Below are 112,423 nucleotides of genomic sequence, written 5' to 3' on the forward strand. Positions count from 1 at the left end.
GCTGATCTTTACAGTGATACAGGTCTAGATGCCTTAGATGTGGTCATCAAGAAGCAGAACCTAAAACTAGCTCATAGAGCCTTCAATTTCACGCTTCCTCCAAACATCTTATCCTACTTTGATCTAGCATCAACACGTAAGTTCCAGACTTTGCTTCGGAGCTCTGTTCACCAATTTCGGCTGCCTAAAAGGTATCCTCAGCAGCTCAGAGGTCTCCAATTTATAGAGCGATTGCTCTTTGGAACTCTATTCCCAGTGAACTTTCTCTTATCAAAAACTCTTCTTCAAAAAAAGTAATTTGTTTTTTTTTCTTTAATTCTTTATTGATTTTGCTTTATCTATTTTTTCCACTTTACTTTATATAGTTTTTTTTCTTTTCTCCTCACTTGTTATGTTGAATGAGGTTCGAACCCCGTCGTTTAATAATATTATTAATTGTTTTGAATTTTAATAAATTAAAGGACATTTTCAGTTTGGATAAAATTAAGTCAAAGGTTATTGTTTAGCAGTTGTTTGTTTTTTTTTGTTTTTTTTTTCTCGCATTGTGTTTATATTTTTGACATATTGTTGTATTTTTTTTTTCCTTCTCTGATTTGTTTTGTGTGGATTTTGTGATTGATACGAGGTTCTCTACAAGCTATGCTTCTTGGGAGTCTTGGGACCTCTAGCGCTTAAGTGTATTTATGTATTTATTGTAGTATTTAATAAATTGAATTGAATTGAATCATCTATACATCTGTATATGTTATTTATATACCAAAAGGAAGTCAGGTTGGTCTAAGAAATTATAACCTTTATAGAAGGAATTTAAATCCCAGCGAAGTTGAAAAATAATAGCAATAAAAGCAAGAGCCTAGTATTTAACACAATATGAAGCATACAACACAAGATATCTTGTGTTGTAAAACTATGCCCACTTAAATTTGATGATTTTACAATTTACATAATCTATGTTTACAATCCGTACTTTTGTAATTAGTGTCTTTTTTTTGTTCGAAAAACCAAGAAAAATTTTCACGACAAACTATACAACAAAAGTAGAAAAGACCCCCGCCCCCTGAAAACAACTTTTTTCGTCTTAGCTTCCAAACCCCTTGTCACTATAAATAATTTCGGTAAACTTGCAGTGTACAACATAATTTAGCTAGGATTAAATTGAACACATCACTTGATTCTTTTTTTATACTTCTTTATAATACAATGACGACTTCTAGGACAAATTCTGTTTTGAGCCTTAAAAGGGCTAAGAGGGCTAAGCTTAGGCAACGAAGGGCTAAGCTTAGGCAACGAATAGGTACTATTTGAAAGATAAAGATGGCTTTAAACGATTGTTTTGCCTTTTATTTCAAGCAAATTTATGGCCCTATGTCAATTTTAAATTCTTGGTCAACCTTCTTAAGACCATAGGCGGGTGTGCCTTGTTTGCCTCTTTTTTAAATTCTTGATCAGCATGCCTAAGACTCTAGGCAGGCATGCCTTTCCAAAAACTGTCCTGACAAGTATGTGTCCAATAAGAGAGTCATTCATACTCCTGCCATTTACCCGTGCCCCAGCCATTTAAAATTTGCCTCTCAATTACTTGGACTATCTGTCTTGGCTTTTCTCTGTCTACAATTACCCAGCGTCTTGATTCAACCTATGCAACCTATTGCCCAAAATACTTGATAACTTCCATTCAACCTGTGGTCCCCAAAAGGCTATTGGTCCCCCCACAGCCTGTGGTCCCCAAAAGTTAAAAAAATTTATTTAATCACTAGTGAGAAAAAATGGCAATTTATAGCTGATTCAGGAATGGTAGTTATTAGTTTTCTTAGTCTTAATAATAAAATAACGTTTTGAATACAAGTTTGCAATATTTTTAGAGCTAGAAACCCCTCAATAATTACTGCGATGTCATTTTAAAGGGGTTTCAGTTCTTTTTAAGAAATCCTACGAATTTGTTTTCTTAACAACATTTTACTATTGCGCCTAAGGAAAATTGCAATTACCATTCCTAAATCAACTGCAAATGGTTATTATTTTTCACTCGACAATTTTTTTTAAACATTTAAATTGTTGGCCACTATCGACTGTTCTGCCTTTTGGGGCCCCATTAAGGGATCAAAATAGAATTTGACCCACAAATAATCAATGAACTCTAAAAGGGCATAAGAAAAGGCATCAAGTGATGTATTCACTTTGATCATAGCTAAATTATGTTGTAAACTACAAATTTACCTTAATTTCTGGATACGCTGTCCTCTTTTTACTGGCTTAATGCGGTGCAACGGTGATAAGTAGAAAACAAGGCCTGATAACTGCATTAATTACAAGAGTAAGAACATACCTGTTTACACTATATTTACAAATAGTTTACATCATATTCTCCCAAAATAAAGTAATCACATACCTTGGGCCGGCGCAGTGGAAGAAGTTGAGACTGCCAGTGTGAAAGATCTCTGGTTCAATCCCGCACGGCACAAGGAACTGATGTTACAGCCTTTTCAACAATTATAGCAAACCAACCATGCAATTAAATAGAACGGTACGAAAAGCATGCGCGTCGTCCAACGTAACTGCTCCCCACGCCATCAGTAAATACTTAAAAATTATTATAGTGGCCTGTAGTTGTTTAACTGAACCACGGACTAGTTTTATACCACTACAGAAGAAAGCCTGAAACAGCGTTTCCTGCTGGAATTATTGTACGTATTTATTGTAGTAGTTAATAAATTCAATTCAATAAATTCAATTCATTCCTAAAACAGTCAAAAATGACATTTTTCTCACTGAACGTTGAGTCCCTTTAAGGACTCAAAAAAATTTGCCACAGAAGCGATTATTGAATTTAGAATAAGCATAAAATAGGCGTCAAAGAATGTGTTCAATATCTTCCAAGCCAAGTTATATGAATATTTCTCTTTAATTGTTATCATGAGTAGACACTGCAACAAAGAACAAAAAAGCAAATAAAAACTGAAAAGGATTGAATTTATTCCATAAAAAGGTAATGAGAACAAAAAAAGAAAAAAATTAACTATACATCACTGCAGAAGGAGGAAGAAGAAGAAACAGATTCGTTGATAACCCGTAAACCCTTATACTAACTACCACTTTCTTACTGAAATTTCACCAAGCGAGAAAATGGGTATGATCCACCAAGATGTCGGTTAGACCTTTATTTCCAATACAAACATATTCATTTACAATGAGGAATTTAAATTTCTTGCAGAACTAAATTGCACATTACAATAAACACCTGCAAGAATAAATATGAATAAAAATATGGAAAAAAGGTTCAAGAATAGTAAGCAGTCAATATACACAGTTGAAGAGGTCTAAATAAGTGCATTTTTAGGACCTAATTTTTTAATTTACCGAAGGAAAAGGGGTTATTTGGAATAATCTTTAATGGTATTAAATAAACATTAAATACTGTCCTTCTTCCTGTGTGCATCCATGCTCTGTACCATAAAGGTGCAAAATTTGACATAGGCCACACCCCAGCAATTTTGGGATTATTTTCCACATGAAATCGATAACCATTACTAAAAAAAACATTTTTAAATCTAATTACATTGCTTTGTTTTACATTTGCGGCTGTTTTGTGTTTCTCTCTGACTTTTGCAATTTTTCTTCTCCTTTTGTGTAGACAAAATGTGAGCAAACTTGTTATCGTAACATCAAATTTATGTGTTTTTTTTAATCTTATTTTTAAGATTGTATAGCCTATTTTCACTTTCTCCCCCGTGATATTATTCGATGAATTTAATGGCCAATTGGTATCTACTAGTCGAACCATTTTTCGACAGCATCGTTAGAGTATCTCGTTGCAGCTAACGCATTTTATTACGACAAAAACGGATAAAATATGACGTAAATCGCAGAAATGTCCATTTGGGACGAAAAGATGAACATGTAAACACGAGGTACTTGCCATTGGGCAAGTGGGCATAAAACACTTGCACTTGCGGTTTGTGTCCACCTCGGAGTTTTCATTATGTGATGTTTGAACTATTTTTAAAAAAAATGGCTATCTCGAAATTTTATCAGAAGGTTTGGGGAAAAAGGACAGAGACCCTCCGGTCTCTTTTGACTAGAAATTTTAATTTCCAATCGAATAAACCCTTTCTGAAGTCCATACGTCTGACCATTGAACTATTTTTAACAAAATGGCTATCTCAAATTTTTATCGGTTTGGTTAGGGAAAAAGGGGCGTGGGGGGCGGCTAATTGCCGTTCAGTCTCTTTCGACTCTTTACGAGTAAATATAACTTTCAATTTTCAATCAAATGAGCCTTCTCTGAATCTTTTACGTGTATCCTTTCTCTAAGAACCATATGCCCCCAGGGCATATCTTAAACACCGGTCCCCGGGGGGTTATCTGATTTTTAACTATTTTTAACAAAATGGCCATCTCAAAATTTTTATCGGATGGGCTTGGGAAAAAAAAGGGCGTCATTGAGCTTGGGAAAAAAAGGGCATGGGGGGCTAGTTGCCCTCCGATCTCTTTTCACTGAAAAAATGAACTAGAACTTTTAATTTCCAATCAAATGAGCCCTTTCTGAAGTTTATACGAATATTTTTTTGTATAAGAACCATATTTGCCCCCCAGAGCATAACGTAAAACACATGCTCCCGGGCTCTGGGGGGTTGTGTCGACACCGGAGCTTTATTTATCTGACTTTTGAACTATTTTCAACAAAATGGCTATCTAAAAATTTTTATTTGGTGGGTTTGGGAAAAAAGGCGTGGGGGGGGGGGTTGCCTTCGGATCCCTTTTGACTCTGTAAAAGTGAACTAGAACTTTCAATTTCCAATCAAATGAGCCCTTTTTGAAGTTTCAACGACAAAATTTCTATAAAAACCTTATATACCCCCAGGGCATAACTTACAACTCTTGCCCCGAGGGTCATGGGAGGAAGGGCTGTCATCCTCAAAGGCCTAATTTCCAGAACCTTCAACTACGTTTAACAAAATGAATATCTCAAAATTTTGATTGGATGTGTTTGGGGAAACGTTGGGTTTTAGAGGAGGGTTAGAGTAGAAAGGCCTTATTGACTCCGAGGGGGACTCCGTATATGGGCATAGAGTCCCTAGGAAGAACACCTGTGCTGTCAGTCCCGATCCCACACCATATATGGGCATAGAGTCCCTAGGGAGAACACCTGTACCGTCGGTCGTGACGGGGCACCATATATGGGCATGGAATCCCCAGAGAGAATGATTGCGTAATCGATTGGGAAATGGATTTCCGAGAACTTGATTGCGTAATCGATTGTGAATGTTATGATCCAGGAATAGGAAACAGGATCACGTGTCTCCTTCTAAGCCAATCAGAGACTCGGTTACATCTCCTTCTAGACCAATCAGAGGCTCGCTTACATATTAGCGGCGGAGGATTGCAGAGAATATGAGGAAAGATTTTTGTTAAAGTTTTATTGGTCTGTGAATAGAAATTCAAAGGAGTTAGAAGAGCAGTTTTGACTTTACTCATTTGGATATATATTTGTGTGTTGATAGCGACTGGTATATTGACACAATTAGGAGTGGATAACGGAGCTGCAGGCAATAATACAAGATCAGCAAAAATAGTGGTTAAAATCAAGAGAGGATCACAATTTTTTTTGTAATACGATGGCTTATATGAACGATATGGGATATCATTGAACAAATTTCAAATGGAGGATCAATTCTGCTTCACTGCAAAAGTTGATATAGCATATGTGAGTAGACTTCAATGTGCTTTAAGTGCATTAGTGAAACATATCGAAGGCAATAAACTGTATCGCTAATTGTACATGCTTAGTATTATTGTTGTTGTTATTATTCAATAAAATTGTTTCGAAATCGAAAATGTTCCCTTTCTTTTCTGGTTAGGTTAGGTTAGGTTAGGGCTAACGAATCAGGGTCAGTCTAGAGTCAGCAGTCAGAGTGAACGGATTGAAAAATGAATAAATTTGAGAAAGAGAGAATTAGATCAAATCTAGTGTTTATGGAAAAACATTTGATTTTGGATGACGATTTTCTCGAGTTATCTCTTAAACATAGGATATTTTCTCGGGAAACACTTGACAATATAATGAAAACTGATTCTCCCCCATAGGGCTATTGTATGAAACTTTTAAAATGTGACTCAAATGCTTATAGTCATTTTATTGATATATTAATTGGAACAAAGCAAAATAATATCGTGGATATACTTTTGAAAACATTGCCAATGGATTCAGCGTAGATGGCTCCACCATTCGAAAGAGGTAGCGTCACAGTTACTCCTCTCCCAATTCCCCTCACTGAATTTATCGAGTGAGGACGATCAGTTTCGTTTTAGCTGTGAGAGAGTTGACATCGTAAACCAAAAAATGTTTTATACATGTCCATTGTGCATGTACACTCTTGGCAGTTGGACTCAATGTGAGAATTGTACAATTATTGATGACTATAGTGAAAAGTGTAAATGATGTAATCCTTGTAAATTACATAGAGGCTATGCAGTACAAATTAAAGGATGTAATTGATGTCTCGAGGAGATTTGTGACTCTCACCCTAGAGGGCACCTGTGCTCCAATTGTCACTATGATAAATGTGATCAGTGGGAGAATACTTACCCCGCTATGATTGGAAAGAATCCCAAACGTGATTTTAGTTTATTTCTACGAGATTGGTATCGTCGTGGATTTAAATTATTCTGGGAAGGGGAGTCAGGTCTACGATTCAACCGTTGGGGTAACAAGACAATTTGGTCTCTACGTCATCGTTGTGACGACACTGCCTACTATGACTATAAACCAAGTGATTTTTATTTGGCAGTTACCGAATGTGATTCACCATTTGAAAACACTGTATGTGATATTGCTTCAAATAGACAGATTGAAACTCGTGAATTTCATGATATGAATGCAAATAGTATCATTGACTATACAAAAAGATATAACAAGAGTAAAGTTACATTGTACTGTAGAAAATGTGACCCTGACTTTGCAGTCAATCAAGATCAATATACAGTGAATCCAAATGATTTACCAGCAACTGTTCACGACAGTTGCCTATACACCGATGAAGAAATCTAAAGTGAAGATTTAAATACATTGTTGAATATATATATATTGCATTTTATTAATAAACAAATTCACAAACATTTTTTAAGCACTTTACTCGTAGGGCACTGAAATCAATACTGTACATGTCTGAGAGGATATTTTCCACTAGAAAGTCGTTCAGACGTGGATTGTCACTATAAATGTGGAGAAACTGCTTGTAAGTATAGCCGTTACATCGGAAAACAAAATATAGTAGTGCATGGAAGCCACAGCTTTTAGTCGTTAGATCCTGCACCCTCTTCCGATTTTGAATAATAGTTTTCCCACTGCTCTCAATATAGTTGCTGATGTGGGGTGTTTAAAATGTATAGGGTAGACCAAGAGGATCAAAAAATTCAATCGTCTTCATTGTTTGAAAGATGCACAGCCAATGACCCGTCAACACAGTTGACGGACTACTATTAACAATAATCAAGGTATTGTTTACACTTTGAATTTTTCCAAGAAAGTCCGAGGGCAGACAATAGGATTTGTACTGGGACATGTAGGGATCCATATTAAATGCAATGATTATTTGACTGGTTTTCATGGTGCCAAGTCTAGTAGAACACTGCCTTCGGGAGTGGTTTTCCAATTGGTTTCATATTGATTTAGTGAGATTAGTGCAATACTCTCAGCCATTGGACCAGCAAATATACACTCTAAACGCACACTCCCCGTTCGCACTATACTCATGTCCTGTGTGCCAGACAAATCCAGTACAATTATACCATGTGGTTTAGCAAACTCTTCTTCCGTTATACCCTTTTAAAATAGTTACGAATCATGATCTAGGGTTTGCATGGTCAACTCATACAATGTTCCATATGATTTATCAAAAGATAGATTTTAGAGTGGGATACCGTTTACTTTGCAGACAGGAGATGAAAGTCCAAACATCTCGAATTTATATGGACACTGAGTCAATGAACATAGGGCACTAGTACTCTTTACAACGCTTGAAGTAAGTTTGGATATAATTTCGCCATTGATAAGAGATAAGTCGTTGAAGATATATAAGCCCGTGGTAATATGACAGTGTGTGGAGATTGCACATCGAACAAGCACTTTAATATTATTTCTACTGACTCTCAGTTTTTCCACGGCCAAAGCAAAAGAACTCATGACCTGTTGTTTGCGTACATGAAGTATTGCCGAGGTGAGGGAGAGACTTACATCAGGATTGGCAACAAGTTCTTTTCTCAATATGAAATTGGATGGTGCAAGCGTCAGTTTTATATCCACTTTAACATTGGGTGGCAGACATTGGGGTATATTAAATATTTCATGATATACTTTTCCAACTAGATGTAGTTCACTAGTTCTAGCATTTTTAAGTGCATCTGTACTATCAGTATTAGTAATATATTCATATCCATTGTAGGTGCCTCTCAATCCCTTTTATGACTTGGATTTCATCAGCCTGAATTGCATGTAGCTAGTATAATTTGAGAGATTGTTGCTTTTGCTTCCCAGCGTTCCATTGATGTAGAAGCTAATTTCAAGAAATAAACTGTATCATAAAAAATTTTCATAGGATATTCCATCGGCCCGAATTGGCATTGTATTATTGGATTTCCAGACTTTCATTTGTAAATCTATAATTGTCGAAGACATGTCCATAAAGTAGTCTTCATTGGAAAAATTGTGATTGTTGGTACTACTAGAAAGTGTGTACAGTGGATAAAATTGTCAACAATATCTATGCTTTACAAGCACATCAACATTTTCTGCATTGAATACATTAAATGAGGCCGTGAATGAAGTTTGAGACTCTTTATGCAGTAGGTATGACATTTTAGGAGAAGAAATCTAGTTTCGATCTAACAATTCTCTTCCTGGGGCTTCTTCTTCTGTTTACACTACGTGTCGGATTTTTCCTTCTTTTTTTGACAAGAGGGATGATGTCTTTCGTTTCTGACCTGAGTAGAGACTGATGAATGATGCATTGTTTCTCGACCTTTTTAAACCTTTTCCATTTTGTTTTAACCTCTCGTCAAGGGTTCGCGCACTGGACCTAAGATTTTCCGCAGCACTTTTTTTAAAATCCTTGCCAGAGCCAGAATCGTATAGTGTAGAGGATGCAAAATGTGTCGCAGCCGGTACAAGATGTTTTCTAGCCAGTGGTAGTGAAGAGCGAAACACCTTAGCAAACCAACTGCCAAGACCATAGCCAGACATTGACGAGCGACCTTTGTAATAGTCCATTACATTGCCCTGTTGTCTTGGGCCAAGAGTATTAACATAGCAGTCAATATCAGGACAAGTGAATACTACTTTTTTATTAGACATCTTGTTGTTGAACGATGGGACGAAAATGGCATGTAATCACAGCCAAACCTTTTGAAATTTCTATGGGATCACCCAATTCAGTTCATAGTGTTAACTGACAGAGTTCCAAATAGGAAGTGTTTACGGGAATATATTGAAGATGCTCTATATTGTTATGGTGAATATGTTCTCGATTGGTTTTTCGTTCAAGAACTCGTAGGAGGGGAACATTTGAATTACCAACCCGAGATGTTTCCACAAATGAGGCGTAGAGAAATATACAAGTGTCTGTGGAGAAGGCAGGTGGGTGGTCAGCAAAAATGAAATTAGTGTTTCCGGCACTTTTACCATTGATTATTTTGAGCTTAACGCCAAGAACATCCTTTAGGTTATCATTGAGAATAACCTTTTCGCTGGCAATAGGTGAACTAATTTAGATCTTGCCCTCCTCCTTTGAATAGTTGAAATGGAAAGCTCCTTTTTTACGAGCGAAAATTCTTATATAAATAGAACGACATAAATCATTCATACAGGTGAGTTCCTCATAGGGTAATTCAATATTTGGATAATCCATCCAATTGATTTTTTGAATTTGTTCTTGATCACTTGAGGATGGATGTGGCGGCCAATCATAGGGTGTAATTTTTATTTCATATTTAAGATCCTTTCTAAGGATGTCATAGGTATCTTTGAGAATACAGTCGACAAGAGCCACTTCATACTTTCCATTGTCGTCAAATTTGATGGTTGGGGAGAGTTTCGTCCAAAAATCACTTGTTCTATTCAAGTCATTGTAGAGATGATCAGAAACATTGGACATGAAAGTCACATAGAAATCATTGGGCATTGTTAATATCTTCAGCACTGACCCAAGAATCAAAATCTGAGTTGTATCCTAGCCAGCGGACAAGGAACTGTCTCTTACCCCTACGAGTACGACTCTTTAATATCTTTTCAATTCGATAAGTTTCACTAGTGTTTCTAAATTTTTTCAGTTTAGATTCATAAAAACCGCCAAGAATTTCATCATCTCTGGTGTATCGCAGTCAACAGGTCGTGGGTTCCGTGTCCAAGATTTTGGACACTTTAAAAAGTTAGGTGCTCCATAAATAATTCCTCTTTTCAAAAATATTGGTGGTTCTATTAATTCGAACAGTATCACCAACATTGAATTTCTTCTTCACATTTTTTTTTCTTTTTCACCATTGGAATATTGCTTTTGAAAAGAATCAAATGTATTTTCACTGCAGTGAACTTCCCGAGGGCTTGAGTTGGACCGAGATCGATGAGGTCGATGGTTGTATATCCGCATGATTTTATCTAAATCATGAATAAAAGCAGATGTATTTTTCAGTTTACAAAATCTTGAAATTAATAGACGAATCGTTCTTATTAATCGTTCAGCCAATGTAGCCTTTATCAGGCTGTGACTATAATAAAGTGATGTATTATATTTCAATAGAACCTTTTGCACATGTGGATTAATAAATTCACTACCAAGATCCTACTGAATTTTCTATAGCAATCCTGTTTAAGAATAATCTCAATGACCTGAGCAACTTCAACACCTCTCTTTGACCGTAATGGAATGGCATATGCATAGCGACTAAAGACACTGATTGCCACCAGAATATATTTGTAGGGTGCATTGTGACGCCGTTGAATTGCGTCTAAAATTAAAAGTTCCGTTTGCATCATATGCAGAGGGAAAAAGGCTTTAGTTTTTCGATATTGTTTGCCACGAAGCCTGTGATTCTGGTGCAGTGTGTAACTCGGTTCATTCTCTAGATACTCTTTTGCTTTTTTCAATGTGCTGTCAGAGACAACTTTAGAAAGCATTTTGGGAGAACTTAAACTTCCCGCTTCACCCATATTTTCATAGACACCTTTCAGAACTTCATCCACTTTGAACGCAAACGTGTAGTGTAATGTTCACTCCCCTTTTACGTACTGGAGGATAGATCGATTTATCTTTGCTTTTGAGTGGCAGATACAGAGGTTGTAAAATCATTGGTGCTGCTGCTGCTGCTGCTACTATTTTCAAATATTGAATCTTCTTCTTTTTTAAATGGTGTTGACGGTGGTGTTGTTGGAGGACTATATTCTCTTAGTTTCTTTAGAATTTACTTATTGCCAATAAGAATTTTTGGGGAAGTTTGATACACTTAGAAATGTGTGTAGATTATTTTCAAAGGATAGAGGTCCATTACAACTAACCACCATATCGCAAATAAAATCAACTAGATTATAACTTTTTTCCTGAATTATAATTCGTTTCCCTGTGCTGTCGACTTGAACTTGATGATCATCACCAGTTTCCAACATTAGATATGATAATACTCTTTTACTCTGTTCTCGATAGGTCAGAGGCAATAGGTTCCCAATTTACGATACAATTGAATTCAATTCCTTTTCCTTTGATTGCAGTGCTGCAGAATTTTGGAGATTTTTCCTGTTTGGAGGGATCGGCGATGACTGTGACAACGACGGTGGGTCTCTCGCGATATGGTCTATGTTTGTCCACACGTCGCAATGCATCTTGAAGTAAAAGTAGTTTTTGTCATCGGCAATATTCTCATCATTAATATATTGGTTTAGATTGTCTTCAAAATGTTCAGCAGGCAAGAGGACAAGTTCAAATGGTGTCAATTTATAGCGTTTTGCAATTCTCTCTCTCTAGAGAAAACTGTTTACAAGTCCTGCAATTATTGGCAGTAAAAGTGTGAAAAAGCTACCGCCCGCTTAAAGGAGCCGTTTTCTTTTAAAAAATTTTCCCTTGTTTTTAATAGCCAAGGCACGTACAGTGGAACGATGTTGCATTGTCTGTTGTCTAACACCTTCTGGCAGTTGAACATTACCCTCGGTTAAATTTAAACAAAGCTCAGGTATTAGATTAATGAAATCATTGTCAACACCATGTCAGAGTATGACTATTCTGCGTCGAGGTTTTGAAGTGTTTAAAACGGATTATAAATGTCGTTGTTCCTGTATTATCTTCTGTTTCATAACGCCAACTTAGAACCTTTGATGAGGTTCACAGAGAGATATACTGTAATTTCATTCCCGAAAATGTCGGTTACAACGCGTAGATCCTCGGGCGTGCTCTGATTAAGATCCAACAAAATGTAACCGTAGGGTTTATTAGTCGCCTGAGTGTACGCTGACAACACAAATTTTGGGGCACCGGGGTATATCTGGTTATTGAGAATCATTACTGACCTAGAATCACGAACATATCGATGTATAATATCAAAATAGTGGAATTCAAAGCAAGGGTTCGCATACATTTGCTCTGATGAAACAGATTGTGTAGAACTAGGGTTATGGAAATGTGTTCATGGTGGGAGCGAACGGTGAACAGTTGTAGCATTTCGGTTCAATACTATTGAAAACATCAAGTCCCCGTATGAATTGTATTGGTATGGTTGTGGCAATAGCTTTTATTTGATCGTAGGACTCCTGCCAAATACTATAGCAATAGTAGATTTTTTTCGGCTTTTCCACAAACATTTTCTGACAATTTTGAATTATTTTAGCTAAAAGTGTTGTTTTCCCCGACATTGAGGGACCACACAGAAGAGATCTGAAGGGTGTTTTAAATTGATACATGCTGCTGCTGCTGTTGACAACAGTCGGACTATAACTAACTGTAAATCATACGTGTCCAATGAATAAGTAGTAGTAGTAATAGTTTTCCCATAGATCTATCTACGTTAACAAGAACAACAAAAAAACAATATTTCATGGTCATTTATTTGCAACATGAAAACTCTATTTGTTCAACATGAACAACAAAAACATAAGAATAACACTTTATGTTCAACAAGAACCTAACAAAAACATTATTTTCATGGTCATTGTTTTGCAACATAAAAACTCTATTTGTTCAACATGAACAACAACATAAGAATAACTCTTTATGTACAATAAGAATCTGACAATATTTTATGGTCATTTATTCAACTTGAAAACTCTATTTGTTCAACATGAACCTGACAACGATAAAAATTAAACTTTATGTACAACATAAAAAAACACTTTTATACATGAACACGAACAAGAGCAAGACTTATTGTCTTAAAAAACACTTTTTGTCCAGCAAGAACACTTTATGTACAGTAGCACACTTTTCTTTACAACAACAACAACACTTGAAAACAACAAAAAACACTTGGAACATGAACAAAAAAAATTGATAGCAGAGATGAACATTATGAATTTAAAAGGAGGACCCCCCCGGGGCCGCGGGGGCGAAACAGTCGCAATAGTTGTCGTCACTGCTGCTGCTGGTTAGGTTGGGTTAGGTTAATTATGAAAGGGTTAGAGCATTTAATTTATGAAAGGTTGGTGGTTAGTTGATTAGGATAATTTATACAGACCAGGTTGAATTGGATAGTCTATTCATTCAACTCGGTCTAAAATAAGGTAGTGACCATGAGGTAGCACACTCACACCATTCTCGAGCATAGACTTTGTCAGATATACACGACATTGCATTTTTTTCCACTCTCACAGTATAATTTTTATACTGTAGAGAGCGAATTGCAAGCACTTGTGCTCTCGGCACTAAGCTACTTTCTGCATGGTCTCTGTACACGCTCATGTTGAAATTGCTCTTTACAGAATGTATAGGCACCCCTTTACACGTTTGCTTTTCATCCCCATTATGAGTTTCCACGCAATAAACTTTAGAACCCGGGAACACCCCCCCTGGATATCAAATCACTCCCCGTCTCTGATTTTAACATTAATAGTTGGTTGGGGGCTTGACGTTTCACCAACTCGGGGTAGTGGGACGGATTCCAGTTGGTGAAATCCATCCGCGAGCTGATGTGTTCCCCATTTTCTAGATCACCCAATAAATCTTCGGTCCTATTTACCTTTAGCAGCAGAGAATCTGTATCCCCATAGTAAACTTGAACCTCCCCCTCCCGTGGTCATTGTACCTTGCACATATTGTAAAAAAACGATAACATGAGCTTTTTGGAAATTTCTAGTACTGAACTACCTCCTGCTATATTCTTGTTCAGTACCATATTTCGCTTTTTCCTGTGTAGAAGAACCATGCCAGCCTCTAAGCTCGAGAACGATGTAAAATTGGGATCGGCAATAATTTGTGCACACTCTAGAGGGTCAGTCACGACGTCGCAGCGAGATCTGTTACGTACGCTTTGAGACATTTTGCCAAACGCTGAATTTAGAATGAGTTTGTACATTTCCTTCTCTACCTTGGAGTTTGCCCTAGAGCGTTTATCGACAAAAGTGTTGATAAACGTCTTCAAATATGGTTTCTGATTTAATTGCAGAACCCTATGTATTTTGGTGATCTTGTAACCATTGTTCACCATCCAGTGTAATCGCAAGTGGTGAAGAACAATATTCTCCTTAGGGTCCAAATGAGCAACCAGTTTTTGCTTAGAGAGGCTCCAGTCCATCCTCATATCCTCGACCAATGATCAATTGTAGGGGCTCAGTGATTCCCTGCTCACGGGTCGATTGATACAGGGAAAAACAAAATCTCTGACTGAATCGTGAAGCAGCAGTGGAGTATGCCCGTCAATTTCAAAGAACCATCCTTGTGGCCCATTGTCCTCGACGATGGTAATGTCGGGGAACTCACAAGGAGTCTCAAGCCATTGATAGTTCCCACACGGCAAAGAGTATTGAGACATTGCCGAGGGGTACAATGAGTTCATGTCCAAGAACACTGCATTTTATTTTGCGCCGGTGCTGTTTTTTCCAGTCGGATCGGTTGACAAGACGCGATCCCCATGAAAAACATACCCTCCCCTCATTGAACGCTCTACAAAAAGGTGCTGATCTACATCGATGATTAGGCCTATTTCCTCCCTACTAATTTTTAAAATCAAATCCATCACCAAATGTGGCGTGGAAAAATAATAGCCTATATCTAGCCCGAACTCTGAATAGATTTGGTCTGTGTACAATAATCCCACCCATTTTTACAATTCCCCTTAGCCCACACCTTCTTGGCAAACTCATAGTCCTCGGCTGTGCATTCACTGTTGGTGTATGAAATGTAAAAAGCTGCAATTTGAAATAGTCTCACATCACTTAAGTGAGCGCAAGAACAGTATTATTCTCATGCGTATTCACCTCTACAGGTCAATAGGTCATACATTTTACTGTCTGGAAAGTGCTGTTTAAGCAAAGGAAAGCTATCAAAATTGTCGCTTTTCTGCACTTGAATCAATTAACTCAATGCCTTGGGAAAAAAACTAAAAGAATCTAAAAACCTGATTTTATTCCAACACGTATGCCCATTATTTACTACCTGCCATTTCAGCTCGAGAAGCAACAACTTCTCGGCCGATTTGGGAATAATGTTATAGGCAAATGAATTATTTACCCATGGACTGTGTACTCTCCCACCCTCCCTGTGCATACGTGCCAGTGCCGGTAAAATAAATTTTAAATCATAATTTGCATTGTGAATAAAAACTGGGATAAAAAACTGCTGGCTAACATTTAAGTTACACGATTGATGCTAACCCCTCTAAAACTACTACCCCCGGAGGATATTTCCTGCCACAAGTGCTTATGGTCTCTGACTTTCCCCCTCCCCCCTCTTTTCCCTTTAGTCCCTTTATCCCCCTCTTCAAAATTCCCCTTACAAACCCAACCTATGTTTTGATTTTTAATCGCGAGACGATCCTCTGCAGACAACACCATAGGATAATGCGTATTTCTCAAACGAGAAATAGCGCCATTAGCTGTGCCAATTAATTTAGTCAGTGCCTTGATCATGCGCTCTCTCATCCAATGTTTCTACTATTTCTAACAACCGCATGGTGTTAGAATTGTCTCTTTGCGCATGGGCATAGGACACTGCAATAGCTTGATGTTCTTTGATTCGGTTTGGAAATCGAGGATCGTTCACTTCCACCAGCTTAGCTGCACAATCCAAAGATATTTTGTTGCACTGGAGGAGGGTGTTTGAAAATTTTTGAAACGTAAATGGCCCTATCCCCTGATACTGTTTCCACTGACTGGTAGCCAAGTCGTCTACGGTGCTTCATGTGATTCCGTAGATTTATATCGCTACGGAAGCGAGAGAGGCATATTGGACAGTAGAAACATTCCGCACTGTTCTTACCCGCCCCCAGAACTCTACTAATGCCTGTGATTGGATTAAAATGGCCAATTGAATTGACAAGGTCACTAGATGGTGGTGTGTACAACAACCAAACCCAGTGTTTAACCAATTCAATCGACGGGCCCCTTCCAGGGAAGGCCACTCCTTTCTTTTTAAAACGAAACCAATCTTCAAATTCAGTTTCATACTGAGCCACAGTAACGCCGATATTTAAATGAGTATTAACCCTTTCAAAAATATCAATGGACCTAAGCGTTACTGGGTATTTTCCCTCTAAACAAGTGAAATCTACAATTGGGAAATCGGACCCTTCCTTCCCATGTACAGCCCAGTGATCTAAATTTATCTTTGTGGCTTCATCTTTCATTGGTTGGAAAGCTGACATAAGGAAAGCGTACTTGAAACATTTTTGACCTGTTTCAAAACAGATTTTTTGGACACCTTGACATCCTACTAGATCTGGATTATATTTAAAAATTGTACCCTCATTCCTTTGCCCTCCTGTTAAAATAAAATTTTTCTTAAATTTATAGATATTTAAGCTTAAATTTTTAACAAATAAAACTACAGACCCGCTCCGCTTTTCGTTGAAGTTATAAATATGCGTAATAATATGACCTACCCACTCGGAAAAAACACCCTCAAAATTTTCTAAATTTGGATAAATCACACGCATCTCGGAGTGTACATAATGGTGGTAAACTTCACTTTTTCCCTCATTTAAATAGAACACCTTTAAAACAATAGAAACCTTAATTGAATTCCTCCCCCACAATTGAATTTGGGTCTCCAACAGTACACAAATTCTATCTACATAGACATATATAATTTATATGGGGTCCTACGCAAAAATTACTACACCAAAGCGAATTAAAAGGGTTCCAAAAAGTCGCAGTCTAGATAACTATTGCATTTATATTTGTATTTGTCAGTTGAAAGTTGGGAAAAGTTGTACATTGGACCATACCCCCCCGTCCCCGCCCCCTCTTGTATATTATCATCACCCGCTTCCCCTCCACATTGTTCAATATTTGGAATATGGGAATCCACTTCATTTGATTGAAGTGGAAGTAGGTTAAAGGGGTCTAGAGGAGGAGGAGGATTCCCTGTTAATTCCCGGGTAAAATCATCCAAAAGTTGTAATGTGTTTTGACTCAAGTCCCCCTGCCCAACTATACTATAATCAACATTAAAAAAATCACCTATAAACTCATCAATATTAAACGGTATTTCATTAATGATATCGTCCCATGTTGAATTGTTGGGGAGCTCCACATGTGTGTCCTCTCCTTCTCCAACTGACGAGCAGGGGTGAGATGGCGAGTATGGCACCAATGCAACCTATAAATGAAAAATAGCTTATTTTCAAAGTGTCTAAATCACCCCTACTGTTTTAAAAAATTTGATTATTATTTACATGTGCTTAGCAGTAGCATATACACTAGTCAATCAATATTCTGAAAGAAAATCCAACTTAACTAAAATCTAAAACGCTTTACATAGAAGGCAATTTGATTTTGTTCAAACAACTCCCCCCCCCCAGCGGGAATCTGCGGCGCTTCCCGGGACCCCGCCATCGCAGCACTTCCTGGACCCCGCGGCGACGGTGCTTCCCGACCCACAGCGCTTCCCGGGTCGCGCTTCCCGGATCCTGCGGCGTAAAAAGCTATCTTTTTCTTAGAAATTCCAGCCCCATACTTTTCACATGAAGAAACAGTTTCGTTTTTTCACTTTACAATGATGGAGATAGAATTGAGGCATATCCCCTCCCCCCTTTTTACATAATGTCCTAAAAAAATGATGCTAGGCCATAATGTTGGAAATATGTCGTTTCTCTACTTACTTAAAGGCTGTGAACTCATTATCTTAAATATTTTAATCTAGTCTGTTATTTCCAAGATATTAAGGAAAATAAAATTCAAAGGAGACCATTCACTCTTATTGAATGTCTCCCCAAAATCTTGGCAAGTTGTAAGATTGAAAGTTGTCAATCAATATTAATCAAATTAGAATCCCTATGTGTAAGAGATAAATTGTATAATCTCTGTCCTTCAAATTGCTTGGGGGGGGGAAACATCTTTTAAAATCTATGACATAATTTTAAATTGCTGAAAAAAAGCGAAAAGAAAAGTGCTAAAAGATGGAAGAAAAGGTAGAAACTAATCAGCTTTGAAAAAAACCGCGGTCTTTACTTGATAGTCTATCCCTTTCCTCATAGAAAATTGTGTTTAAATAAAAGCAGTTTATAACGTAAAGAATTTTCTATGAAGAAATATGATCAGAATATAGTGCTCTTTTCGGCTTCACTACGAGAATTCAGCAGACTGAATGTATACGATAATTGACCTGATTTAAAAGGGGGAACAATGTCCTTTAATATCTCTGACACACTTTTACTGTGATGAAATGAATCGATTGTTGGAAGGCCCCTTAAAACTATAATATTCTAGTGAAAAACGTCATTTTGAGATAAAAAGGTTCTCTAACAGTAAACTAGAAATTAACGAAAAATATTATCGAAGAGATAGCAATAGTTTATGGACTACAGTGGGGGAACAGAGAAAATTGGAAAGATTAGAGAAAAAAGAGTGGTTTGACAAAGCAACAAACAAAAAAAATTACATTATATTTGAGTGCCCAAAGGCCCAGGCGAAGCATGCTGTACCTCCTGACCTTGTGTTGGTGGGGCAGCTCTTGAAGGTCCATGGAGAGCGGATGGGCAAGCGGCGTTACGTTCTAGTGCAGACTGGGATGCGGCTTGTGCAGCAGGACGAGTGACGGCACGGACTTGTGCAGTAGAGCCAGCAAAGTCACGGGCTTGCACCGATGAGACGGCGGGGATCGCCCATTCTCTCTTTGGTTTTTGCCCAGACTGTATAGGGGCTGCCTCGTCCTTTCTCGCTCTCTTGGATGGAGGGGGGACATTTAGTATGGAAATAATTTCCCCCTTTTTTAAAGAAGGAAAATTAGTATCCCCACCCCCACTAACCATAATTTTGTGTAGAAAGCATTTATCACAATGAAGTCCCCCTCCCCCTAAGTCAAAAGCAAAGCAAAAGGTAAAATTTGCTAGAAAAGCCCCTATTTTTACCTTGCTGAGAAATTTTTTTAAATGTTTCCCGTCTATAGGCTTTAAAATAGAAAAAGACTGTTAGCCTAGCAGGTTATAGGCCTAAATTACAATCTAGGATGTAAATGGTATATATGCACTAGACTTAATAAAGCTATCTTTTTCTTAGAAACCCCTGGTCCTCTTACTGCCCTAACGCGAAGAAACAGTTTTGTTTTTTCACTTTACAATGATGGTGATAGAATTGAGGCTCTATAGGCTTTTAAAATAGAAAAAGATTGTTAGCCTATCAGCCTATAGGCCTAAATTACAATCTTGGATGTAAATGGTATCTGCAGTATACGTAATAAAGCTATTTTTTTTTCTTAGAAACCCTCGGCCCTCTTACTGCCCTAACGCGAAGAAACAGTTTTGTTTTTTCACTTTACAATGATGGCGATAGAATTGAGGCATGTCCACCTCCCCCCCTTTTTCAGCAATGTCCTAAATATATTGTTAGACCTTAATTTGAAAATAACTCGTTTCACTCCTCCAAATACAGATTGTGTAGGCTTGCGCTTAATTATTGCAATTGTCTGAAACCATTTTAATTTGATGGAGAAAAACAATTCCTTTGGCTAAGCCGCAATCGTAAATACACAGGAAAAGGGGTGACAAAACTAATTATAAACTTTCATGGAGAGCTTATGTCAAAACAGAGTGGCTTAATGTCTAAGAATTGACAGAAGTCAGTTACAGAAAAGATCACAATACAGAAAAGCAACAATTTATCGAAAAAATAGAATTAAATCTATTGGGAGAATTATAGTTGTAAAAAAAGTGGGGGGTTTTGAGGGGGGTTAGGATTAGGTAGTAAAAAGACAGAAAAGCAAGAACTTATCGAAAAAATGAGAAATATTTCAATTGCGAGCATTATAGTTGTAAAAACAGTGGGGGGGGGGGGTTGAGGGGGGTTTAGGTAGTAAAAAGAACATATTTTATGTTTTCTAGCGAGTATAAAGATAGCATGGTGGAGGAGTTTGTACTATAGTGGGAGGGGGGGGGGGGATTTACTTAAATATACTGGAGGGTGACCAAGGAAAATAATTTTATTTTGAAAAAAAAAAATGAAAATGTACTTAAACAGAACTTACATTGTAAATTGAGGTTGCTAAGGCTTCAAGCTCATCAATAATTTCAGGTGTTCTATTCATTGTGTCACAATACTTTCTGATAATTTAATCACAATGCATGTCCGTTATATATGAAATCTCAAGGGCGAATTGCGATGTAATGGGGAAAACCATATGTAAGCGAGCCTCTGAATGGTCTAGAAGGAGATGTAACCGAGTCTCTGATTGGTTAAGAAGGAAACACGTGATCCTGTTTCAATTTCCTGGATCTCAACATTCGCCCCTAGCGTGCACTTGGCCAAACAACAACAACAAATAAATCGACCTTGGAAATTTAGTTCCCCTAGATCAATACATTCCTCTAGCGATTATTTAAATCACCCCTCGTGACATTACACTTGTCCAAACAACAACAACAACAATAAATAAATCGACCTTGACATTATCCATCAGATATTAATAAACCATGAATAAATGGAGTCCTGTTCGGCGTTAGAGTCAATTGTAGATGATAGCATGGTGTTCGTTCAGTATTCAATGCCCATAAATGGAACCATGAGTCCTAGATCAATAAAATTCACAATCAATTACGTAATCAATTTCTCAGAAATCCATTTCCCCTAGGGAGGCTATGCCCATATATGATGCCCCCCGTCACGAGCTCATAAAGTTAGACTAGGTTACGCAATCAATCAATTACGCAAACATTCTCCCTTGGGATTCCATGCCCATATATGGTGTACGTACGGGACTGACAGCACAGGTGTTCTCCCTAGGGACTGTATGCCCATATATGGTGTGGGATCGGAACTGACAGCACAGGTGTTCTCCCTAGGGACTCTACGCCCATATATGGAGTCCCCCTCGGAGTCAATAAGGCCTTTCTACTGGTTAGTTGCCCTTCAAACACTTGTGACTATTAAAAAGGGTACTAGCCCTTTCAATTTCCAATCGAATGAGCTCTTTTTGAATTGTCTACGACAACTCTTTCTATAAAACCTCATATACCCCCAGGGCATAACTTACAACCCTTGCCCTGAGGGCTGTGGGGGGGGGGGGGTAGATTGTCATCCATAAAAAGACCTAATTTCCAGAACTTTCAACTCCGTTGAAAAAAATGAATATTTCAAAATTTTGATTGTATGTGTTTGGGGAAAGGGTGGGTTTGAGAGGAGGGTTAGTTGCCCTTGAATCACTTGTGACTATTAAAAAGGGCACTAGCCCTTTCAATTTCGAATTGAATGAGCTCTTTTTGAATTTTCTACGACAACTCTTTCTATAAAACCTTATATACCCCCAGGAAATAATTTACAACCCTTGCCCTGAGGGCTGTGGGGGGGGGGGTGGTGTCATCCCCAAAGACCTAATTTCCAGAACTTTCAACTACGTTAAAAAAAATTAATATCTCAAAATTTTGATTGTATGTGTTTGGGGAAATGGTGGGCGTGAGGGGGGGGGGGCTAGTTGCCCTCCAATTACTTTCGACTGTTAAAGAGGGCACTAGCCATTTCAATTTCCAATCGAATAAGCCCCTTTTGAAGTTTCTACTACAGAGCCTTCTATAAAAAAAATTATATGCCCCCAGGGCATAACTTACAACCCTTACCCCGAGGGCTAGGGGGGAGGTGTCATCCTTAAAGACCCAATTTCCAAAACTGTCAACTATGTTGAACAAAATGGATATCTAAAAATTTTGATTGCATGTGTTTCGGGAAAGGGTGGGAGTGAAAGGGGGGGGGGGGGGTAGTTGCCCTCCAATCACTTTCGATTATTAAAAAAGGCACTAGCCCTTTGAATTTCCAATCGAATGAGCCGTTTTTCAAATTTTTTTCGACAAAGTTTTCAATAAAAACATTATATGCCCTCAGGGCATAAATTATAACCCTTGTCCTGAGGGCTCTGAGGGAATTATCACTTTCAAAGACCTAATTTCCAAAACTTTCAACTACGTTGAACCAAATGGCTATCTCAAAATTTTGATTGGATGGGGTTAAATAAGTGGTGGGTATGAGAGGAGGGTTAGTTGCCCTCCAATTACTCTCAACGCTTTCTGTGAAAACCTTATGTGCCCCCAGTTTATAACTTACAACCCTGGCCCTGAGGGCCTTGGGGGGTTGTCATCCTCAAAGACTGAATTTCCAGAACTTTGAACTACGTTGAACAAAATGGCAATCTCAAAATTTTTACTGAATGTGTTTGGGGAAAAGGTGGGCGTGAGACGGGAATTAGTTTCCCTCCAATCACTTTCGACCATTAAAAATGGCACTAGGCCTTTGAATCTCCAATTGAATGAGCCCTTTTTGAAGTTTTTACGACAAAGTTTTCTATAAAAAAAACCTTATATGCCCCCCGGGCATAACTTACAACCCTTGCCCTGAGGGCTTTGGGGGGGGGATTATCCTCCTCAAATCATAATTTCTATCTTGAAAACAAATACGTTGAACAAAATTGTTATCTCAAAGTTTTGATTGGATGTATTTGGGGAAACAATAGGCGTGGAAGGGGTGTTAGTTGCCGTCCAATCACTTTCGACAATTAAAAAGGGCACTAGCCATTCCAATTGCAAATCGAGTGAGCCTTTTTTGAAGTTTCTCCGACAGCTCCTTCGATACGAAGGGCCCTGGTCTTAGGAAAAAAATAAATAATACATTGTGCCAACATCGTTCTTAACATAGGCAGCGCGATTGCACAGTAGTGATGACAGTTCCAGCTCGAAGGGGACTCCATATATGGGCATTGAAGAGATTTAATGTCCTTGGTAAAAGCTTGGACGAGATTTAGTGTCCTTGGTAAAAACTTGGGACGAGATTTAATGTCCTTGGTGAAAGTGTTATTTTTAGACAAATCAGATGCCTAGAATCCCTGTACGTACAAGACCACACCTCTTTCTAGACCTTTTTGATGGTTATATTGACATTTGACGCTTACATAATTTATTCATGGTTATGTTTTGTTGATGGGTATGTGATTTGATGTTGTTTCTTAGTTCTGTTTGTTGATGGTTTGATGGTTATTTTGTTTGATGGTTTGATATGGTTTCACGGTTCTGTTTGTTGATGGTTATGTAGTTTGATGGTTATATTGTTTGATAGTTATATTATTTGATGGTTATATGGTTTGATTATGTTTCATAGTTCTGTTTGTTGGTCAACTTGTTTGATGTTTCTAAGCTTAATGAATACAGAAAGAAGTTTACATGGGCAGTTCTCGACTGTGTTAAGTATAATACGCAAGTTCCATTTGAACAGTGTTGTAATGTCCCCTACCCCAACCCCCAAGAGTCCCCCCCCCACATCTTTTTAGCCCCCCTCCATTTTTTATAATACTTTTTTTTGCGCGCTTGAGACACAGAAGGCCCCCCCCTCCACCCAACTTTTTGCCCTTCCCCCATTTTTTACACTTTTTTTAGCGCTTGAGACACAGAAGGCCCCCCCCCAACTTTTTTGGGCCCCTTCCCACATTTTCAATACTTTTTTTGCGTGCTTGAGACACAGAAAATAAGAAACAGAAAAGCTTTTTCAGCTAAAGCAGGGAACAAGTTTAAAACTTTTCCAACAAATCACACACAACATGAGAAGAAACCTAGCAAAGGAAGCAAGAAACTTCAGACTTTCACACAAGTAAAATCATAAGCCAGCATAAGTAAAAATACCAAATCATAAGTTAAGGGTTTTAGTTTAGAGTTTTTAGTTTTAGTTTAGAGTTTAGTTTAGAGTTTAAGTTAGAGTTATAATTTTAGTTTAGTATTAGTTAAGAATTTAGAGTTTTAAATTAGAGTCATAGCTTAGAGTTTTAGTTAGAGTTATAGTTTAGTCTAATTTTAGTAAGGAGTTTTAGTTTAGAGCTGTAGTTTAGTTTTAGTTTTGAGTTTTAGTTTAGAGTTATAGTTAGAGTTATAGTTAGAGTTATAGTTTTAGTTTAGTTTTAGTTAAGAGTTTTAGTTTCGAGTATAGAGTTTTAGTTTCGAGTCTTAGCTTATAGTTTGAGTTTCGAGTCTTAGCTTAGAGTTTTAGTTAGAGTTATAGTTTTGTTTAGTTTTAGTTAAAAGTTTTAGTTTAGAGTTTTAGTTAGAGTTGTAGTTTAGTTTAGTTATAGTTTAGAGTTTTAGTTTAGTGTTTTAACCTAAATTTTTAGTTTGGTTAAGATTTTTAGAGTTCAGAGTTTTAGCTTAGAGCATTAGCTTAGAGTTTTAGTTAGAGTTATAGTTTAGTTTAGTTTTAGTTAAGTTTTATAGTTTAGAGTTGTAGTTTTGTTTTAGTTAGAGTTAAAGTTTAGAGTATTAGTTTAGAGTTTTACTTTAGAGTTTTAACCTAAAGTTTTAGTTTAAAGTTGTAGTTTAGTTATAATTAAGAGTTTTGGAGTTTAGAGTTTTAGTTTAGAGTCAAAGCTTAGAGTTTTAGTTAGAGTTATAGTTTAGTTTAGTTTTAGTTAAGAGATTTAGTTTAGATTCTTAGCTTATAGTTTTAGTTTGAGTTATAGTCTAGAGCATTAGTTTAGAGTTTTAGTTTAGAGTTTTAACCTAATGTTTTAGTTTAAAGTTGTAGTTTAGTTATAGTTAAGAGTTTGGAGTTTAGAGTTTTAGCTTAGAGTTTTGTTAGAGTTATAGTTTACTTTAGTTTTATTTAAGAGTTTTAGTTTAGAGTTGTAGTTTAGTTATAGTTAAGCGTTTTAGAGTTGAGAGTTTTAGCTTAGAGTCTTAGCTTAGAGTTTAAGTTAGAGTTATAGTTTAGCTTAGTTTTAGTTAAGAGGTTTAGTTTAGAGTTTTTGTTTAGTTTTAGATAAGAGTTTTAGTTTAGAGCTTTAGTTTGGTATTAGCTTAAAGTTATAGTTAGAAATATAGTTTAGTTTGGCTGTAGTTTAGAGTCTATAGTTTTAAGATAGAGTCTCAGGCTTTTAGAGTTTTGTATTTTAGAGTCTAGAGTTTTAAGTTAGAGTGTCAGCTCTTAGAGTTTTAGTTAGAGTTATATTTTATTTTAGTTTCAGTTAAGAGTTTTTTTGGACAGGTAGTTTAGTTTTAGTTTAGAGTTTTAGCCTAGAGTCTTAGCTTAGAGTTTTTAGTTACACTTATAGTTTAGTTTAGTATTAGTTAAGAGTTTTAGTTTAGAGTTGTAGTTTAGTTTTAGTTAAGAGTTTTAGTTTAGAGGTGTAGTTTAGTTTTAGTTAAGAATTAGAGTTTAGAGTTTAGAATTTTAGCTTAGAGTTTTATCTTAGAGTTTTAGTTAGAGTTATAGTTTAGTTTAGTTTGAGTTAAGAGTTTTAGTGTAGAGTTTTAGTTTAGTTTAGTTAAAAGTTTCAGTTTAGAATTTAGAGTTTTAGTTTAGGGTTTTAGCTTAGAGTTTTAATTAGAGCTATAGTTAAGTTAATTTTAGTTTAGAGTTGTAGTTTAGTTTAAGTTTAGAGTCTTAGCTTAGAGTTTTAGTTAGAATTAGAATTTAGTTTAGTTTTAGTTAAGAGTTTTAGCTTGGAGTTGTAGTTTAGTTTTAGTTTAGAACTGGAGTTATAGTTTTAGTTTAGATTTAGTTTAGAGTTTTAGTTTAGAGTATAGAGTGTTAGTTTCGAGTCTTAGAGTTTTAGTTTAGAGTCTTAGCCTAGAGTTTTAGTTAGAGTTATAGTTTAGTTTTATTTTAGAGTTTTTGTTTAGAGTTGTTGTTTAGTTTTAGATAAGAATTTTAGTTTAGAGTTTAGAGTATTAGCTTAGAGTCATAGCTTTGTAGAGTATTAGCTTTGTAGCAAACCGTGGAAAAATATAACAGAAGAGCTCTTGGGTGCTTATTCTCGACTTTTTCTGATCGTTTCAGTGCTTTATTTTTCGGATGTTCATTTTATTCTTAAGCTAAAGGATTTAAATTAGATTAGAAGTTACATATTTCAGACCTTGCAAATTTCTTCTTTCTCTAACGCCATGGACTAGAAATTGGTATCTAGTTAAAAATTTCTATGTTAAGGATGTAACTCAAAAGCTCGGTGACCTACACAAAAAGCTTTCTTCTGACGCATTTTGTAATATTTGCCCTGACCACGGTCTTTTACAGTTCTTTTCGTATTTTAAATTAATTGCTAGTGTTTGTTGATGTTCTTTTTTTTTCTTTTTTATTATTATATTTATACTCCACTTGTACTACTTGTTGTCTTGTATTTGTGGGTAATAAATGATTTATTGATTGATTGATAGCTTAGAGTTTTAGTAAGAGTTATAGTTTAGTTTAGCTTTAGTTTAGAGTCTAGAGTTTTAAGTTAGAGTCTCAGCTCATAGAGTTTTAGTTAGAGTTATATTTTATTTTAGTTTTAGTTAAGAGTTTTAGTTTAGACTTGTAGTTTAGTTTTAGTTAAGAGTTTTCTAAACTAAAACTCTGAATTAAAACTAAACTAAACTATAACTCTAACTAAAACTCTAAGCTAAGACTCAAAACTAAAACTCCAAAATATAAGATAAAAATCCTAAATAAAAATAAACTAAAACTATAACTCTAACTAAAACTCTAAGCTAAGACTCTAAACTAAAACTCTTAACTAAAACAAAACTAAACTATAACTCTAACTAAAACTATAAGTTAATACTTTAAATTAAAACTCTAAACTAACTAAAACTAAACTAAACTATAACTCTAACTAAAACTCTAAACTCTAATCTAAAACTCTTATATAAAACTAAACAACAACACTAAACTAAAATTCTTAACTAAAACTATAACTCTAACCAAAACTCAAAGCTAAGACTCTAAACTAAAACTCCTAACTAAAACTAAACTAAACTATAACTCTAAATAAAGCTCTAAGTTAAGACTCTGAACTAAAACTCTAAACCGAAACTCTTAACTAAACTATAACTCTAAACTAAAACTCTTAACTAAAACTAAACTAAAACAATAACTCTAACTAAAACTCTAAGCTAAGATTCTAAACTAAAACTCTAAACTCAAAGCTAAAACCCTAAACTAAAACTCTTAACTAGAACTAAACTAAAATATACATCTAACTAAAACTCTAAGCTAAGACTCTAAACTAAAACTCTAAGCTCTAAACTAAAACTCTTAACTAAAACTAAACTACAGCTCTGAACTAAAACTGAACCTAAAGTTCAGTTTTGAAACTAACTGAAACTAAACTGAACTATAAATCTAACTAAAACTCTAAGCTAAGACTCTAAGCTAATACTCTAAACTCTAAACTAAAACTCTTAACTAAAACTATACTACAACTCTAAACTAAAACTTTTAACTAAAACTAAACTACAAGTGTAAACTAAAACTCTTGACTAAAACTAAACTAAACTACAATTCTAACTAAAACTCTAAGCTATAACTCTAAATTAAAACTCTAGATTCTAAACTAAAACTAAACTAAACTCTAATTAAAACTCTTATCTAAAACTAAACAACAACTCTAAACTAAAATTCTTAAATAAAACTAAAGTAAACCATAACTCTAACTAAAACTCTAAGCTAAGACTCGAAACTAAAACTCCAATATCTAAACTAAAACTCTTAACTAAAACTAAACTATAACTCTAACTAAAACTCTAAACTATAACTATAAACTCTCAACTAAAACTCTTAACTAAAACTAAACTAGGGATCTAAACTAAAGCTCTTAACTAAAACTAAACTAAACTATAACTCTAACTAAAACTCTAAGCTAAGACTCTAAACTAAAACTCTAAATTCCCAACTAAAACTAAACTTTAACTATAACTAAAACTGTAAGCTAAGACTCTAAACTAAAACTCTAAACTCTAAAAACTAACTAAAACTAAACTAAACTAAAATATAACTCTAACTAAAACTCTAAGCTAAGACTCTAAACTAAAACTCTAAGCTAAGACTCTAAACTAAAACTCTAAACTAAATTTCTAAACTAAAACTAAACTACAACTCTAAAATAAACTATAACTAAGTTAAACTATAACTCTAACTAAAACTCTAAGCTAAGACTCTAAACTAAAACTCTTAACTAAAACTAAACTACAACTCTAAACTAAACTAAAACTAAACTAAACTATAACTCTAACTAAAACTCTAAACTCTAAACTAAAACTCTTAACTAAACTATAACTATAACTAAAACTCTGAGCTAAGACTCTAAACTAAAACTCTAAACTAAAACTCTTAACTAAAACGAAACCAAACTATAACTCTAACTAAAACTCTAAGCTAAGACTCTAAACTAAAACTCTAAGATAAGACTCCAAACTGAAACTCTAAACTAAAACTCTTAACTAAAACTAAACTACGACTCTAAACTGAACTATAACTAAACCATACTTTAACTCTAACTAAAACTCTAAGCTAAGACTCTAAACTAAAACTCTTAACTAAAATTAAACTACAACTCTAAACTAAAACTGAAACTAAACTCAACTATATCTCTAACTAAAACTCTAAGCTATGACTCTAAGCTTATATTCTAAACTCTAAGCTAAAACTCTTAACAAAAACTAAACTACAACTCTAAACTAATACTCTTAACTAAACTAAACCATAAGACCAACTTAAAACTCTAGCCTAAGACTCTAAGCTAAAACTCTAAACTAAAACTCTTAATTAAAATTAAACTACAAGTCTAAACTTAAACTCTTAAATGAAACTAAACTAAACTATAACCCTAACTAAAACTCTAAGCTAGGACTCTAAACTAAAACTAAACTAAACTATAACTCTAACTAAAATTCTAGATTAAGACTCCAAACTTAAACTCTAAACTCTAAACTCTTGACTAAAACTAAACTAAATTATAGCTCTAACTGAAACTCTAAGCTAAGACTCTAAACTAAAACTCTGACTCTAAACTAAAACTCTTAACTAAAACTAAACTACAACTCTTGACTAAAACTAAAATAAACTATAAACTCTAACTAAAACTCTAAGATGACTCTAAGCTAAAACTCTAAACTCTAAACTAAAACTCTTAACTAAAACTAAACTACAGCTCTAAGATAAGACTCTAAGCTAAAACTAAAAACTCTAAACTAAAACTCTTAACTAAAACTAAACTACAACTCTAAAATAAAACTCTTAACTAAAACTAAACTAATCTATAAGTGTAACTAAAAACTCTAAGCTAGGCTCTAGGCTCTAGGCTAAAACTCTAAACTAAAACTCTTAACCTTAAACTTAACTACAAGTCTAAACTAATACTCTTAACTAAAATAAAATATAACTCTAACTAAAACTCTAAGAGCTGAGACTCTAACTTAAAACTCTAGACTCTTAACTAAAACTAAACTAAACTATAACTCTATTTAAAACTCTAAACTATGATTCTAAGCTAATACTCTAAACTAAAACTCTTATCTAAAACTAAACAACAACTCTAAACTAAAACTCTAAACTAAAACTAAACTAAACTATAGCTCTAACTAAAACTCTAAACTAAAACTCTTAACTAAAACTAAACCAAACTATAACTCTAACTAAAACTCTAAGCTAAGACTCTAAACTACAACTCTAAGCTCTAAACTAAAACTCTATACTCTAAACAAAAACTCTTAACTAAAACTAAACTAAAACTCTAACTCTAATTATAACTCTAAACTACAACTCTAAACTAAAATTAAACTACAGCTCTTAACTAAAACTAAACTACAACTCTAAGCTAAAACTCTTAACTGAAACTAAGCTTAACTATAACTCTAACTAAAAATCTAAGCTAAGATTCTAAACTAAAACTCTAAACTCTAAACTAAAACTCTTAACTAAAACTAAACTACAACTCTAAACTAAAATTAACTAAACTATAGCTCTAACTAAAACTCTAAGCTAAATATTTAAACTAAAACTCTAAACTCTAAACTAAAACTCTTAACTAAAACTAAACTACAACTCAAAACTAAAATTCTTAACTAAAACTAAACTAAACTATAACTAAAACTAAACTATAAGATAAGACTCTAAGCTAAAATTCTAAACTATAAACTAAAACTCTTATCTAAAACTAAACTGCACCTCTAAACTAAAACTCTTAACTAAAACTAAACTAGAACTCTAAACTAAAACTCTTAACTAAAACTAAACTAAACTATAAGTGTAACTAAAAACTCTAAGCTAAGACTCTATGCTAAAACTCTAAACTAAAACTCTTAACTAAAACTAAACTACAAGTCCAAAAAAACTCTTAACTGAAACTAAAATAAAATATAACTCTAACTAAAACTCTAAGAGCTGACACTCTAACTTAAAACTCTAGACTCTAAAATACAAAACTCTAAGAGCTGAGACTCTATCTTAAAACTCTAGACTCTAAACTAAAAATAAACTTAAATATCGCTCTAACTAAAACTGGTACGCTAATACTAAGCTAAAAATAAAAAACATAAATCGTTTCCAAAACTAAACAGCAAATCTAAACTAAAACTCTTAGCTAAAACTAAACTACAACTCTAACTGAAACTCTAATCTAAGACTCAAAGCTAAAACTTTCGACTCTAGAACTCTTAACTATAACCGAACTACAACTCTAAACTAAAACTAATAATATAACTAAAGTAAACTATAACTCAAACTAAAACTCTAAGCTAAGACTCTAAGCTAAAACTCTAAACTCTTAACTATAACTAAACTACAACTTTAAACTAAAACTAGAGGTTAAAACTCTAAATTAAAACTCTAAATTAATACTCTAAACTATAGCTCTAACTAAAACTCTAAGCTAAGAATCTATACTAAATCTCTTAACTAAAACTAAATTAAACTATAACTCTAACTAAAACTCTAAGCTAAGACTCGAAACTAAAACTCTATACTCTAAACTAAGACTCTTAACCAAAACTAAACTAAAACTATAACTCTAACTATAACTCTAAACTAAAACTCTAAACTAAAACTAAATTACAGCTCTAAACTAAACCTCCTTACTAAAACTAGACTAAACTATAACTTTAAAAAAAACTCTAAGCAATGACTCTAAACTAAAACTGTAAGACTTTTAATTATATCTAAACTACAACTTTAAACTAAAACTTTAGGTTAAAACTCTAAACTAAAACTCTAAACTAATGCTCTAAACTAGTAACTCTAACTAAAAATCTAAGCTAAAACTCTAAAGTAAAACACTAAACTCTTAACTAAAACAAAACTAAAATTCTAAACTAAAACTCTTAACTAAAACTAAACTATAACTCTAACTAAAACTCTAAGCTAAGATTCTAAGCTAAAACTCTGAACTCTAAAAATCTTAACTAAAATAAAACTTTAAACTAAAAATTTAGGTTAAAACACATATCTAAAACTCTAAAATAAAACTAAACTAAACTATAACTCTAACTAAAACTCTAAACTAAAACTCTTAACGAAAACTAAACAGAACTATAACTCTAACTAAAACTCTAAGCTAAGACTCGAAACTAAGACTCTAAGCTAAGACTCGAAACTAAAACTCTATACTCTAAACTAAAACTCTTAACTAAAACTAAACTAAAACTATAACTCTAACTAAAACTCTAGACTAAACTATAAACTAAAATTATAAAATCTAAACTAAAACTCTTAACTTATGATTTGGTATTTTTACTTATGATGGTTCATGATTTTACTTGTGTGAAAGTCTGTTGTTTCTTGCTTCATTTGCTAGGTTTCGTCTCATGTCCTGTGTGTGTTGTTGGAAAAGTTTTAAACTTGTTCCCTGCTTTAGCTGAAAAACCTTTTCTGTTTGTTAATTTCTTTGTCTCAAGCGCGCAAAAAAATTATTATGATTTTCTTGTGGTTTACCTTGTCACTGTTACATTCTCTTGATGCTTCAAAGTTCATTTTAGATTTTTTTTTTTTTGAAATGCAAGAGTTGGAATATTTCAGTAGTGTTTTGTCGTTGTTCACCTTGTCAGTGTTACATTTTCTTCATTTTTCAAAGTTCATTTTGGATTTTTTTTTTAGTTTAAATGTAAAAGTTGTAATAATTCAGTAGTGTTTTGTCGTGGTTTACCTTGTCACTGTTATATTCGGAAGATGTTTCAAAGTTCATTTCGGATTTTTTTTTCGATGAAATGCAAGAGATGGATTATTTCAGTAGTGTATTGTCGTGGTTTACCTTGTCACTGTTACATTCTCTTGAGTTTTCAAAGTTAATTTTGGATTTCTTTCGTTGAAATGTAAGAGTTGGAATATTTCAGTAGTGTTTTGTCGTGGTTTACCTTGTCACTGTTACATTCTCTTAATGCTTCAAAGTTCATTTTAGATTTTTGTTTTTGTTCCTTGAAATGTAAGAGTTGGATTATTTCACTTGTGTTTTGTCATCGTTTACCATGTCAATGTTACATTCTCTTGATTTTTTCAAAGTTCATCTTGGATTTCTTTAGTTGAAATGCAAGAGTTGAAATATTTCAGTAGTGTTTTTTCGTGGTTTACCTTTTCACTGTTACATCCTGAAGATGTTTCAAAGTTCATTTTATAATTTTTCCCTTGAAATGTAAGAGTTGGAATATTTCAGTAGCGTTTTGTCTTTGTCTACCTTGTCAATGTTACATTCTCTTGATTTTTCAAATTCATTTTGGATTTATTTCGTTGAAATGTAAGAGTTGGAATATTTCAGTAGTGTTTCGTCATGGTTTACCTTGTTACTGTTAAATTCTCTTGATATTTCAAAGTTCATTTTATATTTTTAATTTTTTCGTTGAAATGTAAGAGTTGGAACATTTCAGTAGTGTTTTGTCGTGATTTTACCTTGTCACTGTTACATTCTCTTGATGTTTCAAAGTTCATTTTGGAAATTTTTTTCGTTGATTTGTAAGAGATGGAATATTTCAGTAATGTTCTCTCGTGGTTTACCTTGTCCCTGTTACATTCTCTTTATGTTTCAAAGTTCATTTTGGATTTTTTTTTTCCTTGAAATGTAAGAGTTGGATTATTTCAGTAGTGTTTTGTCGCGGTTTTCCATTTCACTGTTACATTCTCTTGATTTTTCCAAGTTCATTTTGGATTTATTTTGTTGAAATGCAAGAGTTGGAATATTTCAGTAGTTTTGTCGTGGTTGACCTTGTCACTGTTAAATTCTGAAGATGTTTCAAAGTTCATTTTAGATTTTTTTTTCCATAAAATGTAAGAGTTGGAATATTTCAGTAGTGTTTTGTCGTGGTTTACCATGAAACTTGTCACTGTTACATTCTCTTGATTTTTCAAAGTTCATTTTGGATTTTTTTTTTCGTTTAAATGTAAGAGTTGGAATATGTTTATAGTGTTGTGTCGTGGTTTACCTTGTCACTGTTACATTCTGAAGATGTTTCAAAGTTCATTTTGGATTTTTTTCGTTGAAATCAAAGAGTTGGAATATTTCAGTACTGTTTTTCTGGTGGTTTACCTTGTCACTGTTACATTCTCTTGATGCTTCAAAGTTCATTTTAGATTTTTTTTTTGTTCAAATATAAGAGTTGGAATATTTCAGTAGTGTTTTGTCGTGGTTTAAATTGTCACTGTTACATTTTCTTGATGTTTCAAAGTTCATTTTAGATTTTTTTTTTTTGTTGAAATGCAAGAGTTGGAATATTTAAGTATTGTTTTGTCGTGGTTTACCTTGTTACTGTTACATTCTCTTGATGTTTCAAAGTTCATTTTAGATTTTTTTTTTTTGAAATGCGAGAGTTGGAATATTTCAGTAGTGTTTTTTCGTGGTTTACCTTGTCACTGTTACAGTCTCTTGATGTTTCAAAGTTCATTTTGGATTTTTTTTTTCGTTGAAATGTAAGAGTTGGAATATTTCAGTTGTGTTTTGTTTTGGTTTACCTTGTCACTGTTATATTCGGAAGATGTTTCAAAGTTCATTTAGGATTTTTTTCGTTGAAATGCAAGAGTTGGATTATTTCAGTAGTATATTGTCGTGGTTTACCTTGTCACTGTTACATTCTCTTAAGTTTTCAAAGTTCATTTTGGATTTATTTCGTTGAAATGTAAGAGTTGGAATATTTCAGTATTTTCTTGTCGTGGTTTACCTTGTCACTGTTACATTCTCTTAATGCTTCAAAGTTTATCTTAGATTTTTTTTGTTCCTTGAAATGTAAGAGTTGGATTATTTCAGTTGTGTTTTGTCATCGTTTACCATGTCACTGTTACATTTTCCTGATTTTTTCAAAGTTCACCTTGGATTTCTTTAGTTGAAATGCAAGAGTTGGAATATTTCAGTAGTGTTTTTTCGTGGTTTACCTTGTCACTGTTACATTCTGAAGATGTTTCAAAGTTCATTTTAGATTTTTTCCCTTGAAATATAAGAGTTGGAATGTTTCAGTAGCGTTTTGTCGTGGTTTATCTTGTCAATGTTACATTCGCTTGATTTTGCAAAGTTCATTTTGGATTTCTTTCGTTGAAATGTAAGAGTTGGAATATTTCAGTAGTGTTTCGTCATGGTTTACCATGTCACTGTTACATTCTCTTGATATTTCAAAGTTCATTTTAGATTTTAAATTTTTTCGTTGAAATGTAAGAGTTGTAAGAGTTAAATTTTTTCGTTGAAATGTAAGAGTTGGAATATTTCAGTAGTGTTTTGTCGTGATTTTACCTTGTCACTGTTACATTCTCTTGATGTTTCAAAGTTCATTTTGGATTTTTTTTTTCGTTTAACTGTAAGAGATGGAATATTTCAGTAATGTTCTCTCGTGGTTTACCTTGTCACTGTTACATTCTCTTAATGATTCAAAGTTCATTTTAATTTTTTTTCCTTAAAATGTAAGAGTTGAAATATTTCAGTAGTGTTTTGTCGTGGTTTGGCTTGTCACTGTTACATTCTCTTGATGTTTCAAAGTTCATTTTGATTTCTTTCGTTGTAATGCAAGAGTTGGAATATTTCACTAGTGTATTGTCATGGTTTACCTTCTCACTATTACATTCTCTGGATGTTTCAAAGTTCATTTTAGATTTTGTTTTTGAAATGTAAGAGTTGGAATATTTCAGTAGTGTTTTATCGTGGTTTACCTTGTCTCTGTTACATTCTCTTTATGTTTCAAAGTTCATTTTAGATTTTTTTTTCGTTGAAATGTAAGAGTTGGATTATTTCAGTAGTGTTTTGTCGCGGTTTACCATTTCACTGTTACATTCTCTTGATTTTTCCAAGTTCATTTTGGATTTATTTTGTTGAAATGCAAGAGTTGGAATATTTCAGTAGTGTTTTGTCGTGGTTAACCTTGTCACTGTTACATTTTCTTGATGTTTCAAAGTTCATTTTGGATTTTTTTCGTTGAAATGTAAGAGTTGGATTATTTCAGTAGTGTTTTGTCGTGGTTTACCATGTCACTGTTACATTCTGAAGATGTTTCAAAGTTCATTTTTGATTTTTTTTTTCGTTGAACTGTAAGAGTTGGAATATTTCAGTACTGTTTTCTCGTGGTTTATCTTGTCACTGTTACATTCTCTTAATTCTTCAAAGTTCATTTTAGATTTTTTTTTGTTCCTTGAAATGTAAGAGTTGGATTATTTCAGTTGTGTTTTGTCATGGTTTACCATGTCACTGTTACATTCTCTTGATTTTTTCAAAGTTTATCTTGGATTTCTTTCGTTGAAATGCAAGATTTGGAATATTTCAGTAGTGTTTTGTCGTGGTTTACTTTGTCACTGTTACATTCTGAAGATCTTTCAAAGTTCATTTTAGATTTTTTTCCCTTGAAATGTAAGAGTTGGAATATTTCAGTAGCGTTTTGTCGTGGTTTACCTTGTCAATGTTACATTCTCTTGATTTTTCAAAGTTTATTTTGGATTTCTTTCGTTGAAATGTAAGAGTTGGAATATTTCAGTAGTGTTTCGTCATGGTCTACCTTGTCACTGTTACATTCTCTTGATATTTCAAAGTTCATTTTAAATTTTTAATTTTTTCGTTGAAATTTAAGAGTTGGAATATTTCAGTAGTGTTTTGTCGTGGTTTACCTTGTCAATGTTACATTCTCTTTATGTTTCAAAGTTCATTTTGGATTTTTTTTTCCGTTGATCTTTAAGAGATGGAATATTTCAGTATTGTTCTCTCGTGGTTTACCTTGTCACTGTTACATTCTCTTAATGCTTCAAAGTTCATTTTAGATTTTTTTTTCCTTGAAATGTAAGAGTTGGAATATTTCAGGAATATTGGAATATTGGTTGGAATATTGGAATATTAAGTTCATTTTGGATTTCTTTCGTTGAAATGTAAGAGTTGGAATATTTCAGTAGTGTTTCGTCGTGGTTTACCTTGTCACTGTTACATTCTCTTGACGTCTCAAAGTTCATTTTGGATTTTTTTTCGTTGAAATGTAAGAGTTGGATTATTTCAGTTGTGTTTTGTCATGGTTTACCATTTCACTGTTACATTCTCTTGATTTTTTCAAAGTTCATTTTGGATTTTTTTTATTGAAATGCAAGAGTTAGATTATTTCAGTAGCGTTTTGTCATGGTTTACCTTGTCACTGTTACATTCTGAAGATGTTTCAAAGTTCATTTTAGATTTTTTTTTCCTTGAAATGTAAGAGTTGGAAGAATTCAATAGGGTTTTGTTGTAGTTTACCTTGTCACTGTTACATTCTCTTGATTTTTCAAAGTTCATTTTGGATTTCTTTCGTTGAAATGTAAGAGTTGGAATATTAACACTACTGAAAACACTACTGACAGGTTCTAACTCTTAAATTTCAACGAAAAAAAAATATTAAATGAACTTTGAAGCATCAAAAGAATGTAACAGTGACAAGCTAAACCACGAGAAAAAAGTACTGAAATATTCCAACTCTTACATTTCAACGAAAAAAAATCCAAAATGAACTTTGAAACATCTTCAGAATGTAACAGTGACAAGGTAAACCACGACAAACACTACTGAAATATTCCAACTCTTACATTTCAAGGAAAAAAAACTCTAAAATGAACTATTAAACATCTTTAGAATATAACAGTGACAAGGTAAACCACGACAAAACACTACTGAAATATTCAAACTCTTGCATTTCAACGAATGAAATCCAAGATGAACTTTGAAAAAATCAAGAGAATGTAACAGTGACATGGTAAACCATGACAAAACACAACTGAAATAATCCAATTCTTACATTTCAACAAAAAAAACAAAATGAACTTTGAAACATCAAGAAAATATAACAGTGACAAGGTAAACCACGACAAAACACTACTGAAATATTCCAACTCTTACATTTCAACGAAAAAAATCTAAAATGAACTTTGAAACATCAAGACAATGTAACAGTGACAAAGGTAAACCACGACGAAATACTACTGAAATATTCCAACTTTTACATTTCAACGAAAGAAATCCAAAATGAACTTTGAAACATCAAGAGAATGTAACAGTGAAAAGGTAAACCACCACAAAACACAAGCATTAAGAGAATGTAACAGTGACAAGGTAAACCACGAGAGAACAATACTGAAATATTCCATCTCTTAAAGATCAACGGAAAAAAAAATCCAAAATGAACTTTGAAACATAAAGAGAATTTAACAATGACAAGGTAAACCACGACAAAACGCTACTGAAATATTCCAACTCTTACATTTCAAGGGAAAAAAATTTAAAATGAACTTTGAAACATCTTCAGAATGTAACAGTGACAAAGTAAACCACGACAAAACACAACTGAAATAATCCAACTCTTACATTTCGACGAAAAAAATCCAAAATGAACTTTGACACATCAAGAGAATGTAACAGTGACAAGGTAAACCACGACAAAACGCTACTGAAATATTCCAACTCTTACATTTCAAGGGAAAAAAATTTAAAATGAACTTTGAAACATCTTCAGAATGTAACAGTGACAAGGTAAACCACGACAAAACGCTACTGAAATATTCCAACTTTTGCATTTCAACAAAAAAAAATCTAAAATTAACTTTGAATCATCAAGAGAATGTAACACTGACAATGTAAACCACGACAAAACACTACTGAAATATTCCAATTTTAAATTTCAACGACAAAGATCCAGTATGAACTTTGAAACATCAAAAGAATGTAGCAGTGACTAGGTAAACCACGACAAAACTCTACTGAAATATTCCAACTTTTGCATTTCAACAAAAAAAAATATAAATTAACTTTGAATCATCAAGAGAATGTAACAGTGACAATGTAAACAACGAAAAAACACTACTGAAATATTCCAATTTTAAATTTCAACGAAAAAGATCCAATATGAACTTAGAAACATCAAGAGAATGTAACATTAAAAAGGTAAACCACGACAAAACACTACTGAAATATTCCAACTCTTACATTTCAACAAAAAAAATCTAAAATGAACTTCGAAACATCAAGAGAATGTAACAGTGACAAGGTAAACCATAACACAAACACTACTGAAATAATCCAATTCTTACATTTCAGAATGTAGCATCTTCAGAAACATCTTCAGAATGTAACAGTGACAAAGTAAACCACGACAAAACACTACTGAAATATTCCAACTCTTACATTTCAAAAAAAAATCGAAAATGAACTTTGAAACATCCAATGAGTGCAACAGTGAGATGGTAAACCACGACAAAACACTACTGAAATAATCCAACTCTTGCATTTCAACTAAAAAAAATCCAAAATGAAATTTGAAACATCAAGAGAATGTAACAGTAACAAGGTAAGCCACGAGAAAACAGTACTGAAATATGCCAACTCTTATATTTCGACGAATGAAATCAAAAATGAAATTTGAAAAATCAAGAGAATGTAACAGTGACAAGGTAAACCACGACAAAACACTACTGAAATACTCCAACTCTTGCATGTCAACAAAAAGGATCCAAAATGAACTTTGAGACATCAAGAGAATAAATCAGTGACAAGGTAAACCAGGCCCAAACACTATTGAAATATTCCAACTCTTACATTTCAAGGGAAAAAAATCAAAAATGAACTTTGAAACATCAAGAGAATGTAACAGTGATAAGGTAAACCACGAGAAAACAGTACTGAAATATTCCAACTCTTACAGTTCAACGAAAAAAATCCAAAATGAACTTTGAAACATCTTCAGTATGTAACAGTGACAAGGTAAACCACGACAAACACTACTGAAATATTCCAACTCTTACATTTCAACGAAAAAAATCCAAAATGAACTTTGAAAAATCAAGAGAATGTAACAGTGACAAGGTAAACCACGAGAAAACACTACTGAAATATTTCAGCTCTTGCATTTCAACGAAAAAAATCCAAAATGAACTTTTAAACATCTTCAGAATATAACAGTGACAAGGTAAACCACGACAAACACTACTGAAATATTCCAACTCTTACATTTCAACAAAAAAAAATCTAAAATAAACTTTGAAACATCCAGAGAATGTAACAGTGACAAGGTAAACCACGACAAAACACTATGAAATATTCGAATTCTTACAGTTCAACGAAAAAAAAATCCAAAATGAACTTTTAAACATCTTCAGAATATAACAGTGACAAGGTAAACCACGACAAACACTACTGAAATATTCCAACTCTTACATTTCAACAAAAAAAAATCTAAAATAAACTTTGAAACATCCAGAGAATGTAGCAGTGACAAGATAAACCACGACGAAACACTACTGAAATAATCCAACTCTTGCATTTCAAAGAAAAAGATCCAAAATGAACTTTGAAACATCAAGAGAATATAACAGCAACAAGTTAAACCACGACAAAACACTACTAAAATATTCCAACTCTTACATTTCAAAAAAAAAATCTAAAATGAACTTTGAAGTATCAAGAGAATGAAACAGTGACAAGGTAAACCACAAGAAAAACAGTACTGAAATATTCCAACTCTTACATTTCAACGAAAAAAATCCAAAATGAACTTTGAAACATCAAGAGAATGTAACAGTGACAAGGTAAACCACAACAAAACACTACTGAAATATTCCGACTCTCACATTTCAACAAAAAAAAATCCTAAATGAACTTTGAAACATCCAATGAGTGCAACAGTGAGAAGGTAAACCACGACAAAACACTACTTAAATAATCCAACTCTTGCATTTCAACGAAAAAAAATCCAAAATGAACTTTGAAACATCAAGAGAATGTAACAGTAAGAAGGTAAGCCACGAGAAAACAGTACTGAAATATTCCAACTCTTATATTTCGACGATTGAAATCAAAAATGAAATTTGAAAAATCAAGAGAATGTAACAGTGACAAGGTAAACCACGACAAAACACTACTGAAATACTCCAACTCTTGCTTTTCAACAAAAAGGATCCAAAATGAACTTTGAGACATCAAGAGAATAAAACAGTGACAAGGTAAACCAGGCCCAAACACTATTGAAATATTCCAACTCTTACATTTCAAGGGAAAAAAAATCTAAAATGAACTTTGAAACATCAAGAGAATGTAACAGTGATAAGGTAAACCACGAGAAAACAGTACTTAAATATTCCAACTCTTACAGTTCAACGAAAGAAATCTAAAATGGACTTTGAAAAATTAAGAGAATGTAAGTGTGACAAGGTAAACCATGACAAAACACTATTAAAATATTCCAACTCTTTCATTTCATCGAAAGAAATGGTAAACCACGATAAAACACTACTGAAATATTCCAGCTCTTGCATTTCAACGAAAAAAATCAAAAATGAACTTTGAAACATCCAGAGAATGTAGCAGTGACAAGATAAACCACGACGAAACACTATGAAATATTCGAACTCTTACAGTTCAACGAAAAAAAAATCCAAAATGAACTTTGAAACATCTTCAGAATATAACAGTGACAAGGTAAACCACGACAAACACTACTGAAATATTCCCACTCTTACATTTCAACAAAAAAAAATCCAAAATGAACTTTGAAACATCTTTAGAATGTAACAGTGACAAAAAAAAATCATTAAAAAAAGTTGAAAAAAAATTCAAAAAAAAAGTATAAAAAATGGAGGGAGGGGGGGGGGGCAAAACGTTGGAAGGAGGGGGCCCAATACAATGGGGGGAGGGGCCCAAAGCGTTACAAGGTAAACCATAACAAAACATTACTGAAATAATCCAACTCTTGCATTTCAACGGAAAAGATTCAAAATGAACTTTGAAGCATCAAGAGAATGTAACAGTGAAAAGGTAAACCACGACAAAACACTACTGAAATATTCCAACCCTTACATTTCAACGAAAAAAAAATCAAAAATGAACTTTGAAACATCTTCAGAATGTAACAGTGACAAAAAAATAATAAAAAAAAAGTTGAAAAAAACTTCAAAAAAAAGTATAAAAAAAATGCGGGGGGCCAAAACGTTGGGGGGAGGGGGCCCAAAACGTTGGTGGGGGAGGGGCCCAAAGCGTTGGGAGGAGGGGGGCATGGTGATTAGGGTCATTGGTGCTTATGATCCTTGACGGTTCAAACTCATATACACCTCACTACTTGATTTGCATGGATTTCTAAGGGTTGTTCTGAATCTCATTATTAAAATTCTTTTCTCGCCATCTACATCTCTCTTAGTGTCAACTTTTTAGTATACTATAACGTTAGACCATATTTTATATTGACAACACTGTTCAAACGGTACTTGTGTATTATACATAACACATCGGTGAAGTAAAGGTAAGTCAACTCACAAGACCGTTTTATCATTGTTAACCATTCCCATAAATTGATGGTATTCCAAATTTATAATAAACAAACTATGAGTTAACAACCCCCTCGGGGTTACCTTAACTGCTAATCAGTTTAACCCTTTTTTCTCCACCTTCATATGATCCGATCACTAATTAGGATCATTCACATCCCTATTATTCAATCAACAATTAATATCGTTCCTACGGTCCAATTCGCAAATGCTATACTCCTTTTCGCAAATAGAGTTAGCTTTTACGCAAAATGATATAAAGCCAATTAAGCAATTGAATACTTTGTACCAATGTCTCTTGTAGGCGTCAAATCTATTACGTATCTGAGCATATTCTTTGTATTGTTGATACACTCCATTCCTCATTCTTTAATTACCCGTGACGCATTCTTAACCAACGGAAGTTTAATTTGGCTATTGAAGCTACAAGTAATTACCCTTTTCAAAAACATTAGTTGTTTACTACACCCAGATTCTTGTATATCGTCTAAACCAGTCTGGTTGCATTACACAATCTCGTCCCTAGTTCCAAATATAAAGTGTTTAATCACTTTGCTTGGAAAGGTGCCAAGGACCATAATCCAAGCAAGTAGCATGGTAAGGAACATAAACTAGGTAAATCCATACGACATTGCGAGTGGGTACTCACTCTCTTTGAAAGGTGTAGAGCTGTAGGCCATTACGAGGGGATATTCACTCTCTTTGAAAGGTGTAGAGGGCCCTAGGAGATGACCTAGATAAAGTTCATTCAACCTTATACAATTCAGTGGTTCTTAGTGCTGCTATAGAAGTTTAGTAGAGAATGACCTTGATAAAGTTCATTCAAACTCAAGAGTGCCCTAAGGGATGACCTAGATAAAGTTCATTCAACTTGATACGCTTCAGTGGTTCCTATACGTCTGTGCAAAATGGAACCTCAATAGAGAGTGACCTAAATAAGGTTCGTTCAACATAAAGAGTGCCCTAGGGAATGACCTAGATAAAGTTCATTCAACTTGATACGTTTCAGTGGTTCCTATACGTCTGTTGAAAATGGAACCTCAATAGAGAGTGACCTAAATAAGGTTCGTTCAACCTAAAGAGTGCCCTAAGGAATGACCTAGATTAAGTTCATTCAACCTGATGATAAAGTTCATTCAACTTGATACGCTTCAGTGGTTCCTATACGTCTGTGCAAAATGGAACCTCAATAGAGAATGACCTAGATAAAGTTCGTTCAACCTCAAGAGTGCACTGGGGGATGACCTAGATAAAGTTCATTTAACTTGATACGCTTCAGTGGTTCCTATACGTCTGTGAGAAATGGAACCTCAATAGAGAATGACCTAGATTAAGTTCATTCACCCTGATACGCTTCGGTGGTTCCTATACGTCTCAGCAAAATGGAACCTCAATAGAGAATGACCTAGATAAGGTTCGTTCAACTTAAAGAGTGCCCTAGGGGATGACCTAGATAAAGTTCATTCAACCTGATGATAAAGTTCGTTCAACTTGATACGCTTCAGTGGTTCCTATACGTCTGTGCAAAATGGAACCTCAATAGAGAATGACCTTGATAAAGTTAGTTCAACCTCAAGAGTGCCCTAGGAGATGACATTGATAAAGTTCATTCAACTTGATACTCTTCAGTGGTTCCTATGGCCGTCAGCAAAATGGAACATAGATCCCTACCTACACAACCGTTGGCAATCTGTCGTAGACTTCATTTAATTTGGTAGATCGTATCCTTGAGCAGCTAGCTTAAGACAGGTTGCACGCAGCCATCTTCCATGCTTATCACAAATAATTGCATCAAGGTGATAATACAGGTTACACAGCTATCTATATCCTTCCTTGGACTTGCTCGCACTTGTTTATTGCCCTTAGGTTGCATGATGGCTTGATTCGCTTTATTTTTATTTCATTAATTATAGCAAGGTCTTGAGGAGGGGGGGATTCCTTTCATATACGTAATAATTTCTATTCGTTTTAAGTTTTGAGGTTGCTCCTTACTTTTAGTTGAAAAACTTGTTTTTAAAAATTTGATTATGATTGTTTTTAGATAATACTGGGAAATCCGGCTCCCCCTCCATGAAAAATTCCTTTCCCCTACGGAAAATTGTTCCTGGGATAGTTCTTTTCACACAAAATACTCCACCCCCGCCGGTAAAAATCTTCCTAGATAATTCCATTCTAGCTGAAAATTCTACCCAGAAAATTTCTTGCAGACGAACTGGAGTGAAACATTCTTCTGAGCGTACTTGCATTTGAAAAAGACTTCTGCTTATAAGTTCTGCTTATTTTTATAATTATGCCGGTAATCCTCTCTTCCGGGGAAACTTTTCCAGAAAAAAAACCCAAAGGGAATTTGCCAGCTTTTTCTTTTGGGGGGGGGGGGTTAACAAGAACCTTTGAAAAACGCATCAAAAATATTAAATTGATATCTATTACCTTGTGATTTCTGGGAATATATCTGGTCTGCGCTGTTATTATGAGAGTAGAGAGTAACATTAAACCCCAAAAAGATCAGAACTTATTTCGTATAGGAGGGAGATTCCTTCTTCCTTATCAATACCTCCACCTCATGTTCGCAGAAAATTCGGAGTGTTCTCCTTAGAAGAGAAATTGAGAGTTTTAGTCTTAATTTTAAGGTCCAAACGGATTTGAGACCAACCAGCAGTGTGGGGATGATATTTTCTTGAGGAAGGGTGGGGAGGTAAACGCCGGCCACCGTTTACATAATGCTCGTTGTTTTTCAGAGTCATCATTAAGCAGTCAAATACCAGAGAGGTTCTTTAGTGTCTCTTGGTATAATTTACTTTTAGCATGCAGCTTCAGTACAGTCACACAACCTGTCAATTTTTTGTCTCACAACTTGTATAATGACTTGTTCCTGTCATGTGTCCTACCCTAGTTAGGAAAGGCTTTAACATCTGAATGTTCTATAGGTCAAGCTCATTTTAAAAAGCGAAATACCTTCATATTTATGCAGGTTTAATGTTTTCATTGATTCTCCTTGAAAACGTCGAATGTTCACTTTGATGGAGCTTTGATGGCTCCATGAATCCACTGCAAATAGTCTACAGGAAGAGGACAGATACCGTGAATCTTATTTGTGTCATATCTTCCTGACACTGGACCAGAATTAAACCATTTTTAAACATTCCAAAATACTAGGTCTGCTCTACCTACTGTTTGAAAATTATTCATTTCTGAAAAAAGCACAAAAGAGATATTCAGCAAATAATATTCACGGTAACTGTCTTCCTCCTGTAGTTGTATCCTTGCATTCAAAACCTCGAGATGTGGCTACTTGGTCTTATACTTCTCTTACTTTTATAGGTTATGACTGACAAGAGTCAAAGTTCATTCTACTTGATACGCTTCATTGGTTCCTATACGTTGGTGCAAAATGGAATCTCAATAGAGAATGACCTAGATAAAGTTCGTTCAGCCTCAAGAGTGCCCTAGGGGATGACCTAGATAAAGTTCATTCAACTTGATACGCTTCAGTGGTTGCTATACGTCTGTGTGAAATGGAACCTCAATAGAGTGTGACCTAAATAAGGTTCGTTCAACCTAAAGAGTGCCCTAGGGGATGACCTAGATTAAGTTCATTCAACTTGATACGCTTCAGTGGTTCCTATACGTCTCAGCAAAATGGAACCTCAATAGAGAATGACCTAGATAAGGTTCGTTCAACTTAAAGAGTGCCCTAGGGGATGACCTAGATAAAGTTCATTCAACATGATGATAAAGTTTATTCATCCCGATTCGCTTCAGTGGTTCCTATACGTCTATGCAAAATGTAACCTCAATAGAGAACGACCTAGATAAGTTTCGTTCAACCTAAAGAGTCCACTGGGGAATGACATTGATAAAGTTCATTTAACTTGATACGCTTCAGTGGTTCCTATGGCCGTCAGCAAAATGGAACATAGATCCCTACCTACACAGCCGTTGGCAATCTGTCGTAGACTTCATTTAATTTGGTAGATCGTATCTTTGAGCAGCTAGCTTAAGACAGGTTGCACGCAGCCATCTTCTATGCTTATCACAAATAATTGCATCAAGGTGATACTACAGGTTACACAGCTATCTATATCCTTCCTTGGACTTGCTCGCACTTGTTTATTGCCCTTAGGTTGCATGATGGCTTGATTCGCTTTATTTTTATTTCATTAATTATAGCAAGGTCTTGAGGAGGGGGGGATTCCTTTCATATACGTAATAATTTCTATTCGTTTTAAGTTTTGAGGTTGCTCCTTACTTTTAGTTGAAAAACTTGTTTTTAAAAATTTGATTATGATTGTTTTTAGATAATACTGGGAAATCCGGCTCCCCCTCCATGAAAAATTCCTTTCCCCTACGGAAAATTGCTCCTGGGATAGTTCTTTTCACATAAAATACTCCAACCCCGCCGGGAAAAATCTTCCTAGATAATTCCATTCTAGCTGAAAATTCTACCCAGAAAATTTCTTGCAGACGAACTGGAGTGAAACATTCTTCTGAGCGTACTTGCATTTGAAAAGGACTTCTGCTTATAAGTTCTGCTTATTTTTATAATTATGCCGGTAATCCTCTCTTCCGGGGAAACTTTTCCAGAAAAAAAAAACCAAAGGGAATTTGCCAGCTTTTTCTTTGGGGGGGGGGGGGGGGTTAACAAGAACCTTTGAAAAACGCATCAAAAATATTAAATTGATATCTATTACCTTGTGATTTCTGGGAATATATCTGGTCTGCGCTGTTATTATGAGAGTAGAGAGTAACATTAAACCCCAAAAAGATCAGAACTTATTTCGTATAGGAGGGAGATTCCCTCTTCCTTATCAATACCTCCACCTCATGTTCGCAGAAAATTCGGAGTGTTCTCCTTAGAAGAGAAATTGAGAGTTCTAGTCTTAATTTTAAGGTCCAAAAGGATTTGAGACCAACCAGCAGTGTGGGGATGATATTTTCTGGAGGAAGGGTGGGGAGGTAAACGCCGGCCACCGTTTACATAATGCTCGTTGTTTTTCAGAGTCATCATTAAGCAGTCAAATACCAGAGAGGTTCTTTAGTGTCTCTTGGTATAATTTACTTTTAGCATGCAGCTTCAGTACAGTCACACAACCTGTCAATTTTTTGTCTCACAACTTGTATAATGACTTGTTCCTGTCATGTGTCCTACCCTAGTTAGGAAAGGCTTTGACATCTGGTTGTTCTATAGGTCAAGCTCATTTTAAAAAGTGAAATACCTTCATATTTATGCAGGTTTAGTGTTTTCATTGATTCTCCTTGAAAACGTCGAATTTTCACTTTGATGGAGCTTTGATGGCTCCATGAATCCACTGCAAATAGTCTACAGGAAGAGGACAGATACCGTGAATCTTATTTGTGTCATATCTTCCTGACACTGGACCAGAATTAAACCATTTTTAAACATTCCAAAATACTAGGTCTGCTCTACCTACTGTTTGAAAAGTATTCATTTCTGAAAAAAGCACAAAAGAGATATTGAGCAAATAATATTCACGGTAACTGTCTTCTTCCTGTAGTTGTATCCTTGCATTCAAAACCTCGAGATGTGGCTACTTGGTCTTATACTTCTCTTACTTTTATAGGTTATGACTGACAAGAGTCAAAGAAAACTTACGTTTTTTTCGCTGGGAGACCCGAGAAAAAAAGAATTAAAAACCAGCCAGCCGTAGGCTGAGCTGAAGAGTAGACAGATGCAAGCAATGGTTAGGATGTTAAACGTGAAATTATCGAATCCTCGCCAGACCATATGAGTAGCAATAGTGGTAGTGACACAGACTATAGTATCATAGACAATCCAACTGACTAAGAGGCCACTAGTGACGAAAACAAAGGAACTAAGTAATCAAGAAAGCGGGTAGGTACTACCATAGAGTCTAGAGACCTCCTATGAGTAAGAAGCGCCTGAAAATTTCTCAGCCCGCTGGACAGTTCTACGATACACAGCAGAAAAAATGTTCTCCAAAAATTTATTTGGTACTTAAGTACCGATAAGTACACGAAAAATGTAATTAAGTATGTACTTGAAGTACTCTTCAAAAAACATCTTTAAGTAAGTATTTTAGTACTTAAAACTGTACTTAAGTACATGTATTTAAGTACCGACCCAACACTGGAAATTAAATAAAAAACAACTTTTTGCAACTAAAAATAAGGAACAACATTAAAACTTAAAACAAACCGAAACTATTAAGTATATGAGGGAGAATACCCCCTCCTCTATACCTCGCTCCTTGCGCTAAAGTTCAAATTATGCGCCAATGCCTTAAAAATGACTGTTGAAACACAAGGTCCGTTTAATTAACATAATAATAAGCACTTTAGAAATATTAAAAACCTTAGCATGAAGGTTATGGTGTTGAGGTATGGGAAACCCTCTTCATATACGTAATAATTTCTGTTCGTTTTAATTTTTAATGTAGCTCCTGACTTTCAGTTGAAAAATATAAGTTTTTTTAATTGTGATTAAGCATCGACACTGCTACTGGTTTTGTCTAACCTGTTTTCCTTTGCATAAAAACAAGACAGAAACATGTCCTTTCTTTTTACGTCCCATTTCTCTTCTTTTCTTTTGCATTTTTTTCCCTTTCTGTCTTTTTTACCTGTTTTTGTTTCTTTTTCTTTTTTTAACAAGCGCTTGCGGTTGCGCTATTGACTATCGGGTTGCCAATGAACGCTGCTATCTAGTATGAAAACTTTGAAGTTTCTAGACATCAGAAGAAGAAAACGAAACGACGAGAGTAACAATTCAACATTGGCGCCTAAAAATTTATTTTACAAACCAACGCCCATCGAAATTTTCTCCATTTACATCCTGGAAAGACTCAAAGATGTACCACGGATTACGGTCAAATGCTACTGGTCTTAACTGCCAAACTTACCACTTCCAAAACACAACCACTCCAACGGTAACAAGCCCTTTTTGCCGCCTATGACAAACCTACGATGAGACCATCAACCACGTTCTGTTTGGTTGCCCTGTGGCAACTATCAACCATAAAAAGGAATGGCTAACTTGATCTGCTGTATTCAAGCGCCTTAAACTAATCCCTAATATTGACCAACTAATATAAAGCAAACTCTCTTCAATCGATGATGCCGAATTGTTCAAAGCTGTCTTTAACTGCCTGAATAAAGGTGGTTTCATCAATGATGTATAAATTCTATTATCAAATAATAATAGTCTAATTTTTATATTTGGTTTCCCAGTATGAAGGTCTAAATCGGGTCAAAACTTCCCAAATTCTCGTAGATAATTTTCCCAAATTTCGTTGATTATCAACGCAAATTTGGGAAGTTTTTACCCGATTTAGACCGTCGGGTAAAAACTTCCCAAATTCTCGTAGAAAATTTCAACGAGATTTGGGACAATTGTATACGAGAATTTGGGAAGTTTTGACCCGATTTAGACCTTCATACTTTGAAGGTCTAAATCGGGTCAAAACTTTCCAAATTCTCGTAGATAATTTTCCCAAATTTCGTTGAAATTTTCAACGAAAATTTGGGAAGTTTTGACCCGACGGTCTAAATCGGGTCAAAACTTCCCAAATTCGCGTTGATGATCAACGAAATTTGGGAAAATTATCTACGAGAATTTGGGAAGTTTTGACCCGACGGTCTAAATCGGGTCAAAACTTCCCAAATTCTCGTAGAATTATCTACAAGAATTTGGGACGTTTTGGCCTTCATACCCAGTGTGCCTCTGACATAATCAGACAATACGAAAAAGGTTAAATGGATTTAAGATCATAACACTCCTTGGGACATACTTGAAAAAGAAAAAGAAGGGTAATTGGGAAAATCAATTGAAAACGAAGAAGAAAATACTAATAACAATTGTGTTAGAGAATTTGAAAATTTTGTGAAAACAGGACTATCAAGTGAAGTTTTCTGGATTATTTTTTATTTAGATAAAGCGGTGAATTTATCTCAACCATGATCCCAGTGAATTTACCCCCAGAGAAGAGAGATACCAATAAGCAAATGCTAGACCCCATCTCCCCATTACCAAGTGACCTTTCTGAGGACTCAGACTCCAATGAAACCATGATCTCTGTCCACTCTGAGGACTCAATCAGGATATCTCTCTTAACTATTATTAGTCAACTAGTTGGAAAATGAATTGTTTTCTGGGGCAATGTTTCTTTCCAGCTAGTTGGCAAAATTAAGTTTTGATGAGGAGAAGTTATTAGTCAACTAGTTAGAAAAATTAGGTTTTACTAGGGCAAAGTTATTAGTCAACTAGTTGGAAAAGGAAAGTTTTGCTGGGGAGAAGCTATTAGTCAACTAGTTGGCAAATTTAGATTTTTCCTATACAGATGGGCCAAATTTTCCAACTAAATGACTAAAATGTTTTTAATTAGCCTATAGAGAGATTAGCTAGTACCATTCTATATTAGCTTATAAACTAATTTTTTCTAATAATAAAAGGGTGCAGTCCCCTCAAATCACCATGATGATTGCTTCAAAACTGTCACTCCTAAAAGATCCAAAAGAAAACAGAACACCAGTTTCTCCCCATTACAAACAGTTTCTACTCCACCCCCATCTTTTTTGGAAGAAGTGCACTTCATCCACATTCTGCCTATCTCTTCTGAAACCATGTTTCAAATAAAAAAACATCCAAACCATCTGACTTGAGCTTTTCAAAATCTATTCAAGCAGGCTGTGAAGATGCAAAAACAACTCTGTTGTCACTCAACTCCCTCGGAGGCAATAAGGTACATTCAAAGAAATGGATTTGCCCTCCCCCTGCCCAAACAAAAATTGTCATATACAATATTCCTATGATATTCCCAAAACTGATTTAAAGGATGGCCTTATGAACTGGAAAGGCCAAAAAATATCAGTATAAAAAATCACCAGACTTAGAAAACCCAACAATGATGGCATATACATATCTAAATCCTACCTGTTCATCATGGACTCTAATCTAGAGAATTTCAGTGAACCTGTATCCTTATTTGGCCAGATAAAACCTTACAAAGAGTATAAGGCTAAGCCAATACAGTGTGAAACATGTCTGATAATGGGTCACACAAAACAGCACTGCAAAACAAACCTGAAAAGGTATAATCTATGCCAAAATATCCATCCTCCAAACACAACAAACTGTGCAAACAAGAAATTAACATGCATTAATTGCAAAGGTCCTCATTCTTCTGACAACAGATCTGTATGTCCAAAATACAAGTCAAGATCAATGGCTCTAAGGTTGTCTGAAAAAGAAAACATCCCTTTTCAGTTTGCAAAAATTAAGCTCATGTTGCGTACTGCAGATACACCTGAATTCTCCGAATCATACACACAACCTAATCAAAAAACTTTACAGCATAAAGCTACAAGGACTAAACCACAAAAAATGTTCACTGGAATCGAGACCTTAGACTTCCCCCCCCCCCTTCCAACCAGAGACCAAGACCCAGAATCTTCAAAAAGTAAACCTGCAAAACTGACCTCATCAAAATCACCAAATGAAACATTGGAAGAAAATCCAAATCTACTCACAAATTATGCCTCTACATACTCAACTTCAACTCACTCTCCAGAACATCCCTCACAGAAGATCAAAAATCCTCAATTCTAGAAGAGATGGCTAATACCTACTTCCCAAAAAATCTCAATCACACAGCCAACACAAATTTCAGCACTATCAATAAACTAAATCTATCTATCAATGGCTAACCTTCAGTTATCTCTACCACAATTTTGCAATGGAATGTGAGATCCTTAAATGATTACAAAATTACCAACCTTCTCAAGTATACTTCTTCACGCAAAATAGAAATACTATGCCTCCTAGAAACCCATTTAAACTCATCAGTTAATCTCAAAATTCCTGGTTATGATGTCCTAAGAAAAGATAGATCTTCCAATAGAATTGGTGGTGGAGTTTCCATCCTTGTACGATCACACCTGAAATTCTGTGGTATAAGCCTCCCTGATTTCATGACATTGATGCAATTGGTGTAAAGTTGTGGCTGGCAAACATGGAGGTTACTGTTATTAATTTATGTAGCCCAAACGGTAATATCAATGGACAAGAAGTTTTTCAATTTTATTTCTAATAAATTCTCAAAATCAATTCTAGTGGTTGTTGGGGACTTCAATGCCCATAGTCCTATCTGGGGTTATTCACCTCAAAATAATGCTGGCAAACACATAGAGGAATTCCTCACCAATTTTACCAATATAGTACTAGTGACTCCTAGACTCCTAAATACCTACTTCAGTAAAAGAAGTGGGCTCTATTCAACTATTGATCTTCAATTAGTCTCATCAAATTTAATAAATAAAATTACTGTCAACAGAATTGACAACCTCCTAAGCAACCATTTTGCTATATGCACAAAAATTGGTGACCTAGCCATCATTGATAACTTCATTTCCCACTATGTGTGGCAAAAAGCTGACTGGCCAAACTTCTCCCACATTCTCACAGACCATGACTACTCTTCACTATCCACTGGCCAAAATCAGCTCTCTGAAAATCTCACATCAATACTTCTTGATGTTGCAAAACTTACCATACCCTAGTCCCAATGCCCAAAAACATTGAAGAATAATAAACCCCCTAAGCCATGGTGGACACCCTCTTGCCAAGAAGCTTGGCACAATAGAAGGATTGCCATCAGATCCTTCAAGAGAAATCCATCCACTGGAAAATATATAGCAAAGCTACAAGCAGAGGCAAAACTTAAGAGAACAATCAAACTTGAAAAGGAGAGGCAAAATAAGAGGCATGCAAAAACTTTCTGTTATCAGTTTCCTGCAAAACACAAGAGTCAGAAATTCATAAATTTCTAGACAAGATGTGTGGCAAATTCTCCACACATAACCCCTTCCATTATCAGCTAACTCTAAATGGTCAGCAGCTGGAAACCAACAGAAAAAGCTGAATTTTTAGCAGATTTTTTTGAGAAGTTCAAAAACACCCCTCATAATTCACCTCAGATCAGCCTAACACCCCATTTTGACTTGCCTGGGTCCCAGTATCTACTCCAAAATTTTACAATATTTGAGCTAGATAAAGTAATCAATTCAATTAAATCCAAAACATCTTGTAGCCACGACCAGATCCATTCATCTTTGCTCCAACACCTTCCAATTGACTTTAAAAACGCAGTCTTGGCTCTCTTCAATAACGCCTGGAATAACTCCTTCTTCCCATCTATTTGGAAAACATCACTCATCATCCCTATATTAAAACAAAATAAACCCAAAGAGGACCCCAACTCCTTCAGACCCATTATGATTAGCCCAGTTCTGGGAAAAGTATATGAGAAGATAATTCACTCTTGATTGTATGGGTTTGCTGAGTCTAACCACCTCATCGCACATACCCAAACAGCCTTTAGGAAATATCATTCTTCCACTGACGCATTTGTTTGCTTAACCAATGCCATATTTGACTGTCTGTAAGATAACCAAATCCTAGTTGCTGCCTTCTTGGACTTTCAAAATCTATATGATAATATCCAACATCCACTCCTACTGCATAAATTATCAAAAATGGGTTTTCTGCTACCTGTAGTGAATTTTTTTAAAAGTTACCTATCCAAATGCTCTTTTGTTCTCCAAGTAAATTCCTGCATCTCTTCTAAAAACTTTGTCTTCAAAGGCCTCCCCCAAGGTGCTGTCCTCAGCTGTCTCCTGTTTTCACTATATTTATGGGATCTGAACCTACCCCAAACAAATATTCAGTTTGCAGATGATATAGTCCTATGGTCTACCTCAAATAATTTTGAACTAGCCCAATCCAAGTTACAAAAGTTGCTTTATGCCTATGAATGTTTCTCCAACAATTCATGCCTACCCACTGCCCCATCAAAATCAGCTATAGTACAGTTTCATAATAAGAGAAACCCCCAATATGCCCTACTAACCCTAAATGGTGTTGTCGTCCAAGAGCAACAACACATCAAATATCTAGGCCTTGCTCTAGACCAAAAACTAACTTTCAGGCTCCACATTGAAAGTGGGAGAATAAAATGCCTCAGAAAAATGTGCATCTTACAAAGGCTATTCAATAAGCCTTGGGGTTGCCATGAAAAAACTCTAATAAATTTCTATAAGACTTATATCAGATCTCAGATTGATTATGGACTAATTGTCTTTGGCTCATGCTCAAAAACCCTATTATGCAGTCTGGAGACTGTCCAGAATACTATGTTCCATGCTATACTTGGCCTCAGGAATCACACCAAAACCAACTTACTCCTCAGCAAAAGTGGTCTCACCTCTGTTGCTATATGCAGAGAAAACCTACTTGCCCGCTACTTTACAAAAATTGAAGGTAACAGTTCCCATAGATTACATGATTGGCTAAGAAACCCTGGTGCTTTTAGGGGCCATGCATGGGAATTTGCAACCACCCAAATGACCTTCCCCATACCTTTATCTTCTTTATTTCAGATATACCCCTGGATACCATCCTGGGCTAACCACTACCCAGAAGTGAACCTTTTGTTTGTGCCAGCTATTAAGGCAGATCTTTCCCTTGTTTATTTAAAATCATTATTCCACGAATTTTGAGTCTCAGAGATATAACCACCACCTCCCAATTTTTGTGGATGGCTCACAAACGGAATCTAGGACTGCTTGTGGAGTCCACTCTCCATCTTTAGGTATAGCAGCTGCAGAAAGGCTCCAAAATGATGTGAGTATTATGGCAGCCGAAATAGCTGTCATCAACATTGCATTGGCACCGATTATAAAGAAACACCCTTCTTATAATTTTTTCAGACTCAAAATCAGCCCTTGCCTCAATATCACCAGAGTATTCAGACTACCCAGACAATGATAACTCCACTGCTCTTGAAACTATTGAACCAATTACTTAAACAAGGTATATCCACAAAATCCAATACATCCCAAGTCATATGGGTATTAAAGGAAACCACAAGGCAGATGAAATAGCTAAATTTGCTCTTCAGTTTGAAAAAATATCTGGAAGGCCTATCCCAGTAAGAGATATAAACCATTTGCGCCTAAAAATTTATCTACCAAACCAACACCCACCAAACCTTTCTTCATTTACATCCTGGAAAGACTCAAAGATGTACACAGAATACAATCAAATGCTACTGGCCTTAACTGCCAAACTTAGCACTATCAAAACACAATTACTCCAACAGTAACAAGCCCCCTTTGCCGCCGATGCTAAACCCATGATGAGACCATCAACCACGCTCTTTTTGGTTGCCCTATGGCAACTCTCAACCATAAAAAAGAATGGCTAACTTTATCTGCTATATTCAGGCTCCTTAAGCTAACCCCTAATATTGACCAACTAACACAAAGGAGACACTTCAATCGATGATGCCAAATTGTTCAAAGCTGTATTTAACTGCCTAAATATAGCTGGTTTTATCAATGATGTATAAATTCTATTATTAAATAATAATAGTCAAATTTTTATATTTGATTTCCCAGGATGCCCCTGATATAGTCAGACAATACGAAAAAGATAAAATGGATTTATCCAAAGCCTATTTGGGCGCTTTTTTGAGTTGATTGCGCATTGAATTTTTCAAATTGGCGCAATGCGCCGATTTCGCGCATGTAAAAAAAAACAGTGCAAAGTGGGCGCATTTTGCCTTCACAATAACAATGGCAAAATTTTAAAGTCTAGTGTTTACTGACAACTTCTACTGACAGATTCAGGAATCTGTCTATAAAGGCAGGTAGAATTTTCAGAACCCCGTAGAGATTCTCATATTCCATTCCAGGCTCCATGACGACCTAAATTTTAAATTAATAAAGCGTGCATTATTCTTAACATGAAAAAACAAATGGAAAATTGGTCCAATTTCAATAAAAAAAATACAAAAAAGAGTGGGAAAAGCTGAACTTTGTTTGATATATCTCAAGCAGCTCTTTCTGCTTACCCATCAGCAACCTTTTGTCGAGAGAGTGTTTTCTGCTATTAATCTTGTCAAGCACAAAATTCAGAACAGGATGCACCTTAAAATGCTTAACTTACTGTGACCATCCAACTTAGGCTAAATTTCCAGGGAAAGTGCTGCAGAAACTTTGATCCTACACCTGCTATGCTGAATAAATTTACCATTGACATGTATCAAACAGTTTGTGGTAACAAACTGTAAGTAAGGAGCAACCCGGCTCAATAGTAACCAAAACTTTAAAAAACCGAATTTTGATACCAATAGACACATCAGAAGAATTAAATTTTTGTGCTGATTTCAAATATATAAGTTTCATCAAGTTTAGTCTTACCCATCAAAAGCTACGAGCCTGAGAAAATTGGCCTTATTTTTCAAAAAAAGGGGAAACAACCCCTAAAAGTCATAGAACTTTAATGAAAATCACGCCATCAAATTCAGCATACCAGAGAACCCCACTGTAGAGCTCCTATCTGCAAAAATGTGGAACTTTGTTTGTTTTGCCAGAAGAAAAATCATGGATGCATTTTTTTTTTTTGTTTTTTTTTCAGGGGTGATCGTATCGATCCAGTAGTCCTAGAATATCGTAAGAGGGCTCATTTGGACGGAAATTAAAAGTTCTAGTGTCCTTTTTAAGTGACCAAAAAAATTGGAGGGCAACTTGGCCCCCTCCCGTGCTCATTTTTTTCCCAAAGTCACCCAATCAAAATTTTGAAATAGCCATATTGTTCAACATAGTCTAAAGTGTACTTAATATGTCTTTGAGGATGACTTAATCCCCCACTGTTCCCGGGGGACTGGCTGCAAGTTATAGACTTTGCCCATTGTTTACATAAAGTATTGATTATTGGGAAGTATACAGGTGTTTTCAGGAGGAATTTTTTTTCTAGGGGGGGGGGGTCGGGGTCAGAGTAGGGGCTATGGGGGAAGATCCATGGAGGATATTCCAATGGGGGAAGGGACATTTCTATGAAAGGGGCACCAGATTTCCCAGCATTATTTAAAAAACAATCAGATTTTAAATAAAAAACAAGTTTTTTTCAACTGAAAGTAAAGAGCAACATTAAAACTTAAAACAAACAGAAATGATAACGTATATGAGGGGGTTCACCCCCTAGTCAATACCTCACTCCTTCGCTAAATTTTTTTTTGCGCTTTCAATAGAACTAATTATTATAATTAAACGGTCTTTTGTGATTCAGGGGTTTGTGATTTGAACACAATTCGAACTTTAGTGCAAAGAGTGATGTATTGACTAGGGAAGGAACTCCCTAATCTACGTAATAATAACATTCAAATATAGAAATTCGTTACGTAAGCTAATTCGTAAGTTACGCCAGAACAAAATTTCGAGAAAGCCAATTAGCCAAAAAATGGAAAATTAATATGCGAATTTCGTTTTAATTATTCATGTACGGTGAGCCAAAATCAAAGCTGCATTAATTCAAAAACGTTCAGAAATTAACTAAAAAAACAAGTTTTTTTTAACTGAAAGTAAGAAGTAACATTAAAACTTAAAACCAACAGAAATTATTCCGTATATGAAAGGGGCTTTCCCCTCCTCAACGCCTTGCTCTGTACACTAAAGTTTGACTCTGTCTCACAACTTTATTTTTTTAAACAATAAAAAACTTTAGTGTAAAGAGCGAGGCGTTGAGGAGGGGACAGCCCCTTTCATATACGGAATAATTTCTGTTTGTTTTAATGTTGCTCCTTACTTTTAGTTAAAAAAAAACTTGTTTTTTTGTTAATGACATCAAAAAACCATCCAATGACAATTAAAATGAAGATGAAACTCTTGAGGAAATTTTGGGCGATATAGAAGGAGGGTTTGCCGTTTAACTTTGAAAATGATCTTGAGTACTAGTCAAAGATAAACACAATATATGATGTACAAAATGTACAAAACTAATTCGAAGTTCAATGAGAGGAAAACATAAATAAAATAACAATCATAACTGTTAAAGGACCTTGCCCAGTACAATTTTATCTTATATGTATATCTTTGGCTTCTGTTTCATGACAAAATCTCAGAACATTGTCTTTAGCCTGCAATTTTATAGATAGTTGCATTAACAACGGCCGGTCTAATTTCTTATCTTTGACTTGGTCGTTCTAATTTATATTTTGAAAGCTATGAAACATTTTGTTCTCATAACTAAGTTTGAGAATTTATATCTTTTTGCAGCTTAGAATTGCAATGTCATAAAAACATTGTATAAAGAAGTAAACCTTGATATCACTTAACTAAATGACATGTTGGAGAGATGTGACCTTCAAGGATCATGCTTCTCTTTAGTTCCACATTAGAAAATCCTATCTATTAGTTATCTTTATCAAATGTGCCTTTAAATTCCACGTTTTTGTATACTGAGACCAGTATACTGAGTATTGATTTCTTTTTTTAGTTCTTTAAGCACAATTTCTATTGTTGATAGGGAATAATTCAGCATATTAGCCAGAAAGTAATATAAAATACCACCTTAGATGTTGGCAAGTTTTTTTTTGTTTGATCTTCTTTAATTCCCTTTTTATTTAATTCTCTGACATACCAGAGAGCTAAGGAAAATATCTTTCTTGTCAAGCCAGAGACTGAGAACAGAAAATTTCGACCACAAAAGCGCATGTAATTGCTTCACTGTTTCAGATTTCGGAATATGGTGCTGAAATCTGTCAATGAAGACTGAATCCTACCAATTTTGACATCTAGTATTCTGAAAAGCAAAATTCACAATATATTGTCTCTGTTTTTGTTTTTTGTTTTTTTTTTCACTCATCCCTGCAAGATCTAATTAACCCTGAATTTCGAACTTCAGTCAAAAAAATAAAAAAATCTATAGAAAATGTTTGCTTCCCTTGTTGCGCTATCTAAAGTCAGGCACCTGGCATCACCGCTCTGTACACCTAGCCTATCCCTGAAAGTTTCATTTCCTTTCCATCCTAACCCTTTCCAAGATAGCAAAAAATAGCTAAACTAGAATTTTACTGAAGACAATTTATCCTCCTCTGGCTTTTTTTCTTTTTTGCTCTTCACACTTTCAGAATGTTTTCTAGCCTTCTAACAAACTTGGGTAGTGTTTATATTAACAGATTGTTCTTTAAGCTAAGAAACAAACTTACCTCTATACTTTAAAAATAAAGTGAACATACCACTTGATGTCTTTTTTTTATGCTCTTTCTGAATCATAGGCAGCGCGCTAGAGCTGCCTAAGTAAAGAACGATGTGGGCACAATGTGTTTTTTTTTTTCTCTGTACCCGGGCACTTAGTATTGAAGGAGTCGTCGTAGAAACTTCGAAAAGGGCTCATTCGATTGGAAATTGGAGTGGCTAGTGCCCTTTTTAATAGTCGAAAGTGATTGGAGGGCAACTATCCCCCCCCCACGCCCACCATTCCCTTAAATACGTCCAATCAAAGTTTTGAGATAGCCATTTTGTTCAATGTAGTTGATTTCCAGATTTAAAATATCTTTTTGAGAAGGGCACTCCCCCACAACCCCCCGGGCAAGGGTTTTAAGTTATGCCCTGAGGGCATATAAGATTTTTATAGAAGGTGTTGTAGTAGAAACATCAAAAGAGGCTCATTCGATTGGAAATTAAAAGGGCTATTGCACTTTTTAATAGTCGAAAGTCATTGGAGGGCAACTAGCCCCCCTCCACGCCCATCAATCCCCCAAACGCATCCAATCAAAATTTTGATAGAGCCATTTTGTTCAGCATAGTTGATTTCCAGATAGAAAATATCTTTTTGAGAAGGACACTCCCCCACAACCCCTGGGGCAAGGGTTTTAAGTTATGCCCTGGGGGCATATAAGGTTTTTATAGAAGGCGTTGTCGTAGAAACTTCAAAAAAGGCTCACTCGATTGGAAATTCAAAGGGCTAGTGCCCGTTTTAATAGTTGAAAGTGATTGGAGGGCAACTAGGCCCCCCGTGCCCATCATTCCCCCAAACACATCCAATCGAAATTTTGAGATAACCATTTTGTCCAGCGTAGTTGATTTCTTGATAGAAAATATGTTTCTGAGGAGGACACTTCCCTACAACCCTCGGGGCAAGGGTTTTAAGTTATGCTCTGGGGGTATATTATGTTTTTATAGAAGGCGTTGTCGTAGAAACTTCAAGAAAGGCTCATTCGATTGGAAATTCAAAGGGCTAGTACTCTTTTCTAAGAGTTGAAAGTGATTGGAGGGCAACTAGCCCCCCCCCCATGCCCATCATTCCCCCAAACACATCCAATCAAAATTTTGAGATAGCCATTTTGTTCAGCGTACTTTATATCCAGATAGAAAATATGTTTTCGAGGAGGACACTCCCCCACAACCCTCAGGGCAAGGGTTTTAAGTTATGCCCTGGGGGCATATAAGGTTTTTATAGAAGGCGTTGTCATAGGAACTTCAAAACAGGCTCATTCGATTGGAAATTCAAAGGGATAGTACGCTTTTTAATAGACGAAAGTGATTGGAGGGCAACTAGCCCCCCTCCACGCCCATCATTCCCCCAAACACATCCAATCAAAATTTTTAGATAGCCATTTCGTTGAGCGTAGTTGATCTTCAGATAGAAAATATATTTTTGAGGAGGTCACTCCCCCACAACCCTCAGGGCAAGAGTTTTAAGTTATGTCCTGAGGGCATATAAGGTTTTATAGAAGGCGTTGTCTTAGAAACTTTAAAACAGACTCATTCGATTGGAAATTCAAAGCGATAATACCGTTTTTAATAGTCGAAAGTGATTGGAGGGCAACTAGCCCCCTCCCCCACGCCCATCATTCCCCCGAACACATTCAATCTAAATTTTGAGATGGCCATTTTGTTCAGCGTAGTTGATTTCCAGATAGAAAATTTGTTTTTGAGGAGGACACTCCCCCACAACCCTTAGGGCAAGGGTTTTGAGTTATGCACTGGGGGCATATAAGGTTTTTATAGAAGGTGTTGTTGTAGAAACTTTAGTAAAAGCTCATTCGGCTGGAAATTCAAAAGGCTATTCCCCTTTTTAATAGTCAGAAGTGATTGGAGGGAAACTAGCCCCCCCTCCACACACCCCCTGTTTCCCCAAACACTTCTAATAAAAATTTTGAGATAACTATTTTGTTGAGGGTAGTTGATTTCCAGATAGAAAACATGTTTTTAAGGAAGACACTCACCCACAACCCCCAGGGCAAGGATTATAAGTTATGCCCTGGGGGTATATAAGGTTTTTTTTGAAATCTTTGTCGTAGAAACTTGAAAAAGGCGCTCATTCGATTTGAAATTCAAAGGACTAGTACCCTTTTTAATAGTCTAAAGTGATTTGAGGGTAACTAACCCCCTCTCTCGCCTACATTTTCCCAAAACACATCCAATCAATATTATGAGACAAACATTTTATTCAACCCAGTTGATATTGGGGGAATTTAGGTATTTAGAGATGAAAGCGTCTCCCCCCACAGTGTTAATGATCAAAGTTTTAAGTTATGCCCGTGGGGCCTATAGTATTAACTGAAAGCGCTGTCATAGTAGCTTGAAAAGGGCTCATTCAAATGGAAATCGAAAGGGTTAGTGACTTTTATAACAGTTGAAAGTGATTGGATAGCGACTAACGCCCCTCTCACTCCCACAGTTTTGCCAAACACATCCAACCAAAATTTTGAGATATCCATTTTGTTCAACGTAGTTGAAAGTTCTGGAAATTAGGTCTTTTAGGATGATAACCCCCTCAGAGCCCTCAGTGCAAGGGTTGTAAGTTATGCCCTAAGGGCATATAAGGTTTATATAGAAAGTTGTTGTATATGATTTATAGAATAGATTTTAGTCTTCCTCAAATCCAATTTTTATATGTTTAAAAACTAAATTTTTACTTAAGATTAAATCAAAATGCACTGTGATAATGCTAATTCCCAATAAGCAGTATCGCAAGAACGACTGAGGATAGTATGTTCAAACGTTCGGGGCTACTTCTGCTCTTAAAATTTAACCAAATCCAAATAGCGTAAGTGTATCCAAGCTATCAAAGAAAGTAAACAGATTCTTTTGCGAATGGTATTAAGTTTTCCATTACAGGTCAACTAGAGGAGTTATGAAACTAAATTAGACAGTACTATTTGTGTCCAGATTTTAAAAAGGATGTATGCTGTTAAAAATTGCTGAGAATTTTTCTCCAGCATACAAATAGCAGGCCAAACTAAAAAGTAAAAAACGAAAAGATTAAAAGCGTTGTTTTCTTATTCTCTGAAAAGACTATGTCAATATAAAACAAACAGAAATTAATTAAAAAAAACTGTTTCCAAACAATAAGTTTTCAAAGAAGATCAAGGAACTACGTTAGACAGAAAATGAATATAACTAAACTCAAATAACCAACCGGCCTCAACACTGCCACAAGTCAGCATCGATGTATAAGCAATACCCAAAACCAAATGCAACTGTAATTTATAACCAAGTCAAGCTCATGAAAAGCAAAAATTAACATAAGTTGGCCTTCACAAGGCCAGAACAAAATTTGCACTTTACTTAAAAAATACAAATGAATGTGCATTGTCAGTTTAATATACATATACTGATATTTAGTAATCAAAATGTTAATATGATTTGATTTAATAAAGTAATAAAAGTAAAACCATTTATATTTTTTCAGTAGTGAATACAATAAAATAAACACTTAATTAAACAAAAATATTCCAAATATTTCCATTTATATACTGTGAGGAGGTGTGTGAATCAATATAGACATTCGATTTTGTTTATACGCCAGTGAATGGAAGTGTTTATTTAATATATTTCCATTTATATACTGGGAGGAGGAGTGTTTGAATCAATATATACATTCGATTTTGTTTTTACGCCAGTGAATGGAAGTGTTTATTTAATATATTTCCATTTATATACTGGGAGGAGGCGTGTTTGAATAAATATAGACATTCGATTTTGTTTATACGCCAGTAAATGGAAGTGTTTATTTAATATATTTCCATTTATATACTGTGAGGAGGCGTGTTTGAATCAATATAGACATTCGATTTTGTTTATACGCCAGTGAATGGAAGTGTTTATTTAATATGTGAGTTTTGTTTCCTATTTATTTATATTTTTTCTTTTGTTGTTTTTTTTTGTGTGTTTTTTTTGTTTATTTTGATGTAAGTTAAGGTTTTTAAAAAGAACATTTTTTTCTTCTTTTTTTCCGTTGAGAAAGGCTCCCAGACGTGGGGCCGAAATATTCGGAATATTTTTGTTTAATTAAGTGTTTATTTTATTGTATTCACTGCTTTATAAAAATTAAAACCCGTTTTTCTTGCTTAGTTTTCCCAGGACATACTTTGGCCTGTAGATCCATCCCTAAAATTTTCATTTTCCTAACCTAATCCCTTTCCAAGATAGCCATGAGTAGCTAAAGTAGAATTTTACCAAATTTCATAACTTACAGGCCTCTCTTCATGGACTTTGGGGGGTCATTATATATCTAAAGACATATTATGCCCATTCTTTTGCACAAAGATCTTACATCTAAGATCTCACATCTTTCTGCAAAGATTTCTGTTCTTTGAATTCATCTTTGTCCTAAGATCTTACAGCTCATGATGTTAGCAAAAAGTGTAAAAGACACCATCTTTCTGCCATAGAGAACAATGATGAGAGAACTTTGATGATATGCATATCATTGTTCTCAGACCCCTGATTAGAGCAGAATGATGAAAGACGTTTGCAAAACAACACCATAAGATATAAGATCTTAGTGCTAAGATTTCACTTTTAATTGTTCTTTGTCAAAAGATGTAAGATCTTAGCACATAGATGAGTAAAAGAACATCCCTAATCATTTGATATTTCAACTATACTGAACAAAATGGCTAGGCTATCTCAAAATTTTTATCAGATAACTTTGGGGAAGAAAGGGGTATGGGATGGGACCAGTTGCCCTCCAATCTATTTGGTCACTTATAAAGGGTACTACAACTTGTAATTACTGTTCAAATGCACCTTCTCCTGACTGTGTAGAATCACTATTTTGATACAATCTCCCCTGGAAAAAAGAAATGAATCTGATCTTTCTTCTGGCAGAAATAGCAAAATTCCACGTTTTTGTATATAAGAGCTTCAAACTTCTACAGTAGGGTTCTCTGGTATGCTGAATCTGATATTGCAATTTTAATTAAGATTCTTTGAATTTTAGGGTTTTTTTCCCCCTCTATTTTTAAAATCAGACAAATTTCTGATGCTCATAACTTTTGATGAGTAACACTAAACTTGATGAATTTTATATTTTTGGAATCAGCATAATAAGCTGATTATCTTGATGTATCTTTTGATATTAAAATTCAGTTTTTTGAGTTTTGGTTGTTGTTGAGCTGACTTGCTCCTTACTTACAGTTTTTTAGCTCAAACTGTTTGAAATGTCAACAGATTCAGACAGTTTAACTTACATATACTGATATTTATTCCTTAAAGTTTTAATCATTTTATATATATTAAAGTAAAGAAGTGAAAACATTAAAAACATATTTTGCTTTCAGGAAAGTGCAAATTGTGTTCTGATCTTGAGAATGCATGGGAGTTATCAGCCCTACTCGTGTAAATTTTATTAGTTTTTCTGTTTGTTTTGAGTTTCATTTATTTATTGATAGTGATTTGTGGTAGTTTTATGATTGGAATAGTATTTGACTATTTCTGCTCATTTTGTCTTAAATGGAGCTCTTTTCTTTTTTTTGAAAAAAATGTTTTTAGGGAAAAGGTAATTTCTGTTTGTTTTTTATTGGAATAGTCTTTTCATGGAAAAATATTAGATCTTTTCGTTTTTTTTTTCTATAAGAATCCATAGTTTGGCTTGCTATTTGTAGACTTTTTCAACAAGTTTTAGTCCTGACACAAATAGTATCGTTTAACTTAAGTTTATACCTCCTCAAATTGACCTGAAAAATAAATCTTAATACCATTCCCAAAAGATTCTGTGTAGGCTCTTTGACAACCTGGACACACCTCTTTTTAATACACTATTTTTATTTATTTAAAATGTTAGAACAGAAGTAGCCGTGAAAGTTTCAACCTAATACCCCTCACTTGATCTCATTATATTGCTGATGTAACCTATTTGCAACCATAAACACAATGCATTTTGATTTAGTTTTAAAGAACATTGATTTTTAAAGCATAATGGGCCAATTACATAATTTTGGGGGTTTGATATTCCCAATATCCCTAAAGACATAGTTCCTTGACCTAAATGTGTTTGGAACATGAACAGGCTTGAGAAAAAGGCTCTTGGCCCTCCAATCTCTTTTTACTCTTAAAAATTGCACTGGAACTTTTAAATTTTAATTTTAATTTGGTAGCTGCTCTCCAATCACTTCGACTTTTAAAAAGGGCACTAGAATTTCTCATTACCAATTCAATAAGCGGCCTCTGAAGCTTATACAGCCCTCATTTCTATGAAAACCTTATATGCCCCCAGGGTATAACCTACAGCCCTTTCCCCAAGGGCTGGGGGTGGTTGTCATCTTCAAACATACAATTACTGAACCTTTTAACTATGCTGAACAAATTGGCCATCTCAAAATTTTTAGTGGATGTCTGTGGGGAAATGATGGGCGTGAGGGGGTGGGGGTAGCTGCTCTCCAATCACTTTGACTCTTAAAACAGGCACTAGAACTTCTGATTACCAATCCAATAAGCCCCCTCTGAAGCTTATACAACTACCATTTCTATAAAAAACCTTATACACCCCCAGGGCATAACTTACAACCCTTGCCCTGAGGGCTTTAAGGGGGGGGGGGTTGTGATCTTCAAAAATATAGTTTCCAGACCTTTTAACTCTGCTGAACAAAATGGTTATGTCGAAATTTTAATTAGATGTGCTTGGGGAAATGATTGATGTGAGGGGAGTAGATGCTCTCTGATTACTTTGACTCATGATAAGGGCACTGGAACTTCTGATTACCAATCCAATAAGCCCCCTCCGAGGCTAATACAATTACCCTTTCTATAAAAACCTTATATGCCTCCAGGGTATAACCTACAACCCTTGCCCTGAGGGCTGGGGGGTTGTTATCCTCAAAGACATAATATCCGGACCTTTGAACTACGCTGAACAAAATGGCTATCTCAAAATTTTGATTGGATGTATTTAGGGGAATGATGGGCATGGGGGGGGGGGAAGGTAGCTGCCCTCTAATCACTTTCACTCTTAAAAAAGGCACTGAAACTTCTGATTACCAATCTAATAAGCCTCCTCGGAAGCTTATTTGACCACCCTTTTTTTTATAAAAACCTTATATGCCCCCACGGTGTAACTTACATCCCTTGCCCTGAGGATTGTGGGGATGGGTTTGTCATCATCAAAGACATAACTTCCAGACCTTTCACTACGCTGAACAAGATGGCTCTCTCGAAATTTTGACTGGTTGTGTTTGCGAAAATGATGGGCGTGGGAGGGGGGTTGGTTGCCTTCCAATCACTTTTGACTATTAAAAAGGGCACTAGCCCCTTCAATTTCCAATTAAATGAGCCCTTTTTGAGGTTTCTACGACAATTCCTTCTATACAAAATGTTTTGGTCTAAAAAAAAAAAAAAAAAAAAAATTACATTATGCCCACAAAACTCTACTACCACTTTTATATTCTACTTCTTTGTTCAAAAATGTTGCACCTGTTTTCTTTTTATTTTCATTTGCTAAATTCTGTAAATGGTAAGGCAATGTGGTATAACAAAAATGTTTCTGGCGATAAACTTTTACCATTAAGATTAATCAAAATAATAGGTCTCATTCTTGAATTTGCTTCAAATATATTTTTTCTCTCTTTATGTTTTTTTAGCATGTTTTTAAATTTTCGGTTACTATGGGTTATTTTTGTTCTTTTCGTTGGTATTACTGCAACCATGATGATGTCATTATTGTTGTAACTTACCGTATGTGTACCGTATTTGTGTGTTATATCATCTTGTACAATACAGTTTTAACACCTTGTAAAAGATGCAGCTTGTTCTTGGATACAAAGATGTAGTTTTTCTAAAGAATCATTTTTTTTATGATTTGCTACTTACAAGAAGCACGTAGGTACAGCAATGTCCTTCAAATTGAGCCATTAAACATTTTCAATAATATTTCAGCATAACACCAGTGCCATAAAGACATCAATGCTTCATCAGAAAAAAAAATATTTTCTTTGGTGCTTAATATGTAGAACTGTAAGTCTCTCAAGAGATTCTCGGCTATGAAGCTTCCAAAGCTACACTTTTTATTTTGAACCCAACCATTTTTGGGGGGCCTCAAGCTCAGGCTGTTCTTGAAACTTACATAAATTTGTTTTCAACTTTTATCATTAATATTGATTGAAACAATAGATACCATTATGAACCAAATTCTAGTGACAAATTTTATCACTTAGTATTTTTTTTTTTACGCGGTTTTAAATTACAGCTACTGCAGGCTAGTGTTTGAACTTTGCTAAGTGTATTTTATTAAATTGAATGTGCTCTTAGGGTTTGGCCATATTAGTAGGCAAATTTATGAAATAGTAAGCAAAGCTTAAAATTGAGAGTGTCTTGTTACATCTGCTTAAATACGTGTAAAACACCAACCCCTCCACATTGGGAACTTAGAAGACCTATTGAAATGTGTGCCTATTAAAAAATCAGTGAACATTTCTTAAACTTAGTTCGAATGAAGTAACCCCAAAATTTATTTGCAGTTCAGTGAGTCAAGTTTAAATGTCAATGAACTAGATTCTTTCATAATAAGAGTCACTTTTGAGTATGTCCCATGTCTTGTATTTTATGTTGCCATAGGGGAGGTTGGGGTTGAACTGGACAAAATTTGCCAATCACAAATATTTCATTTGTTTATGAATGGAAACCCGAAATTTGATGTTCTCTATATACCTCTTAGGATAAGGAACGCTTGAGTTTTTCAGATTTTCTTTCTTCAAAATTTCTCAAAATCCACAATTATAGTTTTGGTTAGTGTCCAAACCAACCCCACCTAGTGGGGTTGGTTTAGACACGCTGGGGATTGAACCAGACAAGCTAAAAAAAAATTGCCAAAAATCTACTGGGGGTCCTGTACAAGCGGTAAATTCGTCTGTAAAGTAGTTTTTTTTTTTTTTTTTTTTTTTTTTTTTTTTTTTTTTTTTTTTTACTTCGAATGGAGTTGTACAAAATTATAACCTTGCTTTATTAAGACAGATTGTGTTGTGAAAAATCAAATTCTTAGCAAAAGCTCTGAGGCACTCTGCTGATTCATCTACAGGAAAAAAGGTTTTGCCAAACTTTGGAGGATGATGTATGAAACAAAGAAAAGACAGGATATAAAAAATGAAAAATAAAATTAAATAGGTAAAAAAAACAAGGATTTCGTCAGCCAGTAGCAAAATATGAATACAAAAAACAAGCAAATATTTTGACAAGGACCTTCGCCAAGTCTTCCTCAGTGCTAATAAAAAAAAAAAAAAAAAAAATCTAACTTTTAAAGTGAACTCTACAGGAAGAGAAAAGATAATGAATAAAAAAGCAGCCAGAAATAAATGAAACACAATAGACCAATAAGTGAATTGTCATAAAAAGGAATAAGCAATAAGTAAATAAGATATAATCATTTATTATATCCTTTCTTTTCTTCGTTTCATGTGTCATGTATAGCCAATGTTGTCTTAGAATGTATTTACTTTGGAGAATATTGGAAAAATTCCCATTTGCAACATCTTCTGCCTCAGGGAAGACAAATCTTTTGCTTATCTTGTGCATGAAACTGATCGTAGCTTCACCGTCTGTAATCTCCTGCACTAAGCCAACATAGCATTGGGATGACTTCTTAGGCTGGGACTTGACAAGGATGTAATCTCCTACTGACAAGGAAGATAGACTGAACGACATGTCATCATTACTGTATTCTTCACCAAGATTTAATGATTCATCAGATGAATAGGTGTATCCTTAGGTTGTTTTTTCTCTCCCTTTCCATGCTTTTTGCCTCAATTTTTTCCTTTTCTGGAGTGTCAGTGAGTATCCTGGTCCTGCCTGTTTCGCAGCGTTTACTAGAGCTTGCGTGAACATTTCCCATAAGCAGGAAAGGTCTAATCATTTCTGGGGTTATTCCTGCAAACTGACCTTGCAGGCTGGTGGTTGATGGCCTGGGAGAATGACTGGGGTCAGTTGATTGTCCAGTAATAGAAATATTATCATTGGCATGAGACCGGCAAAATTTGTCAAGTTCCAAGGCTGCTGCATATGACTGATTTGAACTGATCTTCACTAAGTTAGTACGTCACTTTGGACAGGAACAAATCACCAACACTAAAAGTGGTCAAGTAGACTTTTTTCACAGTCAGTCTCATTACTTACTGAATATGGAAACTAATTCATGAATTGAGATTTAAGATTAAAATCATTTAAAATTTAAGATTCTTGGCAGTGGCGAATCCAGAGGGATGGGGCGAGGGGGCGTGCGCCCCCTAACGTTGTCTAAAGTATTGTAATTTACTTAATTAACGCAAGTTTGCGTTTATTAAACCTGCTCATAACGCAAGTTTATCGGATCAACCTATTTCACCCCCCCCTAAAAAAAAATCCTGGATTCACCCTTGATTCTTGGTCGTAAGCAAAGAAATAAAACAATCATCTACTCTCGCCCATATAGGGTAGTACCGGACATCATCCGGTTCAGCTCGAAAAGAATGTCCGGATTAACCCCCTTTTCACAATCCAACTGAGAAATACATCTGGACAAAGATCATTAAAGAAAAGGTAGATAGTGCAAATTTTTACAATTGTAGAATAATAAAAGAATTTAGAGAAACAAGCTAAATTATTTCTGGTATTATACTTACAGCTTAGCACAACAATGTGCAAGGTGCCAGAAAAAAATTGACCTACCTAAAACAGTTTTTGCAGTTTAACTTTTGAGAGGATCAATCAACCAAACTAGGAATTAGTCCTTTGAGACATGAAGGTAAGATGGCACTTTTACAAATTATTGTAGAAATTTTTCACCAAATGGTGTCTGAGTAATCGAGGGTGTCCGATTCAACGCACGTCCAGTTCAACCCCGACCTCCCCTACTCTAAGGACTGCCCATCTTTTGGATTTGATAGTAAGAATTAACTAATTAAGTTACAAAATCACTGTTTTCACTTATTTTTTGTTCTTATTCATCTATGGATCATATTAAATGTATCTTTTTGGATATAAAATATTGAATTTTGATGTTTTTTTAGAATTTGGAAATATCAGATCAACAGTTCTAATAACTTTGCCAAAGAATGTCCACTTGAGTGTTTCACTTGATGAGAATAATATGAATACAGCAAACCTTTCAAACCAAGCCACTGTGAAGCAAGGTAAACTAGCAGCTATATTTGTCTAGGGAAGCATAATACGTAAATTTTTCGTTTGTTCTTGTTGCTTTGGGTTCAAAATGTAGGGAATATTATAGAAATAATTAAAAAAATTTTTTGCTTGCAGAATAAATTCAATATTTTTCCTAAAACCTATAAGACATCATCAATTAAAAGTAATTATCCCTGGGTTTAGATCCCACAAATCATAGTGTTGAAATCTAATGGATTGATCATTATTGTTTTATTCCATTACTTATGAGAAACCCTATCTTTCTCTGGAAATTTGTTTTCATGGTTTAGTATTATGGTTAATTGATTGATAAATTTTATACCCTTTCAAAAAACAATGCAAGAACAGAAAGTGAGTAAATAAATGGAAAAAGAAAAGACTATGCATTATGAAAAATAGTAAAAATTAACTAGATACTATATGCTTACCGACATGTATTTGAAGACAACAACAATGGCAATGCTGCTAGTCTGAACCCACTTTCAAAGTTTTGCCCAACATGAAGTAAAAGCTGTGATGGAGTCAGTTATGCTCCAACGATGTGACGCTGACGAATTCTTTTTCCACGGTTGTCAGTTGAGAAAAAATGCCTGCTTACAAAAATTTGAATACAGCTTTCTTCTGTCTCTTGCAGAAAAACAAAAACAAATCAATATTCCAGGTGGTGACAAACCTAATAGAAAAATTGTATTATGACTAGAGCACTGTACGACTGGGCTTGAATCTGTTGGTTATATTCCTTTTTTTTTAAAATAGCAGAATCCAATATATTTTTCTTACTTTTTCCTCAAAATGACATCTGTAAGGCATACAAAGAATGGCCCAATAGTCTTTTGTAAGTTTCGGGGCTATGTCGTGTAGCTTCCTTATAATTCACATCTTTTGTGTTTTTATGTTTTTGAATGTTTATGAATGGAAACCCGAAATTTGATGTTCTCTATTTACCTCTTAGGATAAGGAACGCTTGAGTTTTTTCAGATTTTCTTTCTTCAAAATTTCTCAAAATCCCCAATTATAGTTTTGGTTAGAGTGTCCAAACAAACCCCACCTAGTGGGGTTGGTTTAGACACGCTGGGGATTGAACCAGACAAGCTAAAAAAAAATTGCCAAAAATCTACTGGTGGTCCTGTAAAAGCGGTAAATTCGTCTGTAAAGTATTTTTTTTTTTTTACTTCGAATGGAGTTTTACAAAATTATAACCTTGCTTCATTAAGACAGATTGTGTTGTGAAAAAACAAGTTCTTAGCAAAAACTCTGAGGCACTCTGCTGATTCATCTACAGGAAAAAAACACACAAACAAAGTAAAAGTTGCACACAGTTTTGTGTGCAAAAACACACAACAAGTAATAATATAAATGAATAAATAGATCTTAAAGCGAGTAATGCTTGGATTGAACATGAAAATCAAGCTTAAAACGAAAAAAAAATAGTTTGCTATTAAAGTGTAAATGAAACTTAAAACGAACAGAATTCAAATAAACAATCAATGCGAACAACCATACAATATATATTAATGTAAATGAGTAAATAAATCTTAAAACAAGTTAAACTTAAATTGAATATGCAAATCAAGTTTGAATCGAATAAAAATAACTACAAACAAGAGTTTGTAGTTATCGCCTCTTTGCAGAAGCCTAAAACCTACTGCGTCATTGGCGCTTTACTGAAAACGAATTATATTACAAATGTTTTCTTTTGTACTTAATATTGAAAATAAATATTAAAATTACAGTAAAATTTTGAACTGATGAGCTTTCAGCAATTAATATAATTATACATAAAATATTCAGTTTAATTTATAAGTTCTTTCCAAGATTGGTCAAGACAAATTTAGTTTCACTACAAACAAAATTTGGATACTGTCCCCTTCTTTAACTGTAAAAACCTAGAGCCTTCTGCGTCATTGGCGCTTCACTGAAAACGAATTACTCGTATATTACAAATTTATTCTTTTCCAGTTCTTACAGCATTGAAAATGAAAATAAAATTACAGTGAAAAAGAAAAATCTTGAACTGATGGATCTTTCAACGATTAATATCATTATTTATCTAATATTCAATTTGGTTTTGTTTATACTTTCCAAGACTGTTCAAGGCTCATATATACTTTTCAATAAGGCGCCAATGACGCAGTAGGATTTAGGCTTCTGCAGTGAGGTAATACCCAAAGTCTTGTTTCTAGTTATTTTTATTCGATTCAAACTTGATTTGCATATTCAATTTAAGTTTCACTTGTTTAAAGATTTATTTATTAATTTATATTAATATATATTATATGTTTTTTCGCATTGATTGTTTATTTAATTTCTGTTCGTTTTCAGTTTCATTTACACTTTAATAGCAAACTATTGTTTTTTTCGTTTAATCGTGATTTTCATATTCAATCTAAGTATTACTCGCTTTAAGATCTATTTATTCATTTATATTATTACTTGTTGTATGTTTTTTGCTATGATTGTTTATTTAATTTCTGTTCGTTTTGGGTTTCATTTATTCTTTAATAGTAATTTCTGGTCGTTTTGAGTTTGAATTTTAACGGGTATTTGTATCTCCTGAGCTTAAGTTTAAAATGGCCTTTACTTTTCTTTGAAAAACTTATTTTTTGGAAAGTTTTTTTTAATTAATTTAAATGAAAAACCGAAAAGTCACTCGGGTCGTAATCATTATTCAAATCCTGAAGGATCTTATAACGGGCTTTCAAATATTCCTCACCAATACCATTACTATCAAATTCACGATGGTGCACCCCACCCCCAATATCTTCAATCCTGAGTGAATCATTCTCCAGCCCCTTCAACTTATTCCACTCTAAATTAACCATTATCAAAAATCATTTTGTGACAGATATGAGAAGGAAAAGGTTCTGTTAACTTACACTTATCATTTTCATCATTCGCCGAGTTGGTATCATCGCTTCCACGCTTCAAACCTAAACAAAAAAAGAAACATAAATATCTTCATAAATTCCTAAATACACTACTACTGTTCCTAGGCCTAGTATCATTGAAAGCCAAGACCAATTCATAAGAACTCGAAACAATCGGTACGCTCCACGCCGCACACTAATTATACACTATTATTGCTTTTTTATCATTATATTTTTTTCCATCCACAACATCCTTTTCAAGAAAAAAAAAATGAAAAACACGAGACGACATTACTTCATATAAAAAAACAAAAAAACAGAATAATAACTCAAAATAACCCAAAACTCATATTAAACTAAAATAATTAAGATAAAGCTTAGCATTGCATAGACACAATACTAGGATTTATCGGCACTGACAATTCAGAAATTACGTCATTCACGGAGAAAGAAATACGCAGGCTATTTGGCCGATCAAAACAAAGGAGAGGTGGAACCGATTTTTTTACCAATGCTTGAATACCACAATCAGCGAGCTTTGACCTTTTTTCAAGCAGCCGTTTTCTAACATCTTTAAGTTTTTTACTCTGTTTCAGAGTCGTTATTTTTTCTTCTTTAGACCGAACAGTAACTTAAAAATATCTATGCTCTTTTTTCACTTGTGTATCAGCAAATTCTGGGGTCTCGTTTACATCTTGTCCTTCTTCACAAATAGTTTCGAAAATCGCTTTAGCTTCCTCTTTATCATCGCAAGGTACATTCCAAACCACTATATTTTTCTCATTCATTCTATACTCGCAATGCATTGGCCGATTCTTCAACTGATTATTTTCTTCACGGAGAAACGTTGACTCAGATGTAACAACACTAATCTCTGATTTTACATTTATTATTTCATTTTCAGTAGCCGCCTCATGGGTCTGGATTGCCGAAAACTGTTACGATTGGCCAGATAGAGCTTTCTCTTGCGATTTGACTCGGGTTTCCAGAGATTTGAACTAGTCCGTGAAACCGTCAAGCTTTTTTTCCATTGTCTTTCACTATAGTTAGAATTTCAGAAAAGCTCCGAGCCAGCGTCGAAATTGACAAAGTCTCTCCATCCTTAGGTGAAGATGACGAATAATCATTTTGATCCTTTTCAAATGAAACTTCTTTACGGTTTCTTTTATTTCGTCCCATGAATAGGCAGTAAGAAAAAATGGATAGATAAATAAGTCTTACCTCAGCCGGCAACGATTTTTTATCCACGATGTTGCTAGCATGCAGTGCTTTTAGCCGTTTGGCACAGCAAACACCTTTTCCAACGACGGTAGTCAATAGGTTCTGCTTGTAATGACCAAAATCCTTTGTCCCAGATTACACAGACTTCGTCGTCTTCAATTTCGTAATCCTCAATTACTCCATGCAATTCTTCAGTCCAAATCAATAATCACACAACAAAAAATTCTCTTTCATCAATTCAAAACTTAATCACAAAAGCTATTTCACTTTTCAGCTATAACTACCGCACGGTACAGAGCGCCTAAGGTGTTACTCGTTCGGAGAATGAGTCATGACTGTTACTGCTTATATGCTAAAAAAAATTATTTTCCTTGCTGGAAACTTGAAGGTGCATTGGTGCACCTCTTATTTCAATCCGCAACCATTTTGTAGGAATGGTATATCCACTGACGTACGCGTAAAACCCCGGCCCGTGCATAATGGGAGCTTAAATTTTAAAACCTATTGAAATGTTTGCCTATTCAAAAATTGGTGAACATATCTTGGTATAAATTTAAACGAAATAACCCCGAAATTTATTTACAATTCAGCGAATAAAATTTAAAATGTCAATGAACTAGATAAAAGGCAGTTGTTTTGAATATGTCCCATGCTTCGAATTTTAAGTCAACATACTCTAAGGATGGCTTGTCTTTCTCCTTTGATGGTAAAAATTAACTAATAGAGTTGTGAAATCAGTATTTTTTTTTTTTTCTTCATCTATGGGACATATTAAAAGTACTTTTTTAGATATAAAATATTGGATTTGAGTAAATTTTTTTTTCAGAATTTGGAAATATCAAATTATCAGCAGTAAATACTTGGCCAAAGAAAATCCAATTTAATGTTTTACTTGATGAGAAAACTATGAATACACCTAACTTCTCAGACAGATCCAGTGTGAAGCAAAGTAAATTAGTAGCTATATATGTCTATCGAAGCAATAATAAGCAAAGTTTTCCGTTTGTTCTTTCTTTAATAATAAGCAAAGTTTTCCATTTGTTCTTTCTACCTTAAGTTCAAAAAGTAAGGAAATATTTCACAAATAATTAATCATATATTTCCCTCGCAGAATAAGCTCATGCTATTCATAAAGGCGATACAGAGAACACCATCCATTGAAAGTAAACACCCCTGGTTGTTGCCCCCATATACGTATAATCATATTGCAAACTAGCGGAATCATTATTTTTCCATCCATTATTTATCGACCAAAAGCCTTACCTTTCTCCTGACATTTTTCCATTTTTAGGTTTAAGCATTATGATTAATTGATTGTTAATTTTGATACCGTTTTGAAAAACATTACAAAAATAAAAACTGAGTAAATAAATGGAAAAAGAAAAGACTACGTATTACAAAAATTAACGAGAAAAAAAATAGATACTTTATACTTAGATACATGTACTTAAAGACAAAAACAATGGAAATGCCGCTAGTCTGGACCAACTTTCAGAGTTCTGCCTAACATGAAGTAAAAGCTGCAATAGAATCAATTATGCTGCAACGATGTGACGCTGGTGAATTCTTTTTCCATCGTTGTAAGTTAACAAAACATTTTGCCTGCTTATAAAAATCTGAATGCAGCTTTCTTCTGTCATTTGCAGTAGAAAATTTTCAAGATGGTGACAAAGCCAAAAATAAAATATGGTTAAACTAAAGCATTATACAGCCGAGTTTGAATCTGTTGGTAATATTTTTTTTAGATAGCAGAGTCCCAGATATTGTCATTCCTTCTTCTTCAAAATGACATCTGCAGAGCACACATAGAAACCATACCATGATTGACGCAATAGTGTTTTATAAGTATCGGTGTTATGTCGAGTATTTTTTTAAATATCCGAGTCCCAGATGTTTTTCCTTCCTTTTTCTTCAAAATTGCATCTGCAGAGCATACATAGAAACCATACTTGATCAACAGTGTTTTATAAGTATTGGGGTTATGTCGAGTAGCTTCTATATGAATTGCTCTTTTTGCATTTTTTATTCTACTGTTTATTGGGGATAGAAGTCAGAGTGTTTTGTGTACTTGATTCGGAACGTAAATTTATTTTAACTGTGTTTCAGAAGTTGAAGACGAAATCCTAACTGATTATGAACAGCTTTGTTAAGTTTCAGATCCTCTTTTGTCGCCTACACAGGGAAACAGTCTTTCAGTTGATAATCCCAGATCGTCTACAAAGCTAGAACATGATCCCAACCTATTGAAAGTTGAGTCAGCTAATATCAATGACGAACGTATGTTTTCAAATATCCAGCTTTTGATTCTACAAAGTGTCTCTTAATTTATTTTAAAACCTCTCTGTAGATTCAAGACTCCCCAAAATTTTTACCCCTACTACTAAAAATTCACTGCAGCACCAAGCTACCTGGGCTCAACACAGCATTCCTCTTTGATCCTAGTCTATTCAAAAATTCCCTCTTTATGCCTCTCCAAGATGTCATAACTTCCTTTAAATACTGTATTCGGTGAAGACCTCTTTCGTTTTGCCCTAAATAGTTGGCCGAAAAGGCAATCAATTTTTTTGTTTTGCTTTTTCAGATCGTATTTAGAATTTGTTGTCAGGGAGTGTGGGGGAGGTCCATTGTCGTTTTCAAGTTGCATAAACGGTATCATATTGGTACTTAATTGAACTATGGTACAGTAATCGTGTTCTCCAAGGGTAACTTTGTCTCCCACCCCTCTATATTGATGTAGGCTGGAGACTTTATCATTGAGAACAGGTATAGTTATACTCAAATTTATTTATATAAAAATAATTTGTATTTGATTTTGTTCGCTAAGGATTTTTTTAGGATGATTTTCGAGACTCATTAAAAATTTTAATTGTTTTTATTTTATTTTTATAAAATTTTCTTTCTCCAGAACGTTGATTTCATAGATAACCCTTAACCATAAATGTTTCTGCTAAAAATGCTTCATAGTAGCCTTAACTTCAGCTAATTTATAGGAATTTAGCCACAAGGTTTTAGCGAACAGTAGAACTACTGGAAATTTCAGCAATTCCATATTTAAATATACAATTTTGTGAAACTCAGTGAAATATATTGACTTTTCCAAAAAAACATTTTTTCTATAAAATGGCCCATGCAGAAATAAAAAGGAGATGTTATATAAACCCGGTTTCACCAGAAATGATTGTCTTGAAAACTAAATATAGTAAGTGCCCTTTTTGTTTAGAAGAAGTGAAAGATGGTTTAGATCTGGAGTTCTTCAAGTATAATGAAAATAAGAGATTTTTCCGTTAGTTTTTGGGCTAAGTGGAAGATATGAAATTAAGTTTTAGAGTGATGAAGAAAAGAAGAAGAGGCGGAAATTTAATGTAAATTTAGAGTTAGAAATGGAAAACGAAAAACTGTGTGTTAAATAATTGGAAATATGAGTTTCTATGTGTGGAGTAGAAGAAAAAGAAAAGAAAACGGCGTTTTGGAAGGTTTTAGGAGTTTTGTCGAGAAGAAAAATGAATTATTGAAAGTGAATGAAAAGTGGAGATTATTTTTCTGATTTTAATTTTTACATTAAATGTTAATATTGTGTATAAAAAAGGGAGTGAGAAAGTGAGTTGAGGTTAGAGAATTTGAGTGTAGAGATATTTTTGGATAAATATGTGCATGAGTGAGAAACAGCGTTACGATTAAGATAATTAGAAATAAACATTAATGTTTTAATTTTGTTAAATAGCAGCCAAAAGAAAGATAAGGTTAAAAAAGAAGAATTAAATTAAAAAAAAAATTGTTTTGGTTATTTTAGTCTAGCTAATTTTTTAAATATTTGTGTTTTTTTCTGCATAAATAAGCTGTAATAACTCTGTAAAATTGTCCTTTTTTTTAACTGCACATGGGAACTTCTTGTGGTAGGAGGACGTCCACGGCAGAGTATTTTGTTTTTAATGGTTAAGAAACTTATACACGAGACCCCCGATAATCTGGCCCGTGTCTAATCCGGTACCCCATGTCATTCAACATATTTTATTATTTATTTTTTGACAGTCTTTGCTAATTTAGGTAATGCGATTCAACAGTACCACTTGTACACGCCACTGCTGTTGTGCTTGACGCCTAAGTATTGATTTTTGTTTCTAATTGCCTAGTTTGAATTTCACTACGTGGGATAGTTGGACGACATGGGATAACGGCACAGCATAGCCTAAAAGTGTGGCCTACTTCAAAACTGTGGCCTACTTTTCAAGTGGGTATAAAAAATCATCCAATAGAAAAAAAACCTTAAAAGAACTTAATGTGAAAGATTTAATTTTTCTTCCCGCGTCCTTAATGAAACTAGTGCTGAAAACACACACCATAATTCTGTCTCTGCTTATGATCTTCTCTTTTCCTTGACTCTAATTTAACTGTCTGTTGGGGTTCCACCCCTGTTTCTTTTCCTTTCAGATGAATGACCTGTTTTCGTTCTAATTACATTTGCTTAGATTTGCCTATGGTATAATTTGCAATGACAATTTAAATAAGTGATAGTTGTTTTGCAATAAGTATAACCCCAGTCGGGGTAACATATTTTTGTGCGATTATTGTGACCCTTTGGAAGAATACAAGTAAGGTATTTTCTACAAACTGTACTAGTTTCCGTAATCTAGGCAGGGTAAGAATAGAGCTACGAGGTACCGTCATTATTTATTGACAGGGGGGTTTGTTACCTCCAAGGAGTAGAGATTTTTTAGTCGTAACCCAAGGCGGGTACAGTTGGCTTTAGAAAGTGGCCATTTGACCACTCGATCGCGTTATCATACCCTGGGACAGGGTATACTGTAAATAGTGCAGTACCAAACCCGATATTTGCAGAACCGATGTGGTAGACACGGGCATCACATTATATTTTGGGGCCGGGGCTTTCCTCTCCAATAAGTGGTGACACCCGTATATTACCACGCCAGTGGCGTTGTGGCCTACCGGTATAACACTGGTGGCTAAATACCACGAACACTGTCGTTTTGACATAAAAGTTTTTTTTTTTTTTTTACTCTCCTCATTTTAGAAATAAATTAAGAATCTACTCTAATCTTTTATCAAGAGCTTATATTGTCTGAACCAATCGCCGTGTATATTGTACTAACAGCTCACTGCAGCACCAATGTGCCTGAGGCCATCACAGGTAAGCATGCTCCTCGCTCATCTCAATCTATTCAAAGTTTCCCTCTTTACACCCTCCCAAGAAGTTCCCTTCTCCCTTAAATCGTCAGTTATGATCCCCTTCTACTTAATTCGGGTACATACTTTTGTTCTACTTCATCTGCAGAACGTTTGCTGGCCATCTCAACTTTTTTTCATAATAATTCGAATAAGTTGGAAGGAACCAAATTTTTATTCAGCTGACTTTTTATTCAACTGATGGCTGGATGACAAGGACGATCTTTGGCAATTATTCTTCACCTGCAGAATGTTCGAAAACGTCAAAGAAGCCTAAAAAATTACAAATTTTTTGAATAAAGGGAACCAAACAAAAATAAGAAAATAGCAAAAAAGAATAGATATATTTTCTGTAGTAATACTGCAACGAACATTCACGTAAATAAGGACATTTGCTGGTTTTTAAAGCTTTCCTAGCAGTTATGCAAGAGCAATTTTTGGGACTGCCCTTTCCTGAACTTTAAAAATCAAATTCTACTCTGTTTAATCGAAAAAAAAATCAAATTCTAGTGATGTAAGTTTTATTGAAAGTGAAGGTCTCAAGCACAAAGTGGGAGGAGATTTCTGGGAACGGACCAACCCTAAAACCGAACTTTTCTGACCAATCCACTGTGAAGGGAGGTAAATTAGTAGCTCCATATGTCTATAAAAGCAATAATAAGCAAAGTTTTCCGTTTGTTCTTTCTACTTTAAGTTCAAAAAGTAGGGAAATATTTTACAAATTATAAAATATATATTTCCTTTGCAGAATATGTTCCTGCTATTCATAAAGGCGATAGAGAGAACACCGTCCATTGAAAGTAAACACCCTTGGTTGTTGCCCCCATACATGATCATATTGCAAACGAGCGGATTCATCATTTATTTATTATCGAGAATAAACCCTACCTTTCTCCTGAATTTTTTCTATTTTTATGTTTAAGCATTATGATTAATTGATTGTTAATTTTGATACCCTTTTGAAAGACAGTAAAAAAAATAAAAAGTAAGTAAATAAATGGAAGAAGAAAAGACTACGTATTACAAAGAATAAAGAGAAAAAAAAATACTTTTTCTAAATACTTTATGCTTATCCACATGTACTTAAACACAGAAACAGTAGCAACGCTGCTATTCGGCACCAACTTTTAGAGTTCTGCCGAAAATGAAGTAAAAGCTGCAATGGAGTCAGTAGTGTTGCAACGATGTGACGATGGGGAATTATTTTTCCACAGTTGTGAGTTAGGGAAACATTTTGCCTGCTTGTAAAAATCTGAGTGCAGCTTTCTTCTGTCATTTGCAGAAAAATAAATGTTACAGATGGTGACAAAGCAATAAAAAATTGTGGTATAACTAAAGCTAAAGATTCTAAACCTAAAACTAAACTAGAACTAAAACTAAAGATACATTTCTAGATTTTGAAAATACACTTTGCCCCCCCCCCTCCCCTCTTCTACATTTTCCAGAAATGCCACCACTGAGGATGGATGGTGTTGCTGTTTCATAGGCAGCACATAGTAAAGAACGATGTTGGCACAATATATTATTTTTATTTTTTTTAGATATACACTTTGTATCGAAGGAGTTGTCGTAGAAACTTCAAAAAGGGCTCATTCAATTGAAAATTGAAAGGGCTTTGAACAGCCAGGTTTGAATCTGTTGGTAGTATTTTTTTAGATATCCGAGTCCCAGATGTTTTTCCTTCCTTTTTCTTCAAAATTGCATTTGCAGAGGATACATAGAAACCATACTTGACCAATAGTGTTTTATAAGTGGCGGGGTTATGTCGAGTAGCTTCTATATAAATTGCTCCTTTTAAGTTTTTTTCTACTGTTTATTGGGGATGGAATCCAGAGCGTTTTGTATACTTGATTTGGAACGTAAATTTATTTTTGACTCTGTTTCAGAAATTGAAGACGAAATCCCAGCTGATTATGAACAGCTTTGTGAAGTTGCAGATCCTCTTTTGTCACATACACAAGGAAACAGTCTTTCCGCTAATAATCTCAGATCGTGTACAAAGCTAGAACATGATCCCAACCTTTTGAAAGTTCATTCAGCTATAATCAATGACGAAGGTATGTTTTCAAATATTCAGCTCCTACAAAGTATTCTGCAAAGTATCTGTTAATTTATTTCGAAACCTCCCTATAGATTCAAAACTCCTAGAAATTTTTACTCCTACTACTAAAAACCCACTGCAGTACCAAGCGGCCTGTGCCCAACACAGCTTGAACATTCTTCTTTGATCCGAATCTATTCAAACTTCCATCTTTATGCCTTTCCAAGAAGTCCTAATTTTCTTAAAATACTATATTCGTTGCAGAATTCTTTTTTGTTTTGTCCTTGATAGTTGGCAAAAATGAACGAAGAATTCGTTTGTATTTTTTTTGTTCAGAAACGTATCCCATTATTGGATTCAGAATTTGTCTTCAGGGAGGGTGGGGGCGGTCCACTATCGTTTTCAAATTGCATAAACGGTATCATGTTGGTACTAAGTTTAACTACGGTATAGTAATCGTTTTCTCCAAGGGTAACTTTGTCTCCCACCCCTTTTTATTGATTTCAGCTGGAGACTGTTTCATTGAGAACAGGTATAGTTGTATTCAAATTTTTATATATATTTTTATAAATTGTATAAATTTATATTTTAATTTAGTTATATAAATTTTAATTTATTTTTATAAATTTATATTATATAAATTATATAAATTTTTATATATATAGTTTTTATATATAGGACAAATTTGTATTTGATTTTGAACGCTGAGTTTGTTTTTTTTGGGGGGGGGGGACATTTTCCCGACAGTAAAATTCTAATTGATCTTTGTCTTTTTATAAAGCTCTCTTTCTCTAGAATATTGATCGCCTAGATAACCTTTAATCATAAACACTTCACCTAAAAATGTTTCATAGTAGCCTTAGCTAAAATACTTCAGTTAATGTGCAGGAGTTCGAATAATTTCTTAGGCCACACTGGTTAATCATGACAAAACGAAAAGTTGTAAAGAAGAGAGAAATGGGGACAATAACAGCCAGTGAAAAACAGAATAAAAAATATACGAATATTTCGGTCGAGACCTCCGCTCAACCCTACTCAGTGCAGAATAATAGAAATATACAGATAAAAAACCAAAAGGACAACATAAAAAGCAAACCTCAAAACAAACATTGTAACTAAAATAGGACCCTTTCCAAGCAACGATGAAAGGGTAACATTTTTTATTCTGGTTTTCACTGACTGTTATTCTCGTCATTTCTCTCTTCTTTGCGATTTTGTCGCTTTGATAGGAGATTAGCCATAAGATTTTTGTGAACTAATTACAAATGGAAAGCATCACAAATTCTTCATTCAAATATACCATTTTGGAAAACCCAGTGAAATGTGTAGACTTTTTCAAAAAAAAAATCTTTGTATAAAATGGCCCAGAAAAAAAAGACCAGAATATTTTGCACCAGAACATTTTGGCTTGTTCAAAGTCTCTGTCTTACTTATGTGAAATTTTCACCCTTATAGTTTATCTTTAGTAGTATTAGTAGGAACAGTAGTAATTGCATAGTCCTCTTTAGTTAGTTCAACATCCCACTCAACATGCCTTGAAAGTTTCAGTTTAATACCCTTAGCTGTTTCTATGATTATGCCAGTACTTCATTTGCCAATCTGCATAAACATAGCGTTTTTATTGAGTTCAAGATTCTCTGAATGTTTCACCTGTATAGAATTAGACTCAGTGGTAGTAGTAGTAGTAGTACTAGCATACACACAGTGCTTTTTATTTAGTTCGATATCTTGTTCAATCCCTGAAAATTTCATCGTAATATTTTTACCCTTAGAAGTGTTAGTAGTGGTTGTAGTAGCAGTAGTAGTAGTAATGGTAAAAGCACTTGTAGTCGTAGTAGTAGTATACACATAGTGGCTTTTTGTTTGTTCAACATTCGCTGAAAGTTTCAACTTATAGCCCTTAGGTGTTCCTGGGTTGTCGCTGATGCGGGTTTTTCACAACCTGCATGCACGTAGTGTGTAGTATGTACATAGTATTTGTATTATTATGCACTTAATGCCCTTTAGAAAGTTCGACCCCTCCCTTTCAGAATGCTCTGAAAGTTTCACCTTAATTCCCTTACTCTCAATCATGTCTTAATTCCCTTAGTATTAAATCCCTAACAGAATCAGAAGAAGTAGTAGCAGTTTATAAATAGTGTCTTTTCGTTAGCTGAGAATCCTCCTCAACGTACCCAGGAATGTTCAAACTAATACCCAAAGCTACTCCTGAGATTCTGCTGATATGCTCTTTCTACAACCTGTATGCATATAGTGCGTTTTGATTTAGTCCACCGTCAACCTCAACATTTCTTGAATATTTCACCTTAATTTTCTTAGCTGTATTATGTGTAGTTTTAGTAGCCGTACCAGTAATTATAATAATAGTGGTAGCATGCACATAGGATCTGTTCTTTAGTTCCATATCCCCCTCAACATGCTCTGAAATTTAAATTTAGTACTTTATATCGTTTCTGATATATTGCTGATACACCCTTTCTAACAACATGCATGTTTGTTTTGATTTACTTCAACATCCCCAGCAACATCTGCTTAAAGTTTCACCTTAATACCCTTAGGCTTAGTGCTAGTTTTTGTGCAGTAGTAGCAGCCTTAATAGTTTCACCTTAATACCCTTAGGCTTAGTGCTAGTTTTTGTGCAGTAGTAGCAGCCTTAATAGTTTCACCTTAATACCCTTAGGCTTAGTGCTAGTTTTTGTGCAGTAGTAGCAGCCTTAATAGTTTCACCTTAATACCCTTAGGCTTAGTGCTAGTTTTTGTGCAGTAGTAGCAGCACGTAGTGTCTTTTGATTAGCTCAGCATCCTCCCCAGCATAACTCTGAAAATTTCAAAATAATATCCTAAGCCAGTGGCTCCAAAACTATGGGTCGTGACCCATAATTGGGGTGCAAGCGAATATTGAGGGGGTCGTGGTCGCGAGCATTAATATTGGTAGTGTTCAGATTCTATAGTAGCGAGTGAAAAAAATTACAAGTGTTAGCAATATGAATGAAATGCTGTTAAAATAAGAAAAAATACACAAATAATTTCTTTATTACTTACATAATTACACCTGCAAGTTTTTTTCGTTTTGTTTTTACAGTTATTTCAATAGGAAGCATGTGTTTGGTTTCCGATTTTTCTTCTTTACAGTTTCAGCACCAACTTCAATTTTAGTTATTTTTAGCCGCAGTGAGCTTGATGAATGAAAGATCTTAAACCGAACTGACCAGCCATGACAAAGAACAAACAGAGAAACCTCAATGAAGAACAAACAAACAGGACTACGGCCAGTAGAAAGAAAAGATAAAAACCAAAACGACGCGTGTATTTTGCCTGTATGAAAACAAGGCGTCTTCAACGCTGATGAAACAAAGGTAAAAATTAAAAAACCTAAAAACAAATAAAAACCAAAACCAAGGAATAAAAGCAACCCAATAATAACATCTACAATTGTCGCAACTGATCCACATAGGTCACAGAAGCTAATAGAATTGCTTCGATGAAAACACTAAAGCAACCAAGGCCGGATCCTGGGGGGGGTCAAGGGGTTTGACCCCACCCCAAAAAAAGGTTTCTCTGACTCGTAAAAACGTAACAGAAATAGATATAATTTTTTTATGTGTTTTTTGAGGTCTTTTGTGTAACCCCTCCCCCCCCCCTCTAAAAAAATTCTTGCGTTGAACACCCCCCGAAAAAAAACCTGGATATGGCCCTGAAATAACTGACTATAAATAACTCTATCAGCTTCTATGACCTCTGTGGATCAGTTGCGACAATTGAATATATTATTTTTAGTTGTTTTTAATCCTTGGTTTTAGTTTTTATTTCTTTTTAGATTATTTCTGTGCGTTGAAGACGCCTCATTTTCATACAGTGAAACATCTGCGTCATTGTGGTTTTTATCTTTTCTTTCTGTTGGATTTCTCTCTTTGTTTGTTCTTAGTGAGATTGATATATCTTGTTTATTTCTGTACTTCGTTTTAATGTAAACCATAGCTGGACCTCATATCCGGCCTCACAGAGATATGACCTAGTAAGGAGGAGGAGGACTCTCATAGCTTCATCAAACAGGGAAGGATAGTCACCAGTAACTGAGAACCAGAATTTCGATAACTGTTTACGATTAGAGCTATTTTTCAGTGACCTATCTTCTGATAAATCAATGACTTGTTCAGTTGATTTTGCTGACATTCTGGTTGTTAAGTCTTCATGATATGGGTTACAAATCTAACTCAACGAATCGAACTTTATCACTTCTTCTCCAAAATAGTCGTCAAACTTATCAGAGGCAACTCTAAAGCGTTGCCTATAGTAAAGGCTACACGGTTCCAATGTTTTATTATTTATTTATTTTTTCCAGAGGCACTTTATATGGAAGGGGTTGTCGTATAAACTTCAAAGGGGGCTCATTCGATTGGAAATCGAGTGTTCTAGTGTCCTATTTAAGAGTCAAAAGTGATCGGAGGACAACCAGCCCTCCCCCCAACGTCCCTTTTTTCCCAAATACATCCGAAAAAAATTTTGAGGTAGCCATTTTGTTCAAAATAGTTCAAAGATCATATAACAAAACTCTGGGGTCGACACAACCTCCCAGGGCCTGGGGGCAGGCGTTGTAAGTTATGCCCTGGGGGCAAATATGGTTCTTATAAAAGGGATGCTTGTATTAACTTCAGAAAGGGCTCATTTGATTGGAAGTTAAAAGTTATAGTTCACTTTTTCAGAGTCAAAAGATATTGAGGGGTAACTAGACCCCCTCACTCACGCCCTTTTTTCCCCAAATGCATCAGATAAAAATTGTGAGATACCTATTTTGTTAAAAATAGTTCAAAGGTCAGATAACAAAACTCCTATCTCGACACAACCACACAGGGCCCGGGGGCATGCGTTTAAAGTTATACCCTGGGGGCATATAAGGTTCTTATGGAAGGGGTGCTTGTAAAAACTGTAGGGAGGGCTCATTTGATTGGAAATTGAAAGTTCTAGTTCGCTTTTTAACAGTTAAAAATGATTGGAGGGCAGCTAGACCACCCTCCCCCCTTTTTTTCCGCCACGCCTTTTTCCCCCCAAATATTTGTGATAAAATTTTTGAGGTAGCCATTTTGTCCAAAATAGTTCAAAGATCATTTAACAAAAACTCCAGGGTTGACAACCCTCCAGGGTCCGGGGGAAGGCGTTGTAAGTTATGCCCCGGGGGCAACTATGGTTCTTATAGAAGGGATGCTCGTATAAACTTCAGAGAAGGCTCATTTGATTGGAAATTAAAAGCTCTAGTTCACTTTTTAAGAGTCAAAAGAGATCGGAGGGCAATTAGTCCTCTCCCCATGCCCATTTTTCCCCAAATGCATCAAATAAAAATTTTTAGATGACCATTTTGTTAAAAATAGCTCAAAGGTCAGATAACAAAACTCCGATGCTGACACAACCCCCTAGGGCCCAGGGGCAGGCGTTGTAAGTTATGCCCTGGAGGCATATAAGGTTCTTATGGAAGGGATGTTTGCATATACTTCAGAAGGGGCTGATATGTCTGAAAATTTAAAGTTCTAGTTCAATTTTTAAGAGTCAAAAGTGATCAAAGGGCAGCTAACCCCCCTGCCCTTTTTTGCCAAATGCATCCTATAAAAACTTTGAGATAGGCATTTTGTTAAAAATAGTTAAAGTCAGATAACAAAAACAATGGTGTCAACACAGCCCCCAGGGCCCGGGGGCAGGCGTTGTAAGTTATGCCCTGAGGGCATATATGATTCTTATGGAAGGGATGCTTGTATAAACTTCAGAGGGCTCATTTTATTGGAAATTGAAAGTTAAAGTTCACTTTTTAAGAGTCAAAAGTGATCGGAGGGTAGCTAGCCCCCTCCCCCACACGCCCTTTTCCCCCCATATGCATCAGGTACAAATTTTGAGATAAACACTTTGTTAAAAATAGTTCAAGGGTCAGATAAAAAAAAATTGTGTCGACATAACCCCCCAGGGCACGGGGGCAGGCGTTGTAAGTTATGACCCAGGGGTATATATGGTTCTTTTGGGAGGGATGCTCGTATAGACTTCAGAATGGGCTCATTATTTGTAAAGTGAAAGTTGTAGTTCACTTTTTAAGAGTCAAAAGAGATCGCAGGGCAACTAGCTCCCCCCCCTCCACGCCCTCTTTCCTCACATGCATCAGATAAAATTTTGAGATAGCCATTTTGTTAAAAATAGTTAAAAGGTTAGGTAATAAAAACTCTGGTGTCGGCACAACCCTCCAAGGCCCGGGGGCAGGTATTTTAAGGTATGCCCCGGGGGCATATATGGCTCTTATAGATGGGATGCTCGTATATACTTCAGAGAGGGCTAATTTGTTTGGAAAGTTAGAGTTCTAGTTCACTCTTTAAGAGCTAAAAATGATCAGCGGGCAACTAGCCCCCCCCCCCCGCTTCCACGCCCTTTTCCCCAAAATGGATCAGATAAAAATGTTGAGATAACCATTTTGTTAAAAATAGTTAAAAGGTCACATAACAAAAACTCTGGTGTCGACACAACCCCCCAGGGCCTGGGGCTGTCGTAAGTCATGCTCTGGGAGCATATATGGTTCTTATGGAAGAGATGCTCGTATAAACTTCAGAGATGACTCATTTGATTGGAAATTAAAAGTTCTAGTTAATTTTTAAGAGTTAAAAGAGATCCAAGGGCAACTAGTCCCCCACCCACGCCCTTTTTCCTCAAACCCATCCAGTAAAAATTTTGAGATAGCCATTCTTTTTTAAATAGTTCAAACATCAGATAAAAAAAAACTCCGGTGTCGACACCCCCCCCCAGGGCCCGGGGGCACGCTTTGTAAATTACACCCTGGGGCAAATATGATTCTTTTCGAAGGGATGCGTGTATAAACTTCAGAGAGGGCTCATTTGATTGGAAATTAAAAGTTCTAGTTCACTTTTTCAGAGTCAAAAGACATCGGACGGTAACTAGCTCACCGCCTCTCCGTGATTTTTTTCACCCAAACCCATCCAATAAAAATTTTAAGAAGTTTATAGTTTTGATTATAAACTTTGGAGGAAGTTCATTCGACAGGAAATTAAAATTTTATATGCCCCTTTTAAGAAACAAAAAAAAAGTAATCAAAAAGTAACAATCCCCCTCCCTTGCCTTTTTTCCCCAAATGCATCTTATCAAAATTTTTGAATAGCCATGTTTTTCAAAATAGTTAAAAATTCCAATTACTATATCTTAGGGGTTAAGAAATTCTCCACAGCCCCCGGGGAAAGGATTGTATTTTATGTTGAGGACATCGTAAGAATTAACATGACAACCATGGATGAAATAACTAAGGAAAATATATTTTGTCATTTCACTAGTTTTGAATAAGATATTTTTTTGGGATAATTTTGAAACGAGATTTATAATTGTGATTTTCCAAGTAAGTGAATATTTTTTTCCAGTTAAGAAGAGCCATATTTTAGGGATCCGGTGTGTCTATTGGATGCGCACACGCTGATTGCGTGTTTTTTGGCCGCGCAGCGTTGCCATTCTTGTTTGTGAGTTTGGTTTTCGGGCGCGAAAAAAGGTTAAAATCGGCGTGTGTATATGTTTATGTTTCTTCTGAATTAGTGAAGTCCTGTGGACTGCGTGGTTCGCTTGGGATCAAGCAGAAGAGGGGAGAGAACCTGCCGGAAGCGCCGTATTGGTACCTGCCGGTTAATTAGCCTTAAATTGCAGGGAACAGGTGAGCAGGTCTCGACGCTTCCCTTGCTCCCGGTGATCTCCTGCTGCTGAGGTTTCCCTGATGTTCCTTGATGTAGATGGCAGTGAGAGCGCTTTGAAAAAGCTGCCTCCGCCTTCTTAGTTTAGCTAGTCCAGTGCTCGTTTTATCCGGATTCCTGCTGTGATAGTGAAAGTAACCAAAGACTTGCTGTTCCTGACTTTGCTTAGTGCAATCATCATGCAAATTAAATACGAAAAACCGGCCCTAATGAAGATTCAATCACCGGATTTATCAGTGGCACCATCTACCTTTTGTAACTTATGGCTATTTGGACTCTTAAAGAAACCACCAGTGCGCACTGAGATAGCTCGCTACTTAGGGCTACCAGAGTGCTCTCGCTTATCGGACTGCTTGAATAAGCGAACCCACCGTGGCAAACGAGGAGGAAAAAGGAAACGCCAAATGAGAATCCCGGTGTATATCTCCCGCAGGAGAAAGACAAAGGACCGGCTGACGAGGACGAGTAACCTAATCGTAATCCGTTGCGCTCCTCCTCACGATACTCCACCCCTACTTGTCCCCTGGTTTATAGAGAATGTTAACTGCAGTGCTTCGGAACCTACTCCTCCAAATTTGCGCCCGGAGCGATTCTCAGCAAAATACGAACTTCCGAATATGCTAATGTGTAACGCTCGATCTTTGAACAATAAAATGGACGAGCTGGAGGTATTAATTAAGCAGAATAACGTACCCATTGCAATAATCAGCGAGTGTTGGGACATTACTGAGGAGACTGCACGGATTAAAGGTTACAGAAGCTACCTCAACACTCGACGTGACCGAGGCCTTGACCGTCGCGGAGGTGGCGTAGGACTTTATATACGTGACAAAACTGTTAAGTAGCCCCAATGATTCGAGCCATGAGATTGTGTGGGTGGAGTGCAGACCGGCGCATCTGTCACGAAGATTCTCCTGCTTAATAGTTGCGTCAGTGTACTATCCAGAAAGCGCTGGGAACAGAAAAGAACTTATTGAGCACATACAAGTGTTCGTCGACAGAATGCGCCACAAGTACACTTCCCCTGCGTTTGTGATTGCTGGCGATTTCAATCAGACCAATCGTCAGTGGGTCTCAAACGTTTTGGATATGAAACAAGTAGTGAACTTTCCGACTCACCAAAGTGGCAGTACTCTTGACATGATCTTTACGAACTTGGCAGATCTTTATAACGCTCCCCGATCTCTAGGTCCCCTTCAGAATTCTGATCATTTTATAATTTTCTGGGAAGCACAAGCAAGTATCCCACGACCGAAACCAACAAAAACCACAATTCGGCCCATCACAAGGTCTTCAATAGCTCAATTCGGTTGCTGGATTGGTACTTACGATTTTGATGATATTTGCGCAGAGACCGACATTAATGTCAAAGTCAGCAAACTAAACAGGCTTCTGTTGGAAAAGTTCCATGATTTTTTCCCAACAAAAGTTATTACAGTTTGTGACACTGACAAACCATGGATCACCCGCGAACTCAAGCAGATGATAAAAACTCGCTGTAGTCTCCACAAAGCTGGAGATCAAGCGGCTGCAGCCAGTTTGCGTAACAGAATTGTGAAGTTAAACAGACTAGCCAAAAGACAGTATGTAAAAGAGAAAATAACGCCATTACTGCACACTGACCCACACAAATGGCACTCCTTGGTCAAAACCCTTGCATGGAAATCAACGCCAAAGGACCTGAGACTGCTCAAAGATGACGGCACAATAACATCAGCTACTAAAGTGAACAATTTTTTCTCCGGCATATGCACCACATATCCATCAATCGCAAATTCGGAAATTAAGAATATCATTGCTGACACCGAGACTGATGAGACATTTGAAGTATCTGAATATGCCGTCATTAAGGAACTTCAGAAACTGAAAGTAAACTCTGCGTCTTACCCTGGTAAACTCCCTGTCAAGTAGTTACACGAATTCTCCATTTTTCTCGCAAAGCCACTCAGCTCTATTATTAACCACTGTTTTCACGAACAAGTGATCCCCAGTGTTTGAAAGAGAGCTTATGTGTGCGTCATTCCAAAAGTGGAAAACCCGAATTCTTGCGACCAACTCCGCCAAATTTCGATAGTTCCGAACCTCTCTAAGGTAGCGGAATCATTTATATATCGTGAACTTATGTCACAAGTCCAGGGCTCTCTTGATCCATACCAATACGGGTGCTTGAAAGGTAGTAGTACAACTGTTTATCTTGTGCGTCTGTATCACCTTATTGTTGAGTGGCTTGACCAAGGAGGCACAATTGTAGATCTCCTAGCCGACTATAGAAAAGCCTTCGACTTGATACGCCATTATACTGCAGTGAAAAATCTGAAGGTTATGGGAGCTTGCAGACATATTCTCTTATTAATAATAGATTTCTTACGCGGCCGACTAGAGAGTGTATATGGTCTCTACCCGGGGGATACTGACTCGGAATGGTCTGAGCTTACGTGTGGTGTCCCACAAGGCACTAAACTCGCTGCCTTGTTGTTCTTGGCTGTGATCAACTTCGTCCAGGCTGATTTTGACGAACGGTTCAAATTCGTAGATGACCTTTCCACCCTCTTAAAATACCTCATTGAGAAGTCTCAAATCGTTCCCCAGTTCAGTGAATCATTTATCGACAACTTTAGAGACCAGTGTTCTGAAAACAGCCTCCAAATCAACGAAACGAAAACAAAAATTCTTCGATTTAACCCTCTCAAAAGGTATTTTCAGTGCCCCCCTCCACCATACCAAAGCGTATCGTCGGCAGTTATTCTCGGTGTTACGTTCAGCGTTGACTCTTCGTTTAGCCTCCACGTCCAAGGGGTAGTGAAAAAGGCGAACTGTGCCATGCGTACCCTTTTACTGATGCGAAGATTTGGTTTTTCAGTGCCGCAATTGAAAACAGCCTACCTGACATATATTTGCCCGATATTAGAGTATGCGTGCCCTGTATGGGGTCCATAGGTTCGGAACACTGTCTATATGAGCGAAGTACTCGAATCAGTCCAGAAAAGAGCAGTGAAGGCCATACTGTCTGATCAGTACACCGATTACGAATCAGCACTGTCTCAACTAAATTTGCCGTCACTCCACGATCGCCGTTTTCAACTTATCTGTAAATTTGGCCAGTTTCCTCTGACATGGATAAACACAGAAATATATTACCCCCAATGCTGACAAAAAAAGTAACTACAAGATCAAAAGCAACAAAGTTAGCCCAGCCCAAGTGTCGCACTAATCGCTTCAGCAATTCGTTTGTGCCTTTTTATGTTTCTGTCTACAATAAGTGACATGTGTATTAATTTGTTTGTGTCTTTGTTCACTTTGTAAATAATAGCGCGATTTAGTCGGGATTTAAACCCTGACTACGAAAGCTTTTATGTTAATAAATGATTCTGATGTAAGTTGCCTATTATTAGAATATAAGGTTTTTATGGAAAGGGTGGTCATATTAACTTTGGAGGGGGCGTAGTTAATCGGAAATTGAAACTTCTAGTTCTTTTTTAAGAGTCAAAAGTGATCAATGGACATCTAGCCCACGCCCCACTTTTTCAAAGGGCATCCGGTCAAAATTTTGAGATTGCCATTTTGTTCAAAAAAGTTCAAAGGCCAAATAACTATGCTTCGCGGGTTGAACCCCCGCCCCCAACCCTGGGGAAATGGCTGTGCGTTACGGAATTCGATTTACGTTGCAACTTCGATTTACGGTGCAAGGGCTGTAAGTTATGCAAGTTGCTTATTGTTACTTTGATACGTTTTTACTTTCATGCTTTTTTTTTACTTTGGTATTGTTACTTTGATACTAGTTTTGATTCTTTGATGAACATTTGATGTTGAAAAAACAGGTTTGACTCTAAAATAAGGAATTTTTAAAACCTTGAAAGATTTTGCTATAAAGATCGATCTGTTATTAATTAAAACAAAAACTTTCCGAATAATGTTTCAGTCAAAGAAAAGTAAAAGTTATATTCAAGTTCGGCTGAGCATACACAAATACCTGTTAAAATTCAAACTCAAAACGACCAAAAATTATTATTAAAGAATAAATGATAACCAAAACGAACAGAAATTAAATAAACAATCATAGCAAAAAAACATACGACAAGTAATAATATAAATGAAAAAATAAATCTTAAAGCGAGTAATGCTTAAACTGAATATCCAAATCCAGCTTAAAACGAAAAAAAACTATTTTGCTATTGAAGTATAAATGAAACCCAAAACGAACAGAAATTAAATAAACAATCAATGCAAATAAAGATACAATAGATACTAATATAAATGAATAAATAAATCTTGAAACGAATGAAACTTAAATTGAATATGCAAATCAAGCTTGAAACGAACAAAAATCACTACAAACAAGAGTTTGGGTATCGCCTCCTTCTCTTACTGTAAAAGTCTAATACCTACTGCGTCATTGGCGCTTTACTGAAAACGAATTATAATTCAAATATTTTCTTTTGTACTTAATATTGATAATAAACATTAAAATTACAGTAAAGTTTTGAAGTGATGAGCTTTCAGCAATTAATATCATTAGACATCAAATATTCAGTTTAATTTATTAGTTCTTTCTAAGATTGTCCAGGATGAACTTAGCTTCACTACAAACAAGAGTTTGGATACTGCCCCTTCCTTAACTGTAAAAATCTATTGAAAATGAAAATGAAAATGAAATTAAAGTGAAATAAAATTAGAACTGATGGATCTTTCAACAATTAATATCATTATGAATCAAATATTCAATTTGATTTTGTTTATACTCTCCAAGACTGTTCAAGACACATATAATTGTCAAGAAAGCGCCAATATTTTTGAAATATTTCTGATACCAACTTTGACAACACATGCAAATAGTGTGCTTAGCACCAAATACGCTTAGCCTTTTTCTCAGACCTAAGATATAACACATCTCTCCCCCCTCCCCCGTCCGCTTTTTCCATTAAGACATGACATATGTAAGCAATGGCCAAATGATGAAATATTTAGTCTTCGTCACAAGAGTTTCGGAAGTTGTTTCAACACCAGAAGCAAAATTGCTATTGCAGAAAATTACTTGGAGATCTTTGGAGTAGGGGGGGGGACAAAAAGGAACGTGGGAGAGGGGCTGATTTCCCTTCAGTCGCTTTTGACTTTTGAACTTGAAGGGCACTGAACTGAATCTTGAAGGGCTCTTGAACTTTTATTACGCAACTGAAGTATCAGTTGCGTCAGTATCAATATCTAGAATTACAAATAAGAATGTTGGTGAAGGGGGCTTCATTAAAATTCTTATTTTTAATTCTAGCGGAATAGGCTTTATAGTCAGGACTCTCGAAAATTACGCAAGTTCGATAGTGAAGCACTTCAAAACTTTGCTTCCCATTTTTAAAACATTAATTTTAGTTCTTTTGACTAACATTTTTCATAAAAAGTTTGCGTCGCTCATTGATATTTGAGTTATCATTTATATAGCCTAGCACCTTAAAGAATTGATATTGAAAAGTTTTTAGTCATACATTACTAAGTCGTGTTTTGATTATACTGTATATTATTTTTTTTCTATTTTAGGTTTGCCAACAGATCTACTGTTTTGCAAAAAAGAGTCCACAAATGAAAACGACGTTTTGAGCTCTTCCTGCCCTCCTAGTGCAGGAGGGCATATAGAGGCCTCCTATATAGAGCCAGAAATTTGTCCAGTTTCTGAAATTGTAGTGCCTCATCCAGTTCATATATATATTGACGAAAAATATTCAAGTTTTCAAGACTTCAATATGGACACAATTCCTCTGAGAAATAATTTGAATAATATCCAGCCAAGGGTGCTGGTGAGGGCAAAACCCATTATTATGCTACAGGATCTAACCAGTAGGCATATTGATGAAACGGCAAATGGCATCTGGCGATGTGATCTTTGTGGTAAAATTGAAAACTGCTTCTTGATGTTAGACCTCCATCAGAACACTGGATGTGAGAAACTATCTCCAATTGAATGTGACATCTGTCCTGCAGTAATTCAAGATTATTCTGAATTTGTTTTACATTTTGTGGAGCATCAGCTTGGAAAAACTAGGAAATGTCCAATTTGTTTACATGAAGAAATTGGTGACCCAAAGTACCATTTGCTCTCGGCAGGTCATTTTTCACAAAATTCGCTTCAGTTTGAATCATTTTTAAACCTACCATTAGTTAGTAGACCTTTATATTTAAATTCAGTTGGTATCTGTGATTTAAATACTAAAGATCATATTTTAAAATCTAAAGATACTAAAAAACAATATGTAATTAGCCCTTTTGTGCATAACGGTAGTGAAGAGCCCCAAAAGCCTAAAACCTCCAATAAAAGTTTACCAAACCAGTCGTCTGTGAATAGAAAATTAAAGTTAAACAATAGTGATAATCCATCCCAATGCAAAATTTGCAAGAAAATATTTTCAAGTGTCAACAATTTGAATGTTCATTTGAGGCTGCACTCTGGTGAAAAGGCGTATGAGTGTAAAATTTGCAATAAAAAGTTTGCCCAAAAGTCGAATTTAATTTTTCACTTAAGATCGCATTCCGGTGAAAAACCTTATGGGTGCAAAGTATGTAATAAAAAGTTTTCTTCGGGATATTATTTAGTCCATCACATGCGTTTACACAGTGGTGAATCGCCGTACCACTGTAAAACATGCTATAAAAAGTTTGCTTTGAGATCTTGCTTAACGAATCACATGCGGATACACACTGGTGAACGGCCATACAAATGTAAAGTTTGTACTAAAAGTTTTTCCCAAAGTAGTCACTTGATTGTTCATATGAGGTTACACTTTGGCGAAAAACCATTTGTCTGTGAGTTGTGCAGTAAAAATTTTTCACAAAAATACCGTTTGATTGACCATATGAGGGTACACACTGGTGAAAAACCGTACAAGTGTCGAGCATGTAATAAAACGTTTGCTCAAAAGTCTAATTTTACTCGCCACTTGAGATTGCATTCTGGTGAAAAACCTTATGGCTGCAAAATATGCAATAAAAAGTTCTCTTATAGATTTTATTTAAGTCATCACATGCGATTACATAGTTGTGAAATACCGTACCAATGCAAAATATGCAATAAAAAATTTGCTTCGAGTTCTTATTTAACTATTCACTTGCGGTTACACAGTGAAAGGCCATACGAATGTAAAATATGTAATAAAAGTTTTTCTCAAAATGGCAGTCTAATCGTTCATATGAGGTTACACTCTGGTGAAAAACCTTATGAATGTAAATTGTGTGGTAAAAAATTCAATCAAAAGTCTCATTTAACTGAACATTTGACGTCACACTATGGTCAAAAATCTTTTGGCTGCAACGTTTGCTCTAAAAATTACTCTTCTAGATCATCTTTGTATAGACACATGCGGTTCCACAGTGATGAACGACAATACAAATGTGAAATTTGTAATAAAAGTTTTTTTCAAAATAGCAACTTGATGGTTCATTTGAGGTCACACTCTGGTGAGAAACCTTTTGACTGTAAAATATGCAATAAAAAATTCACTCAAAAGTCTAGTTTGACTTACCATTTTCGTTCACACTCCGGTGAAAAGCCTTATAAATGCAAAGTATGCAGTAAAAAGTTTTCATCAAGGTCTTATTTAACTATTCATATGCGGTTACACAATTATGAAAGATGACACGAATGTGAAATATGCAACAAACGTTTTACTAAAAAGAGCACCTTGAATGTTCACATGAGGTTACACCCTGGTGAAAAACCTTAAGATTGCCAAGTATGTAGTAAACAATTTATTCAAAAGCATCATTTGATTGATCACTTCAAGTCACACTGTGGTAAAAAGCCTTATGACTGCTAAGTATGCCAGTAAAATTTTACTTCGAGATATAGATTGATTCAAATCATGTGTGGTTACACATTGCTGAACGATTATACAAATGCAAAGTATGTAATAAAAGTTTATCTCAAAAAAGCAATTTGATTGTTTGTAAGAGGTTATACTCTAGTGAAATATCCTATAAATGTAGAATACGTTGTAAAAAAAAATATATAATCAAAAGTCTTATTTGACATTTTCGTTACTTTTGGTCACACTCTGGTGAAAAACCCTATGACTAGTAACCAATAAAAAAAAAAATTAAAAGGCGTCATTTGGCTTGTAATATGATGCTAAACAACCATAAAAAAAATACGACATAATTATCCAAAATATGACACATGGTTAAAATAATAATATTAATGAGATTTATAGTAATTTCAATTTAACAAAGATTCTTAGAGGGAATTCGCTTGATTACGTTTGAAGCCTCTTAAGGATGTAAAATCATTGGATTGAAAAATACTTAAAATAAAATTTTCTCTTTCAATTTTTTTCTTAACGTTACATACAAAATACACATAAACGAGAATAATCCTAAACCGAAGCGTAAAAGTTCAAATTTACCTTACTCAATAGGGGAGACACACGGGTAAGACAAAACACCAGTAAAAGATGTTTTGTTCAGTTGACATCTGAAGATATCATGAGAAGTCACATTAGAGGCAATACCTTGAAGAAAGTGTTCATAGCGATCTGGGTGGATTCTGCTTCTTTAAAATGGTGATTTACATCCTTTCGAACCTATTTTAAAAAGTATTATTTGAATGTCCATCTGATATTATGTAATAACAAGTGGATGGCTTGTGGCCATTTTACTTGTCTCTATGGCAAATTTTGATCCTTAGGTACATTCATTGTCTTATCGAATATAGTTTTGGATATGTTTCAATTAAGTTTGTTTTCATTTAGTGTGTATTTTCACGATCTGTGAAACAGGACAGCTTTCTCTTTGTCGTTTTATAATTGTCAGTTCATTATATTTTTGCCCTTGGCTTGAAAATAAAACATTTGAGTTTTCGTAGGGATTAGAAGTTATTTCCCCTCTACCTTGAACTAAGTAGGAACTTTGTAAGATATTGTTTCAGCCTGGGATTTGTATGCCCCTGGTTTGGATAGCGTTATTCCTAGAGAGACTTATTGTCAGAGTTTTGGGTATTCTACGCCCGACATACGGCCTAGCAGCTATAGGCTAAAAGGGCTAGTCTTTTGAAGGAAACTACGGGCAATTTCTCTTAGTTATTGTGTTAAGTGTAAGCTGCCTCCGCCAATAACCTAAAAGGTTTAGGTGTATTTCCCCTGATAAATTACGATCCCCTCCTTGCGGATATCTCTCCTCTGGAAAATTCACCATGAAAATTACTCCCCACACATACACAAATACATGTAGGATATATGTGTAAAGTCTTATGGTATTTATTTTTGTATTTTATTTCTTTTAATTCTTCTTTTCGTTTTTTTGGGTTCAGGTGTTAAGTTATTATAACAGGATACTATAAAGGCTAAACAATTTAGTTAGCACCTTACTCATGGTGCTAACTAAACTCATGTGCTAACTCATTTTCAGGTGCTAACTCATCAGTTAGCACCTTAGAGTTGACGTTTCCTACAGCAGAAGTAAAAGGTTCGTTTTGAGATGGGTCAGCTCAGAGAATCAATAGAAATTTCAGACGCTCGGGCTACAGGTAGGGGCACTAATTCTGGGGGGGGGCATACCCCCCAGAGTTTTAAAAATACCTTGTTATTTTTATTTCATACCTATTTTCTATTTTAGCTATGCGCTATGTTAAAGCAGCGAGACTCTCTTAACTGGTCGTTTTTTGTCGCCCTGTGCTTCGTTAGTTTCACAGCTATTAAATAGTACCGTTACTGTTTGATGACCCAGTGAAGGCCAAAATTATGATGGAAAAAATGCCATGATGCAATGCTCTGATAGAGAATTAACTCAACAAAGACCAAAGTAATATGTGCCAACTCCCATAGTCCCCTTCTATATCCATAGATGGCAACAACATCGAACATTTTAGAGAACTGGTCTTCCCTGGATTCCTTATGGATTAGGTGTGTGGGGGGGGGATCAAGAAACTAAAAGGTGTATCCACCTAGCCTTTGTTAGCTTTTCTCAGCTCGAAAAATCACTATGGAATTGTCGAAGCACAAGCCTCACTACAAAAATTAGAATCTACGAGACGATCGTCAGAAATACTCTCATATATAGGTGCGAAGTATGGGATGTCAAAGATCAAAATAGCAGTAAACTGGATGTCTTTGATCACAACTGTTTTCGTCGTATTCTACGCGGCCAGTGCCGAGAGTGAGTGTTGGACAAGGGGATCCGTTAGCGCTATAAACAACAGTACCCAATCTCGGAAATTGTAAAGAGACGACGGCTCGTGTACCTCCGCCATTGTCTACGCAGTGAAGATTAACGATGCATTTCGAGTCAGTTATTAAAGCACAGCCGCTCTAATATTGGAACGTCGACCTAAAGGCCAGAAGGAAGATTGGTGGCCAGTGATGTAAAACGATGTAGAGCCGCTTGGAGGCTTCCGCCTCTTCGGTAGGCTCTGGGACAGTGATTGGTCGTTCCATTTCAAAGCTGTTGCACATTAACCGTGGCTCATGGAAGACTTCTGTTGGTGAAATTATGAATGCAGGGCGATGCGGAGCAGCTTCTAGTTCCCATCAAAAGTAAAGTAATCGATTTGGGCAAAGAGAAAATGCAGCAGTACGAAAAAAACAGCATCTTTTAGAAAAAATCATTATTGACGAAATATTCTTTAGATTTTAGTCACAGAATGGTAAGTTAGTTTTTTTTAATTTTAGTTACAGACGGTTATTCTGAAATAAAAACGGGAAGTACATGTATTTCAATTTGGAAAAATAATGCGATCCCTAAGAAAACAACAACTTCTGTTCACCCAAACATGGAAAAACATACAGTTTTCTATATATTATCTTGAACATCTTAAACACGAATGAGTGATGACAGGGTAAGGACTTTTGATGGATATTTTCGTTTAATAGAGAGTTATAGGGATTTTCCGACTCAAATAGAATTTTATCAACAAAAGTTGAAAACATTGATATATGAACGGGTTAAGAAGACAGTAATCAGGGTTGCCACTCATAGTGATTTATCGCTATTGCTGGTGATTTTTTTTTTCGTAGTTTGAAAAGTATATTTCAAGTAACTTGTGGACCATGGGCATTTCAGACACATACACTTAAAATATATCTAATTTAATACTATTGTTGGATCATGTTCAGGAACTTTGGTTTTAGTCTTGAAAAATAAGGTAATTGTATCTCTGAAGTGGTATCTTATGGGTGAAAAGTATATTTTAAGTAACTTGTTGACCATTAAAAATTAAGGAACTTGGGTTTTAGTTTAAATAAATAAAGTTTTTCCATATCTCAAGTGGTATTTTGTGGATAATAAGTAAAATTTGAGTAACTTTAGGTCCTTGGGTATTTCAGATGCATAAACTTTAATAATTTAAAACATTATTAAAACTTTAAGGAATATATATCATTATATGTATACTACACTGACAATCCACAGCCGTTTTTTCAGTAAAGGACAAATTGGGTTCTGGGATTGAAAAGGGATGGTGATTGTCAAAGATGTACTTTACAGACCCTGCATCTACACCGAACAAAATTGTTATTTTAACATTTTTACTAGATGTGTATTGAGAATGTATGGGCGTGGGGGGCAGGGTTGTTGCCCTCCAATCACTTTCAACTATTAAAAAGGGCACCAGCCCTTTCAATTTCCAATCAAATGAGCCTTTTTCGAAATTCAGAGTGATCAGAGGGTCGATACCCCCTCCATACCTCGTATTTTCCCGAAATGCATGCAATAAAATTTTTTTGAGAGCCATTCTGTTGAACGTAATTGAAAGGACCAGAACTTTGAGGATGACACCCTCACCCCCCCCCCCCCCCCACAGCCCTCAGGGCAAGGGTTATAAGTTATGCTCTGGGGACAAAATAAGGTATATTTAGAAAGGGTGATCGTATAAACTTCGGAGGAGGTTTGTTGGATTGGTAATCAGGATTTCTAGTCCTTTTTTTAAGATTCAGAGTGATCGGAGGATGGATAACCCCCACCCCCTAAAAAAAACCTCGTATTTTCCCGAAATACATCTAATAGAAACTTTGAGATGGCCATTTGTTGTCCTAGATATTTCGAAAAAGGCTCATTTGATTGGAAATTGAAAGGGCTGGTGCCCTTTTTATTAGTTGAAAGTGATTGGAGGGCAACAAGCCCTCCATGCCCATCAATTCCCAAAACACATCTAATCAAAAATTTGAAATAGCCATTTTATTCAGTGTAGTTTAAAGGTCTGGAAATTATGTCTTTGACAACCCCCATACCTTTTCAAGACCAGAACATAATTTGCACTTTACTGAAAAAAAATGACTGTGGATTGTCAGTTTAGTATACATATACTGATATATATTCCTTAAAGTTTTAATTTTTAAATTATGAAAGTTAAAAAAGTTAAAACATTTCAAACGTATCTTGTTTATTTTAATCATACAATAAATAACCGAGTCACACTCAAAACGAGCAAAAATTAACATGAGTAGCGCTGACAACCCCCATTCCTTCTCAAGACCAGAACATAATATGTACTTTACTGAAAACAAAATACATTTTAAATGTTTTCACTTTGTTTTTACTTGTTTAAAATGTTTTTTACTAGATATATGAAAGGGGAAGTCCTCACCCTTGTACTCCAATTACAGCACGAGTGACTGGTGCCAGAACTCAATTTTCGCTTCACTGAAAACAAAATACATTTGAAATGTTTTCACCCTTCTTTTTTTCATAAATGAAAAATTGCCAAAACCTTAAGGAAGAGATGTCAGTATATGTAAATTAAACTGACAATCCACGGTCATTTGTTTTTTTTTTTTTTTTTTTTTTTTTTTTTTTTCAGTAAAACGCAAATTGTGTTCAGGTTTTGAGAAAGCATAGAGGTTATCAGCACTACTCAAGTTAATTTTTGCTCGTTTTGAGTTTGACTCGGCTGCTTACTGTAATTTCTTTTCGCTTTAAGTTTCTTTTGTTTATTGATAGTGATTTGTGGTAGTTTTATGCTTGGAAGATTATTTGACTTAATTTTTGCTCATTCTTGGCTGAATGGAGCTCTTTACTTTTTTTAAAAACTTGTCTTGTGAAAAAAGTTTTTTAAACTAATCCAATGAAAACAAGTAAAATGGTACCAAGTTGTTGTTGCAGCAATTTTTTTTATTAATAAGCAAACCACAGCCAATGGTAATAAAAAGTTGGATAACTCATTTAAAAAAACTGCCTAATAAGAAAAAAATGGCCAAATTGGATTACTGAATTATAATTCAATATTTGGTCTTGTAATGTCCTTCAAAATGAGCCCTCCTTAACAGAAGCTAAAACCAAGCAAACTGAGAGTACAGTGAATGCTGTGACATCAAAGTTGAAAAACCAGTTTGAAAAAACATGCCTAATGAGAGAATAGAAAATTCTCATCAGGTACTTACATTTGTAATAGAATAAATATGATGAAATAAATGGTAATTTTCGTGTCATCAATGTTAGATTATCAGAGCTATGATGCTAACACAGCTGTCACTAACAATTCATTACAGCACCAATACAACTTAGGTCAACACAGGTGTACATGGTTCTTCTCAATCCCCAGCCTGCTTAAAGCTTGACTTTTTAATGAACTTACTATTCCCTTTAAGTCATTTTTTAAGGAATCTTACGAGAATGTAATAGAGAAAAACAGGTTTATTTCAATCAATCAGTGACAAACATACTAAAAACGTATTAAAAACAACAACAAAAGATTATATAATAAAAAAAAACTCCGATAATTTCCACTCCACGTCCGGGAGCCTTTATCAACACGAAAGAAAGAAAAAGAAAAGAGAGAAAAAGAAAATAAATTAATCATTTAAATAAAGAGACAAAACACAAGACAACAAGAGGAAACAAAAGCAAAGATAAACAAATAAATAAAACTCACATCCTAATAAACTTCCTCAAAACTGCTCAACCGTAACACTGAAAAGAAACACCGAAACTTCTAAGTATTTTTCCTCTATAAGATCAGATTGGCAAATGGGATATCTTAATAAACTTCCCCAATACTGCTCAATTGTAACACGGAAAACAAATACCAAGATTTCTAGATATTTTTCCTTTATAAGATCAGATTGGTAGATGGGATATCTGCATGGGCGTAGGCAGCATATTGTCTGGGGGGGCACGCGATAGTGTGATGGAGGGCCTTTTATCAACTGCTTTTCCAACCATCTGCTTTTCAAGCCATATCTAATGTAAATTTGAAGGTCTAATGGGGGTGGGCATCTGCCCCCCTCCCTACGCCCATGGATATCTGAATAAACTTCCTCAATACTGCTCAACTGTAACGCAGAAGAGAAACGCCAAAATCTTTATTTTTCCTCTATTAGATTTGATTGGCAATTGAGATATCTTAATAAACATCCTCAATACTGCTCAATTGTAACACAGAAAACAAATACCAAGATCTCTAGATATTTTTGCTCTATAAGATCAGATTGGCAGGTGGGATATCTGAATAAACTTCCTCAATACTGCTCAACTGTAACACAGAAGAGAAACGCCAAAATCTTTATTTTTCCTCTATTAGATTCGATTGGCAATTGAGATATCTTAATAAACATCCTCAATACTGCTCAATTGTAACACAGAAAACAAATACCAAGATCTCTAGATATTTTTGCTCTATAAGATCAGATTGGCAGGTGGGATATCTGAATAAACTTCCTCAATACTGCTCAACTGTAACACAGAAGAGAAACGCCAAAATCTTTATTTTTCCTCTATTAGATTCGATTGGCAATTGAGATATCTTGATAAACTTCCTCAATACTGGTCAACTGTAACACAGAAAACAAATACCAAGATCTCTAGATATTTTTGCTCTATAAGATCAGATTAGCAGATGGGATATCTGAATAAACTTCCTCAACACTGCTCAACTGTAACACAGAAGAGAAACACTAAAATCTTTATTTTTCCTCTATTATATTCGATTGGCAATTGAGATATCTTAATAAACTTCCTCAATACTGCTAAACTGTAACAATTGAGCACTATTGTGTTACAATTGAGCACTATTGAGGAAGTTTATTCAAATTAATAAAAAAAAATCTGAAAAAGAAGTTTTCAAAGAAAGTTAAGGCCATATTAAACTTAAGATCAGCAAAATGGAAACCCACAATAGCTCAAACTCAAAACAACCAGACATTACTGCTAAAAAAAAATAAAAACCCTAAGCGAACAGAAATTAGATAAACTATCATAGCAAAAAAACATACAACAGGTACTAATACAAATAAATAAATAAATCTTAAAACGAGTAAAGCTTAATTTGAATATGCAAATCAAGCTTAAAACAAATAAAAATATTTTTCTATTGTATATATGAAATCCGAAACGAAAAGAAATAAAACAAACAATGACAACAAACCATCATACAATAGGTGCTAGGAGCTAATATAAATGAATAATTAAATTTTAAGACAAGCGAAACTTAAATTGAATATGCAAATCAAGCTTTAAACGAACAAAACTCAGTACAAACAAGAGTTTGGGTATTGCCTCCTCTCACTGTAAAAGTCTTAAAACTAAAACTCTGAAAACCACATGTATATTGAACAGTCTTGGAAAGTACAAATAAAATCAAAATATTCACTTTTACAGTTAGGGAAAGGGGCAGTATCCAAACTCTTGTTTCTAGTGAACTATATTTGTCCTGTACAACCTTGAAAAGAAACTAATAAAATTAAACTGAATATTTGATATATAAGGATATTAATAGCTGAAAGTTCATCAGTTCAAAATTTAGTTTTACTGATTTTTATGTTTATTTTCAATGTTGTAATAAGTACACAAGAAAATATTTGTAATATATTTCGGTTTCAGTATTGCGCCAATGACGCGGTAGGTTTTGGACTTTTACAGTGAGAGAAGGAGGCAATACCCTGAGTCTTTGACTCTTGTTTGTAGTGATTTTTGTTCGTTTTGAGCTTGATTTGCATGTTCAATTTAAGTTTAAAACTCGTTTTAAGATGTATTTATTCATTTACATTAGCACCTATTGTATGTTTGTTTGCAATGATTGTTTGTTTGATTTCTCTTCGTTTTGGGTGCCATTTATATTTCAATGGCAAAATATTTTTGTTCGTTTTAATCTTGATTTGCATATTCAAATTATGCGTTACTCGTTTTGATACTTGTTTACTAATTTATATTAGTACCTGCTGTATGTGTTTTTGCTATGATTGTTTATTTACTTTCTGTTCGTTTTGGGTTTCATTTATGTTTTAGTAGTAATTTATGGTCATTTTGAGTTTGAGTTACTATAGGTTTCCATTTTTTCTGATCTTAGGCTCAACATGGCCTTTACTTTTCCTTGAAAAACTTCTTTTTCGAAAAGTTTTTTTTTAGTTGATTTGTTGATTGCAAAAGTTCCAATATTCCAAGTTTTTCAATATTCTCATTTCAAAATAATTTTTATTCGAAAATAAATTCCAAAAAAACTATCTTTCTGTAGTAATAAAATGAAACTGAATATTTGATATATAATGATAATAATTGCTGAAAGCTCGTCACCTCAAGGTTTTATTTCATTGCAATTTTCATTTTATTTTCAAAGTTGTAATAAGTACGAAAGATAATATATGTAATATAATTTCATTAGTAAAGCGCAAAATGCGCTGTAGACTTCATTCTTTTACCGTCAGGACAACAGGCAGTAGCCAAACTCCCATTTGTATTGAAAACTACAGATGGATTTGGGGAAAAGAGGGCAGGGGTAAAGGTAAAAAGTAAAGGATGCGGCACTAAACCCTTAAGGTCCGAACCGATTTTGTCTGAAAATACTATTTTTACATAAAAATACCTTTTGCTCAAAGAAGAGCTGTCCAAACCCAAGTGGTGCTGGTAAAGTGTAGGCAGCTTTTGTAATTCTGTCGAATTCTGCTACTGGCAGCTTTGGAACTTTTTCCATACCTGGTGGTTGGTTGTTGTCTTGACCGATGCTTGTGAAAATACACTTGTAGTCTTCCAGATTTATAGGAGACATAAACCTGTAGACATCATAAGCCTGGAGACACCTATAGACCCAACATCTTTGACCTTGTTCACATTTTTAATAGGAATTACAGGTTTGAGATCCAACAACTTTGGGACCACAAGAACTTCGACCACTTGCGTGGAAGGAATCTCATTCCTTGCTTTAGGTTTAGCTTCCACAGCAGTGGTATTCTCAGAGACTGATTCTCCAGAAAACCAAAGTTTTTAACCGACTCCCTTGGAATGGCTTTGTGTAAAATGAAGAAGTGGTTTAACTTTGAAAAATGGAACACTAGCACACTTTTTGATACTGGGGGCCTGGTAAAATGCAGTCCTTTCTTCATTGGGATAACAATGTACAGGTTATTTCTGCTAACTTTTTGAGCTGCTTCGCCAAGTCCAGTAGTGAATGTACTTCAGAGTTGAGAATGCTTCAGACTTATTGCAGTGCAGCTGTGGACATTATCTACTTCCTGCATACTTGAGTGACCTTGCTCACAGTATCCCTTTGTTACTTTCAACAGTCTAGGGTATGTATGGAATTTTTGCTGACTACCAAAGTTTATTATTGAATTTTGATTTTTGTGGCACATATGAATCCAACCAAAATATAATCTCAGAAACGTATGAATACGTAGATAGAATTATTTCAACAATCAGGACGTTAGCCTTTTCTAGTCAATTCACTCCACAACCTCTAAATGTTTCTAACCATACTACGCAGTACAGTTCTTCTATGAACTCTCCAGAAGCCCGTTGACATGAGAATACACCCGTTACTTTGGAAAAAGATTGTAGAAAAATTAGGAAGCATTATCACGAGGAAGTGTAAATACATTTTCAAGGTCGAAGCATAAAACTGATGTAGAACCTTTAGCCAAATCCAGCTTTATCTCGTCTCATCTCTCAGCCTTACTAATTTAATATCGTTCAATCCTCTTCTTCTTGGTTCAATACATGCTTTTTAGCATCTAGAACGCTTCTCCTCACATGAGTCAAATAAGTCATTCTTGTACTTATGGAAGCCCAGATAATGATTTAAGCAAAGAATAAGCATGTAAATTTTCGAGGATAGTAGAGATTTCTTTTATTATTACAGGTTTTTTGATAACGCTCATTCATTTTAGAAACATTCAAAGTTTCATTTAAAGATTCTTTCTTCAAGTCTAACCTAGGGAAAAGATACTTTATTATTGGAAAAGATTCGATATGCGTTTTCATTATGTCAGTGACTTCTGCCTTTGCTTTGTTAAAAGGTATATCCATCACGTTTTGTTGAGGTGTGTCTGTGCACTTTTCTTACCCTTCTTATGAGAATAGTAGATTCGTCTTTCAGAAATATCAAGGGTTTTCAGGTATTTTTTTTTAAACTTCTTGTAGTACCTTTTCCTGTTAAGAAGTATCATTCGGAGACAATCTTTTGCATTTCAACTTTCTATTCCGTTTCTAAGGATCAAGTTTCGGAATTTGCAGATAGTATATTTTCTTGTCTCGTGTGTTTCCAAAAGTCTTAAAAAACTCCTTTCTCACATTATCACTAATAAAGAATTTACAAAAGAACATGCATGAGATGCTGCACGAGCTTTCCTTCATTTTCCTTTCTCTACTAAAACTTTTTTTGATTTTGGGTCCGACGCTACATTCACTACTGAACTTGGTGAAGCAGCTCGAAAAATGTAGCAGAAGGCCCCCGTACATCTATTTTCAAATACATAAAGCGCTGGATTCTTATGAAGCCTTCAAGATCTATATGTATACTAGTGTTATATTTTCTAATGTTAAAAAACTTCAATTTACATAAGGTCTCTCCAAATGAGTCGGTTACAAAATTTTGTTTTCGGAACAATCAGTCTCTGAAACAATCATTGCTGAGGTTTGGAAAAAGCATAGAAACAAGCATCGAGCGGCATGTTTACCTTATTTCTAGGTCATTTAATTTAAAATGCTCCTAATTTACGGAGTTTGCTAGCAGTACTGGCTCTAGTATCTGCGTTGCTTCTAAATTAGCATTGTAAAGCTAACGAACTGAACACATCATTTCCTTTATGCGTTTTTACTTTAACTTGGAAAATCAAATCAAGCTCATTTCTTTTGCGATAACTTCAAATTTTGAGAGATCCGGCTATCAGCTGCTATTCAAATGATTATTGAATTCTAATGCTCTTTACCAATCTACTACTACTACCACTACTAACAACTCACCGCAGCACCAGGCCGCCTGAGGCCAATGCATCTACGTACGTCCCTCCATCCCATACTATTCAAAGCCTCCCTCTTTACACCCCCCAGGAAGTTCGCATTTCCTTTAAGTCTTTCTTTATGACATCCTCCCACCCAACCGTGGACGATCAGCTTTCCGTTTAGCCCTAGACGGTTGGCCACAAAGGACAGTCTTTGGCAATCTGTCATCCTTCATCCACAAAACGTGCCCTAGCCATCTCAAACTTTCTCTCATTATGTCCATAGAAAGCGAGATTGAACTATATTTTTCGTACAGCACAGTGTTTTAAATTCGGTCCGTCATTAGGGTATCCAGAACAATCCGTAGGCAATTTCTCTGGAAAACATTACCAAATCTTCATCCAATTTTCGGAGCACCCATGCTTCAAAACCATATTTGACTACAGTCATCATTGTAGCTTCCAAAATTCGAATCTTGGTTTGCAGACTTATCTTTCCATTCTGGGCGCAAAACCCTTATGCCTTCCCAAGGCCAGAACAAAATTTGCACTTTACTAAAAAAAATATAAATGTTTTTACTATTATAACTTTAATAAATCAAATAATATTATCATTTTGATTACTGAATATCAGTATATGTATATTAAACTGACAATGCACATTCGTTTGTATTTTTTTCAGTAAAGTGCAAATTTTGTTCTGGCCTTGGGAAGGCCTAGGGGTTTTGCTCCCAAATTATGTTAATTTCTGCTCGTTTTGAGTTTGACTCGATTATTTATTGTAATTTCTGTTCGTTATTGGTTTCATTTATTTATCGATGCTGATTTGTGGCAGTTTCACGCTTGGTCTCATTTTTTGTTTAATTGAGTTCTTTACTTTTCTTTGAAAAACTTATCTTGTGGAAAAAGTTTTTTAATTTATTTCTGTTCGTTTTATATTGATATAGTCATTTCAGGGAAAAAGAACATAATACTTTAAATCTTTTCGTTTTTTAAGACTTTATAGTTTGGCCTGCTATTTGTATGCTGGAGAAAAATTTTCAGTAATTTTTAACAATATACACCATTTTAAGAATTTGGACACAAATAGTACTGTTTAACTTAGTGTCATACCTCCTCTAGTTGACCTGAAATGCAAAACTTGATACCATTCATAAAAAAAATTTGTTTACTTTCTTTCATTGCTTGGATACACTTACGCTATTTTGATTTGGTTTAATTTCAAGAGCAGAAGTAGCCCCAAAAGTTTGAACATAATACCCTCAGTCGTTCTTGGGATACTGCTGAGATACCTTATTGGAAATTAGCATTATCACAGTGCATTTTGATTTAATCTTAAGGCAACATTTAGTTTTTAAACATAATGGGCAAATGGGAGGGTGTGTGTGGGAGGGTGGGAGTGGAAGGGGGATTTGTTGCCCTCCAATCACTTTCGACTATTAAAAAGGGCATCAGCACTTTCTATTTTTAATTGAATGAGCCCTTTTCGAAGTTCCCACGACAACTCCTTCGATACGAAGTGCCATGGTCTAAACAACAACAATAATAAAAAATATCACTAAAAACTTTCGACTATTAAAAAGGGTACCAGCCCTTTGAATTTCAGATTGAATGAGCCCCTTTTCAAGTTACTACGACAAAGATTTCAATAAAAAACCTTATATGCCCCAGGGCATAACTTATCCCCCTTGCCCTGAGGGTTGTGGGGGAGCGTCTTACTCAAAAACGTATTTTATACCTGCAAATCAACTACGCTGAACAAAATGGTTATCTCAAAATTTTTATTGGATGTGTTGGGGGGACTGATGGGCGGGGGGGGGGGGGGCTAGTTGCCCTCCAATCACTTTCGACTATTAAAAAGAGCACTATTCCTTTGAATTTCCAATCGAATGAGCTTTTTTTGAACTTCCTACGACAACGCCTTCTAAAAAAAAACTTATATGCCCCCAGGGCATAACTTAAAACCCTTGCCCTGAGGGCTGTGGGGTTGTATCCTCCTCAGAAACATATTTTCTATCTGAAAATCAACTACGCTGAACAAAATGGCTATCTAAAAATTTCGATTGGATGTGTTTGGGGGAATGATTGGGGTGGGGGGGGGGGCTAGTTCCCCTACAATCACATTCGACTATTAAAAAGGATAATAGCCCATCGAATTTCCAATCGAATGAGCCTTTTTTGAAGTTTCTATGACAACACCTTCTATAAAAACCTTCAAGTTACTACGACAAAGATTTCAATAAAAAACCTCGTATGCCCCCAGGGCGTAACTTAAACCCTTGCCCTGAGGGTTGTGGGAGAGTGTCCTTCTCAAAACATATTTTCTATCTGGAAATCAACTACACTGAACAAAATGCCTATCTCAAAATTTTGATTGGATGTGTTTGGGGGAATGATGGGCGTGGTTGGGCTAGTTGTCCTCCGATCACTTTCGACTATTAAAAAGGGCACTAGCCCTTTCAATTTCAAATCGAATGAGCCTGTTTTGAAGTTTCTACGACAACGCCTTCTATAAAAACCTTATATGCTCCCCGGGCAAAACTTAAAACCCTCGCCCTGAGGGTTGTGGAGGAGTGTCCTCCTCAAAAACATATTTTCTATCTGGAAATCAACTACGCTGAAAAAAATGGCTATCTCAAAATTTTTATTGGATGTGTTTGGGGGAACGAGGGGCGTGGGGGTGGGGGGCTAGTTGCCCTCCAATTACTTTTGACTATTAAAAAGGGCACTAGAACTCACGATTTCCAATCGAATGAGCCCCTTATTTCTAGGACGATCCCTTCAATATGAAGTGCCCTGCTCTAAAGGAAAAAATAATAAATGATACATTGTTCCAACATTGTTCTTATAAAAACCTTATATGCCCCCAAATGTATAACTTAAAACCCTTGCCCTAAGGGTTGTGGGGGATTTTCCTCCTCAAAACCATATTTTCTATCTGGAAATCAACTACGATGAAAAAAATGGCTATATCAAATTTTGGATGGGATGGGTTTTGGGGAATGAGGGGCGTGGGGGGGGGCTACTTGCCCTCCAATCACTTTCGACTATTAAAAAGGGCACTAGAACTCCTGCTGATGTGTTTGGGGGAATGATGGGCGTAGGGGAGGGGGTGCAGTTGCCCTCCAACCACTTTTGATTATTAAAAGGGGATTAGAACTCTCGATTTCCAATCGAAGGAGCCCCTTTTGAAGTTTCAACGACGACCCCTTCCATATGAAGTGCCCTGCTCTAAAGAAAAAATAATAAATGATATATTGTTCCAACATTGTTCTTATGTGCCCTCTGGGCATAACTTAAATCCCTTGCCCCGAGGGTTGTGGGGGAGTGTCCTCCTCAAAAAGATATTTTCTATCTGGAAATAGACTACGCTGAACAAAATTGCTATCTCAAAATTTTGATTAGATGTGTTTGGGGGAATGATGGGCATAAAGGGGGGGCTAGTTGCCCTCCAATCACTTTCGACTATTAAAAAGGGCACTAGCCACTCTAATTTCTAATCGAATGAGCCCTTTTCAAAGTTTCTACGAAAACTCCTTCAGTACGAAGTGCCCGGGCATGGAGAAGAAGAAAAAAGAAAAAAAAACTAATGCATTGTGCCCGCATTATTCTTTACTTAGGCAGCGCTATCGCACTGCCTATGATACTATCAAGATAAGTGAAGCTGTCCACCCGATCACTCTTTTCGTTACCCAATGTTACCTTTTCATCTTTACCTATTCCTTGCTTTGTTCATAGACGTATTATTAAAAAATTATATTATTTAAAATTATATATTTAAGATTATTTAAAATTTATTTAAAATTACAAATCTATGGCTTTAGGTGTTTTCTGGCGACTTTGTTGATCACCTAGCCGTTCTGGCAATACATTGTTGATCAACAATCGTGTTCTAGCAACCAACAAAGGTCTTGTTGATCAACATTGTTGATCAAAACGACCCACAATTGAAA

General features: G+C 35.2%; 1 protein-coding gene across 1 annotated transcript; it reads left to right on the forward strand.

The window, feature by feature from the left end:
- Positions 1-49,881: 49,881 nt before the first annotated feature.
- Positions 49,882-98,191, forward strand: LOC148941182 (uncharacterized). Its single transcript, XM_089104681.1, has 4 exons — positions 49,882-49,903; positions 70,195-70,317; positions 81,483-81,653; positions 94,882-98,191. The coding sequence occupies exons 2-4, from the start codon at positions 70,275-70,277 to the stop codon at positions 96,969-96,971; spliced, it is 2,304 nt and encodes a 767-aa protein (XP_088960807.1). The 5' UTR covers positions 49,882-49,903; positions 70,195-70,274; the 3' UTR covers positions 96,972-98,191.
- The last annotated feature ends 14,232 nt before the right edge of the window (positions 98,192-112,423 follow it).

Source organism: Artemia sp. Qi Xiang Cuo, chromosome 18 (genome assembly GCF_049724085.1).
Source record: "Artemia sp. Qi Xiang Cuo chromosome 18, ASM4972408v1, whole genome shotgun sequence".
Classification (NCBI taxonomy): Eukaryota; Metazoa; Arthropoda; class Branchiopoda; order Anostraca; family Artemiidae; genus Artemia; species Artemia sp. Qi Xiang Cuo.

Excerpts from the sequence above, each read along its gene's own strand:
- LOC148941182 (XM_089104681.1), top strand. The coding sequence starts at position 70,275 with ATGAATACAGCAAACCTTTCAAACCAAGCCACTGTGAAGCAAG. Across the intron at positions 70,318-81,482 it reads CCAAGCCACTGTGAAGCAAG|AAATTGAAGACGAAATCCCA; the intron begins GTAAACTAGCAG and ends ACTCTGTTTCAG. Across the intron at positions 81,654-94,881 it reads AGCTATAATCAATGACGAAG|GTTTGCCAACAGATCTACTG; the intron begins GTATGTTTTCAA and ends TTTCTATTTTAG.